General features: G+C 43.0%; 2 protein-coding genes and 1 long non-coding RNA gene across 12 annotated transcripts; 2 read left to right on the top strand and 1 right to left on the bottom strand.

Annotated features, from left to right (window-relative positions):
- Positions 1-27727: 27727 nt before the first annotated feature.
- On the bottom strand, positions 27728-112662 carry ap3b1a (adaptor related protein complex 3 subunit beta 1a). Of its 10 annotated transcripts, none has more exons than XM_064309284.1 (27): positions 112349-112662; positions 104749-104824; positions 104361-104435; positions 101159-101254; positions 99630-99790; positions 99279-99345; positions 91700-91882; positions 87955-88107; positions 86650-86747; positions 85568-85622; positions 85327-85398; positions 84664-84726; positions 84302-84434; positions 83455-83564; positions 82940-83116; positions 79619-79805; positions 78158-78288; positions 76936-77121; positions 75220-75371; positions 70715-70895; positions 66578-66626; positions 66024-66130; positions 51733-51961; positions 48987-49071; positions 44853-44950; positions 39910-40048; positions 27728-28705 (listed from the first exon to the last, which is right to left on the bottom strand). In XM_064309284.1, exons 1-27 carry the CDS (start codon positions 112492-112494, stop codon positions 28549-28551), a joined length of 3366 nt encoding a protein of 1121 aa, XP_064165354.1. In that variant the 5' UTR covers positions 112495-112662; the 3' UTR covers positions 27728-28548. The 10 variants fall into 10 exon arrangements, with proteins under 10 accessions (XP_064165354.1, XP_064165358.1, XP_064165355.1 ...); XM_064309288.1 differs by having other exon boundaries at positions 70724-70895; positions 112349-112661; XM_064309285.1 differs by having other exon boundaries at positions 75220-75373; positions 76941-77121; positions 112349-112661.
- Positions 112663-115690: 3028 nt separating this feature from the next.
- LOC135238859 (secretory carrier-associated membrane protein 1-like) lies at positions 115691-140259 on the top strand. The gene is made up of 9 exons (XM_064306988.1): positions 115691-115936; positions 128407-128484; positions 131679-131783; positions 133111-133219; positions 134300-134428; positions 136191-136350; positions 136864-136965; positions 137274-137391; positions 137931-140259. Exons 1-9 carry the CDS (start codon positions 115880-115882, stop codon positions 138081-138083), a joined length of 1011 nt encoding a protein of 336 aa, XP_064163058.1. The 5' UTR covers positions 115691-115879; the 3' UTR covers positions 138084-140259.
- LOC135238860 (uncharacterized) lies at positions 115946-119943 on the top strand. The gene is made up of 2 exons (XR_010325224.1): positions 115946-119664; positions 119756-119943. It is a non-coding gene; the product is annotated as an uncharacterized LOC135238860 (long non-coding RNA).
- Positions 140260-143724: the final 3465 nt, after the last annotated feature.

Below are 143724 nucleotides of genomic sequence, written 5' to 3'. Positions count from 1 at the left end.
GATTGGGGCAGCAAGAAATAATGAAGCGCTGCACGCTGCTGAAATGTAATTACCCAGCACTCCCTGTTCTTAAACCCAGAAGGTGAAAGAAAGATGAATAGGGAAAGTAAAAACCGCTGACCCTTCAAAGTTTAATTTACGTTATGCATTTCCTTGCCCTTGTTATAAGATTTGGAAAGGTAATAATTTAGGGGCATTTGGTGATTGATGAATGATCTGTGGGCTCGCGCTCGCAAGCACCAATATATTTGTTATGGCTAAAATATGGAAGCCATTATGATTTCGAGCATGCCGCGCTTATTGAGTCGCCTGCCCAAAACCAAGCAAAGAGACAGCTGAGGGAAGGGAAGGCTGCGTTTCCGCAAGGCGAAGGATAGGCAGGGTAGAAGGGACGGCTGGGCTAGGGATGGAGCGGTGGGGGTGGGGGTCGGGGGGGGGGGGGCAGTAGGAGGTAATCAATTTTCCTACCACCTATCAGTTATTCCGCTCACTTTGTCTATTTCTGCCGATGACACACTTTAGACAGCTGCCCATTTCCGGCCTGGGCGTCCGTGGGGATGAAAGTTCTGTCAGACTTCCTGGAGTCTCAGCAAAGACTCAGGGAGGATATTCTAGTTAAGGGCAATTTTCCCACCATTCCCAACTTGGAAGAGGTGGCAGGATCCAGACACTGCCGATGCATTATGCATTAGGGTTGCCTTCAGCTGACAGCCCCTCAGCCAACATCCACTTGAAAAGCAACAGCGCTAATCAATGTCGACACATCTGAATGTCCAGACACACACACACAGAAATTTACTAATCAAAAAGTGTATTTCCTGGGGCTGTCTCCAGAGAAATCCGCTGGAAGAAATTGGAATAATTTATTAGCTTACAAGTTTTCGTTGACAGTTAGCCCAAGGCTATTTATCTCCGTAATAGAGAACGTCTCCAATGTGGCAAAATTGACCAAATCAAACAGCTTTGATCAGAAAATGAATCTGGCAAGGCTGTCTGTCTCTGGGTCCCCAGAGGAGGCGGGAAACAAACAAAAAGATTTAACAAGTGGTCGAACAGAGTGAATGAAATCGCACTGTACACCTCCAACCCCGGCAAGCAGTTCTCCTCGCCATCGCCATGAATTATTAATACAACAAACAGACCTCTAATATTATGAATCAAGGAGATTGCAGCAGAGCAGATGCCTTATGGATATGAATAGGGGTAGACGTGCTGTGCTGAGAAAGAGAGACTTGCTTGTGGTTTTTAAATGCTCTTTATTCAAAATGTGTGGTAAAAATACGACTGAGTAATAAAAAACAAAAGAGAGATGGGAAGGGAAAAACAATGAAAAGAGGTGGGGGGCTACGCCACAGAAAAAGAGAGATTTATAGAATTTCACAATATCCATGACTTTCAACAATGCCAGATTTTATTCCTCATCAATATCACTTATCGTTGTGTTTTTGGCTTCCTTGTGTCATTATAAACACATTTCTAATGATTGCTGTTTAACTAGCAGAAAGCTTCAATCTAGACACTGCACATGATAGAAAGACAGAGGGAACAGCAAAAACCTGCTGTTTCCAGCACCGTGGGCCTTGATTAAGTCAGATATGAAAATGAGTGGTTCTATTAGGCACTGGAATTACCTATTAGTTAGATGTTTGTTGGTAGCCATTTCCTCATTAAATGCTTCTCATTTTATTTTACTCCTCTGGGTCCAGATTGTTACACTGTACCAAGTTCACTGTTGTCATTCATGCTGGAAGCACTGTAATTGGCCAAATAACATAGCACTCGGGTAATGTGCATTAGAAGTTTGCTTTTCGAAAGAGGTACACCTCACTGAGTCAAAATAGATGATCAAATGCCTTCATAATGGCTTTCAGTGAGGTTCTTCAAGACTGCTGTGACAAAAATCAAGATTCCTGCCATGGTCTTAAATGGTGTACCAGGTACCTTATTAGTGCCATATATGGATCATGGAAGGGGCAGAGATCTCTGTATTTGAAAACCTTATAATTTATAACTTTATATACCTTATAATTACTTTGCAGTAAATTCGGTCCATCTAGTCTTCCAAATGGAAGATATTTTTCATTTTAAAGAGGTCAATGATCAAAAATGCAGCTACATACAAGTTAATTAGTTTTATTGAGTAATGTCGGAAGTTATTTCTGTAACGATGACATGCTGTTGTTCTGACTTGTTTGGGTTTGAGCTTTTGTTTGATATTTATATGTTTAGATATATTTCTTGCGGTTGGTAAAGGTGTTACACATGACATTTACTGCGTCAGTTCAACGAAGCACTATGTGCATGGAAAAGAAAAGCAGCTCAACAGGATGTGTTGTTCCATACAATAAACTATCCACAAAAATAATTCATTACTTTAAAAAGCAATGTTCTGACTCCTGAATCACAGACACAACCTGTTGTTGCAGCAACCAATAACCCAACCAACCAAAGATCAGCCGTGACGTCAATCAGCACTGTTATAAGATGTGCCCTTTACGCTATGTTTGGTAGGAGCCCATTAGACACAAAAATTAACAGTTTCATTAGACGTGTGTATCTTGGGAACACACACTAATGCCAATGTTGAGAAAGTCTAGGAAATTATGAATCTGGAAATAATATATTGTTTGAATGTCTTGACAGGCCACTTCACCAGTCAGATTGTTGTCAGTACACAGACTCTGAAGGAACATCTGTAACTGATACAATAGCAGCAGCACTTTGAGAAATGAAGCACTGTTGGCTGGCTGTAATATAAATGACATCCCCTTTGCTTGATGAATTTTAACCTCACGCAGGCTGCTTTAAACTCCACTTGGACTTGTGCCTACAATTACCCCCTCAAAGTCTCTAAAGTAACAGTGCTCAGCCTAATTAGTATGCATTATCAATTAACAAAGTTAATAGCCGGCAGATTGATTAGATCCTCAGTTGTAGGGGTAGAGCTGAGATGAAACACAGAATGAAAAATCACACACACACACACACACACACACACACACACTCTCTCTCTCTCTCTCTCTCTCTCTAGCACACACACACACACAGGTTCAGCTGCTCTCTTATCTATTCCTCCTCTATGTGAGTAATTAATGCGTGCATACAGCTCTGAATAGATGAGAAGTAACACTGGTGTGAAATAGCTCCGTCACTGGACAAGACAGGCTGCTGGCACTAGTTTGTCATTCAGTGTGTAGTAGAGATAGTTTAGCAGAGATATTTCTGCACTAGTAATAGTACTTTTTTGTTAAAGATTTTGTGATTACAAACATTTTCAGCTCCAGTCAGTCAAATGTCTTTGGAGCCTCCAACAGAATTCTAACAATACTATAAAAACAACAAACTTTAAAACTCAAAGGTGCACTTCAAAATGAAAAGACATACAGCTACATGCATTTTTGTCATTATACACGTTATAGCATGTCACATGGTCAAATGTGAAACTGCACAGCATTAAGCATGCTTTAAGCATCAAGCCTGAAATCCTACTGCACTGCCCTGTCTGAAGCTCAGGCCCATGTCCACAAAGCATCTCTGAGTAAGAGTGTGGATCTAGGATCAGTTCCACCTTTTAGCTCCTGATGAATAAGGTTGGATTATGGGCAGGGGGACACTGATTCTAGACCAGCACACCTGCGATGACATGCTTTATGAATAGAGGTTTCAGTGTCATTGACCTACAGTACTAGTCAAACAACAGTGATTGAATTCTTTCCACTTAAAATTGCTCTCACGTGAGTGCAGGTCAATGCACCTGTGCATGCACCGCTGAAGGATGTAGCATCACAGAAGGAATACTGCATCTGCATCAGGTGCACCACAGTAAGGCATCATGTCATCTGTTGCACAACAGAAACGCTTCATCTTCGAATGCCAGAGGAACCTGAGATGGCTATCTCCATGGATCAACCACGTGGTCTATTTTGAGGCCACTTCTCCACTAATTGCAGATGACTGCAGATGGCTGGTGAAAACCTGCCACACCATTGACATTGAAGCTGATAGTCACCAGTCGATCCTTTTCAAAAGTGCTTGCGGTTTGTTTGAATTTGCAATAAAATATGAATATCTGCAGCCATACGAATACACTGTAAAATGACGGGTCACAATCAATAAACATTTAAAATATTCCACATTTTTGTTTATTAAATGTGATATAAGGTTTCCAGCTGTGGCCAATTTTTGTGGTCTAATGCAGCTTGACACTGAACTGTGAACAGAAGACCACTGCCCCAATCCATCTTTGTAATGCACGGTGTCATGTAGTGAGAAAAGGGATAGTTTTGTGTGCTTGGTGTAATATTAGGGTGCAAACATATTTTGATACATTTTTGTGCATTTGTATAAGCTGCAAGAAACCTGAAAACAAACCCTTTGCATACAAATAGTGCAGTCTTTGTGTAAAAGCCACTGAATAGACAGATATGTCTACATTGCCACGTGCTCTCATCCAATCAAATCTTCATTTATCTAATCCTTCTACAGACTTTTAATGAAGGTGACACAATTACCAGAGCTCAAGGTATGTTTTCACACTGCACATATTCAGAGTGCTGATTAGTCGCTGTATTTAAAGCAGTTTTCTTTGTCATATACTATAGCAATTTGATTGCACGCTCATTTCTGTCCACACATCTTAAAAAATGCCCATCTCTTTTGAATATTAGAAATAGTTTATGCATAATCAGATAGCATTTCCCTAAAGTTTGTGATCCTGCATTTCCAGTGTCTATGTTTAACCAAAGATCATATCTCAAAATGTTCCGATTAATTCTGTACAGTACATATAAGTAAAACTTTATATACAGTGCATATGTTATAAAACTGTATGAAAATTGATACTGGTTTTATAGCTTGCAGATCAATATTCCAAATGTAAAATCCCCACTTTCTGTGTTTTTATGATTGAATGACTTAGAAGATAAGAACTTATTTTGGGTGGTTGTGAAATATATTTTGCAACAACAGTCAACTGATAGAAGAACGATGTGCCACGATTCAGTGTTTGAAGGTTTGGGAGGTCAATTGATTGCATTCATTGTAAGAACAATGGTGCTTACACTTGTTAACCTAATTGCTTTAAATGGTGCTTAGGTGACAGTCACAAAGACATTTTTAGTTTATCTACCGCCATGGGCATTTCTGTCAATAACAGATGTATGGTCTGCGTGGCATACAAACTGCTAAAAGATTGTGACAGTTGCCAATGTGACTATATATATATATATAGTAGTTTATATTTTCACACAATGGTCTAAGCTTAACATGATTGCAAATTTGATTGTACTGTGCTGAATATGAACATGAATTCATTTTTTCTCTTCCTATAGACTCTCTTTCTTTAACTCAAAATTGATAGTCTGTTGCCAATAGTTAAAAACCAATAACAATTAATTTATTAACTAAACGCACTTACTTTAACCAAAGGTTATTTCACTGGTACAAGTACTGTATATTTTGCATAATCTCACTATAAGCTTCACTTGGCTCTAAGTGTCTCTGAATCTGATGGCAGGATCACAAAACTAGCAAACTGGACAATGGTCATCAACATATGCATAATACTCATAACATATACAGCACATATACTGCAGTCAATACCTATTGCCAGATTGATGTGTGGAATTAAACCTGCATTTGTTGTTCTCTAGTATAACCAGCAATTGTAAACGTTTAGCATTTTTATTGTGATGAGTGATGTGATTATCTTCTTCCAAAGACACAAATGTATTAGCCTAATGCAGAAGAAGAGTAACCACGGGCTTTGATCCCAACTCCATTAGTAACTTCGTGTTTTCTGAAGCCGTAGAACAAAATGCAAACAGAAGCAGTGACAGCATGCAACATCAGTGCCTGTAAGAAAAAAGAAAAAAAAAAACAAGCTTTCCAGTAGCACAGATTGCTCTCCAAGGTGCTGAAATTTATTTTCACTCCTGGTTTACACGTTTGCAGAGAATTCTTGCACGAGTTGCGCTATGGTTTATTTATATAAATGAATAAATAAAACGACTTGCTTATTACCATAAATATCAATACAAATACATTAGAATCGTTACATGGCCTACTGAACACACACTCACTGTACAGTCAATGGTTTATTTTCATTAGGGGTTATAAAAAGAAATAATTATCATACTAACTAACGTTATTATAAACAATTATAGTCGTTGCCATTGCTGTTATATTTAAGTCTATTTTCTGAATCAGCCTACCCTACCACACACATTTGTGGTTTATGTTCCTTTTAGTATATAAGTTGCATATGCATGAGTCCACTTCGGCACTCTCCAAGTGGTTTAATGTCTAAACTGACGCTCTGAAATTCGTGTGTGCATTGCCAGTGAGGCCTACCCAAGTAGCATAAGCTAATTGTAGCCTACATCTTACGTATTGTTTAAAATGGCTGTTCTTTCATACGTGTCACGTTAGTAATTGGAACTGTCTTAAATAGTTCTATGAATAGGGTCCAATTTATACTTCCCTACACTAGAGCAGGATCCAGAATTCATTATCTGAGTATAGGAACTGAACAGCGTTCGTTGTCCGGATAGTTCATAGCAACTAATACATCAGCAGAAATCTGCTGAAAATTCGGGGAAACAATAGGATTGAGGAGTCACAAACAATAACCGTCAATGGGACACCGGCCAGGGACTGGCAATAGCTGAGCAAGAATGGCTTCCCTTATCATTGGCCACTGACGGGGGTTAAACATTGCTGCGGAAATGTCGTGGTACCCGCATCTTTTAAACTTAGTTAAGAAAGCTTTGCACAAAAACTAAGTTGTTTTGTAAGAAAACAAAGTTATGTCTCGAGATAACCGAAACTAGGCCTATGTAAAACAATGGCGTTATATCAATATGGGGAGCAATCAAGATAGTCAAACGCGAGATTATAATTCTATTGAAGCTTTAGATATGTGTTTGAAGCACTTCCTATTATTAGGCATATTTATGTTAAACATAACCAGTCGGCACTGATGCACATTTGTTCTCTTTTTTTAAACATGACTACAACACCTGCACATAATAAAGTAGCATAGGATAATAGTCACTGAAATAAATAAAACTACGAGGCCACCTTGCGAATTTTATATATGCTGCAAACACGGGTCATATACTGGGGCTACGTACGTGGGTGACCTATAACTTAAATTATAACTTAAGTGAAAGTCCAATCAGGAAAATGAAAATGCAAATGCGCAGATATTTCATGCGTTAAATTTTATGAAGCATTTAAGCCGCAGTGCCCAAAGCCTTAAATACTAATGGTCTTTTATCCCAACGGCCTGTCTGTCAATGATATCATTCCACGTTACTTGTTGTCCGCACTACCGTAGAAAGTTGCGTACTGTGATGGTTACACGTTGCGTTGAAGCTTACTGTCTATGCAGTCTGCGTGTGTGCGCGAGCGCGTGCCTGTATGCATGCATGCATGTGTGTCTTCAAGGAAGCCATATACAGTTGCATTTCAATAACATGTCTACATTTGCATTACTTTTATTCGTATTCAGAGAGCAAAACTCGAAAGCCAAGGCACAACTTCTGATTCGAAACAACATTTAGACTTCGTATTGTATAGATGCGAATGTCTGTACAGCCTATAGCCTAATATTCCATAAGTCATAGGTAGCCCACATATTTAAGGGCAGGAATTTCCCAGAGGAAATATTTTCCGTAATATATTTTTTTTTTCCACCGTACAAAAGACAATGCAAGCTTTCCTAACCCGGACACCGCAGGAAATTACATTGTCAATAAAATCCGCTTAGTTAGCAGAGGGCAGAGTATCCACCAACGATCATTTAAAATCCTTGTGTGAATTTAACATTCCATCGGTAATACGGAAAGCGATGGACACATCCGCATTGTTGTGTGGAAGCACGATTTACACATACCACCTAGATTCTGTTATGATTTCGGATAGCCTACCCCTCTGTTTGTCATTTATATTCGATTCACTTATATGAATTTACATTTAGACCTTTTATTTCGCTTTTTATATCACCGATGTATTTCAAATATTGAATAAATACAGGCTAATTAAGTATTTTGTATTATAGTATCCCTATTTGATATAAAAAACAGGAGTAGAACAGGAGCAATTCTAATACGATGCTCTCCCTTCTGCTACTATATTGCCCTAGTTTACAGTCAGTTCGCACTGATGTATATTTCATTGTCCACGGCTTAATTTTGATTTATTGTCCATCCATAAATTAGAAAAATATGTTTTAGAATTCCATCCCGCGGAAAAGCTGTGCCTGATGTCAGGGGATTGGGTGATATTTAAGATGTCAGAAATACATATTGGATTAGTGTGCTTTGTTTCCCCACAACAGCAGGTGTTTAATCATAGCTGATGGCTGGAGTTAAATGCGTTAGGACAGCATCAGCCCAAAATGGGAGCCTTTTTCCGGGGATCGCGATAAATCATGCAACCAAAAGGCTGCTTTTTTGCCCTCAAACACGTGTCACCATTTAAAACAGTATTTCTAAACCATATTTGCTTCATCTTTAAAAAATAAAATCGGCCTTTTTCGTCATATGAGATATTCAATACATGCCGGCCCCAAAATAAATAATAAACAAACACAGAAAAATACACACATAATAATAATAATAATAATAATATATGGGTTTGAGGTATGTTTGTGGAATATTCTTGCAATTTGTGTTTAAAACTATGAAAAAACTATTTTGAGCTTCATGGGGTTTTCTAACATTCATGCTTCGCATTTTCATTAGAAGCAGCATCTGTATTGCGTTACTGAGCCTCTTCTTAGCAGTGTTAGTATCATCATCATCACCTTCTAAAAGTGATCATTTTGCCAATACCAGCCCCCTGATTGTGTACTGATATTTATTCTCCGGGAAGGGGAAGAGATGAGAAATTTCATCAGTGGCCGAAGAGGAGACGTTTAGGAGAGCAAACATTTTCAAGGTCAGCCGGTGAACTGTAACAAGCCAGGGAGATTCATGGCGAAAATTGTGTATTTTGACACAACCGAGGTTTGATTAAAAGGCAAAGTAATGGGTTTAAACAGACGCTATGAGGATGTAGCCAGACTTTGTTGGCTTTTTGCAAATTACTTAAGAGAGCAGTGATGGAAATAAGAATGTTGCGTTTTGTAATGGAAAAGAGAGCCCCTATGCCTTTCTGGGCTTCCCCCCCCCGACATGAACCAAACAAATTACACAGGCTAATAGGCGTGGTATGGGTATTTTTTCTTTTGGGGGAATTCAAACACGCTTCATTTTACATTCGTTATCTTGCACAAGATTGTTTAAAATGATGAAACACCAAAAACATAATGTAACATTAACATTTGTGACAGCTAAAACAAATAGCCAAAGGAAAATAAGTGAGTGTTGAATTTAACGCAGGCGCCTTGTTACGCGAAGCCTTAAATTTATTTAATGGTAAAATCAGAGTACAAGCAAATAGAAACCCTAAAGTAGAACAAATAGGATTGCAAAATAGTACCGGGATGTTGTCCGTGTGGGGAAAAACAACACGGTGCGCATTAGCTAACACATGATATTAATCATGCATCCCTGCTTATAGGAATGCTGTCAAGTAGGCCCAACATATCCATGCGCAACAAATATCTTGTTGTAGGCCAGCGTAAGAATACAGCACATTATGATATGTCTGATATCATACGGAACCGTGCTGCTGTGTCCACATTATACTATATGTCTCCAAGAATGTAAGCTACTTATAATACGCAATATTGTCCACTTACGACTCTTATCTACTTGGTAAAAATCACCCCGAGGAATTAGTTATCCTCCACCGTTTGTCCCGGAATCACCTTTTCATCAAGAGCTCTTAATTTCTCAGTAATTCTACGTGTCAGCTTCGTGTTTCTTCTGCTGTCCTTACCCACTGGAGCTCCGTCTTCCTTTTTTAACTCTAGCATTACTCAGCTCAATGACACAAAGCAAATTGCATTTAATAAATTAGCTTAATGGATTCAGCAATTGGTTTGTGAGCGCAGTGTTTCCTCTGGTTAAGCAAAACATTTATATTCCACCCATTGGGTTCCCATAGTGCAAGGCGTCTGAGGAACTTTGTGCAAACGCACGCGCCGTGGCCAAGTGGGCGCACGTCACCTTGTAAGTCGCCCTAGGCTATTTTGCCTGCTACGGGTGTTAATGGACGGTAATCGACAAGCGTCTCGCTTAATTTTAGGCGACGCCAAGCCACAGGGTGTAAAATCTGTTGTATCATGATATGTTTCATTTCACTTTTTCTTTTCACAAGATTGCCCACTGAAAGAAAACATCTCCCTAATGAAATATTTAATTCTTCTACTAAGTGGTATGAGGGAGACAGAATGAATGAGTTGATAGGATTAGAGACACTGCTCAGGGCAGCGTTAACCTGAGCCTGAGGCTGATAGGGGCCCATCACTGTTCCGGAGTTCTGCTGTAGGCTAGTATGCTGCGTGGGATTTCTTTATGGAGATTTCTTGGAGTACATTAAGAGCATAATTACAGATTATGCCAGATTGTACTTGGGGTATATAAAAAGTGAGTTTGACATCTTTAAACAGTCCACTAGTCACAGGATACTGTGAAGGCAATTGCATAGTGAGGCTTTTCAGAATCATAAAACACCAGCAGTTCAGTTGTCAAGCAATGTCTTAAAACAGTGACTTGATTTCCTCATTTTGACCTCTGAAAAACAACTCCACCATTTCTGACCACGGGCAGCAATGCAATGTGCTGGGCAGTTCAGATGTGTTCATCTGAGCATTACAATGTAAACCTTCCATAACAAAAAGTGCATTATGACCTTTACTGTAATTTATTACAGCCATTGATGACAGAGGGGCCCTTCACACACTGATAATTTGATTACTATAACATCTGTAACATCAATAATGTCCGATGAGATTGTTTTGCGCAACCAAACATGCAAAAGCCATAAAAAGAGCGTAATCTATACTGCCTTTGACATTTAACCTGCATCTTCCATTAGGCACATAACATTAAAATGAGAATTTTGAATGATTTGCTTGACATCCAATGTCCTTTAAGGTGACACTTCTCAAGCCACACGATTGCGATGACACACGTAAGCTACTTATAGCCACAATAAAGACATGTTCAACAAGATGTACGCAGTAATATCTTTGGTGGATGAATATGTAACCTTAATGTCTGAGGGAGCTGCAGGTCATCCTGCTTTCTTAAAGCACGTGCACCTCGCCCAATCCCTGACTGCCTCTGCAGAATATTGGGTGGGTAAACTATATAAAGAGTAGCAGATGGATTTGATGGGAAAGCTATTTAGGGCAATTATTCCAAGGCCTTATGTTAGGCTCAAATACACTGATTTACATAATTAACATCAGAATGAGGGTGTGAAGGCCTTTTAGTTATCCCAGTTATCCTTGCTTTGGACAAAAGAACGGGTCATGCGATTTTCATGTGTCCAGTTGACACGCAAATACAAATGTAATTTAAAAAAAAAAAGCTAAACACATCGCTTCTACAATTTCCGAACTATGAATCAATATTGAGCTTTTAAGAGCACTGTGGTCAATGTTGTTTTTGATATTGCTTAATAGAATTAAGTGCACCGCACATGGTGTTAATACTTCATATGTTTTTTATGTTCTGAAACACATCTTCAGCCAAAATTTGTCTGTAAAGCGATCATGCTTGCTTCTGACAACAAAGTGTGATTACAAAGAGCTAAATGTTTGTATTCTATGGACTAAAATGAAGTACCTGTGACGTATTGTTACCTATGTTGCTGTTATTTTATTCACATGCAGCAAATTAAATAACATATTTTATGCTTTCACCAACTTGGGCATACTTATTAGATGTCTAACGAATGCTGTTATTGGAATTCACTGTGCATGTGATTTAATACAATAGAAACATGAATTAGACAGATCTGAAAAGATGTTTTATTTGCAAACTTTGAAACATTTCATACATGTTTGACTATTATATTGAGGAATTGTAGGAATATGAATGTATTTTATTTAATTATTTATTTATTTCGTTTTGTAATATGTATTTTTTTGTGGAAAGACTTGACTCAATGCCAGTTTTACATAAACTACACCTTACAATGAAAATGAACATAACAGTTATTACGCATTCATTTATGGAATATCAAAATTAGTGCAAAGAATATAACTTAAACTTAGTTACATAACTTTAATGACTTATATTAGTATTGTATTCATTGCATCTATGTCAGGACTGTACACCAAACCACACAAATGGGTAATGCAATACCATCACAAAGTGCATACTATAAAGAGCATTCTTGAGAAATCGTTTATTGTGACATGTGTTCCATTGCAACAATTCCTCAACATTTTGGGTTATTTATTCTAAATGGTGGAAACCCCCTGGTAACTCTTTCCAACAATCATTGAATAAAAATTTTGATGGGACACTTTAATTAATAGTTCCTCATTCTAAAAGCCCTTATTAACTTGTCTGCCGAGTTTATAACTATACTTTTATATTTTCTTATTCCATATCTGATTTATCCAACCCTCCCTGTTAAATAAATGGCCACATACTCATCTACTCATCGGCTGTTGCTTGGTCAGCTAAAGAGTATATTTGTGGTTTAGAAAAAAAAAAAACCGTGGTGGCTATATTTCATGTATAAAATCACTTAAATGTTTACCTAACTAATCCAGAAACACTCAAACCTAAGTTCATATATTTAAAAAAAAAAAAAAAAAAAAAAAAAAATTGATTGACTGAGATTATTTAGTTTAACATGCATCACCGGGTTTCAGATTTGGTTTTCAATCTGGCTGCCGAAAGTGGACAACAGGCCACCAGCCGTTTTGACACTGTGTTATTTGCCGCGGCGGTTCCCTGTCAGCGTTTGCACATTAATCCAGGCACAATTAGGTGTCAGCGAGCACTGTTTCTGTTTGATGATAGCCTTGGGCTCAGCGCTTCAAGCCCTAATCAGGAGTGTAAACTCTGCTATATTTCAATTTGGAGAAGCGCTCTTCCGCTAAGGGGCCCCTGGCACGGCGATAAATAAAATGCCTATTTACTCCATCGCCACACTTAGACACCCAATGCACTTACTACCAGCCCCCTAATCATAGCCTACATTTAAAATCGACCATAAATCACACCATCCTAAATCTGATGATTAGAGAAGCCATTTATCCCCTAAAAACCCAACAATGAATGCTGATTTTTTTTCTTCTTGTTAGTCAAAATCCAGAATATTTTTTATTGAGGAAGAGCATGCAGATGGTAAATCGCATTACAGGAAATGGAGTGTGAAGAGTAATTTATATATGGGGAAAAACTGTACAAATAAAATTGTCTATTCACAGGCCATTTTTTGTTTACACATCCACCTTTGGTCATGACTAGGTTCTCAGTATGTTCTCAATAAGAAGAAAATATCATAAATCTGCCATGCAGGGGCAATAGGTTCAATTGGGGTTATTGCAATTTTTTGTTTATCTATTACTCTATACATGTATAAAGTGCCAATATGTATGTTGTTTTTTTTTTTAAGACAAGGAACTATAATGACTATTGCTATTAACACCAGTAATCCCCAATATTACTTAGAACGTGTTACCTGCAAATTAACACTGACAAAGGCTTTTATTGTGCAAGTAGCCCAAATGCATTTCAAATAATAATCAGCTTGTTCCTTATCTCATTTAAGTGTTAATGGGGTGAATATAGTCCTTTCATATAAGCCCCTTGGTTTCTGCGCAGACCTCCAATGGCTTTAATTCTCTAAACAGAGTGGATTTGGGTGAAGTGCTCCACATAATCTCTATTCAAACATTTCCATATGACAACTGCTTACAGTCCTTCCCAATTAAAGGCGAGTCACTTTCTATTTAGTGTGTACAATCGGGAATCGCAAGGGAGCACGAGGTAAACAAAGGACTGTTTTAAACCGTTTTATTTCAAACAGCTCCAATCGACCACGATTTCCCTTTGAATCTGTAAATCTCAGGCAGGATCTGGGGGATTAGACGTTGGACCGGGGGAAGGGGGGGGTGGGTGAGGCGGCTGTGGGGGATGGGGTCTGGGGTGAGGCATGGGGTAAAATGGCTTTTTTAACAAAAGTGCTGGGCTTACTGCCTTGAAAATGAGATGCGCATTTAAATCTCAGCCTTCGCCGCCTGTGGCCACCATCGCTGTACCTGCCTGCTTAGCCCAAGGGTTAATTAATTGGGGTTCAATGCACTAGTGGGAAGAGCCATGCATTTGATACTCTACATCTGCGGTTAAAAATCTTTCAGTGGCCCATTCACAAGGGAGGATTTTAAATGGGAAATTAGCATTCAGATAAGAGCATGGTCTTCTCGTCTCAGGAAGGGTGGAAGTATTAATAATGCCAGTGCACAGTCCAGATACATAATTCTGACCCTTTGCAAAAACGACCACGCTTCGGGTGCTGTCCCAGGGGTTGAGTAAGGGCCTGCAAGGGGCTTTGACTAAATCATTATTATTATTATTATTATTTTTGATGAGTAATACACAGTCCATATTGCATCATTTGAAATCCATTTTTAAATGAAAGAAATGACTGACAATATATGTGCCTTGGAGCAGAAGACCGGAACATAAACATGACACAAACTTATCTGTGGTTCCGGTAATAACTGACATGTTTGTATGAAATGCTTGAATATACACGCAATAATTATCAGTGCCTTCTACTGAACTAAAAATATTGTATTTTTGACCTTACATGTTGTCAGCAAGATGATTGACCGATGGTACTGATTTACAGGATATAGGCTTTATATAAGAACATACATAATTCAATAAACCAATAACATTTGAATTTGGGATTTCTATTCCAGAATTAGGGGAAAGTTTGTCCTGCATATGCATAATAACTGATCACAGTGGGAAGGGGTACAACAAACACAAAATACACAGTTCCATGAAACTTAGAAAGGAATAACGTGAATAGTTCACTCTTATCACCACCGTATTGAAATAGCTTAAAAATGTTTGTTCAGATAAAAAAACTAATTACTGCTGCCGTCATTAATGTTATGATTAGCTTGATGATGCATACACATATGAAAAGTGAACACCGTACAGTCAAATCAGATCTGTAATGGCATCTCCAGATCCTCACACACCATGTATACAACATAGAGTATGTAAAGGTCTAGTGTGCTAAACATACATAAATAACACTTTTTTGCCCAAAAATGTCATTAAATTTAATTGGGAAATTAAACCTAATTTCTGAGTTGCACATGATTCTGAGGCTACACATTATCAATATTATCATTATATGACCATTAAATTATATGATACGCAATACATTTCACAAACATAAAGAAACTAGAAATGCCATCTTCATTTTCACTTGAGACTGAGGGGATCAGTACCACCTAAGACAAGCCACATCACAATCAAACATAACATTGCATATGGCTTGATGGTTGTCAGTCCTCAATCTGTGCTGCTAATAAGGATCAGCTTCACCTTCCGGGCTGGCACACAAGGAAGAGGATTAATGTGATTAAAATAAAAAATATTGACAACAAAAATCCTGAGGCAAAGTGAACGTTCAAATGAATGATGTCACCTTGATGCAGGTGTATTTGCGTTCTATTACAAGGAAGCAACATGTTTTTCTTTCCACTGTTCACTTTCTCCACCTAGCACAATCCTCCCCTGGACATTTAAAAAGGTCCACTTTACATTTCTGCTTTGGCCTCCTAATTGCCTGTCAATAAATCACTCATTTAAAAGCAATGCGGTAGGGGAAAAAATCAAATAGATGTGTTGAGTTTCCAAGTAAGTGTGCCTGCCCTGCTTTTGCAGGCAGAGTGGATGGAGCTAAGCAAAGATCTAATTGAAAGTGGCTGTGCGAGGGAAGAGAGCAGCACTTCACCTTGCTGTTTTTATTGTTGTGCTAGACGTAAAATGTGGACCCTCATTAGGGCTGGAGATCCTAAAGCAGCTCAAAAAGCCTTGGCACTATTTATCAGCATACAGCTTTCCACAGCCCAGAGTCAGCTTTATGCTTTCTGTTGTAACTCCACTTTGTAACAGAGTTGTTTTTAGTGCAACATTAATATGGCCAAATTGCCTTTGAAGAGCACAGGAAAACATTTCACTGTTCCTTTTTCTTCTGTGTATTTGAATTCAAATATACATCCAATTAAGCAAAGGGGGGGGGGGGGGTTCTTGTGACTTGTATTTTAAGTGCCTCCTCAACAGAATAACCTGAAATAATGAGTTGTTTGTGAGAGACATATTTGAAGTGCAGGCAGGCTGGTGAAAACAGCCAGGGTAGATATAGAAAGATACTCAAAAGAGAAGAAGCAGTCTTCAAAGCTCCTTCTCTCAGGTCCTGGGGTTGTTTCTTATTGTGCAGTCACTGTTAATTAACGGCGAATACGGAGAGTGCTCTGTGAACACAGCGGAGCTGCGGAATTGGACTGCACCTGCATCTCGGCACTTAAATATACAATTCTTCGTCACCGAGTTCAAGAATCCACAGTCAGTCGGTTCAGTGAAAAGGTCAATAGCCATAACAATGGCTCAAAATGCACAAACGCCGATGTTTGTTTAAGACAATAGCTACTGGCAATGCAAGGAGAAGGACGGTCAACAACATAGCAAACATGTGCTTGTGTCTATAGTGCTAATTACAAAGTTTTGACTTCTTACTTTTAATAAGAATGTGGAACCGTTATGTGCCCCCTGCTTCTGAGAGCCCGGCTGAAGTGCACAGTTCTGTATCACCGTGACCCAAAGGGAGCAGCGACTGCTCTGGGCACTCGCTACATTTATAGGCCTTATATATTCTCTCTAAGAATGACCGCAGCTCCCACTGTGCAATCTCTTATCAAGATGACAAGTTCTCCCACGCCATGAACTCCGTATTTCACAGAAATCTCGAGACATTACAAGCCTACCATGAAAATCGCAGTGAAGGCATCGCTGGTGCAAATCAGCGTAGCACTGCTTGGTTGTCACTGCAGTGGCTCCCACCCAATGCTTTAGTTAAGAACATGACTGCTTAACCTACATCCATAAATCTCTTTTTTTTTAACGATAGAGAACAAGCTGGGCATGACTCTTCAAGGAAGTAGGTTCTTATTTTAGCTGTGAGAAGGGTCCCCAACTTTATTACAGTCTAGTGTGATCCTGACTCCAGGCCCAAGTTTTCATGGACTAAATGTTTCAAATTCAATGTACAGTATTTCCCAATAAATACAAAATAAAGTAAGTAAAAAAGAAAATAAAAAATAAAGATTTTGTGTGGAAATCTTTTATATTGAATTATCAATTAACCTGGCAAACAAGTAGAGTATTTAAGAGAAAGTTGACCTTTTGCCAACTGGTGTCAATTTCCCAGCTAAAAACATGCTTGCCCATCATCTGTAAGGTGCATTGCCTGTCATATTTATGCTCATATTTGTTCTTCTGAAAGCTTTGCTCAGTAAAGTTGAATTTAGTGAACATAATCTTTTCATAGTGAACATATCTTTTCATTACACACGTGTTACGTGACAAAAACATGATTCATTTTCAGATATTAAACCCCAAACGGACTGCTGCAGTGTCTGCTGGTTTTCTGAACAGTATAATTTGGATGGTAAACATATTTAATTGTTATGTCTTCTATGTAGCTACAAAAGTCCTGTTCCTAGTGACTGGCATGGACAATGCTGGTCTTCAGCTGTCTGCAGTGCATCACCCATCCACATACTCCCGCTGCCCTCACCCAGTCAATTATGTGCTAAATAAAACGAATAGAACATTACCTCCGCAAATTAAGCTGGTGGCTAACAGACTCTCCCATGCTGTCTGCATCACCTACAGAGCCGATGACCGGAGGCTTTTATTTGTGCTGGTGGCAATGTGCGCTTTCTTTTAAAAGTCTTGGATTTAAAGCAAGGGCTTATACAGGTCTCAAACCGCTTCGGGAGAAATCGGCAAAATGGGTAACCTCTTTGACCTTTGACTTTGATCAGTCACCGTAGTCATAAATCAATTGAATCTTTATATGCAATTAGGGAAAAAAAGGATCTACCCATGTTGAAAATTTCTATATTAACAATATCTATGTGGTGTTATCTCGCTTTTTTGGTTCAGTCTTGGCAGAGAGGTCTTTGATATATGGTACATGGTATGGTAATTGAACACAGGGTACCTTTCTCCTAATGAGACGTTGATTGAAATTTTCAAAGGGCATACATGTGGTCATTTGCTTTCAGACACTTTAGAAACATTTGTGAAAAACGGACAAAAATCTAATTACAACAAAGCAGACATACAGTAATTACAGAATGTTTGTTCAAGCTTAACTACATCCCCTGCAGTGCACAGTACATAGGTGACTGGTATTGAGAGAATGGTGGTTATTTGATTTTAGTGAGAGATAAACATTTCTCTCAGGCGATTTGTTTACAGTGGTCAAATCAAATGCATTTCAATTAATATGCTGTTGCTAAAAAGGTGTGCATTTCCCATTTTATACAGTGCAGTCTGTACATATTAGGACAGTGACACAATTTTTTTTGTTTTGGCTTTGTACTCCAGCACATTGGATTTGAAATAAAATATGGATAAATGAATATGAGGTTAAAGTGCAGGCTGCAGCTTAAATTTAACGGTATTTACATCCATATCCAGTGATCCATGTAGGAATTACAGCCCTTTTTATACATAGCCCCCCCCATTTTAGGGGACCAAAGTAATTGCACAAACTAACATGATGTTAATAACGTCATCATATTCAGTACTTGGTTGCAAATCCATTGCATTCAATGACTGCCAGGAGTCTGCAACTACAGACATCACCAGACGCTGGATATTTTCCCTGGTGCTGCCCTGTCAGCCCTGCACTGCAGCCATCTTTAGTTCCTGTTTGTTTTGGTGGATTTTTTGCTTTCAGTCTTTTCTTCAGCAAGTGAAACGCAAGAGCATTCTACTTTTTGGCCCTAAAAAACTCCTCGGTTTCTTCAGCAGTGTGTCTGGGGGCACTGTCCTGCTGCAAGGTGAAGTGCCATCCAATGCATTTTGTGGCATTTGGTTAGCTCTAAGCAGATAAGAGTTTGCTGTTCACTTTCTCTCAACAGTCACATCATCAATAAAGACAAGTGACATACATGCCCAAGCAAGCCACAACACTACCTCCATCGTGTTTCACAGATTGGGGGGGGGGGGTGCTTTGGATCACAAGTAGTTGCTTTCTTTATCCATATTTTCCTCTTTCCATCACTTTGGTTCAGGAAGAGGGGACTCTTACAGCAGCTGTTGGTCAGCACTGGTGGACTCTTCAGCCTTGAAACCCCTTACTTTAATTTTTATGCCTTTATTTTGATCATGAACGAAGCAGCAAGATATTAATGTAAAATGTATAGAGAGCAGGTAAAAATACTTTATTCATGAGGTGGTTCCATTCATAGATCCCTGAAATTTTAATAATGTATTTCTCCATGCAGTCTGTAAATCCTAGAATTACTGCAGTAAGTCTGTACATGTCAGCACGCACTATTACCATGATTAAAACAATCATGTGTTCCCAAAAATAAAGCCTTCGCATAAATGTCAGAAATGTCAATTTACATCTTCCAGAATGTAGAATGCAAGCCAGTGTTGTACTACATATCCTCCTATAATCCAGAAGCTCATTTTTGTCTCCTGTAGGGGACATGACTCTTCGGTCTCCATCCGAGGAACCATATTTTCTACTATGCTGAAACCTACACTACACTCAATAAAAATAAAAGAATATTCTTGAAAATATTTTTACTGCAACATGTTTTTATCATCCAAGACACATGTATTATGTATAAAAAAACTATATAAAAAAAAACTAATGAAACTTTAATTACATTGTTTCTGCCAGGTTTCAGGAGGACATGGCTAGTTCATAGAAAGAATTTTTCCCTCTCGATAAACTTTTCTTTTTTTTTTGATGTTTTCAAGCCACTTTACATAAAGTGTAATATGAATGCAGTCGGGCAATAAATAAGTGTTCCACACGAATGCGTGAAAGAAAAAAAAGTTAATTATTATATATCAGCACTGACCCTCACCCCCCACAGCGCTGTGTTTATTCTTCTCATTCTTAGTGAGAACTCCCTCTTCCCAGCTCTGAAAACTGCTATTGTGGCAGCTTCATTGCTGCGCCTAGACTTATGAAAATATAGGACTGCAGTAGGATACAAGAACAGAATAAAAACCAATTGGCGGGGTGGGGGTGGGGGTGGGGGGTGGGGGGTTGGGTGGCAAGAGGAGGCTGGCGCAAATTGAAGTGAATCACACATTAGTGTTATTTGGCTCTCAGAGTATGCTTATTTATTTGCGCAAAAGCTGTTCGCTGTTTTCCTATGTTTTCCACGCTGCTTGAGTCTTATTGGGATGCCTGTGGGATGCCATTGTTAAATGTGTACATTGATTGCCCGTGCTGAAAGTGAATTTACCAGTACACACAGAACAAAAGATTCCTTTTGCGATTGTGATTGGAGATACCTAATTCCAGGCCTCAGGATGTATTTTGGGTTCGGAAAAACAAAAAAATTGGCCCCCCGTGATATCCCAAACGACGAGCGAACGTACAACCTACAGAACAGGCAGTGCACGATTCTTCCGTGCGATGCTGAAACACCTCACAGATCAGGATTATTTTGACAGAACCCCGGGTTTATTATTTTTTTTATACCGATAATATCCTTATCTATTTGTTTTGTTAATGCCTTTTTTTTTTCTTTTTCGCCCACACCCGTCCGTCCGCCACCTCTTTCATTTGATGAGGTTTTAAATAGCCTGCGCGGAGAGCAGGGAGAGCTGGGAAGGCGCCAGGCGGCTGAATAGCGGCAAGACGGCAGGCTATTTGAATACTGATGCGCCCCTCTCTCCGTTTCTTCCATTTCCATTAATGACATGCTCATCAAGGGCGAACAATAGGACCGACTGCCTCCCCATTTTCTCTGTGCCTGTCACACCCCGCGTGTGCGTGCGCGCGCGCGTGCGTGTGTGTGTGTGTGTGTGTCATGCTGTCAGTCCAGGGGCTGCGGTAGGAGACCCGCACACTAATGAGAAGTGCTCCCCGCCGTCAGGGCAGACAGGTGCTTCCGTAGCTGGGACATGGTCCATTCCCTTCCCCTAAACTGCTCTCCCTTTCTCCTCTTCCCGGGCACCCCTGACAGACACCATGAAATGCCCAAATTAACAGCCCCATCATGTCGCCGCCGCTGCAGCCTACGGGGGGGAGCAGAAAATCAAGTTGTCACACCGGTCCGGTGTGATAGAGCCACAGGGCCCCCAGTTCCCCTCCCGCTGGCCTATAATAGCATGTGCCAAACAACGAGATGGATCACAGGCCTGAATATTAGCTTCAGATGCATTCTGCTACCGAAGACCATCCGACTGTGCGTCCACAGCACAGGGTGGGGGGCGGGGCATGTTTTGGTTGTCCTTTGGAAATTGGTGATTTTCCATTTTTTTTTATTCAATGTGTTTTTGTTTTTTTTTTTGTTGTTGAATAAATCAGACTGGTTTGTGTGTGTGTGTGTGAGAGAGAGAGAGACTGAGAGATAGAAAGAGGGAAAGAGAGAAAGAAAGAGAGAGAGAGAGATGGATCACAATGTGCAAATCTTTTGGACACAAAACTTTTGGTCTGGTATTTAAAAATAACACAAGATAGACCCACGCCCAAAGCTAAAAATAGAAACGATATACTCACATGTCACACAGTTCTGATGAAATTACCAATTAGTTGTAGAACAGCAATAGGGACGAGCCTTAAGGCTAGATCAGAGTACTGACATAGTCCGTTATCCCTGGCCATGTTAGGGCAGGGTGATCGACAGGGGCCTCATCATCAAAATGCTCTGCCTCCAGTTTTGGCTCACTCTTGGAGAGAACCAAGTAATGTAGCTACAGAACCTAAGCTGGCAGCAGGAATATTCTGAACAATATGGCAGAGCAAGCCCATTACATACATTAAACGTTAATTTTCATAAATGTGGTGAAGCTATGACATATCTTAGCATTAAACACTGAAGTAATTGACTGACCAAAGGAATTCAGTGACAGGATTGGGTACTTGTACAGCTTGCATTAGACTGGAGCTCTTCATCCGTCAATATTTATACCAGCTTGAAACATGGCAGTTACCTTGGTGATCCAATCAAAACAAAAGGAAAATAACAAGCACGGTTATAATTACAGTTAATAAGATTCTGCTGTTTATGCTACCATAATTGAAGTCAGATCACGCAAGAATTAAGTTTAAATAATTACCCATTTAAGCATTTGCACTTTGCGGACATCTATTTTTACCGTGATATTTCACACAAGTGAAATACAGATGTTTTCTTCAAAAATGCTCTGCTCTGGGGTTATTTGGTTGCGGTAAATAATCAGCCACCATTCTCGATCATCTTTCTCTTTCATGTTTTACTTTAAATAGCAGTCTATAAATGGACAACCTTTCTGATGTTGACTACTACATGGCATGCGACAGATTAGAGGGCTTTTGTTCTTGTGATATCCATTAGCTAACCATTACCTCAATTTGATGTTCTTTTTCTTATCATGTCTTTTAATTGACATCAAGTTGAACCCAATTGCTTCAAGGATTGCTAGGTTTGTTCAAAGGCTTAGTTTGGCTGTTCTGCACAAGTACTGAAAACACTATACCATTGCCCTGTATTCCTCTGCAATGTTGACAAGGGAAGCTATTGGAAATAAGAAATGGCAAGGGAAAAGGTTGCATTACAATTTCCACCATAAATGACAGAACCCTTGTGTTGTGTTAGTCTAAATGCACGCAGCCTACTTCTACCTCCCTGTATGATTACAGCAAAGCAATTTTTTTGTTGTTGATAGCCTTTCACAAGATTTCTAATGTATAATTAACAGTATGTTTGCCTGTGGTTCTTATAGCATGAATAACAATCTTAATATCCATATATATTTTATTTTAATTCCAGCATCTATTTGCACATACAGTTGTGAATAAACTTCACTAAGACCTTGCAGAACTAAGCGTTATTCCTTAGGAAACACCTAACCTCAGAACAACTCATATCCTTGATGTGTAGATTGTTTCCATTATCAAATCACATTTCTTATGTCAATGCAACTCAGACCACCTATCTTTGACCTTCTGGCTGTGCTGACTTCCCACTGACCACAGCTTCCTCAGAAGCAATTACATTCATAATTAACAACAAAGTGAAAGGAACTACATGCTTTCATGGGAGAAATCCAAGATTAGTACACACAAAAAAAGAAAAACATCAAAACCAGATTGGCCCACAGCACATCATGATGTTACTTTAAGGTGCATGAACCGTCATACTAGCATGACCAGTGTCCCTTCATCACAGAGAATCGGTTCAGCTCACACATGGGTTACCAGCACTGGCTCCAGATCAGCCTGTCTATACGCATTTACTTACCTGTTCGGGAAAGTAAAATATTTTGTAGATCAGAGCTGGGCAAGTAGCACGGGCATATTTACAGAAATAGCTGAAGGGAAATGTTTGACAACGCCTCTTGTTTTCGGTCTGACACCGGAGATCGGACGCGTGTAACGTAATGGCCTATGAGTCACTGTAGCCAGGCAGGAATACGGAACTGCTGCTTTGCCCGTGCACACTCCTCATCCATAACGCCAAAGCTGTTTGACTGTTTGCCACCGAGAGGACATCGCGCGTGCTGTACGTTCGGGGTTTATGTACGTACGGCGGCATTACACCCCTGAAACAACACGCGCCGCGGTGGAAGTGCTTCATGAATTACGGCTGCGCAGCCTTAACTGTCTGTGTCATAATGGCAGATGAAGACGTTTCTCCCGCGCGCCATGTAAAACTCGGGCCGTCCAAAAAGCCCATAAAGCATTTCTGCTCTCGTGCCTCCTCTCTCGGCTCCTCTCCTCTCTCTCTCTCTCTCTCTCTCCCAGAGGGCAATAAAAGCGAAACGAGCGCGCAGCCCCCCCCCCCGAAGCGCTCTCATCCCGTCACGTCGTCCCATTAGGGAACGACGAAGTCGGCCGTCTCTCCCCGGTTCCTCGCGATGCGGCCCCGCCCGAGGCTTCTCCCCTCCCGCTCCTGATTTATCGCGAGCCGGCGTGACAAACGATGACAAAAAATAAACTTTTACTGCGCTCAACTGCTCCCTTATTTATGAAATTTTGCCAAGTAGTGAAATCTTTTATCTGCAAGTTGTAAGAGCGAGAGGAACCGGGCGATTATTGGGGGTGGGGGGGATGGGGGGGGTAATGGGCGGCGGGCCGACGGAGGCCAGGCCGGCTGCGGTGGAATGGATGGAGGTGGAATAACCGGCGTCGCGCGTGATGAATGCGAGCGGCGCTCTGCTGACAGATGATCTAACAGGTGTTCATAACAACTATATAAGAGGCTTTATTTATGGCCGGCCACAAACCGGCCCGCGCGTAAATCAGCCTCGCCAGCTGCGGGCCGCCGTACCCCCCGGGCCCAGATGCGGCGGCTGGTCGGCGCCGAATTCTGTCCGGAATCTTAATTACCCAATGATTTTTCTGGGAGAGGTTACGCACGCGCGCGCGTGCCGCGCCTAAAGGGGGGGGGGGGACAACAAAAACGCCATCAGGCATTCTGCCGTCAGCTAACAAGCTCCGAGAAGACAAGTGGCCCTAGCTCACGAGCCGACGGCCACATGGCACCAGAAGAGGGCTTCGCGCGTTGTTTTAAAGGCAGGTTTTCAGCAAATAAATGAATTCAAAGATGCACCCAATTGGCTGTGTGGACCTCCTGTGTAGGCCTCAGTACAATTTCGTTTCCTGGTCTTGGGAGACTTCATTCGTTGTTGTGCTCTACCAGACTTCATTAGGCCAAAAAAACTAATTGCTGGGTTATAGACATGGAGTGGCTTGTGTATATATGGCTTGAGTGTGTACCGTATGGTGCGCTTAATTCCCAGTTCGCACTTTGAGGAGAACTGGATTTCGGGCTACACCATGAGCTTGTTCTAAAGCAAATCATTTGTCCGTTACGTGGTTTGCTTTGCAGCCGCCGAAGACAAGGGTGACCTGCAAAGTTTACATTATCCATTCTGTACACCTGAATGCATTTGCCCAAACAATTCAGGTTAACTACAGTGCTCAAGGGTACAGCAGAGCTTTCCCATAGGGGACTTCGCCATGCACCCCACGGGTTATGAATCCATTTCCTTAACCACTTTTCTGCTCCGCTACCTGAATCCCCGGTGAGCATTAACAAGACATACATGCTATAACCATTTATTTTCTGTTGTGGCTTCTAGCCAACATGAATAGCATCAGTTATATTGTGTGTACTACAGCACATTTGTAACAGCACCTCACGTTAAGTAGACTAAAGACATGACTGCTTCCCTTTTCAAAAAACCAGCCATTATGAGCCTGATCTTCTTTTTTTTAATATATAGTCAGCCCAAACTGAGAAGTGCCCATCAGGGAAGATGCAGGTTCTGATCACCCCTCTCAGTCCCTCCTCCACCCCCATTCCAATGCGAGCCACAGGACCCCGAGACAAATCTCCTCTTCCATCCCAACAACAGTTTGCTTCATTTCCGCCACAGGCTTCGCTAAATATATCCCTGCCGGCCCCATCCATTCTGGGCGGACAGGCTGCAGACGGTGCACAATCGGTCCGGACGCCTGTCAGACCCCGCGCTCCCGATGGCGGGATGCATTCTGGGGCTGGATCCGCGGGGCGAGGGAGGGGAGGGGAGGGGAGGGAGGGCTTCTGAGGCCGCGGCGCCGGGGTGCTAACGCAAGGCGAGGGCCGGGCCGGGGCGGGACGGGGACGGGGGGACGGGGGGGGGGGGTGAGAAATGAATGGGCGCTCGCTCTGAGGTGACGTGTTATTCTTTTATAAAACATTGCCTGGAAGCGGGGGAGCGGGGGGCGGGGGGCGGGGGGCGGGGGCGGGGGCGGGAGGCGGCCGGTCCGGCGCTGGAGGTGTCACGGCCGTGATGAATGGCCACTCGGTTACATCTTCACTCCTGACCCCCGCGCGTTTGAATAAACAGCGTATTAAAATGGAGATCTCTCGCCGGGGCTGCTTTGTGTTTCGGGGGCGTGGATGCACCGGGGAGGGGGGCGCCCAGGTGACTGGATGAGTAATTGGCCCGCGGGAGGATCCGCACGCAGATCACCCAGGGGTTTCCATCTTGCCCCGCATCTGCGCAATGGCATCACCTGTGAGATCACAGCTGCAGGGAGTAAATACCTGGTAATTGTGGTCCAGTTGGCACAGTGCTTTAGTTAATAGTAGGCAAGTTGTCGTGCTGCTTAATAACAGATGTATATGACTTTTAAACTCATAGCAGATGAGCAGGATGTTTGCTGAAATGCATGCCTCCAGTTCCTAAAGTGACTATTTATAACTCTTTTGTTACCGAAGCTCACTCTCACAATAAGCCTCCAGACTAGAGGCCGATCTTCCAGTAAGTCTCCAGATTAGAGTCTGCTCTCCCAATAAAGCTTCAGACTAGAGGATGCTCTCCCAATAAGGCTTCAGACTAGAGGCTGCTCTCCCAATAAAGCTTCAGACTAGAGGCTGCTCTCCCAGTAAGGCTTCAGACTACAGGCAACTACACCAATAAGGCTTCAGACTAGAGGCAACTACACCAATAGGCTTCAGACTAGAGGCTTCTTCTCAATAAGGCTTCAGATTAGAGGCTGCTCTCCCAATAAGGCTTCAGACTAGAGGCTGCTCTCCCAATAAGGCTTCAGACTAGAGGCTGCTCTCCCAATAAGGCTTCAGGCTAAAGGCTGCTCTCTCAATACCAAGGCTGAGGTTGGTTGGAGGACAGCTTCGTTCTCAGTGCTGCTGTTCGTTTAAATTACAGGCATGCTCCTGACACTGAGCCACAGCCATTTCACTCAGCATTCTGACAATGAGAAACAAACCAAGAGCGGCCACGATCAGATTCAGTTTAAAAAGACTTTACTGTTAAAAATCAATACCTATCAATCTCAATATCATCAATCTCGAGAGGGTAAACACTAAATGGAGAACACATACTAATTTCAAATGTGTTTGACACAAGAGAGGTTAATGGGGAGGAGTTTAACACAATTTGTGGAGAGGGAAAGGTCATTCGGTGATCTTTTTTTTTGGGTACCCCTGTGTACACAGCTTCAAGCCTATTCACTGCGGGTGCCCTCTAACTGAACTGCATGCTGCACATCTCCAGAACCTAATAAAGTGATCTCACGCTAAAGGAACCTGTGCCCAACCTATTACCAGGAGCACGGTTCAAAGCCTTACTTGTGTAATATGAACATGTACAGAGTATGAAATGCTCAAAAGAGAAACACGTAACAAACACACGACGTCTTAGGGGAGCCGAGGAGATGGAAAAAAGAACGTATAGATAAAAAAGAAAGAGTGCCTCTTAACGACAACTCAATAAACAAAACGCCGTCTCCATCCTAGCTCCCCATGACGGCTCCATTCCTATTGCCAGACCCATCTTTCACGATGATTAAGATCACCCAACAACAACAACGTTTGGAGCTTTGGCATGCCTGTGTTTAGTATTTAGGCTTAACAGACATGTGTAACAGGAAAGGTGGGTAGAATGTGGGAGACCACGTCTGGTCTAGAGAAGGGGAAAGGTGAGCAACAGGAAACCCTTAGCAGGATATACGCAAATAGAAATGGGCGTTACACACACCTTCCTGGATCCAAGCGAGCATCTTCCCAAATAACCAGGAACAAAACACATTTATTTTCCCATTTTAATAAATTGAGTCTTATTTTTACACAGAAGTGGCACAGAACTCACCGATCAACGCATACCTTTCTTTTTTTTGGCGGTTTAAAAACACTTTTTTCTTCATTAGCAAAAAAAAGGCACTTGTATTTCTTCATTTTGAACAAAGTGAAATGGGCAGTCCAGAGAAGACCCTTCTTTTAAATGACAGGAGTAGAAAACTTACTGGGACAACCTTAGTGGCCTACCTGACATGTAAATTTAAATGGAAATAGCAAGGCTTATTCTGGTCTGGGGAAAAAAACCCTTTGGCATGAAAGTTTTCTAAAAGCAAGTTTCTCTTAGTACAGTTTTTCAGATCAGCTGTATCACAAAAACTATAATGGAGGAAGAAGTGCTACAAGGGTTCCTGTTGGCACTACAGCACAGACCACTAAGGCTGAACTCCTCCAGCACTGCTGGGTTTAGCCAAGGATTACAGTAGGTGTCTGTGAGCGAGGAAATGCAAGAACCATTATTTCTTTCTGGAATAAAACATTGAATTTCAATCTAGGCAACAAGACGTTGGGTGTGTGTGTGCGTGCGTGTGTGGTTGTGTACGTGTGTGTGTATGTGTATGGCTGTGCACGTGTGTGTCGTTGTGTGTGTGCATTTGTTTGTGTGTTTGTATGCATATGTGTGTGCGTGTGTGAGTATATGTGTGGGATGGGGACACAGAGTACTGTTTAGCCGTGTCCTCTCTCTCTCTCTCTTCCCTCAGCGGGGGCGGCGCCAGATGGCGGGTCTGACGCGCTCAGGTGTTTGTGGCGCGGTGCGGCTGGAGGGGGGCGCTCTACCCCTGGGACAGGGCGGTCTTCAGCTCGCGCAGCAGCATGGACCCCATGACCGTCTTCTCCGTGTTGACGGTGAGCAGGGCCGCCGCCGCCCCCTCCTTCAGCTCGGCCGTGGCCAGCACCAGGGCGCCGCTGCTGGTCGTCCTGGCGGCGAACCTGAGGAGGAGGAGGACCACAGAGAGCACGCTCAGACCCGCCTTCCCCCGCCGTCTCTCTCCCAGAAAAAGGGCCCCGCATAATCGCTTTCAATCCCGGCCTGGCAGAAATCGACCGTGAACTTCCCTGTCGATCACTCCCTCCCCCTCACCCCCAACCCATCACAGGACTCGGTCACACAGATGACAAAGAAGCCTCAAATCTGCTTGATGCACAACATGCTAGAGTGGTGTTCTGCAGGCTAGTTAGTCTTGTCTACTTACATCACTGTAACGCCGGACAGAAATCATGTGCCATGGCTTTTTGGCTCTCACTGCGTCTGTTATTGGAGACATAGAGACCTGGGCAGACAGACTGAAAGGGTTCCATGGTCCAGTGGTGCTTCAGTCCAGGCCAATGACTGTAAGTGGCACCCTAATTCTAACAAATCACATGTAGGCTTGCCGAGCAAAAGGGACTTTTTTTAATTTTTTGGAAATGATCATTTTGTGTCTTGTATTGGAAGCCTTTTGGAAAGATGAAGATATTTGGGCTCTTGAGCTATCATCAGGCAATGGGTCCGCACACAGACACAAATCTCAGACCTGGTTCAAACGAAGCTCTCTGAATCAACAAATTGAACCACGTCCTATATTTCTGGACTGACCATCGGCTTTGAGACACAACAGCAGACAATGCAGTGTTTCAGTGTTTTGTGATTATGTTCAAAACCACATGCAGTATAATGCACTTGGAAATGCCCTAGGCTTGTCCCAATTAAAGCGACAGTCGTACATTGATTTAGGAGAACAGAGCAGGTTTGATAGTCTACACACTAGAGTGTGCCTCTCCACGCCGAACGCACTGTGTCCCCTCAACAACCAAATTCCAAAACACTGCAAATCCTTTAATTGCCCAGTAATAGTGCGAGAGAGAAAAAAAACCTGTCAGTCTATTATCACAGCTGACTGAAAAGCCATTTGGGGCTGGATACGGCCCCCCTGTCAATCGGCCCATTGAGGTCCGCCCCACGGAGGCGTGAGTGGGGGGCCGGGACGGGGAGGCGGTGAATAAGACGGAGTGCTCCCACCCGCCCCCCCCCCTTTCCCCGGGAGCTCTGGAGAATTCTCACCGCCACGTTACTTGGCAACACCGCAGCGATGGCGAACGGGGCACACATGGGCCCCATTGTAGACACTAACAAGTGCCAAGCGGGTCCTTGACCCGGGACCGGGCCTCCTTTTTGCCGACTGACTCCGCCCACCCGCCCCTCTGAATGCCACGTGTCTGAATCGGAGCCATCTGCTTCAATTTGCGCAACATCTTTGGCCACAATGGGCCCCCGGTTAGCCCTGACAAAGACCCACAATGGGTCATCTTCAAACAAGCGGCGGGGCCCGTCAGCGGCGGCAGGGTCTATTCAACGGCCAACCAACTGGACAGTGTCTCATGTCGAACAATTAGCACACATCTCGCCGCCGGCGCCTCTCCAGCCCCCCCCCCCCCCCACCCCCACCGGCCCCCCTTGGGACCGGCTTAATTACCATCAACAGAAAAGAGGGAGTTTATCACCAGATACTCCAAAAACTTCTCTTCAGACTTAATTAAAATATTAGCCACTTAAGCAGGAAGCAGATTCTCTTGAAATGAGTAATTTATTTTTCTCCTCGCCTCCCTTTTAATTACATCAACATCCTTGATGGCCTTCCTTGAAGGCGCTCCGAGCCCCAGTTCTCCTGTCGGAATAGGGCTTACATCTCAGCCGGGGAGGGTCACTAATAAAATAATTGTATTAAAATTAATGTACAACCTTTAAACACACTAATATCCCAGAAAATTCCTATAAAGCGCTAACGCGATTGGTGCTTTTTTCTTCTCTGCGTTTGAAACGGTTAACTGATTATTTTTAGCAGCGGATTTAAAATCAGAGGCAAATAAATGAAAACGAATTTAAAGCAAGTATCGGTTCAGACATGCACAAAAGGAAGGACTATTCACGAGTCGTAAGTAATTACTTGTCATTTGATACAAATCCCAGAATACTTCTGATCACCTGATTTACTGAAAGTATATTAATCACCGGATTGGAGCCAACGACACAAGGATTTACGTAATGCAAAACATGTCATTAATTTGACTCGGGAATAATTAGCTACATCACTTAGCTCAGATTTTAGTCTGTACACATACACATCACATCCAGTCTGCGCTCTCTGTTAAGTGCTTTTTTTTTGGGCGTGAGTGTTAACAACATGGTGCTGTTCAAAAAAATATGCAATAAAAGCACATTTCATTCCTTTACACAGGTTATGAACACAAGACCTGCACAGAAAAGAAAGACAAGGGACGGCTAATCAAAAGCCAATTAATGGATCTGACCAACCACTGGCTGATGCCCTTTATAACTGGCATTAATTTTACTGTTTATATAACTAATGAATGTAAGCCTGCCTAAACAGGCTTTTACACACATTTTTGAGTATATGATTTAGCAGCTTGTTCGTTGTGGGTGCAATGATTTCAAAGCCAGGGAGCAGTGGGGTGCCCTGACCAAGCAGGGGCACTGATGAGCTCTTGTTTATCTGTGCAGTGGAGCTTACTCAAAACCATCCACGCATCATCCGCAAATTTAGGAACGCAGTTCTTACTGAAACCGCTCAAGTATTTGGGCTGTGGTCTTTCTGGCCTGTCCAGCGAGACGAGGCTTATATTGGGGCCCGTCCTGCAAGAAGCAGGGCCTGGAAATTAGGTTCCTGGAAGCTCTCTATGGACCAAGACAGTGCTTTCATCAACAGATTTCACTGCAGAAAGAGGGCCCATCAACATGAGACATGCAGATGCAGCTCTGACTAAATTCAACACATGAGCAAATATCCATGCTTTGAGTACACTGTTCTATGTATAGCCATGAAAATATCAGTATAAGTAAATATTTTGCAAGATGAACTAGATAAGCATTGGTACATGCCCCTGTAATTTGGATTTGGTGATTCAGACAGAGAAAAATACACAAAAATACAAAAAAAATTAGATCAGTTCCTTTATATACACTATCATTGTTTTACTGACCTCTTCCCTTTTTGAAACATTAGATAGCTTCATCAATTCCATAGAGCCTTGCTAATGTATGAAGGACACAAATCTATCACTTAGTCGACAACTACAAGAGCCTGGGGCTGCTATTTTACACAAAAGCACATGACCTTGGTTTACAACAACCGTGTCTGAGCCACAACCATACTGTGATTCAGTAGTGATTCATTGCCTCGAGTGTTTGAGGCTCTCTACTGTTTAAATAAACTGGTGGCCAATACATCTGCTCAATAGGCAGGTTAACATGCCACACGAGACTGCAATGAAACATCACGTACACTTTTAATGCCTAACCTGCACTCGTTTTCCTTTAGGCAAGGACAATATACCCTCTTGCTAGGTATAAATCAGTAGGACCGGAGCACCAAATAAGAGCGCATTTATAAATGGACCCCTAGAATACAGTGGCAGATGTGACCCTCTTTCATACTTGTGAAAAATGGTATGAATCCTAATACAGTCTTAGTTTACCAGAGAAGACTAGATTATTGTGGTTCAAAATTATTACATTTTTGCCTGAATATTCACAATGCTGTGCGTGTGTGTGTATATTTTTTTATTTTATTTAACTTTTATTTAACCAGGGGAGTCAAACTGAGATTTAAATCTTCTTGCAGGCAATAGTAGTCATAAGAATACATTCAGTTTCTTTAATGTGACAATATACACAAAAATAGTCAAACCAAAACATCGGGGAATTAACCAATTCCAGTTCCATCCGTTTCCATACACAATGATTTACCCCTGCATATCTGCCCCATGGGTAAATATTAGCGTTCTTGCTAATAGCTCTGACACAAGCATGGAGTGACTGGCGCTCACATGTGAAAGTAACGTGAGGGGAAAACTAATTATTTTTATAATCATTCCTACGTTCCTATTTATCCCAACAAATAATAAAAACCGCAGCAATGGGCAACACAGAAAGCAGCATGAACGTTCCCCCCTTTCATGGCAGTTCCCCGCCCCGTCTATGACAAGGTAAAGGTGAGATTGTGTTTGACAGTCCTTTATTGGAGCATTGGTATTCCTCCGCGATCTTCTTGGGGCGGCTAAACGGAGCATTAATTGTGCGGTACGAAAAAGCAAACCACAACCCTCCGACTTAGGAGGCGTTCTGTTACTGAGCGGCATCGCTGCCTGCTCTGCGTCCAGCTACGGTTGATTCTCACCGTTTCTTTACCATCTGCTTCCTTTTAACTTGTGCAGATCCCTTAATTAGTAATAACAGTAAGAGAGAGAAACCGGACAAACGAAGCACCGGTTGCTTGAATGTGGGTAGTGTTCAGTCTTATGGAAACTGGGTTAAGTGGAAAGGCTACGGAATTTGCTGTTGTGTTTAGGATGAATACTTTCAACGCCATGGCACTGCTCAGTGAACACTGGCCTGTCCTGAAAGACCGTACTGCAGCAAAAGTGAACCCAGAGAATGTGTTGACCGTGCATTTAGAGATAGCCTTTTGTAGGCATGCCGTCTTTGTAAAAGCCTGATATGGCTAACTTTATCGTCCCTTTACGAGGGTTTTTAGATGATCCATAAGTGGGTGTTCTATAACTCGATGGGCCAAAACCTGGGAATCTTTATCAGTAAACATAAAATCTCACTGAATAACATTTATTTCACAAAACTGCACAGAGAACTGAAAAAGAATACTACATTTTTCCCTGCTGTCCACTTTCTAATATAACTAGCTCTGTGGCATTATCAAGAAAATTGATGTCAACTAACACTGGAAATACTTACTGAAGAGAAATGTCTGTTAAAGCTGTTGAAACAGGAAAAAAAAACTTTCTGAAAACTGAAACTCCATCAAGCTTATGTGGAAGTTTGTGACCATATGGCAGAGGAGAGCTGGATAATAACGAACAAAAATGAAAATGTAAAAGGTTCAAATTGTTGCATATGTTGGTATAGGCACATAAGGTTTTCAAATAAATGCAATATGAGACTTGTAAATTCTGATGGAAGACTGTTGCATCAGCCAGTTACCTATTACTGTATGAGCAGTAATGAGCAGTAATAAGAACTGAGCTCCATCGTTGGAATTTGAGAGGTTACACAGTCATGTGACTCATCTGGGCAGGGCAGATGGCACCTCATATTAACCAACATTTGGCCTATGGATTCTCTGCAAGGCTTATCACTTCGCCGATGGTAAACCGGCACATCGCTAGAGAGTGAATACTGATATCTGATTTACCCAGGAGCGCAACAATACGCTTCTCTATTACCGCTCTACGATGAGGACCGTCGGGGCGAAATGACCTTAAGAGGAAAACGCGCCGCGCCGATCCTTCGCGCCGTCCCTTAATTCGGATAATCCCGGCCTGATCCCTTTTACTTTGTGTCCTGAAGGCTACCAGCGGTTGTGACAAAGGCCCACTCAGGCCAGCGCTGCTGACACGGAGCCTTCAATTAAAGTCAGCTGAGGCAGACGCGGCCCTATTAGGGAGGAGAGACGGGCCCCCGTACCCGCCGGCTCCCCGCCGGGGGCCACACTCACATAATTAGCCTAAAGTTGACAAAATGTCTGACGGGGGGGCCACGGCACGGAGGCGGACAGATGGGGCGATCCAGCCGGCGGGCGCTGGTGAAAAAACGCAGTCCCCCGCCCCCCCCACCCCCCGTTCCGCACGAGGAGACTTCCCGGAGTCCACGCAGGAGAGCGTCGATATTAAATACAGACGAACACGTGCCGTCGGGCCGGGGACATTTTATTGCGGCTTACGAACAGGATTATGAAAGGGCCGTGAAATTAGCTCTCCAGAAAGAGACTGACCGGCCGTCAGAGCTACTGACACACAGCAGCTACTGACACACGGCAGCTGTGGGTGCTGAACTTCTCCGATTATTTCAAAAGAGTGAGGCCGTATGAGTAGGAAGTTTTATTTATAAAAAGCACACTAGAAAAACACTGAAATGATGCTTCAAAGTTTACTTGAAATCTGTATGCTAATTGTAAATGTGCATGACCATAATAAACAAATCCATCAACATTTTATTTTGTTGATGTCTTCACTTGGCATTTGGCAAAAAATGGCATTTGTCTCTCTGTGAACCAGCTATACTTATATCCACACAAAATAAAACACCACAACATACCCAGTGATATTCACTGAAGAAAAAAAAGGCAAACAAATTTGAATTTCATGAACTGATTAAGGAATTAAGAATACAAAAATCTGTGAATGTATTTTTAATTTCTTTTGATTACATTACAAAATATTTTGAATATCACAAGGAAACTCAAAAAACATACTACTCCCACTAATTTAAAACTATAGTAAATCAAATGACCTGATCTTAAAATGAAGTGAGCTTAATTCAGCTTTTTTTTTTTTTAGTTCAAACAAGTCTTTAAAATAATATCAAACAACAAGTTTAACTTGCAGGTTTTCCTACATTTACAATCCGTGTGATTTATTACAAGCTTCCATTTTGCCATACAATTTATGGGTTTAAGGGGCTAATTTTCAAGGTTGACATTTTGAAAAAGCAGTGGTGCCTCCTAGTGGTGAACTATATAACACCCTGTGAGACAAGCACTGATCAGTGCTTCAGTGTGCATTCTCCTTCCTGCATACAAAATCCATTATATATTTTTCAATATTCAGAGAACTTTGATAACATTTGCTAAAATATTTCAGGAGGAAAAAATAATCTAAATCATTAGCCATTTTCTATATTCTCATCATCCTATTAAAATGATCTACTTCACATTAAAATATGGCCAGAGATTTTGTCCCTTTTAAAATACCATTAATGCTGATAAAAAATATTCCAGTATATACAAATTTAATTCAAATGTATGACAGTTTCCTCCTGGAAGTTTTTTCCTCAAAAGCTGTGTGTGTGTGTGTGTGTGTGTGTGTGTATGTGGTGACAATTCAGAATCCTAAGGAGACCAAGACTCAGTCACACTGGAGCACTGACAATGGTTACCAGAGGACCCTGTACAGCGAAAATGGCACCTCACACCACTACTGTTACTTTGGATTGTGGACAGTAGAAAAAACTAACAAGCATGAATTATAAGCAACTTATTCATTTGGCACGATAAAATAATCCTATTTTATGCACTCTCAAAGTTGGTTTGTGTTTTTCAAAGATTTTCAGAATATATTTTCACCTCAAATACAAATTAATTTAATTACATCCATGAGTATATATTTACTCATGACATTCCACCTATCATCTGTTCAATAATTAGAATATTACATGAAAAAAAAATTAACCAAGATGAAATCCACAGTAATACAAAGCAGACGGGTGAAGACCTGTAATACCTGAGAAAACTCAGTACAAAAACATTTAAATACAAAAACATTTAAATGTAAAATACGCACTTTCATAACTTGAAACTTGAAAGAGGATCCCCACCAAAAATTCCTTTGATTTTGTGTCTTTCCCTGAGAATCTCTTGATTATGACCTGTTTTACATACGTCAAAATCTGTGTTCTGTAGCTGCAAAAGACCGTATGAAAAGATGTCACTGGGAAACAACTCTTCCTCTTCTTGTAATTTAACTGAATGGAGGTGTCTTTTGAATTTGGTAAAACCATGCAGTGATGATTAATCAATAGTTTTGGCTACATTTTTGAAGTCACAATCACAACATTTTACACTAATTACTATATTCTACACTATTACTAAAAGTAGCCTATTTACAGTTATTGGCTTCAGGCTTCATTTTCAAAATTCTATTTTCTACAATAGAGGGAAAGAAAAAAGTGAATATTGAAAAACAGGACTTTTTAGATGGATATTTAAGTAAAATGGTTCTTGTAATCTGGTGCATCCATACGGAAAATACGGAGTACAAGCTTTGAGAGTAAAGAGAACAACTACCAAAAACCAAGTAAGCGTCACAATGAGCCCCTGCCAGAAAGCCCCTCAGACAGGGAAGGAGTCTTAACAGGGGGGATCCCTCTACACCCCCCTCTGACGCCCCTTCAGCGACAGCCTGAGAGGGAGTCTGTGGCACTGGGTGCAGTAGGAGCACCTTCATTAAAACTGGTAATAGAGAGTGACCTCTGCAATGAGTTCTCGGGGCTCAGATCCGATCGGATCAATCGCTTCGCTGTGGGCTCACGGTGTATCGGCAGGCCGTGTTCGGCTGTTCGCAGCAGCTCCTGAAATGCTCTCTGGGACAGAAGTGCTATGGTGGTGGAATGGGAATGGGATGGCAATGGTATGGGAGTGGAATAGGAGCAGAATGGGTGTGGAGCCGGAGCAGAATGGAAGCAGAACGGGTGTGGAATAGGAGCAGAACAGGAGTGGAACAGAAGCAGAATGGGAGTGGAACCAGAGCAGAATAGGAGCAGAATGGGAGTGGAAAAGGAGCAGAATGGGAGTGGAATGGGAGTGGAACAGGAGCAGAATGGGAGTGGAATAGGAGCAGAATAGGAGTGGAATAGGAGCAGAATAGGAGAGGAACCACAACAGAATGGGAGTGGAACCAGAGTGGAATAGGAGCAGAATGGGAGTGGAACCGGAGCAGAATGGAAGCAGAACGGGTGTGGAATAGGAGCAGAACAGGTGTTGAATAGAAGCAGAACAGGTGTGGAATAGGAGCAGAACAGGTGTGGAATGGGAGCAGAATTGGGAGTGGAACGGGATTGGAATGAGAAATTTATGAATGGAATAGGTGTAGGACATACGCATTACAGGAGACGTATGAGACAGGGATGGGGTATAATAGGAGACAGAAGAGGAACAGGAAAGGGATAAGAATGACCTGCCCCACTCAGTCATACCAGTCTATCAGCATACATCAGGCTGTAGGCCTGCTACGAATATCTTTGGGTTTGCTTTACATTTATGATTCACAGGCTTAGCAGACGATCTTCTCATGCAACTTACAATTTGCACACAGTCCAATTAGACAGCCACATAGCTATCAAAGTTCAACAGTGCAACTACACGGCGTCGCCTGGAATTAAAAACCTTCTGGTTAAAATACTAATTGCGAAACACTGCACCACGAGGTTGTCTTACTGTAAGGCCTCCTTGCACTTAGCTGTCTTTGACATGAGCATATTCAGCGCAACCAGAACAGAACTTAGCCCTCTTCTGCCCTTCAGCTCCACTGTTCGATCTCCAGTAAAATTTCTTTTCCTACTATAACAGAGCACAGAATGACTTCAATATTCCTCCCTCCTTCATTAAGAATGAACACACCATTCGTGTATCCTTTAATTAGCGTCCTCGCTGTGAATAATGCCATGCCATTATAGGTTCTAGATTCTAAAGAGTTCAAATGGAGCATGTTCATCCTTCCATGACTGCAAAGTGCTTTCTGCAGCAGAGTATGCTGCTCATTATATTCTCCTATGCTTCCACTCTGGTGGTTCATTCAGTACAAGCTGGTTCTATAGGTATTATCTTTCTAATGCTGGTTACCCCTGAACTTCTCTGATTTAGGAGTTTTTTTTTATGTACCAGGAAGGTAAATCTAACAGAGGAGATTAAAATGTCATTATGAACAACCGGGTCAAGTAGCACAAGGAAATCTTTCAATCCATCTGCACAACTATTCAACTACTAACAGCGACAGTAAAGACCGACTGTGCTGTGCGAAGAAGTTTTAAAGATCTACGCGCATGAGTATCTTAATCTAGCGACAGGCGGCTTTGCACAGTCCAGCGGACCAGAAGTTTAAACAAACCTGGACGGAGCTATGGTGCCAAAGCACACTTTTCCCTGCCCGGCTCCTCACCTGTCCATCAAAATGGTGAATATTCAGTGACCTGCCTACAACCACTCAGCTTTTCCCTTATATCCTTTACAACCGGGAGGGGCAAACATCGCCCCCTAGGAGGCCGCGGGTCAGCGGGCGCCGGGTTTTCGCCACGCCCCCCCGCCACCTCCCGAACGCGCGGCGGCGGAAACAGGCGGGCCCTCCCGCGGACGCGTTGGGCACACAGGAAAGATTGATGACACGGGGCAATTTGCGCTATTGGTTATTCAAAATGAAATATGAGGTTTTGTCTTGGGGTCCCTCCCGTTCCCTGCCATTGATTTCTACATTCTCTCGGTGTGTCCTTGCGCTAGTGTTGACCAAGGTTGTTTTCATATGCAATCATATTTTATAATCAAATTACAGGATTATTGTCATCCAAATGTCAGATGAGGTGCCGTTTTACTATATGTGGCAGATTGTTTTTCATCCCTTTCACTTGTGCATGCAGACAGTCAGCATTTCCATCTCTCCTATTCCGGAGAATTACTCCTTAACACATGTACAAAATGATGCTTCGCGCTTCTATTGTACATGTTGTTTATGGATTCACTTTTGTATTTTTTAGAATTATCTATAATAATTACTGAGCAATTACTTGCACTGTGGAAGGACTGAAAACAATTAATAAAAGAAGGCTAAATAGGAGGCAGAGGGAGAGAGAGAGAGAGAGAGTATGGTGTAATTATCTATCAGGTGTTCATATACGCATGGCAGAAGAGGAAGCTCATTAGCACATGCTGTGTACACTAATTACACGCACAAGCGTTTTTAAACATTTGCGTAGCAGGTCTGTCTATAACAAGCAAAGCCATTTCACACAGTGTTACTGCTGGACTGGAATTTTTACAACTGCCAACCACTTCAGCTACATTCACACGTCAGCCATGGACTCTGTGACATTTCCACGGTAGAACAGCCATCGATGCAATGTGATTTTTCAAAACCACCATTTTACAAATCTCCATTAAGGTTCTGGTGCTGGATTCTATACTACAAACACCTAGGCTGATAAACAATCCCTTATATGGTTATATAAGCAAGATAATAATTACAACAATAATAACTATATATTTTCTTTCAGTGAAGGAATAGGGTAAAGTTATGTACAAGTCCAATGCTTGTGTGTGCTCATATCCAATGCTTGTAAGTACAAACCCAATGCTCGTATTAATTCTCTGTGCAAAATTATTTTTCACATTTTCAGCACTTACATACAGTTGTGAACATGCTTCATTGTCAAAATAAGAGTTTCTTGTCATAGCTCTACAGTAGACATCGTAGCACCACGTTTTATCGAATAAATATTTCTTGATTAAGCATGGATTGCACAAAAGAGGTTTCTACTTTTTGTTAGACTATACTGACAGGCAAATATAAGTCAGGCTCACCTGAGTATATTGTCCTGACCAGAGGGGACCACACCCATGTTGGCCACAGACACCACTTTCGTGCCAATTGGTTGGCTGGATGCATTCTCTGGTGCCATGGTAACGGTCGCAGAGCTCTCATTCATCCCCGCCAGCTTTCCTATTGGTGGAAGACAAGGTTCAAGATTAAGAGCCGACTAACCAACTTCATTTCATGGCTTATATGTCATAGCATTCTCCCAATCTTTCCACAAAAGTACACTTCAATCCAGTGCAAATCTTACACCAGGGATGCAAATTTAACAGAGATTACAATAACAAGGAAATCTTTCCATTCAACTGTTGTATTATTCAGAAGAAAGGAACAAGCATTAACAGCGGCATTAAATAAACACCACTGTGTGAAGAAGTCTTCAAAATGTACATGCATGAGCTTCTAAATCACACTCCCATGCCCAACCTCAGCGGACTCAGACCTCATTACTGCTGTAATGGTAACCATGTAATTGTGCAAAATGAATAATACAATTAAATTTAGATGATTAAAGTAAATTCAGATGCTGCCAGTGATCAACACCGTCAACACCATATCAAGTGTGGTTAGAGTCACGTCTCTCCAGAGGACGGAACAAACACATCATTAGTTCACTGTTACGCACAGCACTGAATCCCTTAGTCGCATGACTGACACAAAGTTAGCCCCACGGACCCTTTCGTAAATAAAAAAATAAAAAAAACGATGCTACCGTTTTGCTTGACGAGCACTTGGTAATTTATCATTCATAACACAAATAATTGAATATTTATTCGCTGAAACAGAAGTACAATTTGGGCTGTATAATTTTGGTCTTCGTTTCAAAAGATAACAGAAACCGGGGCTCTCAGGTTGTGTAAAGAAAAAACAGGAAAAAAAAAAAAAGATTTTCCTGAGCCAGTGCCAACTGTGGGGAGACGGTCCACTGAAAATCTACGTAACTGGCAAAAGCATGGCTCGAGGAGGGAGGCTGCTAGTCAGCAGGTTATTCACTGGCAGACCATGTATCAGCATCTCCTGTGTTCAATAAGGACCCCAACCAGGAAGTGCAGTCCTCTGGTGGAACGGGTGAGCAGCAGGTGAGGGAAATGCAGGGACTGCTGGTGAGAGTGGGCATGATAGGGTGTGACATTCTGAGCTAATGGAGGATGTTGCAGACGCAGAACGAGCTCAGAACTGTGATTGGAGATTCTAAATCGGGGAAAATATTTGATGTCCTTAGTTATCCTGAAGTTAGAGGATAATGATGGCTTACAAACCCAGCAACAAAATTCCACCAATACTGGCACGTGGTCTCGACTCCCTCCCGAATTCCAATTCAGGAACCTAAAGCTTCAACTGCGTTTCTTTTCAATCATTAGGTTTATTATATTATTTAAATTAGGGCAATTTGTATTATGTAGAATTATATTTAAAATGAATAACTACTGCCTCTGAATCTTCATCTCCATAAACTCAGACAAAATACATTTGTTGCAATTTTAGTAAAAAAGAACAAAACAAAAAAAACATGTAAACATTATGTGTTGTGCAGTTTCTAGAAATGTTTTTGCACTTTTTTCCCCTCATCCACATCATGTACATTGAACTAACATGAACCCCCCACCCTCAACACACACACACACACACACAACATGCTAAATGAATTCAGAAGTACACAGCGGTACATCATTTATGACAGGAACACTTTTTTCTTTGCGGACAATTCTTGTCATTTCTCCGCTTTCTCAGAATACCCGCATTGAACTCCAGAGGAATGCACATGCATGATTTTTATATATAATATAAAAGAACAGGCTTGTGGGATTTCGGAAGTATAAAATTTACACAAAAAATCTAAAATTCTTATTTTCCTTATTAAAAAGTATATCCATGATTTTGTATTTTAAGGTAAAAATATACTAAATATAAGAGCAGTGGATTGCTGTTGAATTTGTTGATGTTGCTGCTGTTTTCCTGTTTTAGGTAAAAGTGCATTTTTCAACCTCTTTAATTAGTTTGGCAGGTTGTAGGAACATCTTTAATGAGAAAGGAATGCATCAAGAAGTCAGTCTAAGAATTAATACATTTTCAATATCCAGTTTTATCACTTTCAACTAATTAATCCAGAGGCTAGATTAGATATACCTAAACCAATCTGAATTTAAAAATTGAGTGTTCACTGGCAAAATAACAGAATCCATGCCCAGGAGCTTGCTAGTCATCAGATAAAATGCAAGGAGCATGTTGAAAATCGAATTATAATTAAACATGCAAAAAGTAATTCTGTTAATAAGGCTGTAGCAAATACAGAATTCTTCTATTGTGCCCAAAGCATTGAAATGGTCAATTAATGCAGTCCAAGAAAAACAATAAAGTTAGTTCAAAAACAAAAGATACGGTGCGGGAAGGCACACCATATCGCAACAATGTACACCAATAACAAAGCAGCCGGGAAACAAAGAAGTAAATAAAGGGGAAAGCAGGTGAAATCCCCGGTAGAGAAAGCAGCGTTTTCATTACTGAGAACTTTAATAAGGCCGGAGGAGGAAGTGCTTAATTCTCCCCAAAAAACAGAAGAAAGGGAACATTCTGTAACAGGCAGGTCGAGCAGAAAATAAGATATGTGCTTAGCAACTCGCGGGGCACTCCAGAGCAGCTTTTAAGCAGAGCGAGCGGGTCGACGCGGCGGCGGCGGAGAGAGAGATTTGTGCGTGCTCACTTAGGGCTTAAACCTTATCCATTAAGCTCTATTGAAGAGCAAATGCTGAATAAATGAATGTAACTATGTTTATGTTAAAAGCCTGTTTTCCGCCCGCCGCGCAATTAAAGGAAATGTTGCACAAAACCGCCACTTTTGTCGAGCCCGCGCAAATGGAAAGATGGATGGCACTCAGGCAAGACAATGCATTGCTTCATATTTAACCTTAACACTCCTGTCATTAATGGTTTGTCTAACTTGGGACTTTAAAAGACAAGGTACTGCTCCATTGAAGTAAAATTAAAAATCAACTATACCATGCTTTTCAGAACAGAAGATTCATTAGCTGCGGCTAATGTATTGGCATAAAGCAAAGTAACATCCTATCAAGTGAGGCGCGTGTTAATCTAACTAGGTTTTTTTTTTTTTTTTTTGTTTGTTGCTTTTTACCCATGCAGTTTTATCGCTATGGGCAATTTGTACCACTCAGCATGACAGTGTAAACTGAATCAAGATTAATTTACATGCAGAGGAACACTTAGCTGTGCAGAATGGTAAGCAAACGCATTGTCTCGATTGCTGAGCTGGAAAAGGAGAGGCAGAGGGGAAAAAGTGTCGTAATTAACTGGCATCAAATGTGATTGCTCAGGGTAGTTAAAAGGCCAAAAAAATGGCAAATGCTCTTCTATTCAAAAAAATGGGAGCTTTGCTGAAAGACTGTAGAATTTACTACAGTCCAATGCATCTAAATGAATAGGTTCCATTTGAGGAGAATGCATTATGGACACAATAGCCCACGGTGGCGAAACTCGCAGAAATCCAATATTAATATTGTTAAATGCCACGCTGCTTTATATTGATATACAATTTGTGAGGACTGCAAATGTATTCACTGAATGACCATTTGTCTGCTCCGCCAGAGACTGGCACATCTATTTGCCGTTTTTATTTTTTTTATTTTTTTTTAGAGCGTTCGATGGGCCAAATTGGAGCTGACGAACGTACGAAATTAACTGTCGAAAACACAAAAAAAAAAAACCAAACAAATTTACTAAATAAGCGCAAGAATCAGGACTAGCAGTTAAATGACCCGCTGGCCAAGGGACTGAAACAGAGGCTCGGTACGAGGAGCCGGTCCGAGTCTTCCGTTTCGCGCCCCTGGACGCGACGTGGAGGCAGAGAACGTGCATGGGCACGGGCAGCGGAGCGAGCCCTCTAATGGAAGCCAGCGTCTCTCCATTACGCCTGGGGGGATTCTGATAAGGCTTTGCTCCGGTCCACCCCGCAGATAAGACATCACTCCACGCGCCGCGCTTCCTCCGAGCCAGCCTGGAAACAGAGCCGGGGGGCGCTGCCGGGGGATTTGGGAGAGCACGCGGCATATTTGCCAACCGTCGGTCCCGCGTCAAAACGCGAATTCGGGAAGACAGGGGAAGGGTACGCCGGGGCACCAGGAGACCTGCCTATATTTACAAATATTTCACATAAACAAATTTTCAAATAGCTTTATTCTGAGTAGCCTTTCTGCTCTATTAAACATAACACACAGCTGCCACATTTATTCAGACAAATAATCAACAACCATATAGGGGAAGTGGCAGAAGAAAAAGGGGTTTTGGCAACGGGTCCGGGGAGGATCCCGGGCCGACCCGCTGCGTTCTCGGTTCTGTTTGGGCAGTCAGGGAAGTGGCGGAGCACACACAACCGGATCAAAACATCCAGTCCCCGGGAGAACGGGCGTGGGGGGGGGGGAGGGGGCGGCGAATGGTGGGGGGGTGAGGGAGCTAGGGAGCGAGCGTCTCCGATAGCCTTTGTACGGACACAGGCCACGGTACCTCCGCGTACCTGGCCAAGCCCCCCCCACCGAGGGAGGCCTGAGGTTTGGGAAGCTGTTCGGAGGGGCTGCACTGGAGATTCAGAGCCAGTCAGGTAAGCTTATACTGACAACAGGGGGAGTGAAGTTTTTCAATAAACTCAACGCAGAAAATTGGTCATTTCTTAGTGCAGCACAGTGCCATTTTATGGGACTAGGTAAGGTGCAAGATCACTGTGGGCTGTGGGTACTGCTGTATGACTTTAAAATGCACAGAAAATGCACAGAAATCAACTTGTACAAGTAATAAACTGTTGAATAGAAAATCAACAATCAAATATTATGGAAGCCAGTCAACTGAATGTAGAAGATGTGATGGAGGGCTTGGGGGGCGGGGGGCGCTGAAGAGTCAGGGTGGAGCTTTGCTGGAATCTCACCTTGCTCCTTGAGGAAGTCCTGTTCCGTCATCGTGACCGGCAGAAAGAGCTCTCCCACCGCTGGCTGGATGGACACGCTGAACTGGTCAGTCTTTGTGCTGAAATAGGACACCAGGAGATCAGAGCTTTCAGTCGATGTCAAAGACAAAATGTCTGTGCTTCCAGTATCTCTGTGATAAAACCATTTTCACACAGTATAATAGCTATCTCAGACAAGGACGTCTTGACTTCTGCATCTTGACGCTGGTCCAAGGATTTCAAAGTCTGCAAACCTTATTTTATTGCGTAAAAAGTTAAGGCTGAGAATATCTTTGTGCCATCAATTACAACCCGGCTCACTGACACGCCCACACACTGGACGCGTCAGTTCTGTTACGTTTACATGCATCCCTGAAAGAGGTAATTTATGAAACCCACAACTGTCACCAGACTAGTTTCACAGAGCTCACAATTTTGGGGCAGATCCATAGGCTGGGGTGCAAGGCTACAGAATCTATTCCTTCACTGGTAGGACAGAAATCACCACACAAAGAACTGAGAATGCCGCCCTTTGGGGACTGGTGCATGCTGGGCTTTGTGTTTTCATTCTACAGTACTGCCCTTCGGCCCACAGCCTCAATATGATGTTAAGCTCTGGTTCACCTGGATGCCATGATGGTACACAGACCAAAGCATGGGCATCTCACGTGCCCAGATGCAATGCAGAAACAGCCTGTTGTGTTGAGGGCAATCGGATGGAAGCAACGCAGATACGCGCAGTCCCAAGAGCTCTCTGCCGCAGATTAATAAACCTGTCGGACTCCTTCATCTCCGCTCTCCCGGACGGCTCGCCCCCCCCGCGTGAAAAAAACACTAACGCCGCGCGGTCGCTGTTATTTTTCACGCACATTAAGGACAAAAAAAAAAAACATTTCACGTTTCTAAACGATAAACAAACGAATGACTTTCCGTCGCCGCCGCGCTGGAGCCGCAGGTCCGGCGGAGCCTGGGGACGGCGGGCGACGCCCGTTCTGCATCTGTCCGGCCCGAGGCCGGCCATTAGCCAGCTGCCGCGCTGGCAGACTGCGCCGTGACCTTGATTAGAGGCGGCCGGCATTTCCCAGCGCCTCGCGCATAATGGGTCACGCTCGGCTCCGCGGCCGCTGCCATCGCCGGCTCTCTGCAAATTGCTCCCATCGTATCGGGCAGGGACGGGTGGCTCCGGGTAGCGTAGACACGAGCTAAACCGCGTCCTGTATTTGGGGGCGCAGAGGCCTGGGTTCACGGATAGAAGTGAGCAGAAATGGAGACGGCAGGCCCAGACGCAGACGGGAGAGGCAGGAGCAGCCCCGCGGTTCAGGCTGCAAGCCGAGCACGTCCTGCCTTCAGCGGGATTGCAATACCCCGGACTCCCTGCCACGAGGAATCAAGACTCTCGCTGCTGGGTTCTGTTCGCCGCCCTTTAAAAGAACAGGGAATTCAGCTGCTCGCCTTGTGTCCTGTCGTAGCTACTTGCTTCTAACGCCGCGCTGGTGCTCCATTCCATTCACTGGTTTTGCTTGTTTGCGAGTTTTTTCAAACATGTTAATCTTCTCATTTCAAACTCTACATAAAAAAAACTGCAGCACACTTTCAGAAAAATATCCTTATGTTAGTGCTCCAGCTTACTCAGAGAGAGCTGGCCTTCATAAGCAACTTGCATCGTCTCTACCAGCTCCAACCGACAATCAGGGAAGACATTTATTGGCAATGACTCCTTTAAATCTAACTTTACACAAGTACCTTTCTATTTTGACAGATGCAGCAGGCAAACAGAAAGACTTACAAGCTCTATAGATCATTGAAGAACAATTGAAACATCGAAACAACTACCTCCCAAAAAAGTACTTCCCCTGTTTAAGAAGCCAGAGTAACTGTAAAGTATGCAATCCCACCTAAAAAAAAAAAGAAGTGGTCACCACCCTTCCCATAAAATATCAATTAGCATTGCAGCACATGGACGTGGGGCATGATGGGAACCGCCTAAGGAAGGCGCTCCTCGAGCTGGAGGACGGTCCACATCGGCCTGACCGAGGAGAGGGGGGGAAATGCGCCGATTGCCATGCACAACACACTCGATGATTGGCGTTTGAGGCCGATTGATCCCCCCATTACGCCCGTCTCCCCCGCCCCAAACGGCTTTCTGATAACACTATCGATCCCCCGCGCTGCCGATCGGTTTCCATTTTCTGATTTGGGGCAGGCCAATTAAGAAGGTGAGTAATTGTGATTACACCGCTACAGGATCAATTATATTTGATGCAAGGCAAGGGATGCTTGTCTGGGGAAGAGCAACAAGAGGGGAAAATGATGGACCGCCTTTCTGCATTCCATTTCTGGGGGGGGCAGAGAATCACCCCTCCTGCATATTAAGGCCTTAGGGCGGCTCGGCTCCTCTGGCCTGCCTAAAGTTCAAACCAGAGCCACGCTTTAACTCACATCACACGTTTCCCCCACTCTCCCCCCGGGCCCAGCAGGATTCTTAATTCATCTTGGCAAGATGTACTTAGGCTCCCATAATAATCATACTTAGCGGGTTTTACTGAAAATGTCTGATGCGTCTTGCAGAGAGCACTGGCAAAACCCTTCCCTTTACAACTTTATAGAACTTGACACGAAAGAACTCCCAAGATGAATCACTGGCACTTAGCATCATTTCTAAAACTACTACAATTAAACCCAGTTCAATAACAGTTCTGTAGAAACGTGTCAGTTGGGCCAACACATTTTTGGAGAGAAATAAAGGTGGGCAAGGCACAAGGATAGTAAGATGACCAAGACACCGGTATAGAACGATAGTGAATTATCAAAGCAGATAAGTTAATTATTAATAATAATAAATCATAATGATCCAATCGAAACCGCCTGACGTAAAAATAAGCCATGAGAAAACTAATTCCAAAAATAAAGCAATTTGAATCAAAATTTACACGTGAAAAAATTCATCAAAAGCTACAGTACGGTGAAAATTAAAAACAGGAAGCAGAAAAGCAGGACTTCCCTCAATTAAATTGTAATCAAACCCTAATTAAAAAGAAATCAGCTTAAATGCATAATACACGTCCTTTCATAAACTCATAAAAGAAGGTGAGGAAATGCTACTGAATATCTGCGCGTGGATACTTCTCGTATATCAAGGCAGCGCAGCACCCGTATTAGAATTTGGAAACATGGGGTGACTGTGTTTTATTCGAGTCAGCAGTCTTGACCAGGATGTGAGGGAGCAGAAAAAAAAACAAACAAACACGGGGAAAAAAAGATTCAGGTAATTCACCGTATTTAACACACGAGCGACAGCTCCTCTCGCAGCAAAGAAAATACACGTGCAATATGAATTTATCACCGCTACTCATTCCATCGGTTTGTAATTTGGCGAGCTGTGCCATTGGACTCACATTGTCCAGATCATTAAAAATAATCTACCTTTAATGTCTGGGCCAAATCTATTTATGGTGATGGTATTCATGGCCTGGTATTCTATGCTATTGATCGACACTGCTTTTCTAATAGGAAAATAATAAACAATTACTAGGCAATGCGGGGTAAGTAATCGCTTTTCTTTAATATATTTATATTATATGTGTATGCTGTAATCTGCATAAAATCAATGCAATATGTTACAATTTGCAAAATAAATGAATAAATAAATTCACTTGCACACAGCCCCAGTGGCATTTGTAACTCGAAATTCATTTCCTTTTTTGGTACAAGAAGAAAAAATCTTGTGTCCAGTGGCAAAGAGGGATCCATACATTTAAGAAGGAAAGAAAGCCGACTTTGGTGCATGAGATTAAAACGCTGCTGGCAACGAGCATGTAATTCTGTTGTCTTTCAGGCTCAAGAGTAAATGAGAAACATCTAAAAAAAGTCTCTAACACAATGTCATTTTGACACAATTCAACAAATGAGTCTCATTTATTTTCCCCATTGGAGATGTTTCAATATTTATTTGAGTAATATTCAACTTTCTTTTATTTCAATTTCTGTGGTTCATCTGAGAGCAGCTATAGAGATATATACTTAAGAGTACAAATACAAAATGTATATAATGCATGTACTCAGCAGGCTTTGCATTCTGAGGGCAAACACAGTGCCCGATGTAAATTGACTTCTTACCAAAGCTGAAAGTTTGCTGCTTGAGTGGAATCATTGAAGTCGATACCCATGGACACAGTGATGGAGGCAGCTGGCTCCAGGCAATCTGAAAGAATACGGGACAGACTCACAATGGGGTGACAGATGTGGAAATAAATAGGCACCGCGTGAGACTCCTGTTTTCTACTTCAGAAAGCAACGCCGCGTTTTCTCAGAAATCCATCTCCAATCTCATTCTTCGACGTACAAAAAATTCGTTTTTCCGAGCCGATAAGACGTTCCGGTTTACGGGAGGGGAATGTCAGCGACTCCTCAAATCTGCTCCGCCCCGTGAGCCGACGGGGGAGAGAAACGTCTGACACGCGCCTTCGCCAAGGCCCCGCCGCCTCTCCGCCGAGCGCCAATGTCACAGATTATAAAAAGCGAGCACCAGAACAGAGGGCCTCTGATGGAAACAGCATGGTTCCGCTCGCGACGGACGCGGCTCGAAACGAATCGGCGGGCTCGGCGCGTTCCGCCCGTGCGTCTTCGCGCGAGCCCGTCGGACGAGCTAAGAAGCCATCAAAGCCTCATGACGACCGCGGGCGGGGAGAGAGAACGCCCCGCTGTCAAAATCGCGCCACGACCCGGAGGATAAATATCCAGAGGTTGCTATGGCGGGGCGAATGGTGAAGTCTACATTTGACCTGCGAAATGAAAATATAAGAATATCTGTACTGTGTATGCTGCGGTGCACACCGGTGTCTTACGTTTTAACCAAATCGTTTCTATCGTGAAGTTTTGTACTGTGTGGTGTTACTGTCGCACGCCTGTACTGCCAGTCTACATGCGCTGGAAACCCGGGCTGCTCTACATGGGCTCATCCTCCACCGAGAACACTTGTTAAGATACCGTAGCTCCTTCTGCAATGGAAAATGGAACAGACAGATGACAGTCTGGTTGATATGCTTGTTCTAGTGTGTTTATGAACGTGTGTGCCTTCATGCGTTCCTGCTTGGTTGTATATGAAAGAATATTTTATTTCACATCTTAAGATTAGTTTAAAAAAAAATAAAACTGAGTACTTTTTACTTTTCAACTGAAAAGGACATGTTTACAATACATTTTTTAAAACCACAATAAATTCTGATGCTGATGACAGTTTACTTTCTGAGTTAAAAGAAAATATCATTTCAGTATTTTAGTGTGTCCTTGATTGACCCAGACTGGTCTTCAGGTCAATGAAGGACATTTTAAAGCATTGTGGGTTAGTGGTCTAAAGCTGTAGGCTGCTATAGGGAGGTACTGCAGGTGTCTTTTCTTGCTTTAGTCCACAAACCCCTGAATGCCCTGATACCTACAATCAATCAAGCAGGTCAAAAACTTCTGTAACTATCTAAAACAAAAATAACCTGTCTGGGTAAATCCAAAATATAAGGTAAAAGTGAAATACTGTTTAGAAAATAAAAGTAAACTGAAAGTAAACCTTCCCTTTAAGTTACATTTTAATTTCTTAATTCACAGTCTCAAATTATATAAACAGGCTCTAAAAGACTTGGCGAAGCATGTTTGCAGTTACATTTTCAATTTAGGCATTTAGCAGACAAAGCAACTTACAGGGCTTACTGTATTTAAATACAAGATTTCTATACAGCTGGTTATTTACTGAAGACATACAGGTTAAGTACCTGGGTCAAAAGTACAACGGCAGTGTTCCACCTGGGTATTGAACCTGCAACCTCTTAGAGGCAAGCCCGGTTCCCTCACAATTATACTGCGCACTGCCGCCACCACCATTTTTCTGGCATGCTCTTGGAGTGGACTTACCCTTTTAACCTGGCAGTAACCATACAACAGTAGATTCTCAGCTACGGTATGTTATTGAAGCGGCACTTATTTTCTCTGTATTTCATTTTGTTAATTTAGGTTTTTGCTGCTCTATGGACAGATGCATAGCCATTTTTTGGCCAGCGGTGCACAGTTACACTCCTGCGGCAGTGGATATACGGTCCATTTGTTTTAGGGCTACAAACACTATTTATGTCACTGAATGTGTTTTGGTTTTTGCTCTTTTGTGGTCATCAATACTGTAGAACAAGCATTTTTTATATCAGCAGTTTTCCCTAGACTGCTGAAGCATACACTGTTACATGATCTCCAGTACTGCAGTATTATTTTATTTGCAGTGTTCACCAATGGCGCTGAAGCAGTGGTGATTAGTCCCCTCTCGGCAGTACTAACCTCTGCCACTGAAGCAATGGGGATTAGTCCTCTCTCGGCAGTAAAGCTGCCGAAGCAGTGGGTATGAGCACCCTCAAAGCCATGCTCATCTATGCTACTGACGAAGAGGGGATTAGTCCCTTATTAGCAGTAATGTTGCTGAAGCAGTGGGGATCAGTATGCTCTCTGCCATATTCACGTATGCTACTGAAGCAGTTGGGATTAGTCTCCTCTCTGCAGTGCTCACCTACACTGTTGAAACACAGGATATTTGTCCCCTCTTGACAGTAATGCTTCTGAAGCAGTGGGGATTAGTCCCCTCTGGACCATGCTCATCTATGCTGCTGAAGCAGTGGAGATTAGTCCCCTCTTGACAGTAATGCTTCTGAAGCACTGGGGATTAGTACCCTCTGGGCCATGCTCACCTATGCTGCTGAAGCAGAGCAGTGGGGATTAGTCCCCTCTGGGCCATGCTCACCTATGCTGCTGAAGCAGGAGATAGTGCGACGCAGCAGTGGGTTCCTCTGACTAATGCTTTACGGGGAAGTCCCCTCTGGGCCATGCTCACCTATGCTGCTGAAGCCATGGATATTGAGCCCCGGGGGGCCGGTGTCCCCTATGTGGATCTCCTCCAGCTTGTGGTCGCTGCTGTTGGTGAGGGTGATCTGCACAGACACCATGCTGGGGCTGTAGATGCAGGGCTGCCGGGGGAAGTGGTACTGTGCCGCCAGCCCCTTCCCGCTCATCCGGTGGAGCAGTTCGTGAGACTTCGCCGGCACAAACACCGGAGTGCTGACCTGGAAAACACCAGCACACACACCACCACTCAACAAGCAGCCGTCTACAAGGCCACAGCCATGCCAGGAATCCATTCAATATAAATGCACAAGCATAGTATGTGCTTACATACCACACGGGGGATAGTGAAATCCAATGAATACCAACTCTGGATACCAACAATAACATTTTGGTTACACAGCAGAGTACTCAATTTCCCACAAGGCTGACAGCCTCTCCCTATGTCTCGTAGTCAGCCATAAAGGGGAATTTTACACCCCTACAGTAAGATGAACTGACACCCGCCCCCCCCCTCCCATTATGGATGACGGATGCCCTCAGTTCAGCTGGCCCAATTAACATCAACTCGCACTGTAAATTCATTCCCTGGCACCGGGACCATTTCACACACAAGCTTTAAAAAGGACAAAGAGGTTAGCTGGAGAGCAGCAAAGGCAAAAAAAAAAAAAAAAAACCAACAACAATGGCCATCACTCAAAACACAAGAGTCTTCTAAGCCTGCTCTTCTGAGGCTAAAAAGGGCTTTTAGGGTTTAGGAGCACTAAATTAATTATCACAGAGGAGAGGGGAAGAATAAAAGACTGACAGGGAAAAGAAAACACAGTTATTGTGTAAAAAATGCATGTTCTTGCCCCAAAAACATCTTCGCATTAGCCTTTCCTATAATTCAGTCTTTATTTAAAAAAATAAATAAATAAATTCTACAAGCCCTTTTACATTTCACTGCCTTGATCTTCCACAGTCATCAGTGTGCTCAGAAAAGGCGAACGCAGACTTTGACACAGGAGCATGCACTTACCGTTTCGGGCTATGCGGTTTCTACAAGCACACAATGAAGAGTTTCCATTCCACAAAAACGCGCACAAGTAACCACATCAAATACAAGCTTTGAATGAAAGGTAGAACAATAAAAAAAAAATGGGTGAGCACAAATTTTGTCAATTGCATTTTTACAAAGCAGTGCCTTTCGCATTTATTTGGAAGGCTCTTGTGTGCGCACACATATGAGCCCACATAACTATTCCATCCACGTACAGAATACACACACACACACACACACACACACATAACAGTTCTTAGATTTTCCATCCGAGTACTTTTTACGTCAGGTTAATACCAATGAGTAATGGAAAAGGGGAGTCCATAAAACATAAGCAATTCAATGCATCATTTATTTGATTCTCCCAGATTTTTGGAAAATAAATAAAATGCAGCAGCCTGACATGTTGTGACAGGTTTGTATAAATAGTCGGACAATTACAACGGGCGCGGCCTAATTTCCGCAAGGAAAGGCGCGCGACTCCGAGCCCGTCGCCCCGAAGACACGCGTTTTATCACAGTTTATTACCGTACGCAAATAGCCGTGGGATGAGAGCGCACATAACTGTCTACATAACACTTACTGAAACATTTATAAGGGCCGTAACTGTGAACCGAACAGACAGACCGCGCGCAGTCGGGGAAAAAAAGAGGGAGAGAGGCGTGGAGCTAGCACTAGCTTGGGGGGAGAAAAAAAAAAAACAATTGAAGAGTAAAAAATGACAAACACTCCGCGGTTAGTGGGTAATTGAGCATATTATCGATTCCACGTAGATTTGAGGGATGCAAAGCAGCACCTGATGGCTGCTATATTGAGATGGCTAGTCGTGGGTGTTAATTCGTTACAGTTGAGTTTCGAGTGGGGGGGGGGCAGGACTGAAGGTGATGTCTTGGAGATATTTTCAAGCGCATCACAGCACGCCAACTGGAATTATTGAAATTACAAAAGCCAGGGAAACAAAACCAACCTGGCATTCAAAGCAATCTTGATCACTCCATGTACCTAACGGTGAACGACCCCAATACCTTTCAAATAACATGGTTTAATACAGTGAACGTAAAATCCTAATGAAATAAATAAAATGCAGCTGCATAAATACATGAATATTAAAAAACTATTATGTTAATTGCACCACTACAGTCTTCATGTGGCAATGACATATTCTTTTCCTCTTTGATCCCAAATGGTATATTGTCTGTATCGTACCATATACACAATTGCTTTGTTTAAAATATGTTTAAGGCTACATATTCAATTTTCCAACGTGAGATTTAGAAAATATTTTAAATGTGCAGATGTTTAGGGTTACAGTGAGTAAACGAGGCATTCTGGGAAAAATGGAAATCCCCCCTCCCATATGCGTTACCCGTACGGATTATAAAGTTCTGTCCGTCAACCCTACCTCATAGAGAGCACTGTGCTGCTCCGCCCCCTTTTCTCCTAGCATGCCACGGTAGAGAAAAGGCCCATAAAAAAAAGTCACATTTCGCAAAGCAGCCAAGCATACCTGTTTGGCCATTGCCGCGCCTTAACCTCTGGCCCGTGCCGGCATGGCAAAAGCACTGCCCTGAAGGGGTTAATGAAATGGCCCCCTCGTCCGAGGTGTCCTGGTATTGAAGAAGCAACCCGCCCTCTTTCGAAGCCCCCCCACCCCCCCACCCCCCCGCACACCTGCACCCCTCCCCCACGCCCTAAAAGCAAGTGACAGATAATCATTTGGGCTCGGCCCCCCACGCAGACCGGGACGTGCCTTATTCCATTAAGGCGGAGCCAGGGACTCGCGCGACCGATTGGATGAAATACCGCTAAAGCACAAAAGAAATGAACACGCTAGATTGCCTCTCCTCCACGCTCCGCGCCGAGCGGGCCCCCCCGCCCCCCCCGTTGGCCAGACGAGAGCGCGGGACCATGGGAGATCCGCAGAGTTCCCCCGAAAGCCAAAACCGTCCTAGCCTGCTCTTCGTTAAACCCCACTGTTTTCCCCTGGATAATCCGTCAATATTTCCAAAGGCGACCCCATCGAATGGGGAAACCGGGGGGTTCTGCAAAGCATGAAGTCCCACCATCCCACAGAAGGGGCTCAGACACCGGAGAGCCCCAGAAGTGGGGATCCCGCGGTCAACTCAAAATAATAAACTCTGCACCGACCACACAGTTTTAACATTATATAATTATGACTGAATTTCCCCAGGATAGCAACTGTGATCGGGACCTTGCTGAATACTTTGCTCATTTCACCTACTGGGGATACATCAAAAGTATGACTCTCTCAAACAGGACACAAATTATCTCTACCTGCAAACTGATTTGTGGCATTCAAGTATAAAAAGATTAAATGATTTTTCTTTGATTTTTTTAAGAAGAGTTGGCAATCTCTTACGATACTAGTACAGTCAAGGCTCGTCAGCTTGCCAGACAACCATTGGCTTTTTCCTGAATGATAACGACCCAAGGTAATTATAACAGGAAAGCAACCAGAGACATGCAGAAGGTAGCTATGGATTGGTCATCCCCATCTGCAGGCCTGAATCCAGAGAAGACGTTTAGGAAAGACGTCAAATCAATTGCATGTCTCAAGACATAACACACCAAGACATTCCTAGTACAGCATTTCTTACACAAAAGGCTGGTCAAAACAACTCACACAACATTCAGAACAAGAGGCCCAAATGCAATCCTCAAAAACACATATGAACAGTGTTTCATGACACACACAATAGCACATATGAACAGTGCTTCATATGATACACAGAATAGCACATATGGACAGTGCTTCATATGATACACAGAATAGCACATATGAACAGTGCTTCATATGATACACAGAATAGTACATATGAACAGTGCATCATATGATAAACAGAATAGCACATATGAACAGTGCTTCATATGATAAAAAGAATAGCACATGTGAACTGTGCTTCATATGATACACAGAATAGCACATATGAACAGTGCTTCATATGATACACAGAATAGCACATATGAACAGTGCTTCATATGATACACAGAATAGCACATATGGACAGTGCTTCATATGATACACAGAATAGCACATATGGACAGTGCTTCATATGATACACAGAATAGCACATATGGACAGTGCTTCATATGATACACAGAATAGCACATACGAACAGTGCTTTATATGACACATGTACAAAAAGCAAGAACAGTGAGAGCTGGGAATATTCATATATGACAAATGGTAAACTGTACAATCCTGTCCACATGAAAAAAATGCACGCACGCACACGCACGCACGCACGCACGCACAGATACAGACAAAAAAACAGCTGACATGCACTGAACGGGCGCAAGACAACACTGTGTCATCCGCGAGCGCCACTCCAGGCGCTTCGGCACTTTAATATGCTGTAGGTCAAGCAAATATTGCCACCAAGCTGTCATGTTGCCGAGCCGCCCCGGCGACGAAAGGGAAATTTATCTGAGCACTTTTGGACGTGTTAGAGCAGTCCGTGTCAATAAAGCCGGCCGTAATCTCTGATACCCCTCGCCGAGATTTACCACCCTGACAGGGCCCCTGTCACCGCTCAAGGTCTGCCCGGGGCCTCAAACTGCTTATCATCACCAATTGACAAACTGGACATCCCATGAGGACTCTCCTCTAACGCTGACTTATCCTCCCGTCCAAGTGTAAATAACGCCTTAGCCGCCGGCTAACCTTGACTCCCGGGCCGGGCCTCCTCACCTTGCTCTCCTTCCCGAACGGTGACAACGGAGGAGGAAGTTGATTGAGGGGCTCTATTATGTATCAACTTAAAGAAAGCCACCGTGATTGATGAGACCGGCATTCACCTTCAGTGCTCTCCGGCAATACTTGTATCCTTTTCGTCAAATGACCTGAAAATCCTGCTGACATATTCAAAGTCACCACTGTAACTGTAAGGCTTTATTGCAAAGGGGGGGCCCCTATTTATGTAGAGATTGAGATGTGGGGAGATACATTAAAAAAATCTATTTCGATTTCACATTTTGCGGTGAGCAAATGAAAGAGGCTAATGAAATATGCCTATTAGAGTGCGCGGCCGTGCTGAATCCAGCCCTTCAGCTACTGCTGCTCACGTGTCACGCAGGTCACTCCCAAAGTTAAAACTCCAATACAAAAAACTATTCAGTCCGTCTGCTTTAATTGCGACGATCAGTAAACATTTCTTTCAATTCTATCAAGCAACAATTACATTATTAATCTGCGCGGTGGTTTTAAGTGTTTTAATTAGCAGAACTCACAGGGTTGAAATTACTCTAAGGCTAAATAAAGCCAGGGTCATTTTCACACCACAGCAAAACATCAACAAAACAAACCGATATGCTCGCAGGAAAAATATGCCTTTTCAGCAAGCGAATTTCACTGTCAGAAACGATATCATGTTTTAAGCTGACCCAGTCCCTGACATTTATTTAACTGAGGCATTCACATTCATACATGAACTGCCTTCCAGGCAACAGAGGGGTAATTATCTTTATGAGACAGAATTACCTCATTAAAGGCAATTGCAGGGTGACATTTAAAGACAAAAAGGCTAAAAGCCTCTTGACCTCTTAAAGATGTAATATGCCATCTTTTGTCCCCCTTGTGATTTTACCAAATATATGAAGTACAGGATGGAAGAAGGCAATTTTCTTTAACCCATCACCATTTAGCAATTACAATTTGCACAAAATAAAAAATCTGAAGTGCTTGTCTATGCAAGTACAAGTACATAAAAATTATGTACTCAAATAAGCATGTGCAATTTGGAAGCATTCATTGTGAGAGTGATGTTTGGACGGTGAATGACTCAACTCAGGGAACCCGACTTAACTCAACTCTTGTTCAGCAATGAATTTCCACTTTTAAAAAAATGTGCTCAATTTGTTTCTTTTTTTTAATCACTAAATGATTTGTAAATGTCCAGGCTGTTTTCACAAATAGTACTAGTCATAGTAGAGATGTCCTTTTCTTTCATTTTGCCTACATACTAAGAGTAGGCAAAACAGTTAGAATGGTGAAAATGTACTTGCTTTTCTCAGATTTATGAAATTATCGTAAATGGCACTTCCTGTGAGACTTCCTGTTCTTTGTATGAGAAAATGTATCCACCGTTTTCCCTAGAACATTCTTTTTTAGTGATGGGTGCGCGTGGGGGGTGGTGGTGTTTGGCGACAACATAAGTTTTTTTAAAATTCACTGTGGTAATTAATTAAAGACCACGTGGTAGATGGGTAGTCTCATCTCAAATCAATGGTGCACATATTGCTCAGGGAAATGATGGTGAAATTAAGAAACAATGTGAATCGAGGTCCTGGCACAACTGTGCCTGCTCTCCATGTACCATGTGCTTTTATTAGCAGTTCTGCTGCTACAGCAAGCATCTCACTATCACTACTACTTTCACCCATCTTCGCTATATTGACTTGGATATTTGCCAGATGTGTATTGCAACCAACAAGGAAGTAACTGTAAACCTTGGTCCTAATGGTAGTTCAGGAAGTGAATGTACAGTGTAACGTGATACGCACAGCGATAGGGACGTCCAATCAATGGGACCCAATTCCTACAGTATGTCGGAAACTGTACGGATTTTCTTTGAAGCCAAGCAGCCTCTTTCAGAAAATCATAGCCTGGATAAAAATACTGGTCTATCCACAGAACTGCAAATAAAAAAAACATGTTTTCAACATAAAAAAAATGGCAAGTTATTCACGCATACATAGGCACTTACTATTAATTAATCAAAACTTGAAAAATCTAGACCTGCTATTAAATGTATTGATATCAAATTGAGGACAAGTAACAACAAGCAATATTGGATATCTCAGCTCACTCAAATTGAACAAGCTCTATTCCAAAGCAATGCTACCCAATATTTAATGTTTTATCAATGGATAGAGAGAATGGATGGACATCCACAGGGTTGCGGAAGGATTTGTTCAGTCTTACATTGAACCTACATAGCCTAATTATGTGCAATATTTACCTATTCTAGCAGCTCTATTTTCATTTACTTTCTAATCCATTTTATCTTTAATTTTAGTTTATTATTTCTTTTATTATTTACTATGTCTTCCTTTCACATACACAAGGACACTCGCAGGCTAATATTAAGCACTAAGCACTTGATTGCCAGCTAATAACTGCCTTTTTTGTGGTATTGTTGACTCCGCGTTGGACAAATAAACTTTGATTTGATTTTAATTAATCACTTGGCTAACTAGGTAATAGGCTAAACATGGTATCTGATGTTACTAATAGGCAGAATTCTAGCTTACCTTCAAGCAAATGTATGTGTGTCTGTCTAGATTATGGTATTGGCATTATGCTGCGAGTATGGTTGTTCACAAAGTTTTACCTAATAACAGTTAACTTTTCCAAGTTTGTCTTCAGCTCAGGGAATGGAATAAGCAGGGTTTGCCTGAATGTGGCAGTGGTTACAGAAAGCTGAGAATTCCAAATCAAAAATAAATAAATAAATCACTTTCACTTTCCACCCAAGCAACCCAGAGCTTTCTTACAAGCTTTCTTTCACAGAAGCATGTGTGTCTTCTTTACCTCAGTTGCCTATGATTATTGGTGGCAGAGCTGTAGCCTGCACATAATGATTACAATGGAACCTTGATAGCAAAGCTTTCTTGTGGTAGCCAATGTAGAAGCTAAACAAAGCAGAATGGAAGGAATTGACAGCCTATCGCAAAGAAGAGTGGTAACGTTCCATTGTGCTTTCCTTTTGCAAAATTTCTGCAATATAATTTTTGTGCATTTGCAATCCTTTAAAACCTGGCAAACGGTAACATTCAGAAATAAGGACAAGAAGACGCAGAAGTGCTGTTAATGTACAATAAAAAAGACAACAAAAGAACTACTCGGGCCATGTCCCTGGGGGGGGTGGTACACGCGCACAAGCACACACACACACAAGCGCGCCCACACACACGCACAGGAGTACACACTCTCACACACGCATACACACACACACAAGCGCGTGCACACACGCATGCACAAATATGCACACGAGCAAGCGCGTGCACACACACACACGCATACACATGCATAAATACACATAAGCGCACACACACAGACGAACACAGACGCACCACACACATATGCACATGCACGCACACACACATACGCACGCATACACATGCATAAGCACACACACACACGAACACAGACACACCACACACATATGCACACGCACACACACAAGCACAAATACACCACACACACACACACACAAGCGCGCGCACACACGCCGACCGAACAGACACGGGGTGCACTATTTCCTTTGGGCATTTATTACCTGTTAAAAACCAATCTTTTGTTGAGTGGCAGTTCAGGGTTTTTGAGAGCGGGCTGCAATATTTCTCTGGGTCTGCTGAGTCATAATTAAAGCTGAACCGAGTGGAATTGGAGAGGGAAGGTCAGCGAGGTGCCGAATGAGAGATGAGGCTGGGCTGATGGGCACCAAATGAACAAATTATGATGGGCCCCACTCAATGTGATGAGGTCAAACGCTTGTTTCTACCCACTGACAGTTCAATTTCCCTGAAATGTCTACCGATTCGCGATGAGCTAATTATGAATGAAAAGTTATCAACTGCCCACCCGCTGAAAGGGGGCTTAAATACTATTTCGTGGAGATCCTAATGTCAAAATGTTATTAGAGAGCGCATGTTGGCCGGGAGGGGGGTTCCAGACACAATAACCCGGGTTAATCTAAATGCTACTGATAACCATGTAGTAATTTTCTAAAAGGCTGAACTGCTCAGCGGAGACAAATTCCTTGGCGGGTCCATTTAAAATCTGAAAATCACACCTGAATAAATGAGACTGGGGGTTGTTTACCACATACAAAAATACAGTGGACCCCCTCGTGTCTTTATGCATAGAACTGACTTTCAAGATTTCTTTAGCATTCTTTTTTTTTGTTTGTTTTTTTCCCCTACATCACCAGTACACAGGCCTTCAACTCCCAGTGACAGTCCTAAACCCGGCTAAACGGCCTACAGGAGGCTTCCATTAATGCAGCGCGTGCAGATTCAGTATTGACTCGCTGCGTTTTGATTGTCACGACGGACTGAAGCAAGCGTACTGTCATTCAAACATTCAGCCTGGCAAATAAGGTTCTCTCAGTCAAGCGACATAATAAAAGCGCCATCTGATAGATATGGAATAAGATAGGGGGAAAAAAAAAAAAAAAAACATACGAAAGAATCCCGGACTTAGCAAAAGAAATAAAAGTCAAGCACTTAAGGCAGTGCCATGCCATCGCTGCAATCTACTCGGTTATTGATTCATTTCACTCCAACGGGGGGCTCCGCGCTTGGACACAGTCCCCAGTGGAGTTTCACTGAGGGACTTCCACCCAGAAACCCGCTTTATTTCCAATTTGGAAAAAAGCACTTCACTTCTTTATCTATCGAGGAAGGAAAAAAAAAAAAGAAAAAAAAGGTGTGGAGGGACACTCACGGCAGCATAAAAGGCCTCTGTGCGCGTAAGGCGGGGTCAGGCGTCACTCGAGAACCTGCATACATCCAAATATTTCCTGGTTGAGAGCACCCCACCCCAAAGCCAGGCTGTAGGGGTGGGGGGGGAGGCGGGGAGGAGGGATTCAGAGATACTGTCTAACGCTGGCCCGGTGCACGAGGGGAGACAAAGCCTGACTCCCTCCACCTCTCCCTCCCCACCCTCACAGCAGACGCCTGATTGAGAGTGAGGCTGCTTAATTGCGATGGCCCATTCCTTTATATCTCAGTGCACAGGCAGGCAGAAGGTCGCGCTAAATAGCTCTACGGTGGATTTAACTGCTCTGAATTTTTAGGAGCTATCAGACATGACATAGGACATATTCAGTGACCCTAAGAATTTCCATCAGAGGCGGGCGGAGGCAGGAGGCGGCCTCGGGGCCAGACAGGAGCCTCATTTCCATTCTAACAGCCGTAATCGAAGGTTAATTGACTGACTCTGGATTAACAAGGAGAGAACACATGATGGGCAAGCAGCAGCCTTTTATAATACAGGATTAGAACAACACAATTATGCCCAGAATCACCATTATCAACCTCAAGATTAAAAAAAAGGTAACAAAGAAATATCCCAATCCTTCCTTTCTGAATGCCGTGTCTTTCTGCAAAAGATTCTAAATTCTCACTATGCTCTATGCAAATTCTAGCCACTTCGGCTATTTTAGGTCACGTGACAAAAGCAAATTAAAGTGGCCTTTCAATTATCAAGTAGACAAAACACGTAAATAGATTTTACCATCAGAATAACTTTCTGGTGGTAGGCTATCCTGTAAACAGTCACTAAAAATGGTGGAAATAGAAGAAGTTTACGGTATGAATGCTTACGATCGCACTAAATACTATGCCATAATGACGATAAGAATAAACTATTTCTGATCCACGTTCTTCTAGGGTCTACATTTTGAGCGTAAGTTATTTGTTGAAAGCGGCCCAGGACTTTCCATTCTGCACACACGCGGTTTTTTTCTGACTGATGCAATGCTCCGCAGCATTTTTCACACTTTCCCTGGGTGTCAATGCGGTGATTCAGTGCTGCAGGAGGGAGCCCTCACCTCCTCTACTATAAACCTCCTAATAAAAACATAGATACTGATGAGAGACAAATAGTGTGAACTGCTTCCATCTGGGATATCCTTCCCCCCCCCGAACAAGCACAACTCAAACTGTCAGGCATATACAGCGACCAAAACTACTCAGCTACTGGGCCAAGGCACATTACTGCTCCACGCACAGCCGCTAAAAAACACACATGAAAAACACATCGGTACTAAAAAATATGGAAAAAACTATTAAATGTGTTTACCACAAATCACACACAGAACTACTGTCAAGCATTGAAGCAATAATGCTTAAAGACGAATAATCTTTTTTCACAAAAAAAACGTGGATTTAGTGGAACAGCATATAGGCCAGCTGTGTAGATACAGTTAAATGCAAAAGTTATTGTGATGACGACACTGTTTTTTTTTTTGTTTTGGCTCGGTGTTTCAGAACATTATATCTGAAATGAAACAATGAATATGAGGTTAAAGCGTAGGCTGTCAGCTTTAATTTGAAATGCAGCCCTTTTTATACATGGTCCCGCATTTTAGGGGAGTAATGGGACAGTTGGCTGCTCAGCTGATTCTTCGCCAGCTATGTGTCTTTGCATCATTAGTTCATGCACAAGAAAGCTAACAAAAGGTCTAGAGTTGATTCTAGGTGTAGAAATTGCATTTGGAGTCTGTTGCTGTTGTTTCTCAACTTAAGAACCAAATAAGGGTCAATACCAGTAAAGTAGAACATCACCGGGCTGAAAAATCTGATTAAATTGATCAGACAGATAGCCAAAACACTGAGTCCAAATAAACAGCTTGATACTTTATACATTGGTAGGAAGTAATTACATGCTAAGAATAAGGAAAACATAAGCCTAAAATAAAAGTACATGAAGTGGTGTAAACAGTTTTTGAGCAAGCCATCTATTTTCTGAAAATGAATACACTGGATGCTAGTGCTCATTAAGATATGGCACAGTTAATGGAAAAAAAACCTACCATAATTATACTAATGAAAAAACACATTAAGAATTTCCAGACATAAGTGAATTTAAAAAAAAATTATAATAATTGTAAGATAATAATGTGCACTAAAAAATAAACAAGATCACCAATACCAGTTTCTTTAATATTCTGTGTCATAATCACAGCTTGTAATAGAATGAGCAATGTACCATGACAGATTCAGTCTTGCTAATAACCAAGTCATTTGGCACTGGACTGGTGAGTACAGGATTATAGTACTGCTGTAGTCTTGAGCAGGATCTGCAAAATATCTAGGTGTAACATGGATAGTAATAGGTATAGTATTACCGAAATGCAATGTTAATATTTTTGTATACAGGCACCGTTGAGAAATTGAACAGTCACATTGCACAGAATGCTGATCAGGTGATGTTCCTGATGTTAAATGTTCTGCCATACTGTTTCCTGCAGCATGTTGCTGTTCCAAATAATTAAAGTGGTAATGAACACTAAATTATGTTTTTTTTTTTAGTTATAAAGCTGAGTATCCTCCCTCCATTTTACACATCACCTTTGTCCTATTGTTTAAAAAAAAAAAAAAAAAACGAATTACGTCCATTTTGTGCAACAAAGAGCCATGCACTGTCGTTTTGTTTCGCCTGGAGCCCAACCCACATCTGCGATGTAGCAGCAGGTAACAACCTACTTCAATACCCCACTAATACCTGAAACATGTGTTTCACTGGCTAGCGAAAGGACACAAACTAAATAGTAAAAAGGTAAGTGTAAAGAGTAATGTGTGCATCACATTACCTTTAAACATATTAAGCATGCTAACATTTTGCACACTCACAGGGGGAAAAAAAAACAGTCCCAAGAAAAGCAGGGTATGCCATTATGCCACACCCAGGCCGTATCTGACCAATAAGGAGACTGAAGAGATAACGTACAGCACATCTGACAGACAAACCCACCCACTCTCCACATCAGATAGCACTAAATGCTAAACCACAGTCTTTTACACCAGGGGCCTTAACCTGGAAAGCTGCCCAGAGGTTAACTAATGACATTTAAACTGACACTTACACTTCGTAACAAGGCACTCCACCAGAAAATGAGCAGGACGGCAATGATAGATTAATTACCGAAATCCAAGGTACGCCGAACGATCTACACCTTTGCAGGAGGGGAGCCTGTCACAAACAGCACACGCAAATCCGCTATTATTAAGTATTAGTGTTAAACGGATAGAGCTGGGGGAAAAAACCTCACTCCCTGACCCTGTAAGAAGCTGATGAGACCCACAGCTATCTGTTCATTAGACAGGCCCACACTTATAAAAGCAATATCCAATTACAGTGCCAGAAGCTTTTTATAATAGCCTGTCGGGGCATATTCCAAGAATAGAAAATGCAGCGTGTATAAGGAATATTAGGGTCACATTCTCATCTATTTGCCTTATATCTCCATTCCTCGGATACTAATTAATTTCTCACTGTTTGAGCGCGGCGCTCGGAGCTATTTAATATGATTCATTTGGCCTTTTACACAAGGGAAGGTTAAAGCATATTTCTACAGGGCTGAACTCCAGGTCTCTCCCTAGCATTGAGACATTTTATCCCTTTGTGAAGAAGCTCTCGCAGGTAGGCTGAGGAGACGCACATTTAGCTTAATAAAGCCTTACAGACGACGCCGTACACAGGCCTATATGTTTGAGGAAAGATATTCAGGTTGACTGTCATAAAATTGCAAGCAACGGAAGGAAAAAAAAAAGAGTAAAAAATAAATAAAAACAATTACATGGAGGTTATGCAAGGCAATATCAAGGCCATTTTGAGTGCTTTTTCTTTTGATGGATCCTTTTATTCAAATTACAAATATTATTTAAGAGCCAGTGATTCCAGTGATTATATACCCAATTTGGGCACATAGTACTTTTTGCCCTCTCTTAAAATACATTTTAAAAGCACATTCGTAAAAAGTTAACAGGTCAAATATAATAAATGTGACATATAAAGCGTTAACACGTTGGGCCATTTTACAGAGCTCGTCAGCTAACCTCGAATCCCAGCACCATGAGGTCAGACCCTCCTAATTGGAAGGAAGCGGTTCCCATGGAAATGGCATTAAAATGAAAAGCAGACGACCCATTTCTCATTTCTCCCTGGCTTACTCTGACAGAGAATTCCTTCACATGAGGGAAAGAGTCGTCAAGCAGAGAAAGGTCAGTGATCAGAAACAGGTTCCGCTGCAACACACCAGCTGACGGAGAGAGAGAGAAAAGAGAAGGAGAGAAGGAGAGCGAGGGAGAGGCACGGGACGCTGACAGATATGAGGATTTGGAGGCGCACGGGGGAAGAGACGCCTCCGCTACTGATGTCCTAACTGGGAGAAATCTGCCCAGGAGAAAAAGGTCAACTCGAAAAATCCCCCCAGAGCTGACATCCCTCACACAGACTTCCAAAGGAGAAAAACACTCATTTTATCATTGTGTCAAAAAAAAAAACGGCTGCCAAATTTCAAGACAACTTCCAGCGCCACTGTGGAGGTCCTGATATCAAAGAAGTCCTCCTTCTTCAAGGCCTGCTGGCACTCACTCTCTTTCACCAGGGTGCTAAGGTAGCCACAAACATTAAGTAAAACATTTAAGAAAATGACACAGAAATTACCGGAATAATTTCACACTTTGAAATAACAGGGACAAACATTCACCTCTATGGTGGAACAGACATTGGACAGAGACAGGCCCTCCAGATCGCCAAGTAAGCTCGGAGAGAGGATGGAAGACGCGGGAATGGCAGGGGTCACTGGTGCAGCAACTGGAAAAGAACAATAATAAAACATTTCATAAAAGTGGAATAAAGTACATATGCCTTACTCTACAGATGCACTGGTGTCACGATAAGCTAACAAGCATGATGACAATAACATCATCTACTATATTTATCCAAGGAAAATGAAACTAAGGGTTTATGATGCTATTTCATGAAAAACATCTCAAAAACTTAAGGTGGAAAGCTCATGAATGACAAATGTGGAATTATTTGTATAGTGCTTCTCAACAAGTAACTTAACATGCTTCAAAAGGAAGCAGCGTGAACAGACATATACAAAAGACAATTAGATACCAGGCCTATTCATATGTTATATAGGAGTGAGTCACAGCTACCAGGGAAGGTACATTTGGCAGCGGCCCCGGATTGATAATGGTCTGACTGATCATGGCTACAGTCCACAGAGGAAAGCTGTGGTAATGGCACACTTACAGTCATCAAGATCCAGCAAAGACACTTCTTTCTTTGGCTTTTCTTCCACCTGCAAAAAGTGACAGCACTGATTATGAAACAGAAATGGAGGGGTGCATGAGAGAGGCAAATTCTCTCCAGTATTCAGGAAGTGCGAGTGCATGTTTGGAGGGAGGGGCTTCGGAGGGAGCGCTGAGGAGAAGGAACGGGAGGTGGCAGAATTTGGCTCTCTCTTGCGCGTTTCTCCAAAATCAAATACTGCACCTTTAAATTTGCTTTAATTCTGTCAGACCTTGCTACCAACATGAAACTGAATTACATTAGAACACAACGTACTGAAACAAAATTAAGCCGTGTTTTATAACAGAACATTAATATCAATTCACAGTGGCACACCTGTCTTAATTGCTCCAAATTAGTTCATGAATAATGAACATATTTACATCAATGCAATTCCAAAAATAAAGTTTATTAAAATAAGTCTTGAGCACAGGGCAAGCACAGACTTCAGCTGAGGCTCATCATTTGTAAAAAGGTGAAATGAAACCAAGTAAATGACAGCACTAATCAAGTATGTCTGGCCTGAGGAAGGAGCAAAACAAATGAATATATGAACAAGTGACCCACCAGGAACTCAATCTGAGACCTATGTTCTAGGTGGAGTGGGCTAATTCATTCAATAATGGCTAGAGTAAGCAAATTACAAGCTTAGCAAATATGGTTAGTCTTTTTTCAACAAATTTTACTGAAATAATTTTCTATCACAAGGTACTACAGAAGTGCAGGGTTATCGAATGGTTTATCCAGAACGTGACTTACGAGGCAGAACACAAAATACTATAAATATTTTGTTTGTGCGACTCGACTGCAAAAAGTGGTAATTTTATCTTATGATCGGTAAAGTGATTCTTATGAGTACAGAGCACTGTATGAGCGCATATCCTTAACAATGTGGACACAAATAAGCACGTGCACATTCTTTAAAATGTGCTTTTATTGAAATAACTGCCAAAACTGTTTGTCGAATCTCAATAGGGCCACCTACTTAAATACAGGATAAAATAATAACTACATTTTAGAGTGAAAAAAAAAAAAACAACGTACCCAATGGCAGAGTGGGAGTTTCTGAATCAGAAGATGTCTGACATGATTTCGCGGGTTCAGTTCTCACCCCCTTAATTTTTGTTATGAAACGGGCGTTCTGTTGGGCTGTCGCAGGGGACGCGAACACAATCGGCCCCCATTCTGGTAGGCCCGCCTCGCGCCGGGGGGGGGGGGACTACAACACGCTCCGTCATCTGCGGCTGCTCGCCGCGGCGCTCGGGCCCCGCCGTAGCCGCCGCCGCCGCCGCCGCCGGCGCGGCGCGAAAGCGTTTTTACTTACGAACGCTTTTATCGCTGGCGCGGCCGTTAGCCTCCTTCTCCCCGAGAACCATAAAATCCCACTCCGCTACCGTGAGGCCGAGAGGGGGGGAAAAGCGTCGCGAAAGAAAGGGCTTAATACCGAAAACAAACAATGAAGTTAAAACCATATCCTATCAAATATTCCCCAATCGACTATTCATCTTGGTAATAGAGATGGAACCGGGGCGGCGCGCCGCGGGGCCTGAAGCGTGAGATTGAGGATTTCTCCGGCGCGATGCATAATTCATGGGACCCGACCGGCAAAGTGTGTAAAATGAGAATTTCACAGCGCGGCGGGAGCAATGAAGGCAGGGAGAAGAGGCGGGCCAAATCGCATTTCGCTGTGCAAATTTTATTTCTCGGGCCCGCCCGCATTTACACTACAGCTCCCGCCGCCGACAAACACAACACACTGACTGATCTTCCACCGCCGCCACTGCCGCCGTCGCCGCTGCACTCTGACTGGGTGGGGGGGGGGGGGGGGGAGGGAAGACGGGACGGAAGGATTTTTGGGGCGGGGAGAGACAAATGAGAAACTTAAAGCGGGAGATTCTACGCAAACTACGGCGCCTGAACGTGTGTTTTGTGCAGGAATGCGTTCATAGCACAAGCGTTCAGCCTCATTCATGTGGATTCTGGACACGCACACATTAACACACACAAACACATGCATCCACGTACACACAATGTATGCAGTTTCATACAGGATGATACAGGACAGAAACATCACAAAATAAGAAAGGTGCCAAACCTCACACACAGAGCAGCTAGCTGATAGTGTTTTGGAGAATTTCAGAGTAATGTTTTAAGTGCATTGTTTATGTGTGGCTCAAATTATATTAGGCAGCGAGGATTTCTCTCCTGCTTTTAAAGCATTAGACTCAATGCCTAATAAGAGAGGAGTACTTTCATTTCAAATAATGCTGTGTCTATGGAAGAAGGCAGCTCATTTTCTTTTAAGACTCAACTACTGCAGCTTCACACTTTAGATGAGATAATGAAATAAAAGTTTTCAGACGGCCTAATAAAAGCACTGACCGAATGATGAGAGAGAAGGAAATGTGTTCTACCGAAGTAGATTAAGCCAACTGTACAGCGGAGAGAAAGAAACAACCAAATATCACGAATATTATCACATCTTAAAATCCGCGGTGCCTATAAAAGGATGTTCCATGCCTGCTCTCTTCGATAAAGGCTTTCATCTTCTTCCTAATGATTATTAACAGAAGTGTGACAGAACTGCAGGAATTATCACACTCCATCGAAAGGGTATCTGTCACACATTTTTAAATATGGTGCTGGAGCAATAAAAGGCAGATTAATTGAAGCAGAGCTACTCAAGTATTCCCTGTCAGGAAGCATCGGAGCTTGCGAATGAATAATCGTAAGGCTCCTCATTTACCACAGGGACCTAACACGAGACGGCACTGATACCCTTCTGAGCCTTCCCTTAACCCCCAAACCTGTAGCAAGGTCACGGAAGGTCAATCGTTCACCAACGATCGTCAGTAATTCACAGCACCTCAAACAGGAACGTTAAACTTCAAACTGTGCTTCCAGAACGTTACCAGCTGGAGGATTATGCTAAGTTTCTAAAGCAAATCTGTCCGATTTTCCCCGAACACAAAATTTTAAAAAGCCAAGTTCGCATTGCCCTTGCTCAGAAATGTCATGAATTCAAAATACTCACAAGCTGTAGCCAAAGACAAGCTTGACTCTACAAAAAAAAGCTGTGCAGGCAGGACCACATTGTTTCTCAGATGGAATAATTAGCAAAGTTAGCTGGCTAATGTTATGCTGTGTCAATTCACGCTGAGGAAGGAATTAACACCAAGGTTCAAAAACACGGTATCGTATTGCTGTTAGATTAAATTAGCTAGCCAGCAAGCTAACTATCGAACTAGGTTTTTGATATTGTAAACGTGATAAAAGGCACGATGGCAAATTTACGTTGCCAGACACCAACAGCAGGGTTGCAATATTTGGAAATTCTAGGGCCGATATCAAGCTGATATTTAACTTGCTACATCGGCCGACGCCTCCGTTTTACATTTCAGCACAAATGTAAACTGCTACACAAGACACAAAAAACTGCTACCAAGTTTCCACGTTCACGAAAGATGAGCACATAAGTCAACTTGTTTGTATAGCAATGCATTTCAGTCTCAGTTTCTGTTTCCGTGTAGCTTTGTCTGTGAGTTCCTCTGGTTAAAAAAAAAAAAAAAAGGTTAAGCAAAAATAAATCATCAATAAAAGAGGTTCAGATGACTAAGATTAGACTACCTTTAGAGCATGACACTTAATTTACAGGGTCAGTGGCCCATCAAACGCGTCATCTCTCATGTGCTTGTACTCCGCATCAGCATATTGGGCCATCATATCGGCCATCGTCTGCGCACCGGGCTGATAGGTTTGCTCCATGCTATTATTGGCCCATTCTGGTACGACCCTGATATTATGCTATGATGCGAGCATGCACATGTAAGTACCAGATACGTGCCAAGAAATGCTAAATATTTGACCTATAAAAGCTTCCATTAAAAGAAGTTAATGTCAGTAATTTTTCAGTTCATTGCATTTACCAAGCATGCACTGGCCAACGTACTAGTAAAAATACCCTACCAAGAGTCTATTATCAGGTATAGTTCAGGCGCTGTAGGAATAGCAGGACGAGTGAAAATGAGGTGAAGACCCAGACATGACCGCACTGGAACAGAAGGAGAAACAGCCCACACGGGTTCTGTAAAGACTAACCGTTCTCACCTTGGGCTTGGACTTCTGCTGCTTCTTCTGTTCGGTGCCCGAGTCGGACCCGGTGTCTGCCTCCGACTCCGCGCTGGACTCCGAGCTGTCGGCCGAGGAGGCGGCCTGGGACTGCGAGGACACGCTGCCCGCTTTGGGCTTGGCTCCTTTCTTCTTGTCGTCGCCGGAATCGCTGCGGGGGGACGGGGAGAACAGGTGGCGGGTGAGACCGCCGCCCCTCACTTCCTCTCAGCTCCAAAATGGCGGCTTATGACAGCCCACATACACAGTGCGGCTAAATGGTAAATGGACTGCATTTTGTATAGCGCTTTTATCCAAAGCGCTTTACAATTGATGCCTCTCATTCACACACACACACTCACATACCAACGGTGAAAGGCTGCCATGCAAGGTACCAATCAACTCATTGGGAGCAATAAGGGGTTAGATGTCTTGCTCAGGGACACTTCGACATCGCTTCGACATGCCCAGTGCGGGGGATCGAACCGGCAACCCTCCGACTGCCAGACAGCCGCTCTTACCTCCTGAGCTATGTTGCCCCGGCTGTGCTCTGAAAAGGGGCCTCTGCCTGAGCAGGCACATTCTTCAGTGATACAGGTAAAAACGGAAGCAGTGAACAAATGTACTCAAAGTGAAATGTACAGGGGAACAATCTGACCTTTTTGCATTATGAAATATGTGTGCCCGTACATGTACATATGCTACATATATAATTCATGTATTTACATAATACGCGCACGTGCACACGCATGCAGGCACACACAAACACGCATTTATGTGTAAACTCATAAAAGGTACTGTATTGTCACAAAATTCATAAACATTGTGTGCCTAGGATAATTTAAATATTGCCAATTTGCATGTTTTATTTTCTACTGAAGCAGAAAATACACTTTTTAATCCAATTAAATCACAAACATCAAGTTAAAAAACAATTCAATTACTCCGCAGTAATGAATGAAGAGTGGGAAAAGCGTATTTTCGTTGAGAACTAATCAGCTCCTTGAGTTTCACGTGTGTTGTGCCCTTTCAAATGTAGTATATTGTTCGAGGGAGTAAATGAATACACTGACACAATTTAAGATTGTCAGGCCACTCTAAAGCTCATGCATTAGTGTAACTGTAAGCTAACGTAAACAGCAGCTTTAATGTTACAAACTGGCATTCGCGGGAAGCCAAGATCAAGCTATTTTCATCTAGCAGAAATCCACATCAGCCGCTTAATGAACAAGCAGAGAATCACTCCATGGGAAAGTTAAAAATAACTGCCATCACTAACAGCTACAAAACTGCAGCCTCAAACCAACAAGTCTGACAGAACACTGAAGACGAATCTGTTTTGTTTGCAAAGTTAATTTAATATTCCATTATCAGAGTTTTTTTCCCCCATTTCAATTCTCCCACATAATGAATGTTTACCCTGCCTGCCTGGAATTTTCAGATGTTAAATTAATGAGGAGAATGCGATGGTAACTGGCTTTTTAACTTTGCGATGATGAAAAGCCAGTATTAATTTAGGCTACAGATTTCATTTGTTCCGAACAGGAAAAACAATATAAATCACTTTTTAAATCATTAAATCCTGACTTAAATTAACTAAGTCATAATTAGGGCATTATGCTGTGTTTGTTATGGAAGCGGCAGGGTGAGGTGCTTTAATTACTGTCTGTAATGGAGGGTTCAGGGTGACGTAAGGGGGTCCAGGCTATGCTGTCACAGCCATGCTTCAACGGGGGTGTGGGGCAGCTGAAATTGTACCCCCCCCCACCCCCACCCAAACCTCCATCCTGGCACATTCCATTGCCTACTAGCAGGGCACAGGTGGGAGAAAAGCGTGGGTGCGGGTGCGGGTGCTTGCGTGTGCGGGTCGGGGGGCACATGTGGTTTAAGCTAATGACTAAAATCCCACTTAGTGATAACACAGGCTGATAATGGCCAATCCAGAGCCATTAGCCACACTAACGTGTGGCAAATTACTTTAAGAATATTCCCTTTATTGCACCTCTAATGGAGGTAATCAGATTTCAGCAGTGTTGCCAGCCTGATAATGCAGGTAGGAGCGGGCGAGTGTGTCACCAAGTTGAAAAAATAACAGGCGTTCGTAACAGATGGAAATGAAGATTATCGACGCCACGTCGCATTGGTCACGTCGGGCGGTTCGGAGGCCGGCCCCTACGCTGAAGGGGACCCCGTGTCTTAAACACACAGTGTGACCTCATTAAGGCTCCGTGCCAATTAAGACGGCAAGTGAGGCTTGGACAGATGTTATTGCCTGGAGGAATGACATTACGTTTTGAACTTTTCTAATACGCACTTATTGCAGGAAGAATGCAGAACAATCCGATTTACACCGAGTCATTGCAAATTAAGACAGGAAAGAAAGCTCAACAGTGATTTACTGACTGGGCGGAAGGTGTCAAACCGATTCCTTCAGTAACATGAAATGAGAAGCACTTGATTTGTGCTTTAGAGCAGTGTGACAGAGTTGGGCAGAGTAGAGGTCTGGAGTTGCATTAAAAGTGTGCTTTACAGTAGTGTGAGAAAGGGATAGATCAGGGGTTTAGTACCTGTCTCTGGATGCTGGGTTTTACAGTAGTGTGAGAAAGGGATAGATCAGGGGTTTAGTACCTGTCTCTGGATGCTGGGTTTTACAATAGTGTGAGAAGGGGATAGAGCAGGGGTTTAGTACCTGTCTCTGGATGCTGGGTTTTACAGTAGTGAAAGGGATAGAGCAGGGGTTTAGTACCTGTCTCTGGATGCAGGGTTTTACAGTAGTGAAAGGGATAGAGCAGGGGCTTAGTACCTGTCTCTGGATGCTGGGTTTTACAGTAGTGAAAGGGATAGAGAAGGGGTTTAGTACCTGTCTCTGGATGCTGGGTTTTACAGTAGTGTGAGAAGGGGATAGAGCAGGGGTTTAGTACCTGTCTCTGGATGCAGGGTTTTACAGTAGTGAAAGGGATAGAGCAGGGGTTTAGTACCTGTCTCTGGATGCAGGGTTTTACAGTAGTGAAAGGGATAGAGCAGGGGTTTAGTACCTGTCTCTGGATGCAGGGTTTTACAGTAGTGAAAGGGATAGAGCAGGGGTTTAGTACCTGTCTCTGGATGCAGGGTTTTACAATAGGGAATGGATAGAGTAGAGGCTTAGTACCTGTCTCTGGATGCAGGGTTTTACAGTAGTGAAAGGGATAGAGCAGGGGTTTAGTACCTGTCTCTGGATGCTGGGTTTTACAGTAGTGTGAGAAGGGGATAGAGCAGGGGTTTAGTACCTGTCTCTGGATACAGGGTTTTACAGTAGTGAAAGGGATAGAGCAGGGGTTTAGTACCTGTCTCTGGATGCTGGGTTTTACAGTAGTGAAAGGGATAGAGAAGGGTTTAGTACCTGTCCTCTGGATGCTGGGTTTTACAGTAGTGTGAGAAGGGGATAGAGCAGGGGTTTAGTACCTGTCTCTGGATGCAGGTTTTACAGTAGTGAAAGGGATAGAGCAGGGGTTTAGTACCTGTCTCTGGATGCAGGGTTTTACAGTAGTGAAAGGGATAGAGCAGGGGTTTAGTACCTGTCTCTGGATGCAGGGTTTTACAGTAGTGAAAGGAACATGTGGTTTAGCTAACTGCTCTGAAATCCCACTTATGATACAGGCTGAAATGGCAATAGAGCTTAGCCACACTGAAGTTTCAGAAATTAGTTAAGAATGAGTCTTTATTGTACCTCTATGGAGGTAATGATTTCACAGTTGCAGCCTGAAAGCAGGTAGGAGCGGGTGTAGTGTGTCACAAGTTTGAAAATAAAGGCGATCAGGTTAGACGCTGGAAATGAAGTTTATCGAGCACGTGATTGGTCAGTCGGGGTTGAGCCGATGCGGTCTACTAGCGAGGGTGACCTGTCTAACCAGTGTGGACTCATTGAGCGGCATTAGACGGTTAGTGAGGCTCTGGATGCAGGTTTAGTGCTGGAGGATAGACACTTAGTTGAACTTTTCTACTGATGCATTTTCAGAGAAGAATGCAGAAAACGGTTTAACCTGTCTTGCAATTAGACGGAAGAAGCTTTACAGTGATTGTGGGGAAGGGCATAACGTTCTTCAGTAACTGCTGGATGCAGTTTATGTGCTTAAGAGCAGTGTGCAGAGTTGGGCAGAGTAGACGTTCTGGAGTTGCATTAAGTTGCTTACAGTAGTGAGAAAGGGATAGATCAGGGGTTTAGTACCTGTCTCTGGATGCTGGATTTTACAGTAGTGAGAAAGGGATGAGCAGGGGTTTAGTACCTGTCTCTGGATGCATGGGTTTTACAGTAGGTGAGAATGGATAGAGTCAGGGTTAGTACCTGTCTCTGGATGCTGGGCTTTACAGTAGTGAAAGGGATAGAGCAGGGGTTTAGTACCTGTCTCTGGATGCTGGGTTTTACAGTAGTGTGAGAAGGGGATAGAGCAGGGGTTTAGTACCTGTCTCTGGATACAGGGTTTTACAGTAGTGAAAGGGATACAGCAGGGGTTTAGTACCTGTCTCTGGATGCTGGTTTGGGCTTTTTTTTCTGGAGTCGTTTCTTCTTTTTGACAGAGGTGGAGTGACTCGAGCTTTTCTCCGAGTCTTCACTGCTCCTGCTGCCTTTACTGCTGCTCTTCTCCTCACTGTCCTCCTCGCTGCCAGACTCCTCTACAGACACAGATACACACACGCATGGACACACACACACACACACACGCACACACGCACACACGCACACACGCAAACACACGCACGCAGGCACACACATCCAGATTTAAAATGCAATACTAAAAATGAGTTTATATGCACCAAATTATCGCACCTATTTATATTTTGACAACCAGGTATTGTGATAAAGAAAAAGAGCCTGAATCCATATACTACCAAAACACTTCTGTAAGCTCAAGACATTCTATCACACAGTACCCTGGCACAGTACCCAAGTCTGTGACATCTCTACAAATGGGCTCTACAAATGGGCTGTGATGACAATCTGAGTTATTTGAAATAATTACCAAAATCTACTACGGATAGCTAATAGTCCTCCATTCAATGTTTATGTAAAACGGATAGCAAGTTTCCACATTAATGATTATAAAATTGTGTCAAAAGCTTGATTGAGATTAATGTGACAGATGTTTTCACTTTGGATGGAGATAAGAAAAATTAGGAAATACTAACCCTTTATACTTATTGCCAAGATCAGACATTGACACTAAGTAAATGCCATCTGCAATAATCCATTGATTTGAATGACAACCTAATGAAACAGTAATCAATGGATCACAGCTGTCAAAGAAACAAACGTAAAACCACTTACAAATCTGTATTCCACAGACTGCAGCCGTGTAACGAACGACAAGAAGTTTGTAAAATTGTAGAAAAGGGTACATTTTTGTTTTAGCTATTTTCATGCTGTTGATATGACATCAGCTGATAATACAAAAGAAAAACGAACCAAAGGATACTAAAAAGTCAATAAATTTGTAATAGAAAGTCAATAAATTACTTGAAATGACTGATCAGGTTCTCTTGCACATGAACTGCACCTTGTAGCCACAGTATGCTCACAATTACGGCTGATAATTTTTCGGTGTCGTAAATACAGCTCCTTTATATTGGTTTTCTTTCACGTCAGCTGAGTAACAGCTCAGCTGGACTTTGGCAGCAAAAATATAGTTTAATTTCCATTGGCTGCATACATCTTAGTTCTGTGAGTACATAATAAACGCTCGGCCCACATATTAAAAAAGACAGTAACGATGCTACAATAAATCGAGCACTCTAGAAAAATATGCGAGGAAGGCTTGCGTTTGGGATTAGCATTATTTTAAAAAATGACAAAAACACTCCGGTCAAGTGAACAGGTACTGCCTATATAATTACAACAATACTGAACTCATTTAGAATAATCAGTCCCAGATCCGTGAGGTTTTGATCCTGACACTACTAAAAATATTCCAGCCACGCACAATTCAGTCAGTCAGAACGGTGCAATCTGCGATACCACACCGGCTGGGTGCATCATCCTCAGTTACTGTAGTAGAACAGTTTTAATAAGCTGGGACAAGCAAAAGCTGTGACAGAGAGCCAAGTCTACACTGGGCTGAGTGTGTGAGCTCAGTAAGCGCATCATCATTAATCGTGCAGTTATCAGTCTACACATGCCCTGGAGGAAGACGGCCCTCCTGGTCTGTTTAGCAGGCCCCGGGCCCGACCGTGAGGCCTACTGTACCTTCACTGCTGCTGCTGCTGCTGCTGCTGCTGTCGCTGCTGCTCTCCTCGTCGCCGCTGCTGCTGCTGCTCCCCGATGCCTCTTCCTCCTCGGCTTCCTCCTCCTCTCCCGAGTCTGAGTAGAACTTCTCGTCGGTCTTTTTGGGCTTTGTCTTTCCCTGCACGGGCGTCCACTCTTTCACCTGTTCAGGAGAAATTCCCCAGCCCCAGTCAGGGCCAATGGGAGACGAGCAGAAGCCTGGCACACTGAAGTGAATGACCTGCCTCAGGGAGCGTGTGTACACTATTTAATGTGCTGAATCAAAACATGGGCCACTTTTTCTGATACATACTTCTGATTAGTCAGCCAGTTATTAGCAAAGGCTTATTTATTATGCAGTTACAGTGTTCTAATATAGTACATTAAAATGTCTTTCTCCATCTATGGGAATATTTAATTCTGCATCACAGCTGTTACAGCACAAATACTTTTTTCCATGGTATACGGCAGCAAAACTTTTCAATGGTAAGCCCTACAAATTACAGCAAATTCCACAGAGATTTGGGACATATGGCTTGGTGGGACATCACAGATAACGTACAGGCTTCTCAAATGAAGTAAAGCAGCTACAAAACAACACGGAAATTCATAGTAATGTACACTTGCCGAGAAATAAAATGGAACAAACAACGCGTGTGCATATTTTCGGATGTGACCGCGAGCTTGCTGCACTGCTATAATTCAATCACCAGTCATCTGATTGTGATTGACGTGAACTCTACAGTGTGCTAGAGGCTCACGGGTGCACGTGGCTGTGTGGGCGTGCAGTACGTGGGTGTACTGAACGGCAGGTACCGTAAGACCCGGACGGACCCAGTCTGGAGCACGCGGCTGGTTTTGTTTTCATGAACTTGGGCCGCAAATTAAAAAATGCAAAAACTGATCACGTGGCGCTGCATGCAAGTTGAAAATTGTATAGATGGAAATAATAAGAGCTCTTTTTAAAAACAAATTTTTTTCACCTCGGTCATGAGTACACAATCACCCGACACTTATAATAACCCAGAATGAACGTGACGGGCGGACTACGTTTCCCATCATTCTCATTCTGACCAAATCACCATCCCTCTTTCCCGAACAGAGGAAAAAAAAAAAGGTAATAACGCCGTGTGTGGTTAAGCCCTCGCTCCCCAGGTGCGTCTGGGAGGGGGCGAACCGCGACGCCGCGGACCCCTTACCGGCTCGATCACCTCCACGTTCCTCACGGACTGGTCGGGAGCGGCCGCGGGCCAGTCGGACAGCTCCAGGTAGCCGGTGGCCTTGGTGTTGAGGGTGTGGGACAGAGTGCCCAGCTGGTAGCGATCCCGGTCTGCTCCAGGCGAGGGGGAGAGGACCAAACGCAGTGAGTAACATGGACGCCGCGACGCAAGGCCCGGTCTTAATCACAGCCACCGGTAATTGGCACTAAATTAGCTCAAATGTCACAGTATAAATACAAACTAAGGAGGCTCCTAATGGGTCAGAAAACTGATTTTAGCCCATAGATTACAATAATCTTCCACATAATGGTCAATAAAAAAGGTAATCAGTCAGTGTGTTTAGGTGTTGCTCTGAAATGTAGCTTCTCTAAAAAATGACTTTACGGTGAATATTAAGAATGACAGCACAGTTAAACAATCCCCATACATGTCTCGGCACAAACCCATTCAGAATTTTAATGTTTCTCTCTCCTGGAAAACAGGAGCCCTTCTCCTGGCGGCTGGCGCTTGGTGGCACCCCCCCAGCACCCCCCCCCCCCACCCCAGTCCCCCCGCTCCCAGCCCCTTCAGCCGCAGAAAGGCAGGAATTAACGCCGCAATTTCTGTATTCACTAACAGGCGAACAGGAGCTCACAGCTCGGTCGCATTCTTTCACATTCGGGCAAGTGACGGCTTTCAAACTGACCCCCCCCCCCCCACTGTGTTTAAAAGCGGGAAAATCTGCATGGCTCAATCCGAAAGGCAACCAGCCCGCCACATTCTAACTGAAAGGAAAATATACCGCACATAAAAATACAACTTAGACTTTTTTTTTTTTTTTTTGGGAATGGGTTTGTGCCGTGTGTGGACAGAATGGAAAACACCAGGTAATGGGAAATGGAGGCATCAGACATTTTTCATTTAGCCAGCGCACATTTCATATTACAATATCCAACGGGAGGGCAGAAAAACGGCAGGATGGGAAGCGGTGCTGTTACAGCTTTTAGTGTCGACCATTAAAGGAAACACACACAGTAAAGGGCCCGGAAAAGCATGCAGTAAAATTCATCAGTGACAGACCACATCAATCACATGCCTCAGCCCAACTCCGCTCTTAACCTAATTTACCCGTTGGCATGCTTCTCATATTAAGGTCATTTCAGGGTTTTTTTTTTTTCTCCTCCATTTTCTGTTAGTCTCTGCATTATTAAGAGCACGTGAAAATGTGCGGATGAAGGTTTGAGGGATATAATGTTGCTGTGGCTCTTAAAAAGCTCTGCGACCTCAGCCACCCTGCATAACGGAGGGCTGAAATCAAGGGCAGCCTTTTGTTCCGCGTTGGAAACGGTTGGCGGTTGTTTAACGCCATTGCTTTAAGCCCAGGGCTTTCGAGACGTGAATCACATGATCTGAAACAGGCGTGATGTTTGGGAACCCGAAGCGGGGGGGGGGGGCCTTTACCTTTGAAGGCGGACTGCAGCACCGGCGCGGGCTTGGGGGCCAGGAGGATCCTCTTGGCGTACTTACTGAGAGCGCCACTCTTCTCACTGGGCACAATCAGCTGCCTGATGAACCGGGTGCGGTCCCTGATGTCATAGTTCTGATCGTACTTGCCCAGGTTCAATATGTACTGCGTAAGCAATTTCGTCTGCGGGAGAGAGAGAGATGGCGAAGAAAGAGAGGGATGAGGAAGAGAGCAAGAGAGAGGGAAAGGCAGGGAGGGAGCGAAAGAGAGAGAGAGAGAGAGAGAGAGAGTTATTTATGATTATTGATCGTTCTGAATAAACATATTTAAAGCAGTAATAAAAACAAATGGTTATGGGCGAACAGACGTCGCCCCGGCGCGGAATTAAGCGGCTTCCGAAGCAGCGAATGGGAGAGGGCCGGCCGGGACGCGCGTCCCCTCTGCGAGCGGCGGGCGAGGCGAGCGTGGATCCGCGCTCCGGGTCGGCGCGGCGAGCCAGCCGCGCGGCAGATTATTAAACCGCCGGGGCGGAAAGAAAGGCGTCATTAAAAAATAATCATATATGGCAAAGCCGGCGAAGGCTCCGCGCGCGGATAATGAATATAGAAACACAACTAAAAACACTGCCCTCCAAACCTAATCAGAAAAATATGCGGGACATCAAAACATCAGCGGGTGTTGGGGGGGGCACCGCGGAGTCACGGGGGTGCTGAGGGGCGGCTTTATGAAGAGATACAGCCCCCCCCCGACACACACACACACACTCACACTACCCCCTTACAGGTCGCATCCCGCTCCCCCTCCCACACACGCCTCCCCCCCCCCACACCCACCCACCCCGCTCACACACTTTCGCCCTGAATTATGACCCATTATGGCCGGCCCATGAATCACCGGAGTGTATTACTGCAAATTATTTGCAGTGCATTTAGCTGTTACTTCCTCCCTCTCTCTCTCTCTCTCTCTCTCCCCCCCCCCCCCCCCGCACGCCCGGCGGAGACGCTGATGCCCTTTGCGGCGGCGGGATAAGTGACTCCGCGCCGTCCCTCCTCCCGTTTATGGCCCGGGCTAATGCTCGCCTTTTTTTTACCGTGGAGGAAAATAAGAGTTACTGTCCGGAAGGCGCCATTGCGGCTCCGACACATTACCGGAGGAAGATATAATGATGGGCTCGCTCAGGAGGCATCAGTCTTGTTATAAACCGGGGGCCCTGCATTTACATTTATTTAAATGAGCTCGCCCATGGAGCAGCCAATGAGATGCGGAACATTAAAGCAAAATTTTATAGAGCTGCATATTTAGCAGAACATTGCCCCCATCTACAGCATTCTCCCCATGGCCCGACGGCTAGGGTCTTTCATTGCCCTTAAAATATCAAAATTTAATATGCAGCAGCTCCCTTCAAACGACAGAAGCAAGCCTTTTTTCCACCCTTGTTACACCTTATATAAAACGTATATTTGTAAATAAATCTCTACTGTATGCGCTGCACGACTTGTTTCATGGTTCCGTCTGTTTAACGCGTTTAAAGTTACGTCATGGGCCCAGATATTCATCTGCAGTGGCAAACAAGCACTGCGACTCATACAGCCCATCTAGCGTGGATAACATGCCCTGTTAAAGCGCACATTTCATGGTTCAGCGTGGCCTGAAGGGGGTCCTGAGGAGACCCGGACTGAAGGGCACAGAAGCATACATGTGCTTTATGCAGCCGGCATAGGCTGGAACGCTTCCGGTAGCTCTAACCCAGTTTCTAATCTAATCCAAACTTGATTAAATATGTCCCCCTTTTTTAAAACAAGATTATTTCCCTCCCTTTCAAAAGTGCATTTACTTCACACTTTTGTTAGTTTTTCACCTCTGTAAAATAAAAAAAAACTAAATTGGGGTAAGTAAATTAAAGTGATTCAGAACAAATCATACTCTACAAAACATCTTAAATATTTTCAGAATGATAAAACTTTCTTTAAAGTTGAGCTTCTTCCTACTACAGGAAAGCAACACATTTTTTCCATGACTATTTTACATTCTTCAAGTAATTACAGTTCATTTTCAGTTTCTTAATTAGAAAACACAGAATACTATAAGACTGTATCCCTAAGTAAATACACAATTGGGGGCATTGTTTTGCCGTGGGCAGATTACCCCCTTGGTCGCTAATATTTCTAAAAAAAAAAAAATTTTTTTTTTAAATGCATTTGGTTTATACAAAAATGTTCTCCACTAACAAAATGTATGTACACACACACACACAAGCCAAAACGTGCACGCGCACACACACACACACACACGTAAACAAGTGCTTTTTACATTCAATTAAGTGGATGCCATGTACATACGGTATGAATTTGTTAATGTAAAACACCGTGTGCTTATGTAGTCTTTGTAGATAAAAGATCTTTCATTGGCTCAGCAGAGCACTCAAGTTCCTCTGGAGTGGGTCACATGACACAGCTAACCAGAAAAGCTCTATACATCCAGTACCATGAAAAAGTATTCCCCCACCTTCTTGTTTTCCTCTATTTTTGCATATTTGTCACCCTGAATGGTTCCAGATAAAATGTAATATTCGACAAAGGAAATCCAAGTAAGCAAAAAAACATTTTTTAAATTATTATTTCACTTATTCAATGAAAAAGGTCATTAAACACCAATATAGAGTAAATCAGAAAGGGGACAAATACTTTTTCGAGGCACTGTACATTAGTTCTCTTGGAACAATAAAAATATCATATAATTTATTCTGCACTGGGCTTTGCAAAGAGTACTATATCTCTGATGCAGTACTGAACATTCTGATCATAATTTGCTTCATTTGGTCTGAAATGTACAATCCCCCTTAAACACAGAGTCTTCAAAAAACTACCCCTAAAACTTCATTTCCGTCTTCAAATAAATACGCATGGCGGAGTCACATCCATCCACTTAGCCATCTTAGCCACTTAGTCATAAAAATATCAGATGGAACATTTGCGATGGTGGTGGGAATTAGGGGCAGAGTGTACTCAGGTCCAGTGTACTTATTTTTATACAGTCTATGACTAAGATCCAGCTGACTCACCCAGGAGGCCTTCTAAGTGATCCAAGAGTTTATACTTACCATTTGTATAACAAAGCAGACCAAAGAGTACAAATTCTGGAGGGTTGCCAGAACCCTCATAGAGAACACATAAAGGGTATTGTATGATTTTGGGCCTGAAAGCACCACAATCCAACTAAAACTGCAGTAAGTAAGTCAAATTGTGAAGGTAATTAGCTGTGTGAGTCCATCGAGTGACGTGTTGCTGAACAGTAGCAAGAACTGGGGCAAAGCTGACCTGCTTGGAGTTGGTGAGGTACAGTTTGGCAGCCAGGTTGACGGTCTGCAGCTTGACGAGGTCTTCCTCAGACGTGAAGCTCTTGGCCATCTTTCTCAAGACGTCGGGGGCAATTTTTGGGACCCGTTCGCAGTACTCTCCGATCAGCCACAGGATGCTGGCTCTGGCCATTGGAACCTGGGGTTGAGAGACATGATGGAAGTCAGCCTGGATGTGTGTGTTTGGTGTATTTGTCATGTGTGGAATCGTGGTGTGATAAATCACTTACAATAAGTGTTAGTTGGATGTGAATGAAGTAAAAAAATAAATAAAAAAAAAGTGAGTGACAGAGTGAAAGTGTGTGAGTATACTTAAGAGTAAGGACATGAATGAGTGAGAGAAATAAGGAGTGAGTGAGCAAGCTGAGTGTAGGGAATAAGTAACTGAATGAATGAGTGAAATGAAAAGGAGTGAGTGAGAGTGAATGAGTGAAGTGAAAAACAGTGAGTGAGTGACTGTGGACCCTGAGTCCTTACAGTGATATTGTCGAAGAGCTTGGCCATGTGTTTGATGATCTCGCTGTGCTGAGATGGCTGAGTTTGAAGAAGCTTCTTGATCACCACCACGCTCTCTGCAACCACAGTCTCTGTGGAGGAAAACAAACTCAATCTTTCAACAAACCAGTCCACTGCCGTCCTCTCCATGACAATGCACATATGTTATTCAGAATGTCTCTACACACATATCATTTCTTCACATTCTCTACTTAACTAAATTATTCATTGTCTCGTGAAGAAGCCAATGCATAACTCAATTACAGAAAGACCACGGCAAAGTGCACTCCAATGCAATAATTCTGAGAATACACCACTTTTATAACATATAATTTAAGATAAGATCATTACTTTTTTGTCAATTTCAGTCAACGACATTTACTGAAAATTTCTCAATAAATTTGTTGAGCGTTGAGTAAGTGTACCAATATTTTAGCCTGTTCTGAGGCCTAATAAAAGGTTTGTTTCATTAAGTTGCTCATTAAAAACAACAAAAAACCCAAATCATCATGCAGATTAACGGTGGCTTCAGTATGGGATGGGTAAGCACTGGGAGCATATTGTACCCAAGTACCGATCACAACTTCCTCGTGCCTACAGCTAACAATAAACAAGATGCCATTTAGTGAAATAACCTATATTCCACTGGTGACAAGGAACACAAATTACTTTCTTGTATTGCCAGCAGGTGGACAGCATTGCTACACAGAGGTCCTACTGTCAAGTAATGACTCGGCAGTGAAAGAATAATCAGGACATTACTGGACTGATGGCGGGGGAAAATAAAGATTGCACACATCTATATCAGTTTGGAGGGCAGCGTATTTACCGTCTCTGTTGGACAGCAGGAGCACCAGGCCATTCAGGCAGGTGTCCGTGACTTCAGAGATGTTCGTCGCACACCTGCCGATGGCCTGAATGGTCGCGGCGGCGAAGGCCTTGTCCTGGCTTTTAACGTAGGTCTGAGGGAGGGAAAACCAGCGACGGGGGTGGGAAAATGAACAGAGCTGCCCTGTGGGACAGTACGCCAGTTTACTGTGTATAGCTGAGGTTCAATATCAGACCAGGGGGCACATCGCAGCATTGAGAACCGATAGTTTAGCAGGAAATAACAAAGCATCTGGTAGCCAGGTTAAAAAGGAGCTCGTCCCAGTGTTTCTGAGGAGAAAGAGGGGAGAGGGAAGGACTTACCTGGAACTCACGCAGGATGGTGGAGATGTTCGCCTCATTGGCCAGGTTGGTCAGGATCTCCAGCTGAGAGAATAGGAAAGGTCAGGGGAACAGCAGAGGAGCAACTGATCACTCAGTGTACATTTCTCAAAGGGACTCCTTCTGTAAACATGCAACACCCACACACTGAAAATAACTCAACATTCAACCTCAACCAGCACATAGCATCTTCATTCAGCATCTTCACCACACTGAGGAAGACAACCAAAATACATTGATAATGAAGCATGAAACTTGAAATGGCCATTCTCCCAATCTTAGCTTTTTATTCTACTGTAGAGAGAGCTTCTTCCTCAAATGGAACACATTATTCAATTAATACTTTGTCACTTAAAATGACATTCTCAACATGATCAATTGGTTTTATTGTGTGGTTTGTGATGTCTGATGATTTTTACTTGGACTGATCATATTCTGTCATGATTCGGACCAATTTCTTCTGATTCTGTAGTATCCATAGTTTGCGATTAATTAACAGCTGACTAAACGGCAAACTTCATCATGGACTGTACTGATTACATTCAAACTCACAGCCATGCAATGCTGGCGTGAACTTCATTTCAATTGCTTAATTTGCATTAATTAAAAACTTAGATTAGTGCAGGGAGAGCACAGCCCAATTACCTTCAAGGTCTTGATATGAGTAGCATCTGTAGATCTCACATAGAAGCTCTTCAGATATGGCTCAAACATGCCCTGGGGGGGAACTTTCATAATAATTATACTGAAAAAACCAAGATGTGTAACAATTCAATCAAATCCTTCTGACCTTCAAGCATTACTAGGAGTTAACTATTAATGCTTACACTGTTGCACAAAAACCATTGTAAATCCCGCCCCCCCCCCCCCCACCCCTTTCGCTCACCTTTCTCTGGATGGACATGGTGGCAATGTTCTGCAACACAATGTACTGCACCTCCCTGTGTGAGACCACAAAACAAACCCAGTGAAAGTGGTGGCGCAGCGTGTCGAATCACACCTATTGCATGCACAATAGATTATCCACACAGTGAAAATCACCCCTAACTGTGAGTGAGCTTCAGAAATTGGAGTATCACTGCTAACACTGTTACAGAGACTTAAATTACTATCCTAACCTCTCACTGATGTAGTAACAGTAGATTCAGTGACTGTACGGGCCCATTTTAATCATCTTAGAACCTCAGTCACGATCTTAACATTTCTCTAATGCTGTAAGACTCTGAGCCTGTGCAAACACCTCTTAAGTTACAGACCAGATAGCTCTAATAACCTCTCTAATCGTGTTACAAACTAAGTGACTGCATTAAAATTACTCTAGCACTGTTACATTCTCAGAGAGCATACTAAACCCTCTCCAACACTGTTATGGTCTCAGAGACAGTGCTAACGCTTCTCTAACAATCTCAGAATCTCAGTCACTGGACCATCATCTCTCCGGTATTGTTAGACTCAGTGACTAAGCCCTTTGAAATGCTGCTACGCACTCAGTGACTAAACCCTTTCAATTACTGCTACAGGCTCAGTGACTAAACCCTTTCTAATGATGTGACAGACTCAGTGACTATACCCTTGCAAATGCTGTGACAGACTCAGTGACAAGCCCATTTCTAATGCTGTTAGGCCATACTAACCCCTCTTCGATGCTATTAGAGCCTCAGTGACAGTACTAGCCCCTCTCTAACACTGTAACAGATTTAGTGACAGCACTAAACCCTTGGTAATGCTGTTATAGATTCTGTGATATCACTAACCCCTCTGTAACACAATTACAGATTTAGTGACAGCACTAAACCCTCTGCAATGCTGTTATAGATACTGTGATAGCACTAACCCCTCTGTAAAACTGCTGTAGATTCAGTGACTAACCCCTTTCTAATGCTGTTGGAACCTCAGTGACAGTACTAGCCCATTAGCATATAGCCAAGGCGGTGTTTAGAGGGTGCCATACAGAGTCTGTGAGAGTACCTGTGGCTCCTCAGTAGCCTCACTAGAGACTTGGTTATGACGCTCACTTCGTGCTTCGGGGCAAGGTGCCAGTACAGCTGGGCCACTGACATCACCACCTGCACGCCAGACGGGGAAGAATAGCCTAGTTTTAATAGCCTATTTTTCAAAAGCAGCACTAAGTAAGCGATTGTAAACTTGCAGACAGAACAAACCATCACACTCCAATACAAATCGCTAGTGAAAATAACAACTTTCAAAGCTTGAACAAGTACATCAAGATAAAGGGCTTAACTTTTTTTTTTTCCTTCCCCGGTCAGGATGTGGCATATCACATTTTAATCAACATTTTCATGTAAAACACATCTTCGATCTCCAGCTCACAAAGGAACAGAGACCTTGAGTCCCACGGGTGATGGAAACGCAGAGCCCGGTGCGCGCGTGTGATAGATAAAGCGCACTGCCCCCCCCCCGCCGTAACCTTGGGGGGGGGGGAGCGCTTTCCTGTGATAGGGCGCACGGCGAGGACTGGGAAGCGCGCGCTTAGGTGAAGCCATCAAGGCTGCCTTTATTCTTCATACCAGGTTCAAGTACAGCGCAGACTGTCAGAAGCCAAATACACTGTTCGCCTCCGGGTTACAAATTTCACACTTCGAATTCCAAATATTAAATCTTGTCCAGGCCGGGCGGGAGAAAGAGTGAAAGCCGTAAACCTTAAAGCGACTGCAGTAAAACATTAGGTGAGCTGATAGATTTTGCTGCCAGGCGCGCATCTTCATGAGATCCTGAAGAGGAATGGATTGGTGGTGCACAGATGAGCCAGGAAAACATGCGTTTTCCTGATCAACGCAATTTGCTGTACGCTTTTAAATGCATATATTGTCCATGAGTCATTGGACAACAATGTTTCTGCAGACCATGCTACCTACAGTGCCCACCATTAACATTTTGGTTTCAAAATGCTAAATTGACAGGATAGAATAATTTCATAGTAAACACAATGCAGCTATAATACAGACTCTCTACACACACCAGTAGCTGTTTTTTTTCTTTCTTTTTCTGTTGTATAAAACAGAAGACAGACTCTGAGGGTGGACTCCCATATCTGGAGCAATATGACCAGTTTATGGTGCATGATGCAGAGCAGTACAGTGAGTCACTAATTATTTTTTTGTGTCGTACCAAAGCAAACATTTGTTGCTGCTATGTAGTACAGCAAACTGTGAGAGTCACTGTGTAGCACAGAGCACAGAGTCTGCTTGCTATTCAGTAGAAGAGTGGACAGTGTGCTCTGCTGTACTGTGAGGGATGGACAGTAGCACTCACAGCAGTGTTCCTGCTCTGTAGCAGAGGTTTGGTGTTCCTGAGCAGGAGGCGGTGGTCAGGGTCCATCACGTAGGGCTTGGAATCCACTTTGTCTTTCTTCTCTTCGTCCGACTCGTAGAAGGCATTCGTGCTGTTCTCATCAAACACAGCATCCTGGAACACACGCGCAAACCATGACTACTGACCAATCACAACTCGACTGGAACCGCAAACCACAGTGCACCTTGCATTCAAGCGTCAAAGACAGTCCACATGTACACTTTCAGTCTAAAAGCTCTTTTTCCAGAACACAATCACGCATAATTTCCATTTCCCATACACTTCATTAGCATGCTCCGACCTTCCGACAAAATGTCCGCTGGCAGACAACGAGGGCAAACAAACACAAACCTACAGTTCAAGGAATTAACCCTCGCCAGCACGACGCTACTTCAGTACGTAAGCACAGGTAAACAAACATGCACAAAGAAAGCCATTACTGATGGCTCCGAAGTAAATGGCAGTAATACATTCCAGTAATTCAAACTGGAAATGATTTCCTCCGTTGCACAGTTGCATTAAAAAGCCTTTTATGCGTCCTTTAGAGCAGCGCGACGGCTTCCCTCCTTTAATCTGCATTCAGGATCTCGTGTCCGCTGCCCGCCTTAATGATTGTGCTGGAAATGCATTGGTAATGAGTGCTTTGTGGCAGGGGGAGCTCGGCGCCTCGCGGTGCATTAGCATGCCGCGGAAACGACGGGCGGCGGCGCGCTGGAGGGCCGAGAGGGAAACGGAAAGTTCCGCGGAGAACGTTTCACAGCAGCGTCATCTGGACCCTACTCTGTCAGTCCTTAGGTTCATAATGTTACGAGTGAACAGCAGTAAGGAGAGCTGGCTCTGATACCAGCAAACTGGGCAAAAACAAGAGGTTGTAAGTTCCAATGCAACAGCGGTACCTGCTAATCAAATCTGAAAGTTTTATTTATTTATTATTATTTTATTTTTTTAAGGAGAGCGGGCAGTTGGCCATTATGAATTCAGATGGGGGACAGAAAGAAGGGATTGCAAATAGAGATGGGATCGCAGTACAGAAAGCACCATGGGCACATGGGGAATTTGCATATGGTTTAGAACTGGCAGCCCTACAGACTGTGCCAGACGTTCTCACCAAAGTTTTCGGCAAAGTTGGTTCTTCTGTAGCTTTTTAAGTAAAGATTTAAAACTGATCTGTGCATAAATATGTGCATAATGCATAATGTGAGTAATATAATTGATAATTTTTTCCCCTCTCAAAAGACTGTCTTTTATTTACCCATGCAAATTTTTAATAGCATAGTTCATATACTATGCTACCATATGTTACATATATATGATATACTATCATATACCATACCCTATACGTTCATAAAACGCGAACAATGCGTTAATGTCTAATGATACAGGTAAACCTGGGCGCAATGACTTGACTCCACCAATGACCTCCCAGAAGAAGGTCAGAAAATCCTTTTACAGGGCAGAGGCACACCTACAGACATTCTGCAACCAGAAGATCTGCTACCGCACGCACGTATGCTACATCACGTCTTCATTCTCCAATGAGCGCGTCGCTTCAGAAACAAAGTGTTGTGTTACCACGCGAACCGCCGCTTTAAAACAAGTCACCTGTCTTTTATTTTATACGCGACCCAGTTCCGCTTTCTGCACGAGACGGGGAGCGGCGCGGCAATTTCCACTAATTTCTAAAGTTAGAACTGACGGCTCGGCTCGGAACCGGTGACCTTCGGATGGCGGAGCTCCTTCGCTCCCACACCTACACCACAGAACGGCACGCAGCCGAGCTCCTGGCTGCGCTAGGCTAAAAACAGAAAAGACCTCAGCCGCTCGACAGTTTGTGAACACTGTAACTTAATAAATCGCACCGCAGTTATATCAAAACCGCTGGCGACACTTCACCTTTCAATGAAAGCAGAAGGTAGCCTAAATGAAATCAGACTTGTAGTCTAATTGCTATGCCTTGTACTTTGTCCAGAGTAACCATTATAGCCAAGAATTACACTTGCATTGTATTTCTTTGATGCCATAGTTTCAGTGACTGCAAAACTTTTGATGATGTAAGCATGAGAATAAATGTATAGCTTTAATTTAATAAATCAACGTGAATGAAGGTGTGGCTGGTTACATGAAATGCCCCCTGAGTTTTTAAAACTACGTGCTCCCCCTGCAGATGCAAGAGCGCAATGGAAAAAGGTTGTGCGCTGTTCCAACCGTCTGTGAACAAAAATGGAAAAAGGGAATCTTAGATATGCAAATGTAAACAGCTCATCATTACCCCAGAGACTGGTAATTTTGCAAAAATAAAAATGCAAATATTGCATGTTACTGGAAGCTTGAACGTAACAAACTAAAAGGTTTAATTTCCATTTCTCCTGCATCAGCTTTATTTGTAAATGTCGTGCCCTATGAATATCTGGTTATTTTCCTATACTCAAGCAGCCTCTTAACAAATCTTCTCATTAATATGTAAATTTAAAGTCAATCGGTCTTCTCTCTGACAGCACACCAAATTCCTAGTGCACTGTGTAATCAGCTTCGACTTGGCATCCCCTATTTATCATAAAAGATGTCCCTTTAGAAAAATTACAGGAAATGCAGTGCAAACGATGTAACTACTCCCTCTCCATTTAATTGTTCCTCAAATCGCACATTTACATCTCTAAATGCAGGACGCTCCAGCACAAACAATTCATATTTTACATCACTGAGTGAAAAATCAATTTTCCTGGTAGAAATACTGTGTTGGCGAATGTCATGTTTTGAGTAGGTAAGCATAAAGTGGAATGTGTTCTTTTTGTGAAGGACAGTTCACTTTTTTACAGATGTCTACAATTTCAGGTATCAGCATTTATGGAGCTGCAAAGTCTTCATGTTGCCAATCAATCAGTTCTGCTACTTAATTTCCGAGTGCCTTACCCTGATATGCCCAACCACAAACATCAATGCATTTAGGTAAAAATAGTCTCAACGTGAAGTTAATTCCTACACAGACTGAACTCCTGTACTGGATAATAATTTTCAGTTCTACAAAATGGAAAGTTTAAGTGAGGCTTTTTTCTTTGCTGTGGCTTCCTGGAATTATGGCCCTTTTACCTGTGAAATTTCCAGGACGTTTTAAGTTTAGTTGTCATTCGACCAAACTTTAATAATGTTGCACTTGCAAATATGATACTTCCTGCCAATATGACAAACATTGCATGACTCATAATGGCTTTGTCGATGACCATTGATTTCACTAAATTTAAATGCACACTGTTCCCAAGAGCCCTCTTGTTTGCACTGTGTACACCCTAAGAACAAAGTTTCCTGAAGACCCCCTGGTTTGTACTAAGTACACCCTAAGAACAGTGCTTCCTGGAGACCCCCTGATTTGTACTAAGTACACCCTAAGAACAGTGCTTCCTGAAGACCCCCTTTGTTTGTACTAAGTACACCCTAAGAACAGTGCTTCCTGAAGACCCCCTTTGTTTGTACTAAGTACACCCTAAGAACAGTGCTTCCTGAAGACCCCCTTTGTTTGTACTAAGTACACCCTAAGAACAGTGCTTCCTGAAGACCCCCTTTGTTTGTACTGTGCTCTATATAAGAACAGTATTTCTAGCAGACCCCGTTGTTAGTTCGGTGTTCTGTATAAGAACATCGTGTCCTGCAGAGTGCAGACCCCTCGCCTGGGCTCTGATCCCCACGCCCGCCTTTGACCGAGTGGACCCACCTCCTGCCAGGGGCTGAGGAACTGCGTGCGGGCGTAGCGGGTCAGCATGCTGATGATGACCACCTGGCCCCACTCCTCCACGTCCACCAGCAGGTTGCACAGCTTGCGGTAGTTCTTGTGGATCAGGTCGATGCGGTCGGGACACACCTCCTCGAAGGCCATCACCACGCTCCCGGCCACCAGCTGCAGGGGGCGGCAAGGAGAACGGAACGTGTCCGCTGTCACAGCCGGACCGGTTCGGCACCCAGAACAAAGCGCTGCGTTTTCACGCAAAAGCAGCTCAATAAAAAGCCACACCCAACGGCTGTGCCGCAAATCACTGCTGCATGAAACGCTAGAAGCTTTGTTTTTAAAGCAAGCAGAATCACTGAATCACTGAGGACCCTTGAGCAGCTAAAATACCAGTGACAACAAACAATAAGAACGGACTTTGTGCTCCTCTCCACAGACTGTAATCGTAGTGAGGCAAGATGTAATCAACACAAACGAATCCAGTGACCGTTATTTATACCTGTTCATTATTTATGCATGACACCCGCATAAATAATGAACAAGAACACAGCAAAAATCTAACAATTAAAAGCAAAGATAATTCCAAACAATAAAGGAATGTTAATCAACTAAGATTCAAAATGCTTCAATTACATTACCCACGTAATTGCAGTCTGCGTGTAGCAGTGCATTCTGTCCCATGATTGCTTAACTAGTACACTCGTGAGCCTATTATCCAGTTTCTTCTCTGAATGGAAATAATGCAACATTTTAAAGACGTTTTATTCCCTACCTGTGTCTAATTTCACCACCTTATTTAGCTGCCCAGGGAGGAGAGGGTTTGCTAAACTGCACATTATAAGACAGGCAGTTTACAAAAAAGATCAGGTTCCCAGAAGTTAGCAATTCAGTTATTTTTCTCTTGGCTGACTGACACGGGTTTATTAATATGCAAACAGCATTAGACCCTGAGAGGAAGGAGGCCAGAATCTAGTTTCCCCATTATAATGGACTGCTTTTGGCCCCAATGGGGAATTGCTTGCGTTTACCCATCAGCATGAACGTGGACCTGCATTTATGGGCCTCAGGACTGCTAATGTTCTGATAACTGCTGTGCCCAGCAAGACCACTAATCGTTCACAAATCTGCCAACTTTGGGAGAAAACAACAGGCATGCATCAGGCCCAGGGTCTATTGGGCTGACCACCCACTGGCAGCATGACTTTACTTCAGGGTTCAGATCAGAGCCAAAAATAAATACATCATTTATACATATATATATATATACATATATTTTAAAGCAGGAGTAAATCAGCTCACACCATACTGTTATTGATGCATCTTATTATGCAGAAAACAAAACCATTTTCATACTTCAAGCATTACACTTATGCTGCCATTTTGCAACTGGCAATCAAGCCAATTTGGTTGTATATGGCTTGTAATTGCATTGCACAATGTCGTTTCAAACAAACACAGACGCAAGTCTAAAAATACACCCGCTCTGCATTTTTTGCTAATCTGCTCTCGACACTTGGGGCATAATGAACCAACTCGAACGCGAACGCGGCGGACTGGGGTGGTTTATGCGCGCAAAACAGGGTATTTACAGAATGCTTCCCACTTATGTATTTTTGGCATTAAAGTCATAAGCGGGTCTCATTTGTCTCGCCTCTGTTCTGGGAGCCGGGCCTGTTGGTGCGCTTGGCGGGAACTTCCGCCATTAGCTCGGCTCCAAGGTAAACCACTTGCCCCATCAACAAAACTGACACCCAATCTATGGAGTTCATATTTTCTCCAGATTATCTATGCTAGTTGACAAGCCGGTAATGGAAAAATCACACTAAGCAAATGGTTCCCCTAATAACAATAAATTTCCTATAAAATTATGAAGGGTACAAAACGTTTCCTTGCATCTATTTTGTCATGAATTCTAATTAGGGCGGTGGAAGGCGGAGAACGCTGGGTCATCACTGGGAGACTGCTGAGGCTTGATTGATAACGCGGGGCCGGGTCGGCCCGGCGCCGCCGCCGCCAGCGTCCCCTTTCTTTTTAAATTAATGGCCGTCCCACCTACCCTAATCATACAGCCCCAATGATATCCCCCTTCTTATTTCAATTTTCTGGAGGAGCGGAAAATGGGAGAGATCACTCATTTATCTTGTAATGGCTGGATAATAGATCCATCACAATGAAACATCTGCACAAACGCAGTGTTTTCTTCCCCCCCCTCTCCTCCCCCCCCACGCTAAACACTGCCCCCCCCCCCACCTCAGCTACCACCAACAAAACTGAATCAATACTGTGGGGAGGCCCAGAGCCACATATACAGAGCTAAATCTGCAGCGTCCTGGCGGGACATGTGGGTAATAAAAATGGACATTTATCCGGTGACAAATGTAACGCGAGAAGTAAGCCAGGCACAGAGGTTTGTTTACAGTTTCCTTTCCGCACCTTTTAAATCCACCGAACATCATTACACAAGCTATTAACAAAACGCAGAGTCTATCTGCATGCCCCCCCACTCGTTGCAGCGATGCAAAAAATCACTGCCTATTCGTTATTTAATTTACAGCCTGTATAAAAATAGTTACTAATAAAGACCCCGGTGTTGGCTCTAAACACATACTCAGATTTTATTTTCCACCGAGGTGAACAAGTAAGATCAGAGAAATGTACATTTTCCTGCAACAGAGTGAACGTGAAGAGTGAAATATGGCTGGATTCCTAATCAAGACTGACGTCTTCATGGCCAACCCCATATGTACAGCTGGAGGAGAGAGCAGCTAGAGAAGGGAGGAAAATTAAATAATGCAGCATTTCCAATTAACTGTGGGGGCGGATCTGAGGAATGTGTCCAGAAGACTGCGTACACGCATCGCATCAACAACAACAAAAAGACAAGAACACTTCCCGCTATAAAAAAAAAAGTCTTCACAACTGCATAGATACTTCTGTAAAGCAGTTTAAATATGGAAAGCAATCCAGTAGGGACAGAACAATACAAACCCAGGCACACAGATTTGTAAAAGGTCATTTACTCGTTAGTCAGTCTGTGGTTTCGTGTTTCGCAAGTATGAAGTTATGCCAGTCACATGAGGATGATGCACCGCCACTGAAGGGACCCCACCAGTGGAGCTGTGTGAGCGGGCGCTCTTTAGACCAGGGCAGGGCTCTAACGGTAGGGCTCCATGTCCAGGAGCAGAAAAAAATGCTTTGCATACTTCACTGCTGTCCATAATGCACAAAGCCCTCGTGTGCAGGTGTCTCCACTTCCTCTCCAGAGAAAGGGAGCATGCACTGATCTCTTCCGATATGGACACCGCTGTTACAAACAACAAAATAAATATGGTGAGAGGCGATACGGGGGCAATGTCATTCACGGAGTGTATTTTGTAATAAAGGAAAGGAAGTATATTCACAATGAAACTATTGTACATTTGACGTTGTTTTCCAACGTGTTTTCACGTATACATTTATAAGTATGTACAGATGACCTGGACAGGGCTGAGCCTCTATTATTCCACTGAACACAACGTAGCGAGAAGCGTGCATTTGGCTTCTTCCCTGGTGTTCCGGACTGGCTGAGGTGAGGAGGAGGAGGAGTGCTCTGCGGTCACTGTTAAAATCAGCTCACTACACGTGTGCTGACAACTTACACGTGTCTTGAAGTTTAACGCTTTCTTTGATCTTGTTTCCTGTTTTGGTAATCGGGGGACCTGCAGACTTAAGTCCACAATGCTTTTTGTTCGCAACAATCCATCTTGCTCGTGCCTGTTCCTTGAATTTTGACTTGCATACATTAGCACACCACTGAACTAATTACCGCTGCACGTTGTCAATGCATTAAAAAGATAGCTTCTGGTTTGCATGAAAAATGTGCTCAGTTTTACACAAAATAATCCCTACTGACCCCATCTTGCGTATATCTGTGCTCCCTGAAAAGAATTGTGGAAAAGGAGGTGATCATTCTTCAGTAAAGACTTTGGCTACAAAGGTTTTATTTATATACTCATGATTACTTCTGCACAATGCAAGAGAGCAGAGCCCCGACCAACCAGTAGGGGTCGCTAATGCAACGATCAGGACTCATACCCTCACCGGCTTCCCACCCGCGAACACTGCCAATTGTGTTCGTAGGAACGTCTGACCAAGCCGGAAGTACCGCTGCCGGGGATTTACCCCGGGTCTCTGCGGTGGTAGGCGAGTGCTTATACCTCTACACTACCCAGCCGGCCCACTTTTATACTGCACTAAGACGATAAACAGGAAACCTCCGTTGCATGTACAGTAATGTACCACAAAAACAATGAAACGTTGAAACGTGTCAAGCTTAAATAATCACGAGGAAGCCCCATCCATGTTATAGTGTCACAGTGTTCACCAAGCGCTGGGATTTCAGCGGCCTGTTATGAAAGCGACTGTCGCCAGGCCTACACAAGCAGCGCGTGGGTGGCGCTGGTGGTGCTGGTGGCGCTGGTGGTGCAAGTGGGGCTGGTGGCGCTGGGGAGGTGTCCTACAGGCTCTCAATGCCGTCAGCCTGGCTCGGCTCTCCTCTTGTCAGCTCTCGTTAGAAGAGCCGGACTTACAAGAACAACAGCCGAGCCGAAGGCCTTCTCTTCAGGCCTGTCAGCGGTACAACAGAGACGCCGCGCAGGTTGCTACAGCCGCGCCGTCTCGTTCTGCCCAGACAGGGCAGCGCACCTTCACTCCTGCACTCGTTACGCTACTAAACGCTAACGGGCTGCGTTAGCCAGTCGCACGGCCTCCTTTCCTTACACAATAATGCAGCTGCATTCGCGGTGGCTGCCGTCACACAGAGATTACATCACTTCATATGAAATTGTTAAAATGCCATTAGTTATTCAGTTATTGAGCATGTACAATTATACAGGATAATTCCCACTAAAACAAACCTTACCTTAAATTCCTAACGAAATAATTAAATCTATTTTCCTCATCACAAAATCTCATTAGTAGCATAAGCTGTTACTTTTAGTACCAAATTGTGTTGAATCTCCAACCACCCCCCTTTAGAGCAGCTAATGAAGAGTGACCTCTTGTACCCAGTTGCCCTGTGACAAGGGTTAGCAAGCCTCCTTAAATGGCCGGGTGTTAAAGAAGGCTAATTTAGCAGTCATTAGCCCCTTTTCCACGACCGAAAACAGAACCAGGTGGAACTGGGAGGATGAACCACAACCCAAAAGCTGGGCTTCCACTGTGTATCCTTTCACAGAGCCAACCCTGACCACTCCCCCAGCCAGGCCCAAACCAATCAGGGGATGCTGAGAGGCGTCGCATTGCTTTAGCAAGATGGCAGACAATCCAAAACTATTTCTTATTCTGCTACAAAAATAATTATTTGTGGATAAATAGTTTGTCTGTTTATAAGCTGGCAATGGTTTAAATCCAGCGGTTTATAATGTACTAGGCCTGCGATTAAAAAGCTAAAATAACTGCTAATACCCCATTAGAAATGTAAAACAGACATAAAATTAAATGTCTGCAATGCCCCTTTTTTAATAGACACCAGCTCTCAGGCTAGCTCCAACTGCCAATGCTGAAATAGTCATCAGCTGCTCAAGCAATAATATTCCCGCTATTCTTCCCACACTGTCACAGGAAGTGCTGTGCTGTGCGGACTCCTCCACAGCACCTATAACGCAGCTATTTGTCACTGCAAGTCACACTGTACTACAGAAGAGCTGGGGCGGACTGTATGAGCAGCACATCTCACTAACAGCACGAGATGATCGGGATGTCGCACACATGCGATCCGAAAAATCCTAGCTGACTTCTCCCCACGGGACCCCTCCAGAGATTTCGCCAACTGTGTCCCCCTACTGCAGACTTCCAGTCAGAGCTGCTAATGACACAGCCCGGATCTGAACTAGAAGTGCCTAAAAAGGGCTGAGCCTGCATCCGGAGCAAGCGCCTATACTGACTGAGCCACTCGGCAACCCGCCTTTGTAAAATCACACATTATACTCTGCCCTGATTGGCTGTGCCTGGCAGGTCAAACAGTCCTGGAGTCCAGCACCACCTTTATGACAGAACTGAATAGCCTGGTTCATAACGGCACGGTTCAAACAAATTGTATTTAAATAATACAAAGACAGCATCTAGTTATTCTGTGTGGAATTTGAGTTTAACTGACTTACAATTGTAGCCGTACTGTATCTATTTTTCCATAGAAAGAGGACACACAACTTCATAAGTATATAATCGGGCCTGGAAGCAGAGAGGAATGAAGCGAAAGACCAAATCAAACCAAAAGGTGTAAAAAATGGCATTAAACTCAGTGCTACATTTCTCAGGACAGCCAAATGAACCTGCCTTAAGGTTAACCTGACATCTGCTATGTTTCTAAAAACTAAAAACAAAACAATAGCAGATGACAGTGTAAATGTTCACCTATCGTACTTTTCCACAAACATTAAATCACCAGAGAATATTCAAATTATCACAAATGGTATCTCTGAAACCTAAAAAAGTTACATTGTGTACCTTAGCTTACAGTTTTGTAGCTTGCATATTGAAAAGCAATTAACCTATTAGGCCAGTGAAAGACATGCCCCCTCTCTGATACATGAGTGATGAATGGACACTTTATGTACAAAACCCTGCAAGTCCATTCCTGGCCTTCAAGAGTCTTAAGGCAGGTTCAGTTGGCTGTCCTGAGAAATGTAGCACTGAGTTTAATGCCATTTTTTACACCTTTTGGTTTGATTTGGTCTTTCGCTTCATTCCTCTCTGCTTCCAGGCCCGATTATATACTTATGAAGTTGTGTGTCCTCTTTCTGCCCATTAGCACAATGAAAAAACTGAGACAGTACGGCTACAATTGAAAGTCAGTTAAACTCAAATTCCACACAGAATAACTTGATGCTGTCTTTGAGTTTACATGATTTTAAATGTTTTTATTGGATTTCACTATAGGGCGATGACAAGGTGGCCAAATGCATTTTGCTCACTCCGTGAGTTTACCTAAAATAAGTTACAAAAGGAGGAAACGCTTTCAAATTTGTATGCATTCATACAAATAAAACCAAATTAACTGCAATATATTTACCTACTACACAAAAGGCAAATAATGAATATTAAATGTATAATTTACAGTGGGTTGAGGTCACTTCTTAAATCTGTGTTGTGTATTGTGTGTCAAGTGTTGGGTGAGTTTGTGATTAATCGTGAAAAGTAAGAATATGTAAACTAACAACATCTAAATGCTAATTTTCAGTCTACTGAATGAAGATTTGGAATCTGACTTGAATATAAACAGGACGCCACATTTCCCCTGAAAGGCCAGGGAAGTAAGCAACTTAAAAACAAAAATGTGCCGGTCAAAACTGCTTGGTTTGGGCTCCCCCATGTGTGCAACTGCAGTACCTGCACCAAAACACACACCTGCCCCCGGAACCACTGTGAGGGTACAGCTGCGATGTTCATAGTCACATTAAATTGCCTACACTTGTTTCAGAACACAGGTGTGCACATAACTTGCCAATCAATTAAGAGCTCTGATTTGAAAAGTAGAGAAATAATAAATACAACCATGCTGGAAAAGAACAATTCATTTTCTACTTACGGTGCTCTTGTCCTTCAGCAGCTTTTCAATCACTTCAATCAAATGCTCCTTTTGCTCTGGATCAAGGCTGAGGACATAAACAGAAACAAAATGGCGGACGAGAAACGCGATCACATAACAAACATGGCTTTACTGGTTAAGGACAAAATGCTAGGGGCCATTCTGCCATTGTCATGCACAGGATTGCAATTGACTTCCACATACACAAAATGACACATACAGAAACCAAAAGGCAGAAGTAACGCATCGCGCAAAGAAATTGCGCCTGCACCCAGTTAAACGAAACTCAAAATGGCGCAGCCCGAGCGGAATCTCCTCGAGCGCACGTGGGCGTGTCCGGGGCCCCTTTACCTGTAGAGTTTCTGGATGGCGTGGGCGGCGGTCTTGCGCACGTAAGGGGACAGGTCGGTGGAGGCCTCCTTGATGGCCAGCATCATGATGGGTACGATAATGGGAACTCGAATGCTGGACAGGACTCTCAGGGCACTGGCTCGGATCAGCTGGTTTGGATCCTTTCGGCGGGAAGAGAGACAGGACGCTAAACATCAGCAGTCAGCAGGCTGGAGCCTTTTATTCCCAATAAATCAAGCAGGCAGTCAGCGGTGTAACATTTCTATCATTGCTTTAATGCGCCAGGCAACGCGAGCAGAACGTGTCATACGGCAGATTCTGACGGAACGAGGCCGGCACTATTCAGTGGGACTGTAGCAAACAAAATCCCAACTGTCTTCTTTCCTGTTTTTAAACCCGTTGATTGCGCCATGTCTAATCGCTGATATCACTGATTGAAATAAAAGGCTTTTTTTTTTTTTTTTACAAATTAGCCTTTCCCCACATTCGATAAGACTGGAGTTCGTTTCGATGCCTTCAAACCATTTTCGACTCTCCCGCGGCTCCCGTGTTTGATATCGACTTCTGCCGGCGGCAGGGGGGGCGTCACATGACCGGCGGCGGGTCGCGCTGCACCCCGCCCCCGCGCCACGGGGGGCGGGGGGGGTTGCGGCCTCGCCGGCGCGTCTCTCTCTCTCCCCCGGACCCCGGCCGGGACAGGACAGGACAGGACAGGCCCGTCCACGCTAGACCGCGCACCGCCAGAAGTGCAGCGCCAGCAATCCCGCGCTGCCGGAGGAGGGAAAGGGGGCTCGTTCAAAGGCCCAGATGTTGGGCTAAATTGAAGCGTGATTGAGAACTAGCAGGGGTTGAAATGGGTTTTTCAGCTCCGGGCGCCGGGGAGCACGGAGGCGGCTTTCAGAACATCAGCGTCTCGGGAGCCGGCGCGGCGGCGGCGGCCGCTGTTGGAATAGCTCAATACTTCTCCTGCAGGTTGGGCGCGGAGCGCACGCGCGCGCCAGAATACAAAGCCGGGAAGGGGTCCGCGGCCAGCACGGAGTGTAAATCACGCGCGGACGCTTCGCACGCCCGCGGAACGGCGTCTCAGATTCACTCCTGAGGATCCACTCAACCACCCAAAACCTCACAAGCTGAACTAGCTGGGTAATCTGACTGAAATCACTGCATGTTTTATTTTTCCAAACTAGCACTGTGCACATATTCTGGTCTCTATTCAAGTGAAACGATTTGTGAAGAAACTATATATATGTAACTATAAATTTAGCTGAAATAGAAGGTTAGTAAGTAAATATTTAGTCATAGTGAGAACTTGCATCGTTCATTTGTCCAAAAAAGAATACAAATCACATTTTCGAGCATCTGCTAAATTTTAGTTGAATTATACACAAATATAGACAAACTCAGTTCGAAAGATCCAAGTCCTACTGAGAAAATCGCAGAGGTCTATGATTCTATGATTTGCAACTGGCGGTTTCAGTGGCAAAGCATTGTGGGATTAGGCTGGGGGCGGTGGGGGGGGGGCGACTGACCTTCAGGGCACGCTGGAAGGTGCTAATTGACAGGAGGGCCAGGTCTTGCTGCTCCTCTGCATATCTGACCAGGTACACGTAGACAAGCTTCTTCAGCTGCAGGAGGAAGCGGGGGGAAAAAAATGAAATAACATGGCCGCCACATCACTCTCATCAACAGGCCAGAGAAGGCGGCAGATAATGAGGGATTCCCTCCAACAGCATTCCTTCTCCTGAACGGTATTTTCATTTCCTTTTAACTGCACTTCATTAGATATAATGAACCCCGCAGCTGCCAATAAATTGCTTTCATCAGCGTTCGCTCCAGACATCAGCTTCCGGAGAACGGCGCGGACGCGTTTCTGGCGAGCCTCAGCGCCGCCACGACGCCCGGCCGGCTTCCTTCCTTCCTTCCTCCGAGTCGAGTCTAGAACATTTTTTTACATTTTTTTATTTGTTTTATGTTATGTTTTTGAATGAAGCGAGAGCCGACTTGTTGTTATTCTTGGGAGGGTAACAAAGCCGGCCCGGGCTCAGAGGGCCTCTCCGAAAAAAGGCCCCTGCTTTGTTCGCTGGCGCGCCTTCGGCGAGCGAGCGAGCTAGCCGGGGCCCGTCGTCACTTCCCCCCCCTGCGCTGCGCCCTCTCCCCCCTCTCTCCTCGGGGCGGAGGAAAGGCTGAGCAAATATTTGCCCGGGCGGCTGATGAGTTTCGCCTTGCCGGGTCAGAGATCGGACCTCTCATAATTCATTTCGATTCGTCAGGTTGAAGGAGCCCGATCCGGCCCCCCGGCGTGCCCCTCCAATCACCGCCCCGCGTGATTATCCGGGAGGATTAATGGCGTAACTCACTTAAAAACGGACACAGTGCCAATCTGTCCGCCGGCTTTTAATTCAATTTATACGCCCGGACTTTGATCTGAATTCTAAGCAGCGGAGAGGGGCTGCTGCGGTGAGAGGACTCCCATGACGGCGCAGTCACCCACGAGACGGGGGAACCTTTAGGCGCTCTTAAAACGCCACGGCTACCCTGGCCGAAAAGCAGGATCGTATGGAGGCTGCAGAAATGCTCGCCTCATAGCAGAGGAGAGATTGTTTTTCGCTATTTATTTTCCACTTAATACTCCCCACAAACTCATTTGAAAAAGACAATTTTCCAGATGTGCAGCAGAGAAAATGGTAATGGACACAATCAGAAGTACTCTATTCAACTGTTAACCAGATAAGGGATGTTCCATATGTAACTTCTCATGTATCTATGAGTTACTCAATATGCAATAACAAGAACAATACAGAATAACAAAAATGGGAAAAACAAGATGTAAAAAAATTTGTGTATTTCATGTTTTCCTATCTTATTCTGAGAGCTGAATGACCTTTCAATTTTCACTATTGCGTTTCTATATTAGAACAATATGACTGAGCCTGCATATGTAATGCCAGAAAGTGTCATTCAAAAATGAGTGTAGACAATCTGTGACACACACCTACACAATAAAAAAGTAAGAAAGTGACATCTACTATTTTTCCTTCTTAAAAAGGCACCTAGGCTAAAATAGTCAGAAAGTGAAACTGGAGCGAGACTGAATTCAGTGAAAACTCATGAATTCCACTTTAGGTCCATTTACATGGACATCTGATTAGTTTAAGCATCACACAGTATGCTCTTTGATACAGTATTATACAATCCCTGAGTAAATATAGAAATAGAAGCTTGCTTAGGTGTAACCCACAGCATGCTATGCCCATACACGATATGGCATAGATATGGCATTCATATTTCAAGGATGGTGTGTTGGCACTCAAAGATACTCAACCCTAACAGCCATAATACTTGAATTAAGTACTCTATAACACACAAGTACATACAGAGCAGCCATCTCTTACCTTTCAACTTTAAAAACTGCAATAAGGAAGGGCCAATGGGGCTTTAGTCTTAGAGTGGGGATTTATTTTTGTTGGGGAATGAAAAAAATTGACACGGAAGGATAACACTGAGAAAAGCAGAGCTCTGGCAAAGCCCGCCGTTTGCTCAGTAAACGTATTACAGCTTAACACATCACGGCAGCCTTTAACTGATCCACAGGTGAATGACAATTAAATCAGAAAATAAAATCCTGACCTCGCAAGTCTCTGACCAGCGACTGCCATACCCAGAGGACATCGCCGCCTCCGCTACCACGGAAACCCTTCAGCACTCATAACCCGCCAATCTAAACGAATATACCACTTGATGGATTCTGTAATACTTTCTTTTTGAAAGGAGTGTAAGAGTGTGCGTGCATGTGTGTGTGTGTGTGAGAGAGAGAGAGAGAGAGAAAATAAATAAAAAAAAACACTTCACGGTTGCTGTTCCAGAAGCGCTTTTGCACTGGTTTAGAAACACAGCGTCCTGATATTAAATCACAGAAGGCAGCAAAACACTCGATTTGTTCCTGCGCTGCTTCTGATTAGATGCGATCAATGTCAGCCAGCAGAGGCCAGAGGAGTGGGAGTGGGGGTGGGGGGGGGAGGCGGTGGGGGTGCACAGGAACCTGGGCCAGCTTGCAAGAGCTGGAGGGGGCGAGGGGGAGGCGGGGCCGCGTGTGGGGGGAACAGCGGTGTTGGACGTGACCGCGGGCCTTCCATCGCCAATTACCACTCCCAGCAACGAGGTGCCCTGCCTGGCAGCTAATCAAAACAGAAACGCATTAGGCCCCCAGAAACACGGGCGGCTCTCCCGTTGCCAGAGGTTTCATTTATTAATCGATATTCACGGGCCGGACTTCGTGACTCATTGGACCCGGCATCCATTGTGCGGTTCGCCGTGCCGGTGAGCTTTTACTGGGTCACAGGCGAGCCGTGGCCCCGCCTCCCCGACACGCACAACATCCTGACACCTCGTTACCAGGCAGCGGGAGGCAGAATTCTAATCTGATTTGACAGAAAGACACAAAAGCCTTGGAAAACTCTGCTTTCGCTTCGTGTGACCAGAAATAAGACAATCGGCTCCTCTGGGCTTACTTACTGTTAAAAGCTACACACAATGGTTTTCAATGCCTTTTCAAATAGGCCATTGCACAGGCATAAAAAAACTGCTTGAAAGACAGGTTGGCAATTGCTTGTTTGACTAATCTGATTTACAAACGATCTGCGCAACGGTAGGTAGCAGTGGACCAAACTCCTGACTGACTATTTTAGGAATATGTGAGACTTTGTGAAGCAAGACCAATCAAGCGCGTCGTACCTCAATGTTTTTACTCGCAACGTTCTTCACCACTGCTGGGAACAGTTCCGACGCGTTCTTCCCCTTGGCGATCAGCTGCAAATGGAACACAAACCAACGTGGTGTTAGAAGGTACAGTTCACTCCACTCACAGTCCTTTTACAAGGGACAGTTGCTCACATCAACTGCTTGCATGCACATCTAATGCTGCAGCACTTGGGTAGAGTATTGTACAATTTAGCGTGGTGCTACAAGCGGAGTCTACGGAGCACAATTAATACTGTCAAAAACTAGATTTATACAGGGGCACTCGTACAGAACGATACTCATTTCAGAGCAGAGATTCACTGGCGCAGGATACATTTCTGAATGCATGTTCTCAGTGTTCATAGCTTCGGTCAGCTCTTACCCCGACAATCCTTTTCATCGCCTCCAGTTTGAGGGACTCCTTGTTGCTTTCCAGCATTTCTTTGAGGTCGTCATTCCTTCAACAACAAAAAAAATGAATAATCAAGCAACGGCGCTGCCATGACCACAATCATTTCCTCAAAGTGAAAAGGGAAATATTCGGGGTTGAGAATCGCTAAACTAAAACAACACACACTTTAAAACCATGCGCAGATATCCAGTGATTCCAAGCCATCCATTAGCCTAGGCCAAGGTTATTTTTTATATTCATTTGCCTTTTGTCAGATAATGCTCTACATTCAATTTGATAGGCATCAGATGAAATCCAGCTGAACTGGACAAGGACCTTAACTACATCGTACACCCATTCAGCCATTATCCAAACGGCAGACTCATTTGCATATTACCTGACATGTTTCTAGCAGAAAGACAGAACCTACTGTGCCAAAAACCATTCTAACACACCAGCCAACAACCCCTTATAAATGAAAATTCACAATAATTTTAAGAATGAACAGGCTAATTAACTGCATGTAAGCATGTAGCCTACTTCCAGCTGACAATTAATACTGAACAGTATGCCGCACAAAATGATGTAAAACCACTGTGCTACTAAAAACACGTTAGTAACATATTTCTGAGAGGTTATTCTTGAAGTAGTTATGAATGAATTTCAAGCATGCCTAAATTTGTTTGTTTTTAGTTTTGACTTTGAAAATCGTGTCAGTCTTTAAGCAAAACTTCACTGAAAGGAAATTGTGGTACTCTCACACTACAAGACTGCAGTTGAACTACTGCAGTACAAGGTGGAGGTTGAGGAAGGGTGTGTGGTGCACAGATGGTGGTTTAATGATTAACTTTAGCTAAACATTCCAATGCTGCATATTGCGGCTAATGAATCATGAATTCTGGAAAATTCTTTTCACTGACTTAATCAAGAAAATCTAGCCTAGCATAATTGAATAACTTTAGAGTCATTTTAAATAGCTGCTAACAATGTTGTGGTTTACAAATGTGTAACTGTGTGCAGTCCCTGGGTCAGCGTGACACAATGACAAACAGGCCTCAAAAGCAAGCTTTGTGTATCCCCTCCATACTAAATAGAAAGTAAATATACAGAAGACATTTTTACATTAAATAAAATAATACCTTAAAATTTTTGGTTATACTGAGGTGCTCGACACAAAGTATTATTTCAGGAGATGCAACAATGCAGTGAAATCTTAGAAACTTAGAACTAAGAAAAAAGTCTCAGTTGCATTACTTTTTAATAATTTTTGAGAAGGATACATTATTGTGAATAATAATTAAATATTTTCAACCTATTTACACAGGTAACTTACTTATGATTACAATAAAGTAAAACAACCTACTCAGCTATACTGCTCAGCAACACCTGCATGCACAAACAAGGCTACACATAGTTCCACACAGCCACAGACACAAACTAAACTCACACACATACTGCCACACAGCCACAGACACAAACTAAACTCACACACATACTGCCACACAGCCACAGACTCAAACTGAACTCACACAACTACACTGCCCACGCCACGACACAACTAACTCACACACATACTGCCACGCCACAGACACAACTACCACACAAGCACACAGCACAGACTCAAACTGAACTGGCTCTCTCTCCACACTGCCCCATGCACGCTCGGGCATTATGTGCACACTACCGCACCGCCTCATACCCAGCGCCTGGCGTCTCCTCCGGACGGCTGCTATTGGTTAGCGCCAGCTCCTCCACGGCAGGCTCGGGTCTGATGGCCAGCTGCAGGCTCTCGGCCGAAAGCAAGGCCGTCCTGACGGCGCCCGCCGCCTCCCCCCTCAGAGTGCCGAAGCCGCCCTGCATCCTGCGCACTGCCCGCCCGGGGCCCCCGGCTCGCCACCCTCCGGCCCTCAGGCGCCCGGCGGAAGACACGGCACTCCGGCTAGCCCTCGTAGCGGCTGGGCTGCGGGCTCTGAGACGCGGCCGCACGGGCTGAGAGGGGTGGCTCGGACCAGGCACTTCCGCAGGGAGGGGCCCACGGCCAAGACCAGCCTTATCACCTCTCTCCGTCAACACTAAGGATCTTTCATCGGCACGCTCTGAAACATTCCTCCGCCCCCCCCCCCAAGAAGTGGACACAACCGGACGCGCTGTTTTTCGTGACTTTCCCAACGACTGTGAGGAGAACAATAATTAGTCCCTCGTGGTCCCCTCCAATACTGCCTGCATGATTCAAACTCTTTGAAAGAATCTGAATTTGGCAGAAAAAAAAGAAATGTACAGGAGGAACTTGTCCAGGAGGAACTAATCCACAAAGGTTTCAATAGTTCAATAAAAAAATTATAATAATAATAAGTCGCAAGCCTTTGCTTGAGGGGTGGACCATGACATTGTGGCGACTATAATGTCTGCGTAAGATCAATTCAGTTCGGCTAAAACATCAAGACTTCAGTGTACTGAAATCACGGAAGGTACTGTGTGTACTTCAGTGTACTGAAATCACGGAAGCCAGTGTGTGTTTGTTTAACAGCATCAGACCACCTCGCGTCCGAGCGCTCATGAGTCAGCGCGGTACTCTGAAAGCTCGCAGAACGCGTGAAATAAGAAGCGAGAAAGGGGGAGAAGGGAACAGCGAGAACAAGCCGACCCGGTTCTCAGAGACTCGATGAGGGGTCAGTAACGCTGGCGGAGGGGAGCCGCCCGCGGCTCTGTGAAACGTGGGCGTCGGGCGCCCGTCAGCGGAGCGTTCTGACGGCTCACGCCCCGCGCCCGCCCCACGCCCGCGCGCCGGCGAGCCGGGAGCCCCTGACAAACGGATTGGCAGCAGCTCTCCACGCCTGTCACGGGCACACAGGCCTCACTCTATCTCCGCCGCTTCCTGCTCCGGAGCTTCAGAGCCGACGAGCCGACAACGCGTCGCTCCGACCCCCCCCCACCACCCCCCCCCCCCCGAGCCCCCTCCGAACGCGGCCTGCGCGAAGCGATTAACCGCGCTTAAAATGTTTACTTTTCCACGCCGAGCCGTGGAAATCTGCCAGTCATAAATCTGTCCCAGGGAGGCTGACACCCGAGAGATATCAGCGCAGTCACACACCATTCGCACAACTGCTGGGATTCGTAAGCTCGCTGAGGGATAATGGCGCCTAGACTGGGAGGAACTGGTGGGGATTTTATGCCCACCGGTTCACTCAAATGAGGCTACAGGCTGAGCTTGGATGATGAAACAATGCATAAAAGCATTGTCACCAATTATCACTGGCAAACTTTAATCTGTGATACTGCCAATGGAACCTTAGGAAAACATTCTAAAACATCATGTAACAAAATTTATTTTTTACATTTTCAAAAATATTCAATTACTGTAAAAGGCTGCCCTCTAGTGTTACAAGGTTTTGAACACACACATAAACAATGGTATGTCATATCCATTATTAAACAGTGAAGAGAAACAGCTTCCAATGTAGTAAATAGGTAGCCTACATACATTTTCCTTTATGAAAAAAATATACATAAATACATAAATAATTAATGATCAACTGTCTCGTTTCCACCATCTGTTATGATGATTCTCACTGATACCGTTTTCTGGTATCCAAAAAACATGCTGATCTGACTTGTCTATAGTAGCCCAGTGTTTTCCATTAAATCCAATAAGCCACTGAATAATTTAAACAGGCGGTGGCCAAAATATAGGCCTTGTGTTTGGCTGCTTATGGGAAGCACAGAATCTTCAATAAATTCCATACGGTTCATTCCAGATCTACTGCCTCTTCAATGGGTGCCTTCTTCACCATCACTGGCCCAGGGTGCATTCTGACCATGTGATGGGAGCGAGGTAGTTAAACCTAAATGACATTAGCCTGTGCCTGGTGACACAAGCACCCCCCCCCCTCCCAGCAGTACAATGGTACCCTCTGACTGGGGACAGAGCAGAGAGTGAGTGAGGGAGGGAGGGAGCGAGCGAGGGACAAGCAAGGCTCAGCCACAAACCGGTCTCCATGTGTCAATCCCAACAGGACAATGACTGACACCCCGCATGAAGTCTGATCAGCTGCCCATTGACAATTAGAGAGTCATTAGAAGGCGCAGTGTGTACACCGACATGGGCGAGCGGCCTTCATTAATACCCAATTAATCCCCTCTGCTCTAATTACAAAATGATTATGCTGCGAGGGGCGCTACAAGATGAGCCTTGTCTTTCCCCTGAATTCCGGGGCCAGCTGCACAGAACCATTTCGGACTCGTGTAAACAGCAGCCTCATACTTTACTGCGTTAATTACGACGTTTACAGCTCAAAGACTACCCTAACACACATCGGATTTTAATATGCGCTCTCCCTGGCCCCCGGGTCTAACTTTAGCAATAAGGCATATTTCCTTAAAAAAAAAAAATAACAATTGAAATTGAACACACTTCACATTAACTTTGATATTTCAATTATACCAGTGTAACAGCCTCATAAAATCAGAAATTAAGAACACGTTGAAAGTAATAATGTTAAAATGTTAAAGAGGCCGTAAGCAATCTTGAAAAAGTAGTCAACCACTTAAAATATAAAAAAAGAAACCACGCTGTGAAATTAAAACTCTCGCTGTTGTAAGCCAGTGTGTGTGTGTGTGTGTGTGGGGGGGGGAGCGTTGTTGGCTGTGGTCACAAGACCAGGGCGCAGATGAGCAGGACGGGGGGGGTGCACAGGAACACTGGCAGCCTGAGGCGCAGGCTGAGAGAGTCCGGGGGGTGGAGCTGCTCATCTCCCTGCCTGCGACACTAACAGAAGGCTCCCTCTCACCGGGCCAGGCGGGACGTACCCCCAGCGCACGCCGGACTCTCCGGCACACAGGCGGCGTGCAGGCGGCGCACACCGGCGGCGCACAGCGCTAATGAAGCACCGCACACCGGCTGGCAGCAGGGCCGAGAGAGGATTATCCGGACCGGAGCCGGGAAGCCTGCCAGTCCAATACGCGAGAGAACGCGCCGAGGCGGTTATCACGGATATTGATTGGTTATTTAGCTAGAAACTGTGGCAAACACACACATCACTGATAGGTCTCTGCAATGCGAACGTTTCGGTCCCAGCGTAGCCCACTTTTTCCTCAAGACCATCTGTTTTCTTCAAGATGCTCGGGAACACGATAACACCACTAGAGAGCAGTCACTGTTTCCTGCGGGCCACTTCACACTGAAACCGATCGAAAGTCATCAAGACATCACCCTAGTGACGATACTGAAACAAGACCTGGTCAAAACCTAGTATATGGCTGGACCGGCCAACCAATGGTGTAACTTCATAACTCGGCTGACCAATGGTCACTCAGTCACAGACATTCGCGTTTATAGGGCTGGCCCCGCTATTGCAGTCCAGCCAAAAACTTCTAAGACTATGCATGGATTTAGTGGCCTTCATGGAACTGAAATTTTCCCTAAAAAAGAAATGTATATATATATATATATATATACACACACACATATATATGTATTTTTTTACATGCAAGCAAGAATTCACGAAAAACAGCCAGAAGCCGTGGCTCAGTTTCAGAACTCTGATCAGTAGCAAGCTAGCAGCACTAGATAGCAAAGACTAATAAGCTACAAGTGGTCCACTGGAGATAAAGTTATCAATGGCAGAACTGGCCAGTTCAGCAACATCTGTGCTGATGGGTTCAGAGTGTTTTCAGACAGATGTCCGCGGGCACCTGCTCATTTGCCACCTGTTTATCACAGATTATGGTCTGCAGGCTACCATTTGACCTGAGCTCATTTTCTCATATTTACTGCCTACAGAAAATAGAAACAGATACAAAGCATTGCTTTGTGAAAATATTTTTTTTGTACAATAGGGAACATCTATGTGAACTAGAGGAGTTCCCTGGCAGGTGCAAACACAGAGACGCAAGGCTTCATGTTTTACAATGTGTCCCTTATGGACTGCCAGTATTGATGGCCAATAACTGAGGGATGTTCAAAACACTGATGACTACTTCAGTCACAATGTTCAATGTAAATTTGGTTTATGTAAAACAGGTTGTTAATAATGCTAACAAAATATTCTTTAATATAAATTTTTTGTTTAAGAAAGTAGCCTTCTAAGTGCCTAGTTGTATAGTTGTCTTGGTAGACAGTCCACGCAGAAAAAGGTCTATTCTCATTCCATCTTAATAATTCACTGTATTGGCCGACATATTGGTAATCTTTGAATTTTTCCCCTGCAAAATTTATATCTGTATTGGTCTGAAATTAGGCTTTGCTGAAAATACAAAATAGTTATTGTGAATGTGAATCATTATGCAGTCACAGTTAGGCTACTTATTATGCAAGTCTTTTTAAATGATAGTCCACGCTAAACAAGAAAACTAGAAATTTGCAGAGCTGCTTAGAAAACTTTAATCCTTATTGAAAATCTCTAATGATTCCAGGTTTGTTAAATATTTAACTAAAAGGCACATCATTTTCCATTCCATCTATGTAAGGTTCACATAATATCCTAAAAGCATCCTGCCAGTGCACACACACACGCACACCTCATCTGTTGTCAAGTTCTCAGTTAATATGCTTCAAATCAGAAAAAAAATTTTGTTCATAAAACAATTTAATAACATCAATGGCATATAGACAGCATTGTGGAGAAGTAGTCAGCGCGCTGGAATTAGTTTAAAAGCACATCGAATTGGTTAGATCACTTAGAGAACTCAAAACCACTAGGAACCTTTGTTGAAAAGCAATTGAAAATGATCATATGTTGCCATTAAAGTTACCGTTTTTTGTTTTTTTTTTTAGTAAAAATGAAACATATATAACAGCCCAATTACATGTTCAATTTACAAAAAGAATCCCACCATGACGTGTAAATTTACTGACATCTAGCGGCACAAATTCACAAAAAATTCTAATAGCAAGTGGGATTGTATCTTGGTGGCCAATCAATTATGACCCATTAAAAACATGTTTAAACATGCTTGTTGTTTTATCTGCTAGGTATAATCATACCATATTCGTCATTTAAACAGAGTTCCTCTTTCCCCAATACTTTACATTTTTTCTTTTGTCATAAATTTCGTCAGGCCTTTGCCTAAGCACACTATCATCATATTATTTGAACATAAACGGTGTTCTTAGATGTATCTAATAAATGGTTTGCCCTTTGTTCAGTTATTTGACGAACTATGTTAAACTGTGAATGACTTATTCTGTTCAGGCGGTCTTGATGGTTATGCTATTTAGTTATATTAAAAAGTGTACAGAGCAAAAGTAACTTCCCTATCGTTTTGCCACTGCTTCCAGGACTGTCAAACAGATGATGTCAAAATGCTATGAAGAAAATATTACTATTAACCCTATTTCTGCATATTAACATAATAGTCATCGCTTTTGAAGGGACCATTTGGGAATATTAGCTTTGATCGCGACCTTAACGCAGACGCTCGACTGTTTGGTGGGTTTTCGGTAACGATAGCTAAATGTGGTGGGGGGGAGCTTCATCCTAGATAGCTAGCCTGCTAGCTTGTCGCTTGGAAATAGTTCGTTAGCTAACTAACCTATATCGCAGAGCAGTGCAACTTCCCTGGTCAGCCAGATCATTAAAGAAAAGAGGCTTACTTTTTAAAATCAGAACTGAAGAGGCCAAATCCTGCACCGGAGCCAGTCGTAGAAGAGGTTGGAGTAGTCTCCTGCCCAACTTCAATAGCAGAATCCGCTCCTCCTTGATCATTATACGACAAGCTGTTCGCAGACATACTCATCATTTATATTGTTGCGAATGCACTGCAGATATGTTTTCTTGCTGATTTTTTCGTAATCCAAAATATTATTTGTTATGACGAAAAATTAGTGATCGACAACAAAAAACAAAACAGAACTTTTCATCAAACGTGTAACTTTTTCCTCCCTTCCACGCAATACCGGAAGTAGCACCGAGATGGAAAGGTCAAGTCACATGACAGAAGCAAACCCCATGAATGAAGCACCTGACCACCCGTTGCCGCGGTAACCGTTGCTACAGTCCAATCAAAATCTAAAAGAAACCGGAGTGAGTTGGGTGTACGTTCTTGAGTTGCAATGAAAGGGCTGAAATTATCTCAGTATAATACGAGTAGCAAGTGTTGAAGTAGCTGTCAGACCTTGTTGGTATCCAGCAAAAGGGTAGCCTGAAAGACAAAAAGAGAAAGGAGCCCATAGACCACTATGTGGTTGATTGTAGGGCTATGATAGATTTATACTTAATCGTAATTCAGCCTACAGCAAGGTGACATGAAAGAACGCTGGCTGTAGTTAATATCACAGCATAGGAATTGGAGAGTTTCAAACTCAAACATGCCAGAAATGTTAAATAACCTTAGGGTATTTTACAAGGGTGTATGTCCATGTTAAAATTAAACATAACTCAATAGCTGTCCACTTGCAATCTATGCCATTCCTTTTTTTTTTTTTTTTTTTTGAGTATGCATATGTGTTACCTCATTGTCTTATACCACTGTGAATATGCAATATACATGACAAATGTAATCACTTAACAAGGGAGACAATGTCAAAGAGTATTTTGTAAGATTGCATTACACTTTTTAACAAGAAGATCAACAAGAGGTCTATGCATACGTTCTTAAGTATTGCTGAACATCAGTACAAAGTAGTCATCAAATTATGATAAACATGCAACTCGGTCAGATAGGTTTTTTAATAGAGGATATATATTTTCATCTCAAAGACTTTCTGAATGAGGGCATCTGCTAAGCTAATTTAATAGAACAGCCACAAGCAGCATGCTGCATGGTGAGTTTTTTATATTCAATTAGATGATCAGACTTTTTAAAAATAAATGTATAAAGATGGGGAGTACAAGGAAAGCTCAGTAATCACAAAAGCTCTGGTAATCACATTGTTTAACGACAGCATTTCAAATGTAATTAAAATCGTCAGATGTACCAGTTTTTCTTGGATTACCAAGAAAAGCTGGTACATTGTATATGTCAGTGGTGTCAAACTCGTGCCATGGAGGGCTGTGTGTATGCAGGTTTTCATTCCAGCCTCAGATCTTGATTATATAATTAGTTAAATTATTTGCTGAATTAGGGATGCAGGTTTGTGCACAATGGTGACCCGACGTCTATGGTGACCCGCATTGTCTAAATAAAAATTTTCTTATATTCTGTGCTTCAATGCAGTTAAACGCATATGGCTGAATGAGTAATTGGACTCAATTAAGGCAGCATTAATTGGTTGGAATGAAAACCTGCATACACACGGCCCTCCATGGCACGAGTTTGACACCACTGGTGTATACAATATCTGTATATATTAACATTTTTCATCTTAAAAATGTGCTTAGTGGGGCCATGTGGCTGTGAAGGACTTGAAACTACAAGAGACTGGGAATATTTGCTATTTTTAGGCTTGTAGCCAGCAGAAAAGAGATATATATTACAAGCATTCAGTACATATCAGTCATATATGTGCAGGCTACAAACAATAAATTATAAATTTTATTAACGCTTCTTGTTCACAAGCAATCTCAATGGAGTCCACATGCACTCACACACACACACACACACACACACGCACACACGCACAAGGTATTCTCCAGCCTTGGAGATATGTCTATTGAGTTGTCAGAAAATAAGATTGTTTTTTATCTAAATAATATTTATTTTATTGCAAAAATACTGCTAAATCTGTTGCACTCAATTGAAATAAAGTATTATTTATCGGCAATGTTTCAAAAATGATCAAAAAATTTTTCATTAAAACTTAATGCCAAATAAAACTATATTATTTCTTCACAAGTTATAAGCCTGTTTGAGAGTACCTACAATATTAACACTATGAACAGATTGGCAGTTTGCCTGCGGCTGCACTTGGGCCCTGATTTGACTGCAGCAGAGAATGTTCGCCATGATGTGTGCATTTCTTGGAGCACCAGTCCTTGTGCGCAGTGCCTGGAGTGCTGACACAGCATCTGTCAAACATGCCCAGTCCTATCCAAAGCCAAGCTCTCTGCTCTCTAATGCACCAGTTACTCTTCGGACAATTCAGGAGTAAGGGTAACTGTAAAAAAAAAAAAAAAAAAAAGCTGACTGCGTACTGTGGAAATTTTTTTAGCATTGTACAGCACAATCAAACATTAGTTTGGTCTCTATAACAATTTGAAGTGTGGTTTTGCAGTGATATGAAAAAGAATTGCAGTAGGCAATGTTAATACTTAAAACAATATAAATGTTACATTTCTATATATTTAGCCCACTTACAAGTGTTTGTGCAGGCTGTAACATTAAATGCTTGCCCCAATAACGTTCATCCTTCTATTTTTTGGATATTTTTTAAGTGGCTAAACTCATCGTGGCAAATCCAGGAACTCTAATATTAAAGCAGTTTTTATATGTTGATGTGACTGATATGGTTGCACTTCCTCGCATTTCACCACAATAAAGTGAGATTGGCTACAAGATACATCCAATGGCTCCTTGCAGTCATAAGACAGCCAGCAGACAATGTCAGTCCACGCAAATCCCTTCTCTGTGATCACAGACTTCAGTTGACAGTTCCATCTGGAGTCACAATCTGATATGGCACATGCTGGCACATCATGCCTCCATTATTTATGTATGCAAAAGGATGACAACGTGCCAATATAACAAAAATAATAAATATTATCGTGTAGCTCTATGCAAGCATTGGTTTATTGCTTTAAGACAGCAAACACACACACACACACACATATGTATATATATATATATATATATATATATATATATATATATATGCATTTGTATTCGAAGAGTAAAATGATTTTTGTTAAATACCAGAGCAACAATTGGTAACTAAAAATGTAACGGATGCATAAAGCAGATTAAATAGCATTGTTCAGGAACGGCTTTTGCGAGCTCGACTCCACGGGTGGCCCGCGTTTGTGTCAAGGGAGGGTAGAAGATAAGTGGTTTGTGGTAAAGTGTTTGAAGTCGGACATCACTTCCGTTCCTGCCATTTTGCTGCTGAATTCGAAGGCAAGCGCTGTAGCTGCGGCTTCTTGTCTGGGGACATCCCTTATTTTGTCATAACGGTACTCTCTGCAAGCAAATAAATAAATAATACAATTATAATCAAGGAACTTTCACCCAGGGATAACATTTCTGCAGAATGTCAGATTTCGACAGCAACCCGTTTGCAGACCCGGACTTTAGCAACCCCTTTCAGGTAAGGTAATAAAAAACTGATAGGAACTGGTAGCTAGAGCTACAAATTGAAATGGCTAACGGTAGCTTGATAAATTGCTTGTGTAGTTCGCTAGCGGCTAGCAAACAAGCGATAAAGTCTCATCCAACATTTAGCTAGCTAGCAATCACCAGGTTCTTTTTAAATTAAAATAATACATATGACGGGCTTACGTTGGCGATGTGTCAGTTCAAACAAAGGCGGTGCATTCCAGTGCAGTTCTTTTTACTTTAGCTAGCTAGGCAGGATCTAAGACAACTAATGTTAATGTTAGCTCAACAGTAAGAAACAGATAGCGACTACTCTTTTCGGGCCTTTCTGTTTGTAGTTTTAAAGAAAACTAGCTAGCTACCTGCTGTCACTCGCTCTGGATTGCCTGGGCAGTTCCATAACAAAAGCCACATAGACCTACTAGTCTAGTCGTGGTTAGCAAGCTAACGCCGCTGTGGTTTCATGGCGCACTCCGCTTGTATTGTGATAAAGCCGGTTAGCTAGCTAGTGAAGTCATACTAACGAGTACTAGCATGTTAGCTAGCCAGAAAGTCGGCAGTTGTGGTGAAATATTGCAATAATGATTTATTCTTTGGTGGAAGCGCGGGCGACGAAATCGGCTATCCGTTTGCATTATTGATTTGCTATTTATTTACGTTTGCGTGCTTGACAGCATCATCAGTACAGGCGTTGTCATAAAATTTCTCCCGACGGTGAAGAATGCCTTACTTGTTTACATTCTGGACCGATGTGGCTCCAGGGTAAATCTATCGCTTTACCGTCGCAGCACTTTCGACACAAGCAATATCGGATGCACTATGTGTTAACACGGCGACGCAATTGCATCGAGAAACACCATGTTTGGGGGGGGGGGACGCTATATTCTGTAACTGCATTTATATCAAACCTACCATGCATAAAAATATAAAACGCCCGTCAATCACCCACTCATCACCCATCATTGCGCGGAGTGTTTAAAATCATAAAACCACCCCCTTACCTAAAATAACTGTTGGCTACACGTTCACTTGAAATAGACCAACTAGTCTGACTTTTTCAACTTTGTGATTAAACCTCCTCACGTTTTAGTTAATAAATCTTAAACGTAACTTAAACATCCACTAAGCACTAGTGACTTGATACTAGTTAAGTATTTAGTATAATTTCTGCAGCCTACTTGGAATTATTGGTGCACTAAAGGTTGCAAAGACGTTTAAGTGTAAGCTTAAGTATTTTTTCCTGATGTGTATACTCATTCAAAAGTGAACCAAGTAGACTTTCTTATTTTTAAAAAAGTATGCTATATTATTGTCCTTATAAAACTTGATAGGGTCCATCTTGTCAAAGTTCGTTTCAGTCTAAAACTACTTATTCAAGTAGTGCGATAATAGGACAGCACCTTATTCCCAAATTCCCCTCCTCCACCTTATTCCCAATTTCCCCTCCTCAGTCAGTGCACATTTTTTTAAGAACCCCAATCCTATAGAAGAATTCATACAATGCATTATGATACATACTCAGCTTGCTTAGACCGCAGTGGATATGCCTCTGTCCACCTTGTTTTGTGCTCAATCATGAAGCATATGTACATATTGCCTCTTGGAGTTATCGTCAGTTTCCGTGCAAGATCCTCTCTGACCAGTGCAAATGTTTCAGACACCTGAGCTGTTCCAAAAGATTTAGGAGTGGACAATGACATATTGGTAACTTTATATAACAAGAGCCATGAATAGGCTACATGAAGCTTACTTGAACTGGGATGTTATTTTTGTGTTGTTTGATGTTCTTCTTCTGACACTGAGGGGAGTTCAGGAATAAGGTGCTCTCCCATTTCCATGCATTTTGAATGATTTCTCAATAATAACATGTTGGCCTGTACAGACAGTTTCATTAGCCCAAGAACATGGCTGCGGCTCAGTTCACTTTTCTTATGTACTAACTACGAATACTCCCCTGAATTACGCTTGAACTTCTTTACAGCTTTTAGTAGGCTACATCAAGTATACTCATGTAGGCTCCAGAAAATGATACAAAATTACTGAACTAGTAGGCTGTTAAGCCACTAGTTCTGACTGGATGTTTAAGTTACTTTTGAGATTTATTAGGCTAACTAAAACATGAGCCAGTTTAGTCCCAAAGTTGTCAAAGTCAGACTAGTGAGTCTATATTTAAAGTCCACATGTAGCCTACAGTTCTCATTTTCTTTTCCCTATTTTTTCTAAGGGGGTGCAGCGCTGTATGGTTTAAAACACTCCTCGCTATAATGGTATGTTGTTGTTTGACTGCAGTGTTTTATTTGATTATGTATTTGATAGTTGATGTCACTGGCCATAGCTAACAGTTAAGATAGAAAAGAAAGACACCAAATCCAAGCAAACCTTTGGCTTGACTTAGACTGAAAGTGAAGTGCACTCTGACCTATGACCCACTGACCTGTGACATGGAGGGCTGAGCATGCGACCCTATGATACCTCTGTGCCAGATTTGTCCTTACAGTGTCCAGGGAGTCCCACATACATGGTATGAATGTGTCTCCAGGTTTGACTCTGGGAGTCCATTTTGTTATGTCTTTGAAATTCAGTTTTAGCCACATATCCCAGATAAACCAATTCAGCCAAATTAATGATTAGAAGCAAAGACACATTTTATATGATGAAGTAAAGAGGACCTTAAGCTGTGGTGGTGTTTACTTACTAGGTGGTTTGGATACACTAATAAAGCCTATAAGCTTTCCTGTTAGGACTGTGTGCTGGCTGGGTGTGGGGTAACATACACGACGATACCGCCAAAGTGAACAGGATGGGAAGCCTGCATGAAATTGGGACCATAGCTGTGTATGTGTTTTATGTGCTTACCTGTAGCTGAGAGTTATTGGCTGGTGAGGAGGAGGTATTTCCCAGTCACAAGACTCAAGGCAGGCAAACAGCAGTGTGTAAGCTGTACAGCCTGGCCCAGGATCCAAGGAGGGGCTCAAGTGTCACTTTGTGTCCATGCCATTTCAGAGTCGGGCCATCGGGAGGACCTGTTAACTACCGCACCCATTGCAAATGCAAGACTTCAGCTTCCTAATGTACATTCCAATCACAAAGGATTACCTATCGTTTGTGTTATGCCCTGACCATTGCATTCTCATTAATAGCTGTTTGGAATGTTGGTGATTTGTGAGTCTAGGCTTTTTCTTGGTGCACTAATTGTAAGTCGCTCTGGATAGTGTCAGCTAAATGGCTAGAATGTAAATGTAAGCTAAGCCACCAAAAATAAAGGCAAGCTATTAACCAGAAAGCTTCATCCTGTTATGCAATGGCTGTAATCAGTGGCAGAGAGACCCATCTAAATGCGCTAATTGTAACAGGTCTAAATTTGTAATGAATAAATGTGTGGGTTTGTCACTGTCGCATTCAATGGGCCTTTTTCTGGAGTGTTGCTGAGAAGTAGGCTACTACTGAGCACATAGCTTGAGTAGTAATACAACCCATCTGTTGTGCACCACCCAACACAAACCACTTGCCTGCATTGTGGGGGTCAATTCAAATTAACTGTATGCTTTACTTTGTAAGCAGCACCATTTTCTTTATTTTAGAGCAGTTGTTTTCTGTAATGCCCAGGTCTGTTTTTGCCTTGTCAGGTGCTTCTCTTAATGCTAGATGGCACTGCTAAAGACTAGAAACGATCGGGGAACACGATTGGTTGATTTGCTTAAAATAAAATGCCCACCTCAGGTAATGATTAGCTTCTCCTCTGAAACTTATTTATTTATTTTTAAAGGAGTAGACAGTCTGTCCTCCTCTCATATTTTCTTGCTTTATTCAGACAGGGAGAAAGTGGAGAGGATCACAGATAGAGAAGGGATCACAGCTCAGAAGCCTCCAAGGCAGGGGATCGAACCCCTGACCACGCAGGGGACTCGACTGCTTCATGGACCACACATCTCACTCAGACAGAGTTATTTATATCTTAGCTAATGATTAGTGTTGATTAATAAACTGTACAGGGTTGGCTTTTTGTGTTGTTGTTGTATTTGGGATTTTTCCTGATAATTAAATAGGTTGGCACTCGAGAAATCAGAGGGCTAAAATGTCAGCCATTTTGTGAAAAATAGCATGTCTTGAACTGTGTTGGGGATGCATCGTTTCCTGGTCCAGGCTAACTTATGTTTTTTTTTTTTCTTAAAACCATAAGACATGCACATGGTTTGATTACTGTGATTAGCCTACTTCCAGCCAAAAAGTATCCAGTTAACAAATTTTTGGGGCTTCGACTCAGGTAGACTGAGCACACATCAGGTTCTCCAACTTGATAATTGACTTCACTATTTGGATTTACATTGATCCGGGACCGGGACTAACCGATGGTTGCTGCGGCTGATATTGTGATGGCAAATTAGATTGAAATCTGGCTTTGGATTTCAGTTTCTACCAAAATTGATTGCAATTCTTTGGAAACAAATACAAATATTGATATACAATCTCAGTTCAGAGGAACAGCAAGCACATCTTTGAGTTCTCACATATTGAAATCCCTTCACATATTCAAATGCTTTCACAGCTAACAAACCACCATCTTGCTGTTGTTTCCCGAACATATCCCTGGAATACATGCTGAAATCAGTTTCACCAGGTTGGGCTGTCTGCATTTTCTTCACAAAGGGCACAGATCTGTAAAACTGTGTGCTGGTATACCTGTAGGCTATATCTGAGAGAGCCTACCTAAAGTTCGACTGGGCTACTAGATTTGGTTGCCTGGCAGCCCAGAGGGTTACCACATGGATTTATCATTTCATCTGTATACCTTTAACTGATCTTTCGCTTTCTGCCAAAGAAAACCAATATTTTTCAAAAACCTAATTTATACACGCGACAGTATATGAACTCATGATTTACAGTATAAGGCTTCTTTATGAATGAATTACAGATATTCTAAATCTTAATGAAAAATATATTTGTGCCTTAGAGACAAGAAAGGCTCACTTCCTTTATTCAAACAGAAGTCACAGTAGTGCACACAGACATGTATCTGCAAACCCCATCTTTAATCACCTTTGTCAGCTGTTTAATCACATTTGCTTTCAAAATACATTTTCCACTATCCACACCTTCATGAAAGCCCTGTGCTTTTTTATTTTTACTGCTGTGGTTTAAATGCGCTATGGCTGTTCACTGGGTAGGCTAGTTTTTTAGAAGTCTTTTAAGGCAGATTTGATAAATGTGCTTGATTTTCAAAGGCACATTTCAAAAAGGTTCAAATTTTTACAAGCAGACACATCCCAAATTTAGTAGGCAGATGCTCAGCACATCCTTTGCATCCATAGATTTTGCTCATTCATTTCAGCACATGGAACTTCTTCATTGCAGTTCCGCTCTTGGGCCAGTTAGTTCCTTACCTTGTCGCAGCACCACCTGCATTTAATTGCCTGCAGACTGCACATGTAACCTAATGCTGTTTATATGCCAAGCGCGGTACCAGATGGTTAATTATTTACGGGATGCCATTACGTTGTGCCTTTGGAGCAGGGTCTGTAAGTGGAGAGGCCTTGCCTTCATCCTGTACTGCAGAATAACAGACTGTAAATGCCTGCAAGTCCGCCACATGCATTGCCTCCTTGTGCGGCTTTCCTTAATCTACATTGTCCAGGAATCAGGATATCTCATGTCTTGTTCATTTCAGTCCACATTATTAATAAACCCTAAACTCACACTTGTGTTGAAGCAGTCTGCACTTTTTCAGTAGCCTACATTTTCAGTGTCCTGTCAGTCAGATGAGGTGGATGACACGATCTACAGGTAGTGCAATCCCAGGACAGTGGATGCTATCTATGATGACTTAATTTTATTTATTTCTCCGTTCATTTGCGACTTTTGCAGTCTCATCTTTTTCTACAGATACCATCTCCGCTCTCTGAATTGTACACAAGCCTTTTGTAACCTTCAGTATTGATGAAATGCTTTAAATATATGAATACCACTGAACTAGTGAAAGTATGGATGCATTTCCAAGCGTCACATAAATTGCTAATAACACAGCATAGTCAAATGAATCAGAAAGCATGATGGATTCATTTCTGATCGCGCTGCATATTTAACAATGGGTATCCATTATGTTATTGTGTAGTTAAAAATAAACACAGACTACTAGCTCTAATGATGAGAGAGCTCTTTGTATCCTCCTGCTGGCGTAGCTATAATTGCATTATGACGCAGGTGCTGCCTATTCATCTGTGCTGTACTGTACATTGTTTTACAAAATAAAATTGTGATTCTTATGCCATGGAACCAAGTATGGTGCCAGCAGAGAGAGGTGTGTCCCAAATCATGGATTATTTCGCAAATCCCTTGCCAAGGGTCATTTTGAGTGGACAGGGCATAGAGGTGGAGACTGATTAACTGCTATCCAAAAGCTACAAGGTTAGGCTTTGGCTCTTTCTGCTTAAAATTCAATTGCAATAGTGGAATTTGCAGAACTTGGCAAAATAAATGCATTACAGCCATTTTGTTTCCTTTAGTTTGCGATTATGCTACGTGTTTGCATGTCTGTGGAGAGGGAACACCACACATACAATTAATTGGCTAATTGTAGCTTTGCAAAAAACAAAGTAGCACCTCATTCATATATGAGGCTTTAGTATAAACCGTACCCTATGGCATGGAAGACATGGGGTAGGTGTGAAAGTTCTTGTATACCAGGTTTCTTGTTGCTCTTTTTAGAATGGCTGGATTTTGGCTCGAGTTGACGGCAAGCTTATCAAATCACATTTCAGAATTTGCCTGGCTTGCAAAGGATATTTTCTCTTCACCGTTATTAGCATTTATTTACTTCATTAGGCTAACTGCTGGCTATAAAACAAACTTCCTTCAACTACAATAGCATTTTTCAGTAATAGGCTATTACTTAAGGCTGGGTGGTATGACCAAAACTTTTATCATTATATACTTTTTCATATTCGTTGATAACAATATATAAGAGCCAATATATATTCATGTTTGAAAGGTTCATTTCTGACTTGAACCTAAAACGTCTGACCTGTATGGTTTGAGGATTTAGAATTTAATTACGATTTTTTCCAGAACATCCCAAACATGAGGAAGATATCTATATTTAATAATTTATTATTTTGTTATTTTCCATTATTTATTATTATTCATTTATATAGAAATTTATGCTCAAGATTTAATCATTGCTATCGTGGCAAACTTTATTGTGATAGTTATTGACAGTGATTTATCGCTTAGTCCTAATATTAGTTATCCACTACTGCTAACCTGCTTTCAACCCTGCTGATGGTTTTGTTTCTACTTTGTCACTGTCACTGTCCAGGTTAATAGATTGTGTCCATTGTCCTTGAATAACAGAGGAAACACCCCAGTCCCTTATGTTAAAGTAAAGCATTAACCACCAACAGGATTAATTTATAGACTTTTCCTCCAAAGCAATGAGCTCATATTTGAACAAGCAAGAATGTAGCTTGAGCTCAAGGCACCATGTTAATCATTACCAGGGAGTTCCTGCAGACCCTCGGTAGCACAGAAAATGTCAGCATCGGAAAACAACCTTGGCTTTTTCAGCCCCAGAATTAGCCGTAAGACGAAAAAAGTCCCTTGATAGCTGTGTCTGCCTTTTGGCAGTGAAAACTGGTAGTTTTCTGAATAGAGTCAGTCGGTTGGGAGGTGACATTTCTGTTGTTCCCTGGAGAATGTGCTTAAAAGGGCCTGTACTTCACAGTGAACAGAATAACAGAGAGGTGGTTGGTTTAAAACTGCAGTGCAACTTTTCATTCACTTTGGCATTCAGTCAATAAGGTTTCCTTGTTTGAGAGAACACTCTTAAAAGTCTTGCTCAGGGCACAGACCGGGTAACATGTAGAATGGCTCTACAGTAAAATATAGGGGTTCTGTGCTATGTCACCTCCAGGCCATTCTTTTTATAGATTCCAAAGTGACTTTGGCTAAATGTTAAATGTGGCTCTGTTTACTGAGCTGGCCATATAACCACGGCGTTTTATTGTGGCACAAAACCAAGCTCTGTGGTGAGTGACACGTGACACTCAATTTGATGGTATTCACATTACAGATAAATAGCACTGTGAGCATGTTGATTCAAACTCAAACTTTGCTCAGAAAAATGATGCAACCTTTGTGCTAGTTTGATAGTTTGACGTGTAGCTCAGCTGAGAATGAATTGTGATGTTCAGCAGGTCGGCCTTTTTTTAATAATATGGAGAGCAGAGGCAGTCAAAGGCTTGTTTTGATGTTGACAGCAGAGGATCGCAGTGCCACGTGAGTGTCGAGCCAAGGTCACCAATGAACAGTGAGATGTCACCGTTCAGGTGGGAAAGGCGTGCATCCAGCAGTGCGGATTTGACAGTGGACAGATGTGTTACCATGGCAACGGTCACATCCCGCACAGCCAGGCTTAGCTGGCGTTCTCATTTGTGGAGGCGTTCGAGTGTTTCCTTCATAGACAACGGCTTCATTTCATACCCAGGAGAGACTAAATGTTTTTTTAAAAAGATGTTTTTTTTTCAACATATGACCGTTCAGCCATGTCCATGAAGAACTGCATTTGTTGGATATTCCCGTGGAAACATTCTGAATTAAATCAGTTGTGTAGAATCTCACCATTGAGTTATTCTAAACGGCATCTGCCCAGGCCTTATTTTGGGGGAAGAGGCACGTGGGGCTGAGAAAGGATCAGGTTCTAAAGTTTGAATGCAAGAATTTGGAATTCCTCGACCATTGGAAATGCCCATGTGCCTCACAATATGTCCAGACCTTGCTTTAGTGGTTTCCACAAATAAGTAAATAAATTTTACTGTCATACTGAAATCCGGCTAGTTATGACAGCATTTCATTCAGAAGACCTGGAGATACCGAATTCTAACGGCTTTCCCTAATACTTGTACTTCCCTCAGGCTAACTAAAAGACGTGTATAGCAGAGTCACTGATGCTGAACCACAGCTAAGTGCTATCCTTCAAAGGCATTTAATACTGGTGCATTTCACAGACAGGGCTATCACTTAGGTAGAAACTGAGACCTCTTTCTTTCTTCTTGATTTCTTCCAATAAAATTGCTTGCTATGTTTACCCAGTGTAAAATGCACTTACTTTGCAGTCATTTTAATGAGTGTAAATAGTTTGTAGATTTTATAATCACTGTCCAAACATATTTCAAAACAAACATTGTACATCCCTTATTTCTGCACTTCCTAGAGGTATCATCAAAGCTTAGCATATAACATGAAAAGATGAAACAAGTTTTATTTGTGCTTGTCCACATATTGTTCCGGCATAAACAAATCCGGTATGACAGGGTCTCCAGTAATGGGCAGTAAAAACTCAATACTAGTTGCTTGGTCCATGCAGTGGCCTTTTAAGTTATTGATGTTTGCTTGCACAATATTCCAGCACTAGTGAGGAATCTTAAACATACACTACATGACCAAAATTATGTGGACACCTGACATCCAACATCTCATGCAAAATTATGGACATCAATGTGGAGTTGGTCCACCCTTTGCTACTATGACAACCTCCACTCTTCTGGGAAGGCATTGTAATTTGCATCAAAATAATTTCATTTTGCTACATCCATGGTGTGAAATGCTTCAAATCAAAATAGAGTTAAGATGTTGCAATAGCTGTGAAATTCCTAACAGTTTGTTCACTACTTAATTTCAAGCTCAATAAGCATTAAAAGCATCTAAAATGGGACGGCACAGGACCCGGATTTTCTTGTTCATGGTCCACCACTGAACTCTACACTTCAGCAGGGTGGCTAGTGTTGCCTTGTTAGGTCTCAAATAGCATTGCATTTCAGTGGACAAAAATGAGCCAGTAGGTTAGATGGATAAGTCCACTTTATTTTATGCTTCATGCAACGGGTGTCGCGTTTGAAATATTAGATACGATGTGGGGATGTTCAACTGGTGTTTTTAAGCAACTGATGCCCATGATGTTTTTTTAAAATTTCTTTTTTTCTGGATGCAATACGCCTACAAAGTATTAATTACAAGACACATTAAATATTTATGCCATGCTCCTCCGGACAACTACTCACTGTTTGGAAAACTAGGTGAACAAATGCAGATGCCACCAGACGTCCTTATTATTTTGCAGCACGGAGAATGATTATAGTGGCACATGATAAACATTATATGGTGCTTTTCATTGAAGTAGAGATAAAAAAAGGAGGCAGTTGAACACATGGAAAGTTTGGGCAGTAAAAAACCAGGCAAGTATATAAAAAACAATAAAAGCAAGTTATCTGTTTTTAAAGGTAATTAGAAGTAGACTGCGCAGGCCTGGTGTTCTCTGTCAAGGCTTTTAGTCATTTGAGCATCTTTAAATGTCTTTAAATACCACCTAGTATAACTAGCAGATACAGATGTGCATCATTTACATGAAAGTGAATGGAGGTGCTTAGAAATAGTGTGACCCAGAGGTAAAATGAAAATGTCAAACAAGATCCCTGTGGGGGTCCCGTGGTGAAGGTGAAGCTGACCAGAACAATCGGAAATAAAAACTGAACCCAAGTTCATTTTCAGCACAATCCATCAATGATTTTCTTAGGTGGTCAATTTAAATCCCACGATCAGCTTGAATAGCTGCACAAACGCCCTGTCAACATTCACGTTCCTAATGCTGTCGGTGTTTAACAGCAAATGTTGTAGGTCGGTTGTGTAATATTGTGCGATTCAGTGTGCAATTCAGAGTTCCCCTGAAGGCTTTCGCATGGCCCTGATGCAGCATTCTTTAATGCTGACTGATGGTAGATAAACTATCAGCAGCAGCTGTTTTACTCACCTGCTGCCAGGCTTGATGGACTCCTGTTTATGCTTCCTCCAGATGATCGTAATTTACCTCTGTGCAGAGGTTAGTGATACGATAGGAATATATCATCAAGTGGAAAATGTGAACTGGCTCTTATGAGCTTAATCCAAGCGTAAAATGTATTGTCATTGTTCAGCAGCTTCCTGGATGTGATCAGTGACCTATGCCAATGCGCAGGATTGATGCACAGTGCTTTTTCGTTTCTTACCAAGTCCTAGGCTTGATTACAAAGTAATGATATGAAATATCCCTTTTTGACGTGCTCTTGTTTTATATAACGTGTATGCTGTGCGCACATATTTCAGTTGAGATATTTCAAGGCTTCCATCTTAGGAAAACACTGAATGGGTCTTGGAACTTTAACCAAAAACACGGAGTAACTGCTTTTTTTGGGGGATGTTTAAGGAGCGCTCTGGTTATAGAGGCCCGAAAGCAAAAGTGGTTCCGCTGATGTCCGCACGACAGCAGGTCTTTAGCTCAGCACGCTAAATTCCCTCATGCTCCGCGTTTCTATGCCGCACGTTTCGGTTGCCATTGTTTCGTGTCATACCCTCAGATGGATATTGCCTCGCATGTATTTTTCTTCCCTCCCTGACATTGGGAAGGTTATTTATAGATTACTTGCAGTGAAAATTATTAGAATCATCCCTCCGTGCCAGTTTGAAATTATAGCCCTCAGTTCAGAATTAAGTATAGCTTTGGAGCCTGCTGAAGATCAGGCTGTAGAGAAATTTTGTTTTTTTCCCCCTAAAAATAAGCCTTCAGCTGCGGACTGCTATGAGCTCCAATGTGGAAAATTTCAAATTTAGCATAAGGCAATTCGACATAATTTTAGTGGCGTTAATGTCCTGCTGCACAGCTGCAGCTCTATGGCTATGAAATGAAAGGTTGCAGAAGAAAATGTAGTTTCCAATCCCCAGAACCCTCTGTCAAATCCATCAGCTCAGTCAAAGCTCTTCTGTACCATGCAGGGCAGAAACACGGAGTTTATCTGCATTGCCAGTGAGACACATGACTCCAGTTGCTAGGGGATCTTCAACGTATCTTACCTTCTCAGGGCATAGGCTGGGTTTGTAAAGAATGGTGTTAACCTTTCGTTAATTTTCCAGTTCCTCTGTTACATATAATGTGACAAGGATGTATTGACCGTAAATGTTCCTTGTGTTGTCACACAAAGATGCTCTGTTTCATTTTCTTTTCACTTTTGTAAAATATGTAACTGATTAAAGAAAGTGAGTCTGTTCGGCCAGCAGTTGGTTTAATTTTATGATTTACTAGTTTTAGTGTTCTTTAAATGTGGCCTTAATTTCATGTCTGCCTAGATACACTGGTATGTACTTGTGTAGGCTGAGTTTTTTTCATTTTCTGTATGACCAGAGGGATGTATGTACAGTATGGAAGAGTATAGGGTAAAGGGTCTTTGGTCATCATTAATTCAGAGGAAGCCATGTCCAGCTTCACTAATATCACAGCGGCAGCCAAGTGTAAAGTAAGGTTGAATCCAGAATGGTGTGTGGTCCTATTCCTGAGTGACTAGCTTTATTGAGATGGTTACCCCACCCCATAACTGAATATGGGGGGTGGGGTAAGCTCCAGTATGTAATGTGTTCCAACGAATCTTTTCTGTACCCTCCCAGGATCCCTCTGTGACACAGGTAACACGAAATGCCCCCCCAGGATTGGAAGAATACAACCCTTTCACAGACACAAAACCAGTGAGTACAGTTTGGTTTGTGAAACATTGTTTAAATTCTGTCCAATATGTGTGCTGTGTGCTGTTATTTAACAACAGTTGTCATCAACAGGTAGTTATTTGCAGTTATATGGTGTTTGTTTTCAAGCATAGTTTGGTCCTGAGATATCAACCTTTTCTTGAAATGTGTTTTGTATCTTCAGGCAGATTTCATAACTCATACTCATAGAATATCACGCCTCTGACCAGCAGAGAAAGGTACGGATGGGTTTCAGTCTCCAGGAGCCGCTGGACCATGTGTCACATTCACACTTAAGAAGAGAGGTGCACAACATAAAATGAAGGGCTTCCCAGAGCAGTACCCAGAACATATGGTCATCTGTATACTCCCCCCAAGAACCTGGTGTTAATATGGGCCTATTCCAGCTGGCATTGGTGATGAACATTGTCGCAAAATCAGTCCTGTAGGTTGAACACATGTCCACCTTACTAAACAAGTATGTCCACGCGTTTAGAGTTAGCCTATATCTACAGTCCACATGTCATATTTTGCTCATTTCTTTTTGGGAAAGTGTAATTATAGTCTCGTGTGAACTTTGCTTCCACAGAATTTTTTTCATTTGCACCCAATGAAACCTAACAATATTTCTATCAGCAAAGATTTTTTCATTCTTTTCGGTCTGTCATCTGTGATATTTTTCTGAGCATATTGGAGATTAGCAAGAATCTTTCTGACTCTGCTTTTCGTTTGTGTGCAAATAAACCACTTCTTCAGACGCAGACAGAACACCGGCACAGATTTATTTGATTATGACTTCAGCCCAGCTCCAGTCAGCATCTTTTTTTTGTTTTAATTTGTTGTTCGTGCCGTGCCATCTGAGCAGAAAGTGATGGAGGACAAACAGGGCACAGTCTCTCCGTCCTCCAGCGCAAACGGCCCTAATTATTTATGTGCCATGTTTCCGTACGCTGCAGGAGAGATACTGTTCTAGTGACCTGATTCACTCAGCTGACGCCGCCGTCCTACTCCATTGCGATATGCAAAGCGGTATAATTCGATGTCATATCTTGTCAGCCGAGTCGGGGGAAACGCGCGGAGGAGAAATCTCCCTGCGTTTGATTAAAAAAAAAACGCAGCGACAGCGGCGCTAAGCGCGCAGGTGCGCCGGCGTCTCTTGGATTTCGACGGCGGCGCGCAGATTGGTTCTGTACAGTCGGCACGTCCCGTTTCCCAGACCGGCGCCGACCTGTTCCCCGGTAATCGGGAGGTAGCGCGGCTCCTTGTCGCGTCGCTCGGCGAGTTCTGGTAATTGAATTTTTAAGTTGTTCCCCCTTCCGAAGGGAGGGGGGGGGGGACTGGCATTGCCGACGTACCCGCCTGGGATTATGGTGCCAGTGCACCATCTGCACCTGCAGCTCTGCCTCCGAACTGACTCTCTCCCTCGGACAGTCTGGGACAAGCCGGGGACACTGACAGCGAAGGGAGTCTCACCAGTGTGTAAATCTGGGCCAAGGGTAAAAAAACGCACACAGGGTAGCCTACCACTGCTCTGCTGGTGGGTGTTTGGATTCCTCTTGTCTTCCCTGTGTTTCTCTTGAATTCAGGATTGGTGCACAGTTAGCCCTGCAGCTCTATCGGGAGCTGCACAGCCGAGGTCCCAGAAGGCCTTGTTCCTTGCTCTCAGCTAACATCGAGAATTGGAAAGGAAAGCAAGATCGGTTCAAATAACGATGACAGCCAATTGAATCTGGGTATAAAGTGGAAGACTGTAAATAAAGCCTGCACACTGTATGATCCTCTGGGACTTGGGTCGATTGGATCTGATCTCCATATTGTTCCAATGACCAGTACTTCCCTAGATTTTCTTTCACCCACTCTCTCCTCTAACATAAATACGGCACTTAGCATTTCTTTGTGTAAAAAAAAAAAAAAAAATTGCAGCCAATTATTTCCATAGCAGCCATTGTGCAGGGCGCATGTATTAAACACGGACTGGATGGCATTTGTAAAAGCGCTCGGCAGGTAGTAGTATTAAAGAGCTGAAACGAGCTCCCTGCGGTGCGCTGTTTTCTTTGTCCCGGTGTGCGAGAAGGTGTTCTAACTCGCCCGTACTCTTTGGCTCTCGACGCACTGAAAGCCTGTGAATCAATGCAGTGGTGAAGTGGGGGGTGTAGCAGGTGCCCACCGTAAATCAAAGCCTGACGCCCCGCTCCGGAAATCAAATGCTGCCCTCAGCAACATCGCTCTCATCCCAGAAATCTGCCCCAATCCGGTTATTCACACGACTAGCTGCAGCGGCCAGGTGTACGCGGGGGAGGTGATAAATATCAAGTCGATATTAAAAACAGAACTTGGCAAGTGTGTCATTTTGGCTGTTGGGAATTAATTGAGCAGACTTTACTGTCGTATTAATGCTGTAATGTAAGTGGAAATGTAATTTAAACATTCAGCACAGGTATAGCTGTGGTGGGTCAAGTACAGGTTTATGAAGATCTGGACATCATCTTCCTTTACAGGGGAGCCTCAGTCAAAAATGAACGTTTGTGGAGTTGAATGGTGTGCTCAATGTACTTGCACACTTCTGAATGTCCTGGAAGCCTGTAGTCTGCTTCCTTCTCCCCTCATGTCACACTGACTCCAACCAGAGCTTTTCATTGGGAGATTAGTTCTTCATCTCTTAGAGGTGAAGAATTATACAGAGCTTCCTGTAACTTAGTAATCGTAACTTAGCTTGAGTATAAAGCTTAGACAGCTCATACTCCATTGAAAGCTTTTGTGTGAGCATGTTTCTTATTTCTAGTTTCGTATTGGTTTACTTTTAGTTTCCTCGTTTAACTCTAAATTGGAAATCACCAAGGATAAATTGTGCGTCTGTACAGTGGTTTTGAACGTGATCAGTATCTTTCATTTGAAAGTGAGAGAGATGCCAGCAAGCAGCTGTGGCAGTATTCTCCTCTCTTTGAATGCGATGTTGGCATCTCTTTATAGAACTGTCTCCCTCGCCATGTTGAAAAGGGCTTGTGAATTGAGACATTCCCAGTATCCTTCTCCAGGAGCCTGAGGACTGTTCTTTTTTTAGTGTTTATATTTTTTTCTTGTCACTTATACTCTCCTAATGCCTGTTGCTGTTCTGACAAAAAACAGGATTGTATGTGAGATTAAATGCTGAGAAATGTGTAGCGCTGTTATTGATGTTACCCTTACACCTTTTTCAGGCACCCCCCGGTGCTGCCCCCAAAGTAACCCCCACCAGCAACACACAGCCTGCCATAATGAAGCCCACAGAAGAGCCTCCAGCCTACTCACAGCAGCAGACACAGGTACAGCCCCGCCCCCTGCCTGCCTGTCACCCTTTCACCGCCCCCTCCATTTTCTTACTGGTGGAGAGACCAGTTTCATTAGCCTTGTCATTTGCCATGCTTCTGTGAAAAAAGCAATGCACGGCAATCATTTTTTAAAGTTGATTACTAACCTCCCTGATGGTGTTTGTGTCGAAATCTAGGGTTACAAGTTATCAAGCAAATTAAGTGGTGCAAATTAAGTGGTAGAAACCCAATGAGCAGAACCTACTCTTGGGAGACTGGAGTTGTGATAGTTCTGTCTGACCAGCCATGAAGAGAGGAACAAAAAAACGAAATACTGTCACTGTCAGTTTGGCTGCTTTGGCTGCCTCATTGAACATAGAGAGGCAGTTATGCCTTCCCTGTCACGCACCAGACTCTTCGGTCGTTATTTTATAAACAAAGCGTGCTGTCATATCTGCCTCATTAACACTGCATCGGAAGAGCAAACTAACAGTGCTGGTATAACATCTACAGGCACACTTGGGAAATCAGGAATAAAAGATTGCTACGATTTGTAGTGCATGGACACAACATGCCTATCTCTTCGAACATGTCAATCTCGAAAGAGCAGCACTGTCTTTTATAGCTGCACGCTTCCTCTCAACAAAATAGCGGGTCCAGTTCCAATGGGATGGCCGTAATGGCGGATTTTGTCAGGGATGCAGGTTGGAATGTGGGTGAATTGTGAGTCCTTACAGGAGCCCAGAAGGAAAGGGGGTCTGTTAATGAGAGGCACACATGCATAATTGAGAGCCGCCTCAGGCTTTTTGTTATAGGGGGGGTTCACATTCGGTGGACAGCCTTTCAGAGAGCCTGTTGGCTGGGGCACTACAGCAATCGGGCCAAAACATGTGACACTGTTCCTTCGTGCATTTAGAACACAGAATTACAAGCAGGGCTAAAGTTAGATCAGTTAGTCTGACGGAAAGTGCTATAATCTATGCAGTGTTAAAAATAATGGAGAAAAAAAAACCATTCTATTTAAAACTGATTAGACCTTTTTCAATGTGTTGATTGAACACAATCCATCTTGATGAGTTTTCACAGATCTCTGCAATAATTCACTCGGGAGTGAATGAATATAGTTGCAAGCATGTCCGGGCATGAATCGCAAACAAATTGCTTGGGACGTATTTAACTTCATTTAGTCTACGAAAGAGTCCCGAAGCAGCCGTTTGCGCAGCTGAGGTGCGCAGTAGCACGATGTTGATCGTCGCTGTGCGTTTGAGTGCGTGCGTGCGTGCGTGCGTGCGCCTGAGGCGGGTCGGACTCAAACCCCTGCCCTGCCCTGTCTGCTGCGCAGGACCAGGCCCGGGCCCAGGCGGAACTCATGAAGCGGCAGGAGGAGCTGGAGAAGAAGGCCGCGGAGCTCGACCGGCGGGAGCGGGAGATGCAGTCGCTCGGGGCGTCAGGTGGTTAGAATGCCGCGCTCGCTCGTGCTGTACGCCACTTCGACCTTGAAGGGGTCGTTCATCCTGTAGACTGTTCTTGCTCATTCATTTCATTATGACGTGTCTTTGGAGCCTGGCGATGACAGCTCTTCACAAGTGTAAGCATTAGTGCCAGTATGTGGCTGTGTAGAGTACACCATGGTCCAGTATTAGGTCAAAGATCAATATGCATGATTAGGTAGAATAAATATTCTCTGTTTAGAAGCACAAGAGACAACCCAGTATATATGTGTGCCGTGGATTGTTTTTTCTTCTTTTCGACAATAATAATGGCCAACAGTAGTTTGACAACTTCCTTACTCACTTGCTAAATGGCATCAATCATTCTAATGATACAGTTGCAATCTGTTGCAGCTATAATTGAAATAAATTCAAGGTCTTTGTGCAATTAATTTGCTGTGGTGTGCTCTGGTTAGTAGCCTAAGATGGCAATTAACATTGTAGTGAGAGTAATATTATTGCCTGCACATTGAAAGTCTTACGTTACATGTTGTTTGTTGAGCAAACAAGATGTAGTAATCCTTATCCCATTTCACCTCCAAAAGCCAACACACACACATACACACACACACACGCGTACACACACACACATACACATTTGTGGACATTTATCTTGAGATTCCAAATATCTAGCTTATACTTAAGCTCAGATGTAATTGTTAAAGGAAATCAGTACATAATTTTCCCTTGTGTGAAATGGTACAATGCTCAGGCAATAATTTCTTTGTTGTTAGACACTTCAAGTCTTCTCTAAGACTGAAAGAGGCCACAGGGACATCTTTTATTGACAGTCTCTGTTTAGGTTTGAGCTCAACCAACTGATAAATTGTGACACTAACTGGAACTGTTCTTTCCTTTCAAATGGGAAATTGGCTAGAGACTCTTTATGTTTTTGGCCATCATTAGTCCTCACATTTATTACATGATGGGGATGATAACACAGCAGTTATAGACAGCTCACAGTAAAGTGTACTGTTTGCCATGTGTCCACATGGAATAGGAATGAAGGAATGCTCATTTTTATTTTGCTGTTCCATTCAGGAAGGAAAAACAACTGGCCGCCTCTTCCGGAGAAGTTTCCGGTCGGGCCCTGCTTTTACCACGATATCGCCGTAGACATACCGGTGGAGTTTCAGAAGACCGTGAAAATCATGTATTATCTGTGGATGTGTGAGTGTTGCATGTTTTGGACAGTTAAACTTTGTCAAAATCTGAACATGCTTGCTTGCAGGTTGCAAAATGGCTTCTGTATGTTGGCGGTATTGTAAGACGATGGAATTGGGAAGATAGCAGAGTGTCCAATAACATCAGATTTTTCGGCGGGTTTTGTGCATGCATCCTCATGCTGGAATCTTCTGGAGCCTCTGGCTGGCACTATATAGTTGCCTATATAGTTTTAGGTACTCTCCAGCTCATGCAAATGCTGTTTCTCTTCAGCTTATCCGATACAGCTGCTTCTTGAAATATTTAAACTTTGTAATTCAGTGTGATAACCATGCAATAGAGGAAATTAGGAAGGGGGAAAATACTTTTACACGGCACTGTATCTCTCATATCTCCAGCTGTAAAGACGGGTGTTTGTAGTATACCTCAAATTGCAGAGAAACTACATAAGAAAGCAGAGGCAGTCTATCAAGGTGCATTTTCTCATGCTCTGTTAGAATATGGTCACACCCCATTGCCATGTGATTGTGTCACATGATTAGGACTGTTTACAGGGAGGCATGAGAATCTCTCGTACACACACACGTGTGAATTAGCAGTGGACCTAAGTGCCTCACAGCTGAACTTGATGATGCCTTCCTCAGAGTGAAGAGACTTGCCTTTTCAGGGCACTGCTGTTGCATTTTCATTAGCCGTTTATCTTGTCTTTGTATTTCCTTTTAGTTCTGTGAAATTTCAAGTGTCAATTAAGGGCTAAAGTTCCCTTTAATGGCTATTTTTCAAAAGCTTTAGTTTTTTGTTTTTTTTTTTAATTTCAGAAGGTCACGTGTTCTCAGAAAACCATGTCTCGTAAACTGTCTTTAAATTCCTGTTGCTCTGGATTATGGAGGTATGAAATCCAGAGCCACTGCTTCTATAACAGAAAGAGTAGATTTTAAGGAGCTGTTACCCAAAATTATTTAACTGACAACTGAGAATGTTTTCTCTTTTCATTTCAGTATTTGTCATATTAAGAAATAAAATTTTTTTGGTTTCCTTGGTAATGAATTGCTATGTATGTGGATGGAAGCAGAGAAAAAAGGAAAACCTTTGACTTTCGACTGTTTTAATGTGGTGAAGAAACAGGAAACAGGGTGGAAGTGGAAGTAGCCTTTCTGCTCGCTGTTTGTGTTGCTGTTCGTGCTCCTCTGGTAAAGAGACGCTGTGACTTCTGACAGTAATGTCTCATAGACTGTGGCTGACATGTCAGAAAATGGCATTGCGTGTCCTCTGTGACCATAGGGAGCAGGTGTTGAGTCACGATGGTGGAATTTAGCGCCCGTAGGCACCAGTCTTTCTCACCTTGGCCCTCCAAACCGCATTTATCAAACAGAATGCTCTGCTTACTCGTTAACAGCATGAGCATGCTACTGGATTTAATTGAGATGGTTGGAGCTTTGGAATTATTTAACAGTGTACTGTGGGTATTTCTTTAAAGTATAAAAATTCTAAGGTGTAATGTACAAACCAAAATGTCCTCAAGAAAACTAACTGAATGTGGTCATTGCCAAATTAAATTTCAGAAATGGCTTGTGAATACAAATAGGCTGTCAGTTATGATAGGAATTAAATTAAGGCTTTGACTTTGCAGAATTTGATACAGTACTGTTATTTGAAAAGTCTGCTGCAATCTGGTTTTGCATCACCATGAACAGTTCAATTTTTTTCCAAGCGTAAGTTGGTAAGTCTTACTGTGTGTGTATGATTATGACGTGTCTTTCCTCTGCAGTCCACACGGGGACGCTGTTTGCGAATATCTTTGGCTGCCTGGCCTGGTTCTGTGTGGACCCAACAAGAGGAGTGGACTTCGGCCTGGCCATGCTGTGGTTCATGCTCTTCACCCCCTGCTCCTTTGTCTGCTGGTACAGACCCCTGTATGGAGCCTTCAGGTAATAACCTTGCAGTCAGTCACCAGGGGGCAGTAGTGAGGGACAATGGATCAATCTTGGGAAGCACTCTGCTGCGATAATATGTGAATCAGTCCCACTTAAATTGAACCACAGGCTTGAATCAAATGTTCAATTTGATTAAATGGTAGTTGCTGGCAAAGAATATGAAACTCTCAGTGGAACTGTTCCAGAAGTATACTTGAAAACAGAAACAGAAAATATGTGTGGGTATTTGGCACTGAAATCCCTACATTCCTGAGGTGTAGTTCAGATTTACCAAAATGGGCAAGAGTATTTTGACCCATCTCCCACTGGAAAACAATAAAAGAACTGTTTTTTTTTATTTTTTTTTATTGGACTTGTTTCCAGACAGGATGTGCAAAGATGAATTTTATTTTTACAGGTCGGATGTCTCTCAGGGTTCAGTACATGACAGAGGTGCAGAGAGCGTAGAGGAGCGCGGGGAGCCAGCGAGACTCCTCTCTCACTCCCCCCACTCTGTTTGTGTTGCAGGAGTGACAGCTCCTTCAGATTCTTTGTCTTCTTCTTCATATACATCTGCCAGTTTGGCGTGCACGTGCTGCAGGCCATCGGCATCGCCGGCTGGGGGGCGTGGTGAGTACAGAGGACGGGCGCCGAAAGATGACGTCATCGCACATCGCTCAGTGAAACACACAGGTGTCGGGATGAACACAGGGAAGCTGCGTTTCCATCAGTGTTCAGTTAAGACCAAAGTCCTCTTGAATGCTTTGAGTCTCAGGGAGTCTTTAGAGGGAGTGTGCTTGGTAGGTATTTGATTCTCTCTGGCTTTTTTCCCCACTTTTGCGCCGTACAAAAACGTGTTCATTTGAGATGGAAGGGGGGCCCAGGCGTGTCTAAGGCACGGTTACCCAGATACGATTGTGGTTGTGTGTCCCCCCCAGTGGCTGGATTTCGGCGCTCACGGGACTGAACACGAGCGTTCCGGTGGGAATAATGATGATCCTCATCGCGGCGCTGTTCACCGCGTCCGCCGTCATCTCGCTCATCATGTTCAAGAAGGTGGGACACGGGGTCCTTTCATTCGCTCTGGGAAGGGAACTAAGGAAACGCATGGGCCCTCGCTGTGATGAGAAGAGAACAGAGACGATGCGCTTTCTCCTTCTGTCTTTTCTGCTGCTTTGAACAATGTGCCGCTCTCTTGTCTGCCGGTGCCCTGAACAGGCTTTTCTTTCCGTTAATTCTAAGTGCATTTTGTGCTGTTAGTTATAAATGTACACATTTCAAGCAAACACAGTGCTTTTGAATTACTTTCAGTATTCTTAAGCCAGTGAATGCAGCCACTAACAAACTGCGGCTTATTTTTGAAATTATTTAAAAGCTAAATTTAATAATGTAAACTCGATGAACAGAATGGGTTTTGGTCAGAAAAGCTTAAGCCAGAAAATGCCACTAGATGGCAGTGCAAGTTGCCGTCCTTGCTGTACATAACTAGACTTAGTTTCTTGCATCAGTGTTTTGTTTCCAACTCTTCATTGCAGTGTGCGTTGTGTTGTTTAGCGCTGCCCTGACTTCTCCACTCTCTCCGCGCGGTTCCTCAGGTGCACGGGCTGTATCGCACCACGGGCGCCAGCTTCGAGAAGGCCCAGCAGGAGTTCGCCACCGGCGTCATGTCCAACAAAACGGTGCAGACGGCCGCAGCCAACGCAGCCTCCACTGCTGCCCGGGGAGCCTTCAAGGGAGAGCAAATCTGAGCCGCCCGAGACGCACCGTCGCCACCCCCCCCCCACCCCCCACCCCCCGACCCCACCCAACCGCACTCATCGCCCCGCCCCCTCACAGTCACCCTCCGCCCTCCTGTCCAGTGTGGAGACTAGACTCTGCCTCTTTTTTATGCACTCCAGTGACTGTGACTCCGCCCCTTTCACACGACTCCGCATGTCTTTTAACCTGTCCTTTAGCGTGTGTGCATGGGCTGAAAGCTGGATGATCGGGAAAGCTTGTCGCTTTCAGTCGCGTCCTCCAGTACCTCCGGGCTGCTGTCGGGGGCTCTCTGGCAGGAACGAGGCAGCCGAGAGAGGGACCCGCTGCTGAAACGGAGGGCTGCGTTAGCCCTCTGAGTGCGGGACAGGTAGTTAGGCCAGAGAGGACCCACAGAAGTCCCACCACTGTCCTCCGTCCTTCCTTTAATGTCTCCCCTGTCCTCCATCCGGTTATTGTCCCTTACATGTGCTGGAGACGTCCCCCTCTGTTCCTGTCAGCCGTCTCTAGTCCTGTGGAGTATCACTCTATTCCCTCTTGTCTTGCTGAAATCACTCCCCTCTTTAGAAATAGTATGATACCGTTTATTTTGGGTAACCATTCCCTTAGAGACCAATGGCTGGCTGAAATATTTTTTTAATAGTTTCCATTGAAAAATATAACGACAAATAAATGAAATCCCATGATGCATCGTGCTGAATGAATGAATGGCACACTGTTTATATTGTAGATGCATCTGTGTTATTTAATTTAAAAGCTCTGTTGCGGTATGTGTAATATTTATGCTTCTGGCACTAGCTTGCTGCAGTCAGCCCCGAGAATTAATACTGGAAATTACAAACGGTGAAATGCCTTCAGTGACTGCCTTAAGATGAACACAGCTGCACTGAAGCAGTTCCAGACCTGCTGACACAGCGTACCATGTGCACGGTCTGAGGTCAACATATGCAGGCATGTTACCATGCAAGAAACTGCACTAAAGCTTGAAGTTTGGTCCTTTATTATCTCCTTTTTTAGCTATGTCCAGGATGCTACGGGGGGGAAATCCACAGGAGAGCGAGGCCCGGGCGCATGGAATAGCCACAGACGTTTGAAGTAAACCACATTCCCTGCAAAACCGTCTGTTGTCTGAAATTGTTTCCATAGCTTATAAAGTATAGACATGCAGAGTTTGTTTAATGAGGTGTCAGAAAATCGCATGAACATTCCAACCACCCTCATGGTTGAAAAAAATGTAGTTGTTCTGTGAATTGATACATATTGGCAAATTTACCTATAGCTGTAATAGTAAGACGGTAATAGCTGTGAAGCTATAATGTTTATTTGTTTATCTTTAAAAAGACAGAGAAGGTCCTTTTCCCCTCATTATATCAAGGATGCATCTGCAGCCACACATTTCATTGAGTTCATCTACTTGAATACAGCCGTTACTGATGAAAGCTACAGTGTGCACCATGAAGCACATTTACTCCTGCAGCCGAATCAGGAGTGTCAGGTTAAAGCATTTTTGAGCCATGTGTGTTTCCCTTGCTCTCGGTTCACTCTGTGGGATGCAGACAGGCATCGAGGCGGAGAGCACACTGCTCTGCCATTAACCTGGAATCTAAAGGGTGCATCTAAGGTAGCAAGGTAATCAAATCTTGGAATGCTCTGCCACACTTTCAGGCACTGTTCTGGTGTCTGTTTCAGATGGTCTAAAAGAGCCTGGATTACAATAACACTTCCCTGCCTGAATGAGAGTTGTTTCCCTAAATAATTTCTGTGGTCCTTTTTGATCTCTTTTCCATCACACCACTCCTACATTACCCCTTCACTCCTACATACCACTTCTGCAATCAATTGTTAGATTTGAATGGTGTCAAAGCACTCCTTCAGATCTGACAACTCTTGCCTTCAACAGTCTGGTTTTTTGCATATTATTTTTCTTACCCCAATGGGATAATTCCATGGGAGGAAATGTACACCACTGTGCAAAATGACAAACCCTAGCTCAGAGTAAATGGGCCAAATATATGGAAAATGACTCTACAGTTGTGACAGGTCTGTAGTTCTCTGGGCTTTGCTTCATCCTCTTTTTGTACACAGTTCATATGTACTCTGATCTACAGACAGCCCATAAATAGGCCACACCCCCATGTTTGGGGAAAACAGTCTATTACACTGCATAGAGTTAGCATTGGCAATCTGGATTGTTGTGTGGTGGGCTGTACAAATAATGAAGCCAAGTTAAGTTTTGTGTCCTCCTGTGCAAAAAGACTGAGCCAAACTGGATTCGGGGCATTGGACGTGAGGGGAAAGGAGGAAAACTATGGGATCCTGAATCAAGGTACATCTATATTTGTAGTGAGGTACCCATTTTTTTCACCAGCAAGTACTTATAACTTAATTTAATTAGCTGCAAGAGGCGGTGTCAGAAATGGTCATTTATATGTTTGTTTCATTTGCTTTAGTATGTGATGGGACATGTAACTAGATAGCAAGGTTACATGCCTCATCAAGTCCTATAGAAACAATGTTAGCTAGCTATCTATCATTATGATAGCTGCTTTTAACGTAAGCATCTTCACTTCAGCTAGCTAGCTTGCTCACCATCTGCAGACTTAACTCATGTTATGGTGAGCAAGCTCGCTAGTTGAAGTGCAGATGATAACGTAAGTTGAAAGCAGCTAGCTATCCTAAGTTGTTTCTTTTGGGTGTGATGTGACATGCATCATTGCTATCTAGTTATATATCACCTCACATCCTCAAGAAACAAATATACAAATGATCATTTCTGACACAGCCTCTTATAGCTAATGAAAGTTATAGATGTGCCTTGATTCAGGATCCCAGAGTTTTCCTCTTTCCCCCTCACTTTGAATTTCCTGAATCCGCTTTTTTCTCCTCATTGGCTTGTTCCTTTTGCACGAGAGCACAACAAACTTCAGATACGGGTTCTTAGCCTTGTTTGTATGACAACTTTTTGGCATTTTCACAATCTTGAAAATACACCTACTGCTAATAACTCTATGGCGGGTAACAGATTTTTTACCCCATTTTGTGGGCGTGCCTTCATTGTGTGACACTGTGGTCAGTTGTATTTCTGATTAAAGATTAGCCGTAGAAGCAGAAGTCAGATTTTGCAAAGAAAACTAAATGACCACTTTCTCAATGTGCTGACTCTGCTTTGTCAGTTCATCCTGTTAACTGATGTTTCCTGGGTGTCAGAGAGACACTGTGGTTGTTTGAGTGTGGGGTTTCTCTCCTGTCATTCCTCATTTACCTCTCATCACCTCAAACTCCAACCCCCATCCCCCCCATTCACCCACTACTTGTTCTGACTGGCTGTCTCATGTGTCAGTAAGTGTGTCTGTGGTCATTACACTGATATGTGAATGTGTGATTATGAGTGTCTATCACTTAAACTTTGTGAAAAAAAATGCTTAAGTGAAATAAGCAACGGTTTTCAAAAAATACAAAATAAATTCAAGAATCAAACAGCTCTTTGATGGAAGCATAGATGTGTCCCCTAATCAAATTCTGCTTCCAGGTGTCATCCCTTGTTTGTTGTGCTGATAGGTGGTTTGATGAGATAATTGGTCCTTGGCCTCCAGAATGTGTATGTACCCTTTTGAAAAAGTGCAAATGATATGATTGATTCTGTGAATATGAAGCATATTCCAGCCTTTTTCTTAGTGAAAACAAACTCAAATAGGTATTTCAACCAGTAATACTCAGGATATATGTTGGATTCATGAAAATTTGTCTCACAAGATCACCTGAATTTTTTGGCTTATTCACTGGGATGAGAATGGAAGGCGAGTGAAATACGAATTCAGATGGAAAATAAAAGCATAGAGACAGAAACTGCCGGCACCTTAAAACCCACAAATTCATTCTCGTTAACTACTGGTTAAAACAGAAAATCGGTAAGGTTACATTTTCAAAGGTTTTTGATTTATTGCTTATTTAATATTTTGTAAACATGTCTTGAATCACAGTCAGAGGTGAGTTTGTTTTATTTTATGTATTTATTTTTTTGTATATTTTACATGTGATATCTACTTTTGTTTTGATCTTGTTTTGGTTAGTTTCTGTTCAAGATCCGAATATGATTGAATTCAGAAGGCTGAAATGAATTACAGCCCTGTCGATTGATGTGATTTGATTTAATTTGTGTTTTTGTTTCTCTTCCGTGTTTTAATTGCATGGTCTGTAATTTTAAATTCTCCATACATTTCACCAGGTCAGTGTTTTTGCATTCTGCTCCAATATGGTAGTATATCAAAGCCACAATGATTTAAAATTCTGGATGGCAAGTTAGTACACAGTCTTTCTGTACAGTGTCATTGGCACAACAGTGTAATTTAAATATGTTAATACAGTAAATATCACTCATCAAAGGTGATTGAGGCCTAGCAGATAGTCTACTTCCTCATGTGTCTTTCTAAAGTATGTGTTTAACCAGTGAAGCAAGATTGTAAATTATCTTGTTAATTTATGGGGGGAAAATTCAGGATGTTGTTCTGGTTATCTTTTTTATTTTACTAAATTGTGCGTGTTTTTTTAGCTAGAGCTTTTTCCTTTCTTTTTGTGGTTTGGGTGTGTGCATACGCAAGAGTGTGCGTGCTGAGCTTCTTTATGAGTTCCTTTTTTAATAAATTCAAGCAAATGGCACACAAATGTTCCAATTAAAATATTTTTTTTTCGAGTTTGTTTGATGTTATTTCATTTGATAATACGCAGTTCAAATTGGGAATTTGAGAAAGCAAGTCCGCTAGCGCCATTTGACTTTTCTTTGTGTTTCGCAGTGGACTGTGGCTTTAAGTATCACTTTTTAATCGATGACACGAGTATAGAGTTGAAACACTGAAAAGAAGACGTCAAGTGGTCACAAGGAAGTCTGTGATTATGGATTTGAATGAATTTAAAATGGACTAAGGGATATTTGTATATTTTGTAAAATTGACAATTGGTTTGCCATTGTCCTGAATTTCATTGTACTGTACAAATGCACTCTTGTCTCTCCCTGTTGCATGTTGAGTAGTTTGAATTTTGTATATTTATTGTATTAACACAAAATAAAATTTAAAAAACCAACTGGCACTTTTGTTGCATATAGTCCTTGTTATGCAGCATTCTTGGTTTCCCTCTAAAGGACCTGCAGAGCTAACACAACCCCAGCTTTGTGGCTTTCATGTTATGGTGAAGCTGAATTCTTTTGTTTTTTTATGTTTATGAATTCTTAATTTTTTTTTTTGACCTACTAGTTTTGGATTGTGAATCATCTGAAGCAAAATAGTCCATGCATCTTTTGAGGGCCAATCCTCAAGAGACCCTAAGAGATCCTATGGGTCTAAAATCTGCAACTTGGGAAGAACAAAAAATACTCCACTGGTCTTTATGGTACCTTTTACACAGAGGAAAGATGCTGGCAAAGGAGAAAGGCTTCAGCGCACCTCCATGAAATCGCCCTATCCCTGGCTACCTACAGGGGTCAGTGTGGCACAGGGAGTCTGGAGGTGTATACTGTGATATCGGCTTTCCTAAAACAAGACCAGGTCAAAACCTAGCATATGGCTGGACCTAACACACGTGATCCGGCCGACCAATGGTGTAACTTCATCACTCAGTCAGATACTTAGTCACACATAT

Source organism: Anguilla rostrata, chromosome 14, assembly GCF_018555375.3.
Source record: "Anguilla rostrata isolate EN2019 chromosome 14, ASM1855537v3, whole genome shotgun sequence".
NCBI lineage: Eukaryota > Metazoa > Chordata > Actinopteri > Anguilliformes > Anguillidae > Anguilla > Anguilla rostrata.
Note: the sequence above shows the minus strand (reverse complement) of the source record. Positions and strands in the feature narration are given on the sequence as shown.

What these genes read in the sequence shown, in the direction of transcription:
- ap3b1a (XM_064309278.1), bottom strand. Translation starts at nt 106,617, where the DNA reads ATGCAGGGCGGCTTCGGCACTCTGAGGGGGGAGGCGGCGGGCGCCGTC. An exon ending in TTTGCTGGATCTTGATGACT is followed by an intron (nt 66,131 to 66,577) that starts GTAAGTGTGCCA and finishes GTTCTTTTCCAG; the next exon opens with TTGCTGCACCAGTGACCCCT. An exon ending in ATGTCTGTTCCACCATAGAG is followed by an intron (nt 51,962 to 66,023) that starts GTGAATGTTTGT and finishes GGTGTTTTCCAG; the next exon opens with GTCAGCACTCCGGTGTTTGT.
- LOC135238859 (XM_064306988.1), top strand. Translation starts at nt 115,880, where the DNA reads ATGTCAGATTTCGACAGCAACCCGTTTGCAGACCCGGACTTTAGCAAC. An exon ending in ACTCACAGCAGCAGACACAG is followed by an intron (nt 131,784 to 133,110) that starts GTACAGCCCCGC and finishes TCTGCTGCGCAG; the next exon opens with GACCAGGCCCGGGCCCAGGC. An exon ending in ATCGCCGGCTGGGGGGCGTG is followed by an intron (nt 136,966 to 137,273) that starts GTGAGTACAGAG and finishes TGTCCCCCCCAG; the next exon opens with TGGCTGGATTTCGGCGCTCA.